This window comes from Ochlerotatus camptorhynchus, unplaced genomic scaffold, assembly GCF_037179485.1.
Source record: "Ochlerotatus camptorhynchus isolate MF236.1 unplaced genomic scaffold, CSIRO-AGI_Acam_v1.1 ptg000294l, whole genome shotgun sequence".
NCBI lineage: Eukaryota > Metazoa > Arthropoda > Insecta > Diptera > Culicidae > Ochlerotatus > Ochlerotatus camptorhynchus.
The window spans coordinates 310868-453217 of NW_027040783.1; the positions used below are offsets into that span (position 1 = coordinate 310868).

At 41.5% G+C, this 142350-nt stretch overlaps 11 protein-coding genes, 1 long non-coding RNA gene and 1 pseudogene across 18 annotated transcripts in view; 8 read left to right on the top strand and 5 right to left on the bottom strand.

Annotated features, from left to right (window-relative positions):
- Window positions 1-905: 905 nt before the first annotated feature.
- Window positions 906-11711, top strand: LOC135706907 (uncharacterized). Its single transcript, XM_065228592.1, has 8 exons — window positions 906-982; window positions 1039-1190; window positions 1267-1373; window positions 1485-1595; window positions 10984-11080; window positions 11153-11278; window positions 11342-11471; window positions 11530-11711. Exons 1-8 carry the CDS (start codon window positions 931-933, stop codon window positions 11631-11633), a joined length of 879 nt encoding a protein of 292 aa, XP_065084664.1. The 5' UTR covers window positions 906-930; the 3' UTR covers window positions 11634-11711.
- Window positions 9035-9373, bottom strand: LOC135706918 (uncharacterized). The gene is made up of 3 exons (XR_010518194.1): window positions 9320-9373; window positions 9178-9250; window positions 9035-9112 (listed from the first exon to the last, which is right to left on the bottom strand). It is a non-coding gene; the product is annotated as an uncharacterized LOC135706918 (long non-coding RNA).
- A 6025-nt stretch (window positions 11712-17736) lies between the features above and the next one.
- On the top strand, window positions 17737-61634 carry LOC135706906 (organic solute transporter alpha-like protein). The gene is made up of 9 exons (XM_065228591.1): window positions 17737-17939; window positions 48390-48635; window positions 48697-48848; window positions 49024-49130; window positions 60644-60769; window positions 60830-60926; window positions 60994-61119; window positions 61176-61302; window positions 61365-61634. Exons 2-9 carry the CDS (start codon window positions 48536-48538, stop codon window positions 61478-61480), a joined length of 951 nt encoding a protein of 316 aa, XP_065084663.1. The 5' UTR covers window positions 17737-17939; window positions 48390-48535; the 3' UTR covers window positions 61481-61634.
- LOC135706893 (uncharacterized) lies at window positions 23153-24817 on the bottom strand. The gene has a single exon (XM_065228571.1). The coding sequence runs from the start codon at window positions 24815-24817 to the stop codon at window positions 23153-23155; it is 1665 nt and encodes a 554-aa protein (XP_065084643.1).
- A 38-nt stretch (window positions 61635-61672) lies between the features above and the next one.
- Window positions 61673-62938, bottom strand: Prosalpha7 (proteasome alpha7 subunit). The gene is made up of 4 exons (XM_065228594.1): window positions 62794-62938; window positions 62214-62669; window positions 62031-62143; window positions 61673-61966 (listed from the first exon to the last, which is right to left on the bottom strand). Exons 1-4 carry the CDS (start codon window positions 62812-62814, stop codon window positions 61795-61797), a joined length of 762 nt encoding a protein of 253 aa, XP_065084666.1. The 5' UTR covers window positions 62815-62938; the 3' UTR covers window positions 61673-61794.
- Window positions 62939-67293: 4355 nt separating this feature from the next.
- trus (programmed cell death 2 like trus) lies at window positions 67294-69681 on the top strand. The gene is made up of 3 exons (XM_065228587.1): window positions 67294-67510; window positions 67592-68348; window positions 68407-69681. The coding sequence occupies exons 1-3, from the start codon at window positions 67403-67405 to the stop codon at window positions 68847-68849; spliced, it is 1308 nt and encodes a 435-aa protein (XP_065084659.1). The 5' UTR covers window positions 67294-67402; the 3' UTR covers window positions 68850-69681.
- A 21755-nt stretch (window positions 69682-91436) lies between these two features.
- Window positions 91437-92678, top strand: LOC135706912 (polyubiquitin-like). Its single transcript, XM_065228597.1, has 2 exons — window positions 91437-91651; window positions 92036-92678. Exon 2 carries the CDS (start codon window positions 92044-92046, stop codon window positions 92509-92511), a length of 468 nt encoding a protein of 155 aa, XP_065084669.1. The 5' UTR covers window positions 91437-91651; window positions 92036-92043; the 3' UTR covers window positions 92512-92678.
- Window positions 92679-93237: 559 nt separating this feature from the next.
- On the top strand, window positions 93238-97283 carry LOC135706898 (polyubiquitin-C-like). 2 transcript variants are annotated; one of them, XM_065228580.1, is made up of 3 exons: window positions 93238-93453; window positions 94034-95916; window positions 96145-97283. In XM_065228580.1, the coding sequence occupies exons 2-3, from the start codon at window positions 94045-94047 to the stop codon at window positions 97240-97242; spliced, it is 2970 nt and encodes a 989-aa protein (XP_065084652.1). In that variant the 5' UTR covers window positions 93238-93453; window positions 94034-94044; the 3' UTR covers window positions 97243-97283. The 2 variants fall into 2 exon arrangements, with proteins under 2 accessions (XP_065084652.1, XP_065084651.1); XM_065228579.1 differs by having other exon boundaries at window positions 94034-97283.
- Window positions 97284-101150: 3867 nt separating this feature from the next.
- On the bottom strand, window positions 101151-103107 carry mldr (mitochondrial ribonuclease P catalytic subunit). 2 transcript variants are annotated; one of them, XM_065228586.1, is made up of 3 exons: window positions 102341-103107; window positions 101398-102288; window positions 101151-101341 (listed from the first exon to the last, which is right to left on the bottom strand). In XM_065228586.1, the coding sequence occupies exons 1-2, from the start codon at window positions 103040-103042 to the stop codon at window positions 101434-101436; spliced, it is 1557 nt and encodes a 518-aa protein (XP_065084658.1). In that variant the 5' UTR covers window positions 103043-103107; the 3' UTR covers window positions 101151-101341; window positions 101398-101433. The 2 variants fall into 2 exon arrangements, with proteins under 2 accessions (XP_065084658.1, XP_065084657.1); XM_065228585.1 differs by having other exon boundaries at window positions 101151-102288.
- Window positions 103108-103214: 107 nt separating this feature from the next.
- On the top strand, window positions 103215-107461 carry LOC135706899 (DNA repair protein complementing XP-C cells homolog). The gene is made up of 3 exons (XM_065228582.1): window positions 103215-105062; window positions 106649-107019; window positions 107073-107461. Exons 1-3 carry the CDS (start codon window positions 103234-103236, stop codon window positions 107357-107359), a joined length of 2487 nt encoding a protein of 828 aa, XP_065084654.1. The 5' UTR covers window positions 103215-103233; the 3' UTR covers window positions 107360-107461.
- LOC135706897 (DNA repair protein complementing XP-C cells homolog) lies at window positions 107357-118028 on the bottom strand. The gene is made up of 5 exons (XM_065228578.1): window positions 117566-118028; window positions 114972-117501; window positions 108272-108513; window positions 107805-108196; window positions 107357-107745 (listed from the first exon to the last, which is right to left on the bottom strand). The coding sequence occupies exons 1-5, from the start codon at window positions 117865-117867 to the stop codon at window positions 107459-107461; spliced, it is 3753 nt and encodes a 1250-aa protein (XP_065084650.1). The 5' UTR covers window positions 117868-118028; the 3' UTR covers window positions 107357-107458.
- A 4395-nt stretch (window positions 118029-122423) lies between these two features.
- Mgtor (Megator) overlaps window positions 122424-142350 on the top strand; it is a 29730-nt gene continuing 9803 nt past the window's right edge. For 2 of the 5 annotated variants that reach the window (XM_065228575.1, XM_065228576.1), the window contains exons 1-5: window positions 122425-123086; window positions 123416-124485; window positions 124549-129078; window positions 130688-130885; window positions 130938-131755. In XM_065228575.1, coding sequence (XP_065084647.1) covers window positions 122825-123086; window positions 123416-124485; window positions 124549-129078; window positions 130688-130885; window positions 130938-131755 — 6878 coding nt within the window. In that variant the 5' untranslated portion in view covers window positions 122425-122824. Of the gene's footprint in view, window positions 123087-123415; window positions 124486-124548; window positions 129079-130687; window positions 130886-130937; window positions 131756-142350 lie in introns of all 5 variants that reach the window. The other 3 variants (XM_065228573.1, XM_065228572.1, XM_065228574.1) reach the window with 3 other exon arrangements.
- LOC135706891 (heterogeneous nuclear ribonucleoprotein L-like) lies at window positions 140010-141276 on the top strand (annotated as a pseudogene).

Sequence of the window (142350 nt, forward strand, 5' to 3'; positions counted from 1 at the left end):
AGGTAATCACGCTTACCACTACACCACCGGCGCCGTTGTTCGCTAGTTCATCTCGTCAAATATATAATCAATTAAAATAGCATCTGCTTTTGTAAACAATCCATTTTATCGTAGATTTAGCGTAACTGGTAGCTCGCCCACGCATGCCAACGCTACCAACAGATAGGAGAGATTTTCTCCTGCCTGATACTGTAAGTATGCGTGTACATATGCGTACAACTTTGTTTCAGACAGAATTTCAATTAGATGAGCCATTTTCGTGCTATGATTTATTGAAAAATATCGAACACTCCATTTTGAAAAATTAATAGAGACTTAAAATTGCCGTATTCCAGCACAAACTTTCAAAGGTGAACTGGGAATCGAACCCACCCGCCTCCAGCATGGTCTTGCTTTATAGCTACGCCTTTACCGGGCTAAGGGAGACCCCTTACAACTGATGTTAATATTAAATATCGGATTTTTACCGAACAGTTTAATGTTCGTTAAAAAAAAAGTACTGAATACGCCAATATTTCCTGAGTGTGTGTATGTCTGTGCTTATATTTTATTGAATGGAGGTAGATTGGACGTTGCAAATAATCATCCTAACTTGTGTGACTAATAATGCGAATGAATGAAATCAAGTGAAGATATCACCGAAAAATAAAACCCCGTGGTCAATTCCGCCCAGTCACTGTCAGTCATAACATCTATCTCAACTCTCAACACCTGAGACTGGGTGGGAGCCCTAAAAAAGCTATATTTTGTATTGGTTGTTCTTCAGAACCCAGTCTCTTATCGTAAAGCAGCACAATGTGTTCGCCTACATGATAACGATTTTGATGGTAATAATAACCACTTATAATCGATACTTTAAACCGAAAACCATCAGTCTCGTGCCTATTGTCGACAGAAACGCGTGGCATCGAGCGTCCATTGATTTCAACAATGGCGGAAGACTGTTTCAGCTACATTCCCTCGACGGAGCAATATTTTTCCGGTTTGTTTGAAGAAAAATGTGTGAATTTTTGCAATAATTTCCCTTTCCAACCGTAGAATACTCAACACCGCTGATAGTCCTATTAGTGATTTCCGCAGTTCTGTTAGTTCTGGTAACCGGCTTGTTCTACCAAAATGCGAAAATTATTCTAGACCTCTACGCACAGCACTGCCAGTTTGAGCTTGTCATAGCTAATGGTATCTATATGGTAAGCCATCGAGACCATCAGGCATTCAATTAACTAATTCCCAAACACAATCATCGCGTTCAATACTTTCCAACAGGTGGTAGTGGCATTTTGCCTTATCTCGCTGGCCGTTCCGTGGCTATCGGAGAAATTCAACCTGGCGACACTCATAGTTTTCTCGTGGTGTATATTTGCACTGTACAGGTAAAATACATAGCTATAGGAAGACGGTTCGTGACAGATATGCTTGTTAAACGGTTGAACTATCTGCACGAAGGAACGGTGAAGTAAATTTAATTGAAAATTCGCCTACAGGTATATCTTATGGACGGCCGGAGGACATGGCGCTTTGCAACAGATGTACGAATCGAATAGCGAACGGTTGGCAAGCGGTGGAAGACTGAAGCGTTTGCTGTATAGAATCTTGTAAGTTTTTTAATTAATTAGTAGTTGACCGTAGATGACTCAGTTTTGTGAAAGAAATTAAATTAACAGGGACTATTTATGCTTAGAGAACTATCCATTGATAACTCTGCAATCACTCAAACACACAAATATGAGGATAGACATAAGTTGTAGTAGAACGTATTCAGCTCCTATATGAAAATTTTAAACTTAAGTGATACTATACCAATTTCAGATACAGGTTTTTTATGTAGTAACCTTACCAAAATCATGTAACTTTTCATGGATCGAAAAAGTTACACGATCGTGTTTGTATTATTCTGCGATACATGGTATGCAGTATGGTAAATTTCTGTCTACGACAAAGCTGATAAGTTAGGTAAACCGTCTCAGGGTTACAGAAATCCCGGTTTCCGCGCCAGGATGCCAAATCCTCGTCATAGCCATACCCACAAAAAATGAAGAATACACTCAAAAATTGTTTATGCAGCCATAAACTTCAATTGCATCAAACCTCTAAGATCTAGGCTCTAAGTAGTGGACTCGTATCTGTGAAAAGAAAGGCAACGTTGACAGATTTAAATGGAAACTAATCAACCTGTTCTAAAAGTTCTTCAGCCTTAAACTTTGAAAAGAATTCTGAGCGGTTTTTCAATACTGTGTTAAATCCAATTGAACTTTCAGTTAACCCATTAATCTTCCTATCAAAATTCAAAATTTCCGCATCGCACAGCCACACTCTGTGTTTTCACTGAAGGTGTACGCGCAGATAGTGGCTCCATGTACATTTTGCGTTTTGATAGCATTAAATTATCGATGAGTTAACTGCAAATTCAACTGGATTTTAGCGATGCATCCAAAACAGCAATCCATCACTGTGAAATTTTTGAAAGTCCTAGAATTACGACTATTCATAATCGTAAAACTTCTAGTTCGTGAACATATCTCCGAATCTGGGATTTTTAAATATTTTCCTAGAACGGAACAGAATTTGAAAATTTTGGCCTTGAACACTAAGATTTTAAAAAAAATAGGGTGACAACAACATAAATACCCCCTCTCCTCGGCCTCAGTTTTTCACCTACTTGGTAGATTCTTATTATTTTCCACGTAGTTAAAGCAAACTTGTGAGTTTTATTTCTGGAATTATTAAATTTAACGTATTCCTGATCCATTAGAACTGGACAAGGAATCAAAAATATCTCCAAATGACAAAATGACAAGCAATCAACGAACCGAATGATATCGCTATGTCAGAAGTGGAAAGCAATAATGGTATAATCTTCTTCATTCTTTTTCATGACAAGCAGCCCGTGTAACACAGCTCACTCAGGGCGGTAGAAGGAAACGAGCAAATTGTTGGCAAGCTGCTTCACGAAGCAAAGCCGAAGATGATACACGTGTGCTAATTGGAATTTTTGTGTTATATCTTGTCTCGATTCAGATCAAACTATGTCCGTGATAATATTGCAACAAAGCAGGCAAGCAATCTATCATTATCCTTCCACCACTCCGATCGAGCTGTGTTGCAGTGTGAGTTTGTCGTGGCAGTCGTGGCAAGCGTTTTGTCTGTATCGTTGGTTGCTTTATGTGTTTGGCTTCGCTGGAACTGGATCATTAGACGGAACTGATTTTATATCGCTTGAGATGATAAATGACAAGAGCAGTTGAAATTTGTTTAGAGGAAAAGTCACTGATAAGCTAAGGATACATATGTTTTATCAAAAATCGTTAACTTTCAATATTCTAATGTTTATTTTTCATCATCATATAGCATGACTTTGAGCAAAAAATGTTGGCCGAATTATGATTCCCGAGTTTTATACATGATCTAATTTTCATAGACATCAGAATCTAATAGCAGGCACTATTTAAGCTTTTTTGATTCATATTGTAAGCCCCATCTATTTGGAGAATTATGCGCAAAGACGGCTTGCCAAGTCCCTCCCAAATGATAGTAAGTGGAAATGGTGTAAAACGCACCAGTGGGGTAATATGATCAACAGCACATTTTTCATGGACTTTTCGAACATATTAATGCTAATTGATCTAGAACTGCTAGAACAATAAATTTGTGATATATTCACATAAATTACTTGAAAAAGGTTAATGGTCATATTACCACACTGGTACGTATTACAAAGCACAAATTTAAAATTATTAGAATAATTCTAGATAGAGCTGGAATTAGGGCATAACAGCTTTTGTAAACAATGACTTCTCTCGAAGATTCCTAGAAAGCCAAGACTCGCTCACTCAAATCAACGTCACTATCGGGTAGGGGAAGACTTCGCCTTCCCGTTGGTTATGTTGGTTTGCGTGGACGTGCCTTGAGTTTCGAGAAATCATCTAGAGAAGTCATTGTTTACAAAAGCTGTTACGCCCTAATTCCAGCTCTATCAAGAATTATGATTTTTCTTCATCGAATTTCAAGCTTATTGCATATGGCATATTAGCTTATTGCGTGCTCTCAACTCAGTGTTTTAAATACACTTCCACAGTTAATTATTGAGAGCTTTCGATGCCTGTACTATTTTTGCATTAGTATAATTGTGTGGCAAGTACAATCATACTCTATGCCCAGGGAAGGCTTGGTCTTGCTTTGTAGCTGCACCGTTACCGCCTGAGCTAAGGGAGGTCCCAACATTATGTTAAACGCAGCTATTATCGGTGGAATCGGTAGTATATACCCTGAAATAAAATGGCTGATTTATGGGGTCGTTACCCTTTATAGGGGAAATGGATGTGATGTAGGTCTAAATGCCCCTAATTTGGGCCCATACATAATATTCAGCAATCGACTAAATTTTCAATAGCGACCAAAAATATCCATTAGTACTGTCTCTGCGTTAATCTAGATAAAACTGATAAATAGCAGATTTTTAGCGATGGGCATAATCTTAGATCCATAGGCCAACATTAGAGTCATTACCCCTAGGTATATAAATATCAGTTAAACATTCGTAATACAGGTGGAACACGAAAAAATCCGGACACAAAAGGTATTTTTTGGGTAAAATTATTCTAAATTTTACTTTTTTTACAATCCATTTATTTGTCAAGGCTCAAATGCAGTAGCTTTGCGGAGCCAAATTAATTTACATGTAATTTTATATAATCTTTTTTTACAACTAAAGTTAGTAGAATAGGGGCCGAATACTCGCGGTTTACTCGAGGTTAATAAATACATTTATTTAGAGAATTGGAAGGGGACAAAGGGAAAGAGATATTGGTAACTCTTCTTCTTTCTACTTCTGCACTGTCACTGCACTGTATTGGCGGGCTGTAAATTTCACTTAATCAAGCTAAGAGAGCACGGAATCACAGCAGGCATTGGTTTGTTGATAAGTTCATTTGTTTACAACATTACACCGGAGCAAGCACGTCGCGATTCGATCCTGCACGCTCGAAACGAAAATCCCAGTCCATCCGCTCCTGGCAGTTTTCGATCAAATTCCTGGGCAGGAATTTTATACCTCGGTTGACCGGAAAAGTTCCCCGGAAGAATGTAAAATCAAAAAGAAGTCGAAATTCCCCCAAAAAATTCCTTGTCTGGCAAGTAATCTGCAGTTGTGGACTGAAAAGCGAAACTTTCGTTACTTCTTGGACATTGAATCAGAAAGTTTACCAGGAGGAGTGCCTACGGAAAAGACTACTGTCTTTTCTGGAGCAGCATGAGGTGGATTGCCTATTCTGGCCGGACTTGGCAAGCTGCCACTCAAATTCCACCAAACAGTGGTACAGCGAAAATGGCATCACAGTGGTTCCCAAGCAGATGAATCCGGCCAATACTCCGCAACTAAGGCCAATACTGGAATACTGGTCAATTTTGAAGCACATACTGAAGAAAAAGGGTGGAACTGCAATTGACCTGAAGGAATTCAAGCGGAATTGGAATTTGGCAGACAAACAAGTGGGAACAGGGCTCGGGCCGTGTACGAAGAAAATTTCGAGTAATGGCCTATGGTAAGAAGGAAGACTGAAACAATGGTCTTACAATAAGCATACAATGTACTAATCTATAGCTGTAACCAGGCATGGCAAATCATTTACATTTATTTCGTGCATTCATTTACATTAATTTGCCTCTATCTCTTTTCATCAACAGAATTCTGTGAAATAATGTGTTAAGCTATAGTAGGTTTTAACATTAACTACAACTTTTGTCACTAACTCAAATCTGTGTCTCTTATGCATGATGAACCAGAGCGAACAGAACCCACCATTGTTTTTCAGTGAATCACAATTACATTCACTGAAGAATAATAACAAGGTCTTCCCGCTCTAGTTCGACATGCATAAGAGGTACATATTTGAGGTTTCACGCAAGTTGTAGCTAATTTCAAAACCTACAAAAGTTTCATACATCATTCAACGGAATTCTCTTGAAGAAAAAAATAGAGGCAAATTAATGTAAATGCCTGGCCGTTACATTGAACTGTGAAAAATCAAATGCATTTTTGAACCCCAACAAGATTTTCGTGTCCGGATTGTTTCGTGTTCAACCTTTAGGTAGCTCCCGAATCTCAAACATACACGAACGACCTCGTAAATTTTGCACTCGTGGTTTAACTTAACGTTTTCCACGAACATGGGGACAGATTTAGTAGTGTGCTTTGAGCAGACAAAAATTTCTTTTCAGTGCGTATTTTTTTCTGAAAAAGACAATCCTACAACTTTGTCTGAGACGTCATTTCAATTAGATTAGCCGTTTTTTGGCTATAATTTATTGGAAAATATCAAACATGCCCTTTTGAAAAATTAGGCGTGAAGTAATATGGCCGCATTCCTGCAAAAACTTGGGTAATTACCCCTAGTGAACAATTATGCGAAGTTTCATGGAATTCGGAGAGGGAACAACAGAATCGATTCGTAAGTTGGCGTGCAACTGATCGATGATCCCGGACTGAGAAACATGATCAGGGTGGCCACAGGTAGAGAACTAAAAATCCTGTGTTTTTGCTCGGTTAGTAAAACAGACAAATTTTATTAAAAAAATATAACCAAAAACATTAAAAAACAGAAAATGTTTAGTCAATTCAACACTTAAACAAATTAAAAATAAAAACTTCATAATATTCTGGAACTTACTTCTCGGAAAGAAGTTGTAATATCTTAGACATTGCAAAATTTTCAAGATTCTGAGGCTTAGTAAAACATCAACTCCAGAATATAAAAACTAATATTTAAGATTCATTGGCCGGAATCCGTCCACCTCACACAAAATGTGTTGCTCAACAAGCTCATCAAACACTTTTTTTTTACTCCAGCCGATTCTTACAGCCGAACAATAGTTATGATTAGCTTCTTTTTTTTTCCTTGATTTTTTTTTTTTCCTTTTCTTTATTAGAGAGATTTTTAGCCAACTTTTTTTTTTTTTTTCCTTGATTTGTTTTCCGTCGATCTTGTTTTCCGCGCTGAGCACCAATGCTACCGACGAGGCCAGGGAGTCAACTACCACACGTATCGACCCATCAACTCATGAACCGGGGACCAACGGCTTTACTTCCCTCCCGTGATCAGAGATGTTGCGCCTCAAAACATCCCGGCGGCACCGACTGGGATTGAACCCAGTCCTGCTGGGGTGAGAGGCAATCACGCTTACCACTACACCACCAGCGCCGCTGTGATTAGCTTTATTCCATATCACTTTCATTTTTGTGTGGCTGGCACATGCATCAAAACTCCCGCTCATTCATTCCAATCAGCCCAAACACTTCACGATCGATAGTGATCGCGATATCTATACACATCTCACTTAAACACACCTCACTCGCGTGTACAAATGCTAAATTATAACTTAACCGAACAATAGATAACGTGCGATCGAGATCACAACTTAACGTATGCAAAAACTATTACAATCAAATTACCGCACGTGGGGCTCGGAACTCTCAAACAAAATCGAATTGCGTAGCGATAAAAACAAGCAATAACATCGATATTGATCAAGGATCAGAACTCCAAGCTTAGCCGGTTCCAGTTAGAGAACTTCGGATAGAAGCTTAGTAATCACGCAAAAGACCGACTTCAACACTCTTGGGCAATTCGTGACTTGTCCATGGAGCCTATTTAATTGAGTACCCTCACTGGATACGACCTGGCATGGAAAATCATTTACATTCATTTCATGCATTCATTTACATTCATTTGCCTCTAACTTTTTTCATCAACAGCATTCCGCTAAACGATGTTTAGAGCTTTAGTAGGTTTTGTTATTAGCTACAAGTTTTGCCCGTAACTAAAATCTGTATCTCTTATGCATCACGAATTAGAGCGACCAGAACTTGTTACTGTTTTTCAGTGAATGTAAAATACATTCACTGAAAAACAGTAGTGGATTCTGTTCGTGCATAAGAGATACAAATTTTAGTTGTTGACAAAAGTTGTAGCTTATAACAAAACCTACAAAAACTCCTTACATCATTTTGCGGAATTTGGTTGATGAAAAAAGTTAGGGGCAAATGAATGTAAATGAATGCACGAAATGAATGTAAATGATTTTCCATGCCTGGATGCGACCCTAGTTTTGTCACTACAAACAAAGCTTAACGTAGCAAGGACAAAGATACGATCGTTTAGTCACTGAAAAACCTGTCACCCTAGTTTGAAACAGTTAGGACTTGGGTGCAGTGGTATGTTTTACACAGTGAAGCATCACTTAGAGGTTTAGAGGTGATGTATCCACGTTACGGATTTGAACGATTGCTTGCAAGAGTTTTCACTCTCGAGAAGTCACTATTTTAAATTTACGACTTGCGCTTATGACAGATCACGGTCAAAATGACATGGGAATGGTAATAGTTGTGTTAAGTTGAATTGATTTCACTACACATGGGAACAGAAGTAAAGGAAAGTCTGGACATTGTTGCCAAATTAAACTGATCAATTTGAAGGACGCGATCGTTCGGCTCGGTAAGTAGAAATGTAACCGCTGTTCATTATGTACAAAGTCAGTTGAGGGAGGGATTGGCGAGTATCTACGGTTTATACAAATGATGTTTTAAGGGTTTTGTACAAACGACTGACTACGTAGAACAGTCTACCCCAAGTAACAATTTTGGTTTTATGAGGGTTCTGAAGACCATGATTTAGACTTGTAGAATACTTTAAAACCACTATAAAACTTGTAATGCTACTTGGGACATCAGTGATTCTCAAACTTTCGTTGATTGCGACCCACTTTGAGAAATTTCATAAGCTCGTGACCCACCAATATTGAATACTGATGCTGTAGACCAAAATGACCTTAACCAAAATTCCAAAATATTAAAAACAAAATATAAATATAAAAAATTTAAATATTTAAACAAAAATAGATAAAAATATAGCTTAAACGGCAAATCATTAAAAAAAAAGGCATAACATGAGCAAAAATCGTCTGAAAATACATGGCCATCGAATAACCAGAAAAACACAAAATATTATTAAAAATAAATCACTTTATGGGGTGGCTTTCTCAGTCTTTTAGTAGAAACGATTATTTTTTTACGTTCCCGACGTTTCGACCGTTTGGTTGTGGTCTTTCTCAAGGGTTGCTAAAAAATGTATTGCACATATATAACATATAAATTAAACATAATTACACAAATAATTAACTCACTAATGTCTATCGTTTCCCGTTACAAACTTTTACGAATCGAGGACAGCGTAAATGTAGATTTTTCATGACCTGTCTAATTTAATTTGGATAAATAATCGGTGTGTTGAAATGGTATTTTGTTCGTTGATCAAACTGTACTTACTGTTAATTTTTAGGAAATTTTTAAAGTGATCTTTTGCACAGCACTGCAACGTTTGTTTTAAATAAGATGGTGGGACCATCAACAAAAGGGGGGGGGGGGTCACCGTCATTATTTATTTACGGTGGGTCATGATCATCATTGTGAGCCAATTGATATTGAAGTGTCTGATCTGATAGTAACTCAGTTGTGTTTCTTCTGCGTGTTGTTGACTTTTTGATTGTGTGTAACAGACCTGCATATGTGCTGTTAAGTCCTTGTACATCTGTACGGTGGTTGACTGTGTTAGATGTGTGTGCTATGTGACACATTTCTAATATTGGTAATGTTGATATTTTGTTTGTTTTGTCCAGAATTTTTGGTTGTGTTAGGTTGAACATATGGGATTCTTGGATGATGTGCTTGATCATGGCTGTTTTTTCCTTTAGGTTATGTATCTCTTCATCTGTGTTCGTATGGTTGTTTTGGATTAGTTTTGTGTATTGGTTTATATTGCTTCGATGTCCACTGATTCTTGTTTTGAGTTGGTTTCTCGTCATCCCAATGTACGTTTTCTGGCAGTCTATACAGGCTAAGCTATAGATAACATTGCGTTGGTCACATTTTTTAGCAACCCTTGAGAAAGACCACAACCAAACGGTCGAAACGTCGGGAACGTAAAAAAAAAAAATCGTTTCTACTAAAAGACTGAGAAAGTGATTCCAATCAACCAGTCGAAACCACCATTAGCATTAAAAATAAAAATGGCAAAAATCGCAAAAATGGACTAAACCAAAAAGCTAGGGTGGTTTCTTAAAGCGCTAAAATTTCCTGTAAACTCTTGAATCAATGTATAACTTGCAACGATTAGTTCCCTTTATAAAACTTTCCAAACTGGCCTTGAAATCTTAAAATTGGCCTGAAAAAAAAATAGCCCTGAAATTATTTGAACAGCCCTGAAAACGTCAAAACAATTGACACAATAATCGCAAAAATGACACTCAAATGATTTTAAGGTGTTTCGCTGTGGGATCCTTATTCTCGCTACTACTTCGATACCCTAAGTGCACAAATATCAGCTTCCACGACTCGTACCTCAATGAAACTGTTGCTCCACGTTTGCTGCACTGCAGGTGAAATGGGGCACTTATTTCCGAGATTTGGGTAATTAAAGTGGTGGAAGTGCATTTATAGCCTACGTGGCGGCCATTTGTGGACTCTACAAGGAATCAACTTAAGACGCCAAAATATGTAAGGGAGAAAGATTCCATTAAGAAATCTAAATTAGCATCTAACCAAGTTGTCTGAATTTTCGTGACTCATCTAAGGGTAGCCCTTGATCCATCAGTGCTTTGCGACCCATACAATGAGAAACGCTGGTCTACATAGCTTATGAACAGCCCTCAACCTATTAAGTTTATATAGGGGAAATGGATGTAATGTCGGCCTAAATGCCCCTAATTTGGGCCCATACATAAACAATCGACTAAATTTTCAATAGCGACCAAAAATATCCATTAGTACCGTCCGAATGACGCGTGTATCAAGATAAAATTCATAAATAGAAGATTTTTAACGATGGGCCCAATCTTAGATCCATAGGCCAACATAAGAGCTATTTCCCCTAATTGATTCATGTAAAAATATTCAGAATTTCATAGGATAAAATCTCACACTTCTATTTCCAGTGGCAGATACTGCGTTGTACGATTCAGCATAATTCAATTTCCAATTGTCAGTACCATTCAGTCTACGATTCAGATAATTTTACACTTTATTGACATAGTAAGTATGGAAGTGTAGAGCATCTCAGCTGTTTAACAAATAAACCTTTCCTCAAAACACAAACCATTTCAGGATCAGTTTTATGATACTACGTACATTTTCCTTCCGATCTCGTTAACCTCGATTCTGCTGTACCTGGTAGCGTTTTCCCTTCTCGTAAACCTCATCGAACCATCGTTTCCGGATCCCAAAATTGTGGTAGGTCGACTTATTCAAGACGCTTGCGTTTAACTGCATATTCAAAAGTTATTATTATTACAGACAAAGTTCAAATTTCTCCGGTTGGTTGTGCTGGTGATCAAAATTCAGGTAGCCATCATGGAAATCATCTTCCGACAGGTGCACATCGAATGCACTGACTTTGACGGAGAAGCGTGGTCACTATTCAATAGTAAGTTTTAATTTTTAAACATGCAGTGTACAGTGTGACAAAGTAATTACTTTTCCAGTTATCAAACAACCAGTGATAATGATGCAAATGGTTCTTCTTGCTTTTGCAACGTGGTCGCTTTATCGAAAGGAAGACAAGAAGAATGCTACGAGTGAATCTTAAAATTTAGGAATTGCCTAGTTTTTGTCTAAACAAATCTCATTCAAATATAAAGACAGTCATCTCTGTGTACGACACAGCATCCGAAGGTCAGTAGCTATATTAATCACACGTTGATGACGGCACAATAATGGGAAAGGGTACCTCCTCCGACGATTACACAGAAGAGTGAGCAAAACGTGGTACCTACACTACTGGCAGGTTTTTTCTTCAATTCTCGCATTTTCAACTACAAATATCATCGTTTTGCAACACGGCGTCGTCGGTCGTCGTCGCGTGGTTTCACACACCGTCTGACCAACAAACAAACTACATCGCTTAGTAGGCTGTTTCGTCTCTCTTCTGCCAACAGCTGTGACCAAATGTCTACCAGTACTAAAAAAATAACACGGTACCTGTTTAGCGGGCTTCGACAATCCGAGATTGATAGCATAAATGCTAGACTGGTCCCAAATTTGAAAATATTCACTGAATTAATTGTAAATAAGTTTCATTGACATTGAGCTTGATTGACCGACTGCAGTTCCACGCCAAATGACAAATCGGAAAACTCGACCTTTTCCGATTTGCATGAAATTTTGCATTATTGCTAAAATTCGGTTATTTTGCATCTTGTAGAATTTTAAAAATGGCGTATTTGAAATTTATCAAAAAATGTTTTCACGAAAACTGCACTTCTGGTCGAAATGACGTCCGACACAAAGTTGTAGAGAAACTTAATTTTTGTCTGGGAAAAATATACAAACCAATATTTTTATTAGTTTCAAGTAAAAATTCCAAAAATAATCAAAACCTAAATATTTCAAAATGTTCTTGTCCGGTCGAGATTTTTTTTTTAATGGACATTTATTAACACTTAAAAATTGACACAAACCGTAGAACAAGAACGTGTTTGGTCTTTTTTTAAAGTTTTGTTAATATTCAGAAAACAATGATTGAGATAGTTTAAACAAGTTGGCTTTCGTCTGTGTACATAGCAACACTTGTTTCTCTCTGGGACGGGACTTGACAATCGGGTAGCGATTTCGAGCCAATTTGCTGTCAAATCCGAGCCAGTTGCTGATTGGTCGATTTGACAGTAGCAATCGTGGAATAAAAAGGACAGAGGGATCACATCAATCTGACTGGCAGTGATGCCGGAATCAATGTTGACGTCAATGGCGTTGTTAATTGTTTATATTTGCGAAAGTAAAGTTGGAAAACAGGGTCCACGGCGTGCTTTAAGCGATGGATATTCTTGTCTGTTTATGGTTGTTTTTATTGTGTTAAGCAAAAATTAAGTACAAGGTGCTAAACTGCGGTAGAAACTCCGAAAAAAAATAAAAATAAAAATAGAAGAATCATTCTGCAATCCTGGCCTCATTGGTCAATTCCGTCAAACACCATGCACTAATTTTCGACGGGCATTCATCAAAAACATTAAGAAGAGTGAGAAGCTGGATTGTCCAGTCCCGTCCCGGGTTTCTCTCGGTGTCGATCACGCTATCGACGGTTTTTTATTCGGTCACGGTATTGTTTTCGTGCGCTTTGTTGATTGCATGCAGTTTGGTCAGTGCTCTTTCTCATCACTGTTGGAGCAAAATTTTTGACAATAATGGTCGAAATAAAGCAAACTTTGTGGTTTGCCTATCCAGATTCAAGGCCAAACATGGTCGAGATTCAAAACTTCGTTAAATCATGGTGACATATACGCCATATATCGAATTGCTGAGGAGAAGGCGATCTTTATGAAGCTTAAATCTGAAGCAAGTATGCATTATGCCCTGTTGCATAACCTGGAGCAACTAACTTTCCATTATGCTAATGGAACGGCAGTCGAGGTACGAATGTCACTTGTCGGAGGCATCACGTGCGAGTGTACGATCTACCAGAAGTACCAGATTATGATCTAACGTTGCCAGCTCCAAAATACGGAAAAGTGAAGCGTGTCATTCGAGAAAAATTCCCTGTCGCATTGGGTGTCGATATGTTCACAGGAGTCCGAGGTGTTCACACGGACGTGGAAAAGAAGATTCCCTCCTCGCTCAATTTCCTCAATCGAAAGGGGAATATGTTCTTATTCAAGGAATAAAGATAAATGCTTCCTATGTAAGGCGGAGGGTTACCGGATGAATTCCTGCCCCAAGCGGAAGGCCCGTAAACAGCAGCTTGCAGAGTCACCCGATCTGGACAAAAAGCAAGATGAAGAAAAGAAGGATGATAAAGGAGGCAGTTCGTACGCTGGTGTAGTTACTAAAAGTGCATCGTCGGACAGCAGCAGCCAGGAAACAAAGGAAAATGGACGTGGTGACCGAAGTCGAAACCAAACCTCAACTAACCTGGTGCCAGCAACGGCAGAAGTATTGGAATGGTCTATACGAGTACAAAGCGATGCAGAAGAAAAAAAAAACAGAATATTAGTCCCTCGGCTCCGTTCAGCTCATATAGACAATGAGCCTTTCTAACAAACACCATAAAACAACACATTTTAAATCATGTGAAAAAATACAAAAAAAAACGTACTTACAAAAAGTTCAAAAATTTGATCATAAACATAGTTGAAGATGCTAGTTTCAAATAACGGACTAAAGTGGTAATTTTTATACGATATATGAGGAGATGAAAGTATAGAGTTGATAGTTCCATTAGAGTACGGCAGTGGGAAAATTGTATATATAGAGTAGAAAGCGAGCAAGGACAACTTTTTAGGAAAGTACAAATCGGTTTGATCATCTCTCTTTACCAAACTCCTCCGTTGGAGATGAGATTGGTCATAAAATTGTTTAACCATTTTGTCCGTTTTCAAGTGAAGGTTTGGCATTTTTCATGAGCTTTTATCTACAACTTTGTCTCAGACGTGTTTTCGATCAGAAATGCCGTTTAAGTACTACAATTTTTTTGAAAAAGTTCAAGGACGCCATTCTTTTTTAAGTTTATAAGATCCAAAAGGCCGATTTTTATAATAAAATGTGAATCATTACTCAGAACAAACAACAAGGCAAAGTTTCATATGTCATTCCTCAAAAGTGTCATAACTCTAAAATCGATTTAAATAAATTCCAGAATTCGCAAAACGCTTTTAAAAAACAGCAAAAGGCACAACTTGTTCCTGAATAGTTGCAGGAATAGAAAAACTTTTCTAATAAGTCAAAGAAATTCAAAAATAATAAGTTCTTATAAGGGCCTGTTCATAAACTACGTAGAGTTTTTTTGGGATTCTTGACCCCCCCCCCCTCCCGCTGCGTAGACAATTGACCATACAAATGTTTTTAAATTTGTATGGGCCGTGGATAATTGTCAACCCCCCCCCCCTAAACTGTCTATGTAGTTTATGAACAGCCCCTAGGTCGCAAAGGTCGAAAATCGTGTCTGATGATGAGTAACAGAAACCGAAAATTTTTCCCAAGGCTGTCCACAGAAGGAGTCCACTCTCGATGTGTGTCACGCGATCGTCTGTTTACTCGGCAGCAACCATTGTGTGGTCCTCCTCATTGTTCTTCATCAGCAGTTCTTTCGGTCGATGCATCGTCGACTTTGGAAAGCAACCGTTTTGTGATGAGTGTGAGCGTGCTGATCACGTTTTGCGTCCATTGCTGCAATGGAAACACTCTGCCCCCCGTCAGCGATACTGCCATACAATGAAACCACTGGAAGCGGCTCCCATTCTGATGGAGGAGGCTTTTTGGATAGCGGAAGATAAAGTGATTATTGTGTTGTACCTTTTGACTTTAGTTTTAAGATGTTTTATATAGTGAACAAGAATCCTCGGCTCTGTAAAGTTAATTCAATCAAATAAATTAATGAACAAAAAAAGTAGTATATGCCAATCGATTCTTATAAGTTTCAGAAGCCAAAAACCGTTTCTTCATAAAGTTTCAGAATCCGAAAATCGTTCGCAATAATCTTAGAAACCGAGAAATGTTTGTTATAAGTTGAAGAAGCCAGTAAGTGGAAAAACAGATAAATATATTTTTCATCAACAACTATCCTAAATTGAAGTAGATTCAATGTTTTAAATCAGCCCAAAAATGACGGGAAACAATTAATTGTCCATAATATTTCGACTTCTTTGCACCTATAATAGAATCCAATTCGTACCAACTATTATAGGAACCAAAGTTAGCACCAACCCAGGACCACATCCGACAAGTCTTATCGAGTTCTCAGAACCACATTGGTAACATCTGGACATGTTCCTGATACCTCCTTTGAGGTTGGCCCATCATGAATGACCCATCACATATGACGGATTCCACGCCAAAACGGTCGGTCAACGAACTTCGATCTGGATGACATTTGGCACATGTTTTCGGTATGATAGACCGAGTATTTTACGCAGGTGAGAAAACCATTTTGACTATGATTTAAACTGATTTCTAAAATCTTATTCTTTTTTTTTATTGGGTATCAAGCTGGAGCTGCGTGACAGCTTAGTTTTCAAGACTTGACCCATTTGAATAAATGTTGCTTCTATCTTTGACAATACAGCAGAAGGGCTAGCCTATGTTGGCAGCTTGAACACTGGATTCCGTGTGTATTGTTTCAAGATAGTTATGGAAAAAATGCTGTGACGTGTGCGCGTAGTAAACGGATTGAATAAATAAATCCGTTTCGAACGAAATATCTAAATTATGTATGTTACGAAAACCGCGCGAATTCCGAAAGCCGTGCGAGACAACCGAAACGAGAAAAAAGGCTTGTTATCATTTAAAGAGAGCCACCAAAATGAATGTGATAGCCTATGTTGACAAGTTGATTAATGTTGGTTTCCTCCCTAGATATTCTACTTATTTACTACTGAGCTTGGTATCAAATTAGTTCATTTAAAGAACGTATCAATCATTTCAAGATTTCGCGACCGCACCGAACAAATTCTATACTACATAAGCTCAAAAGCGTTTGACAAGCTCTACCGAATTGCGTATCACTTCTGCGTAAGCTCCGTAGACGTAGGCGCGTTGATTCTAACAGCCGCGAAAAGTTAAACCTGCATCAATACCACATAAGGAAAGATCGATTTTACGTAGGGTTTAGTTCATAGATTAACATTGACTGCTGTTTACAAATGTAAGTACTTGAATACTAAGAAATAAGTTAACTCAAATGCTTTAACCGCATATATAAGAGATTTCGCGTATTGAGAGAATAATATAGTTATCGAGTACAATAAACTCAGGGCAAAACAATACCTACAAAAGATTAAAAGTTATCAATTGTCACATACATTGTTTAACATTGTTCCCTGAGTAATACCTCAATGAAAACAACAATGAAAGCTTGTCACGCAAGTAGAAGGAGCTTGTTGGGCACTTTCTGAAATATTTCAATACGAAACAAACAAATCTATCTGCGTAACAAAAATAAGAGTGATTTGCGGCAAAACCCGCCAGTATCGCACCCAACGTCAGTACCTATAAGTAAGCGTACTACAACGCGGCTCTCAAACAAAGGAGTAACAAGTGTAATACTGTCACTGCTAGACTAGATCTTTGGTTTTCTCATGTAGTGGTTCATCAGAGAGGGGAAAGGGGAAGCTTAGTAATCCCCATCGCCTGCCCATGGCGCCATTCTATCGCGGTATGACCCAGCAACGCCGGCCATAAACCTACCGTCTCCAACACTTCACCATAAAGCATGAAGTTAAGCATTTTGGCGTTGTGCATGCAATTCATGAAATGTGTAGAAAGAGAGAACTCATAAGAAAGTTACAATCCTGACATAAGCTGTCCGAATAGAATTCCTCAAAGTTGCTCGCCGAGGGAGAACCGCTCTGCTAAACTAAATTGTCAACCAGTCTAACATGGATACACACGACTCCCATTATCTCTTCAATCAAAGAACTACCCAAGCAGCACATGGCTAGTTATGCTCACTAACATCAGCTGGAAGAGACGCTGAAGCAGCATGGTATGGTAACCTCTTATTGATTCACTCTCTCAAGTCTACCGTATGCGGTAGGTAGTTAATGTATGTCGATAGAAGACCACCATTCTCAAGGCAGCCACAGTCAACCAAGCAACACAAACGTTAGGCTCGATTTCTCTTGCCTTCGTATTTTGGTTCTGCGTTGTGGTGTGTTGGTCGGGTGGTTGGCACCGTTTGTTTGACTGGTTGAATTCGGTTAGTCTAGAGCTGACTGCCGGGTCGATTGGATCTGAAATTCGCGAATGCGCGTCGTCGGGATTGCTTGATCAGGACTCTCCTGTATTGTCGTAGTGAACGGGGACGAACTAGTGGGCGCATTTTGCTTCAGACAGGCTGCAGATTTCGAAGGAAGACAACGACGAAGGCTTCGTACGGTGCAGTTCCAGTTCGACAGTGTTCTGAATGGTAAATACAGGATGATGACCTACAACCGGTTTCTTATACGCAAGTGAAAAGTATACAAACGTGAATTGAAATGTGTTGATCATAGTGATGCTTCCTGATTCGATTTCGAAGGGTTTGAGGGACAGTTCTAAAGAAGAGATTCAAAAATATCGCGTTCGAGCGTCTACTTTGAGGAAACACAAACCTGCTGAATGGCTTGGCTATGACATAACTTTGGTACTGTTGCAATTTAGTTTGCAAGAAATTGAGCACATATAGAAGGAAAAAAACACTTGCTAAGCTTGGTATACTGACTAACCAACCGATCTGTGTTTCTTGCTCTCTGTGTTTTGCTCGCTTAGTTGTTGCTTAGTAGCACAACGCACACGTATAGTCGGTTCAGTGAATGGTGGTTCTTGTGGTTGAAATGAAACCGCCATTTAAGGCACGTTTCGCGTGGTTTAAACCACTTTCAGCTATGGCATTTTTTGGCGAAAGTGTGACACACAACCCTTTAAACCCAGTTATGTAATAAATCCTTAAATTACAAAAGAGACTCTATGGATAAACTTAAAAACTCTGTTCTTGAAGAGCAATTTCTCAGCTATGACTTGTTAACCGAAGTTCAGTGATACAATTTATTACTTATTGATTTAAGCTGTGTTCCATTTGCCGACCCGGAGCTTGAAAATAAGTTGCGTTGTCAACCGACCAATTGCCGAACCAAGGTCAGCGAGGGTCGTTTAAAACTAACTGTATTGACTTTCAAAAATAAACACGCATGGTTATTCAATAGCTTTCAATCTGTCCAAGTGCAGTGTCCTCGAAATCTTAAGGCAGCAGTGAACCGTTCAAATGGGTAACTTGCAACTCAAAGACGCCGTCACCTTGTTCACGTTTAGTAACTTGATGACCCCTGCATTTTAAAACAATATTTATAAACACACACTCAGATGAGATAACATGTACCAGGCAACGAAAATTAAGTGATGTGAACTTATTTAGCAAAACTTTTCCAAGATATGTTCAGGAAAACTTAAGACAAACTGGAGAACTCTGACCAATCTGGACTCAACTTAATTCAGAGTCACAAATCCCAATCCACTTAGTAAGAAACAACAGCGACAAATTCAATTCATGGCCAAAAAGTTACCATAGTAACGTCAACAAACGTTGTTCGGATCTCACGTTCAGCAACGAAAGACCTTCACGGCTTGAATTTCTAGTCGGCGTGTGTTGAATCGCCGTCCGAATCTATCCTTGCTCCGCTGGATCCGCGCAACGTTTAGGTAGACCTCGACGATTAGAAGGTGATGCATCGTTGCGTTTAATCCGGACATCAGGAAAACTCCGTCACCTTTTTCGGCTGATGCAGATGTCTTCGATTTGTTTTTCGGTATGTTCATCACGGGAGAGCACTTGACTTTCTTTGCCAGTTTAGTTCTTGATGTCGCCCTTCGGAACTACACCCGTGATGGCATTCAGTTGATTGTGAAAAATGCTTTTCCACGGTCGAGTCGATCTCATCAGTCGTGTCCTGCGCATAAAATTGAATTATTGTGAGGTTTTGGACCCGTGTTCTGAATCTGGCAACGATCATCAACTCATTAAGTGGCTCCCATTGTATGAACGCAGCATGAACATGTACGCTAAGCTGGAAAGCAACTCTACGGTGTCTGAAGCGTTTTCACCTCTAATACAATAATATAACCATAGTGTTTCCAAAAATCAAGTTTCCAGATGCCCGGGAATCCGTTTCAATTTCCCGGGGAGCAATTTTATAAGGATGTTTGGCTGAAATTGCAAGAAATTTCTCAGAAATGTCAAAATAAACTTCTAAGCTTCTTTCAAACTAAGTGAAATAATTCCAGAGGAGTCTGAGCATCTTTTTAGAGAATAAGGACGAGTGTTCTGTTCCAGAAAATTCGGAAGAATTTTCCGAGGGAAGCCAGAAGAAATTTTCGGGAGAACCTGAGAAATCATTCCCGGGAAATTGGCCAAAAATCACGTTTCCTGATTCCCAGGAATCCATTCTTATTTTCCGGGAAACAGTTTTAGAAGGATTTTTGGGTGAAAGTTACAAGAAATTGCAAAGAGGAGTCAAAATAAACTTCTAACGAGAAAATTTCGAATAAACTTCCAGAGGAGTTTGAAGAAATTTCTAGAGAAGTCTGAAGATCTTCTAAGGGTTAGGCTAGGTTTCTTTATTATCTTCTAGGGAATAAGGTAGAGTGTTCTAGGAAAAGTCGGAGGTAAAATTTCCGAGGGAAGCAGGAATACATTTTCGGGGGAGGCCAGGAAAACTTCTGGGAAAGTCAGAAAACATTTCCATGCGAAGCAAAAAAGTAAAGTTTAAAATGCTTACAAAAGAAGCTATCGTAGAAGCCAGAAGGACTTATGAAAGAAGCTTCAGATGAAATCAGACGAAAATGTTTGGGAAAGTTTGAAGATAATAATTCCTGCAGAAAATGTCTTCGGAAATATCTTCTGGATAAAAAAAAAGTCTAAAGAGTAGTCGAAAACAAATATCCGAAAGAAGTTGGAAGAATATTCGGACGCAGCTCGGAAAGTGTTTCCGATGTAAGCAACTTCTCTGAACTCAAATATTTCACGATTCCTGGGAATTCCCTGGTCACTTCCTCTGGAGTATCCGAAATATGTCCGCATGTGGACAATGTTGCCCTGGGTATTCGAAATCATAACCAATGAATGTTTTGTTTTCGAATTCTGATGTTATTTGATATGCGGGATTCCATCAAATCTGAAATCGTGCCCGACCATCATCGATTAGGATAAAACTGGGCACATTTGATGGATCAAGTATTTTCCGCAGGTAAAAATACTATTTTCTGTGTCTTGAGCCTGGAAATTGATATCCAATATGGTGACCATTGGGTTCAGAAAAAGTGGGAAATACTGTCAAATACCCATTAATATGGGTATTTTTGGAATCGGAGTGATCTCTAGAGGCTATAAATTACTATCCGACGCCATTTTGAAATTAAAAGCAAAGTAATTCAACAAAATTTGAAACTTTTTCGAAGACTGGCGCTTTATTTCATTTAGTTCTAGCTGATTTAATGTTTGTATGTACTAGTTACAGCGCGGAAGGGACCGCACTAGGTCATTGTATGTCAGTGCATTATAATTTTATTATTTAGTGAGCTACATAAGGTCCGACAAACGTACAAAAACGTCCGCGATGTTAACCTTTAAATCCCCAAACTTTTCACTCTGATAATTTTAAATTGCACTCATTCCGTCATTTTTTGATCGATTTTTATGAAACAACTTCAAATCGGTCAGGAATTGTTCCTTGCTTTCGATTTTTTTTTCGCATAACTTCTAAAATATAGATAGCGATTTTGACATATTCGTAAAAGTATTAAAGGGTGGAACGGTCAAAAATTGGTCAGTCATGATTAAGTGCACACTGCTTGTTCTGAGGCTTAACATCTCTGATCACGCCTTGTTTTCCGTGCTGAGCACCAATGCTGCCGACGCCAGGGAATCAGCTCCTACACCTGGACCCTACCTATCGACCCATCAACTCATGAACCGGGGACCAACGGCTTTACTTCCCTTCCGAAAGGAAGGCGTGATCAGAGATGTTATGCCTCAGAACATCCCGGCGGCGCCGACTGGGATTGAACCCAGACCTGCTGGGGTGAGAGGTAATCACGCTTACCACTACACCACCGGCGCCGCTAGGGGTATTTGACAGTATTTCTCACTTATCTTAAACCGGAAGCCGCCATGTTGGATTTCAATCTCTAGACGTCACCCCGATTCCAAAAACACCCATATCGATGGGTCGGCGTCAGTATTTCCCACTTTTTTCTAAAATCGGAATGCGACACTCGTGCTGTTATTTTCAGTTTCTATAGATCAGTTGATCAGTACATGGGTTCGAACCTCACATTTTATTTTCCTTCTGACCCTTTTAATTTCACACCGGACAAAAAGTGACGGCAATAGATGGAAACGAATGGAAGCCAAAACAGACCACCCGACAATGATAAATTTGACATCCGCGTGCACAGATCTAAATGAACTGAGTGAACAATCAACAAAAGTCAGAAAACAGCTTCACTTCAATGCGAAAGTAAGTTCATTTGGCAATGAAAGGCGAAATGAACACGAGTCAAGCCAAAACAAAAAGCATGGAAATTGATCGAAAGTGGTTCTGCTTATGTTGAAGGAGATCTGCTCGAAGATAAAACAGAATGACATTCAATTGAAAGCGATGGTTGACAGCTTCGTCGTCACTTGACGATTTTCTATTGAAAATAACTTTGTTGGGTCCTGGATGCAAGTTATTCCGATCGTCATCTATTCGCATGGGTGGTCTGTTTTTAGACTGTTTTTGACAATGCTTTATGAATTCAGTCGTTGATGTTACCGGTTGAGCCAGACGTGCTAGATCTTCTAAAAAAGTAAATTTTGCTAAAATCAAATCGACTTCCCTTCGGTCGTTAACATCGCTTGAATTTTTCATACGGCTTCGTCTTCCTTGTGATAAATTTGGTTTTTATTCGTTATGAGGATCCATCTAAGTTCAATTAGTAAACGGAATAATTGAGGATTTTAATTTGTTGTTGTTGCTGTTTATTATTGACATTTTACATCCTGCGGATGCATTCATGTCAGTAGAATTGATTTTTGTGTAAACAGTGTGTGGGTGTGTTCAGAGTGATGTGAGGGTGAGTGTTAGTGTTTACGATACAATTCAAAATTCACTTAGCTTTCTTATCGTTTGCTCGTTTCCTGGTTCATCGTCTGCATGCTCATCTCATGGTTTACACTTCTTCTCCATAAATTTCTTCTTTACTTCTTCTATATATATATTCACCATCTTCATTCTTCATGATCTTCCATATATCTTTTCCACATTATTTTTCGATTTCTCCGTTCCTTCCTTGCGCTTCATATTTATCTTTATTCTTCTGCATCTTCATACTCATTCATGTCTTCTGTAGTACTTTCGTTTTCTGCTTCATCTTCATCCTTTTTCACTTTATCTTCTTCGATTTCCATTCAGCATCTTCTTCATGAACTCATTTGCTTCCAACATTCATCGGTTACATTCTTCCACTGCATCTTCTTCCATTTCCTGTCCGACATCTTCTTCCATTCAGACTTCATTTTTCTTCTGCATCGCTTGCTTGTTCTTCATCCTCCGGTTCGTTTTCTTCCTATATCCTGCATTTTCCTTTCCATTCTATCTTCGCCCTTCAAAGCTTCCGATAAAGTTTGGTTTCATGCAGAAACTTCAGCAATCTCTTCTCATAATCATCGTCGTTGCGTAACGCCGTAAAAAGGCTTGTGGAATCGATTCCGTATTTCGTCCTGGCCGCTTCAAATTTTCTGCAGTGCAGAATAATGTGACGAACGTCAACAACGGTACCACAGCATTCACATGCTGGCGGAGCTGTTTTCTTCAGCAAAAATTCATGCGTAACCCTAGTATGACCAATGCGCAGACGAGTGAGTATGCGTTGATCGGCAGAGCTGTACTGATCGATCCACTTCTTCGTTTCCCTTTTGACCTCCTTCAGCTTCACATCTGTTAATTGTGCCCAACGTGCTTCCCATAGCTGACGAAAGACTTGGTTCGTGTTTTTGATGGAATCAATTCTTGGTACGGCAACGTTGATTGGTGTACTGTTTCGTGCCTCACTGGCTAGACGGTCTGCTTCTTCGTTACCGTGAATTCCGGCATGGCCAGGGATCCAACAAAGGTGGATCGGCCGTCCACGTAGTAAGCGCTCGATTTCCTGGATCCACGGATGCTGCGATCTACCACTCTCTATGGCCGAAAGACAGCTGGCCGAATCAGATAGAATTATAACACATTCGGTTGATGCTCTTGCAGCGATGACGGCCGACTTGATTGCAAAGGCCTCCGCCGAAAAAACGCTACATTGTGACGGAAGACATATTGCTTGCTGAATGCTGCTACTAAATACACCTGCTCCAACTATGTTCTCGCATTTAGAACCATCCGTATAAACAGCCAAAGCACGGCTAAACCGGTTAGCCAGCAACTCCTGCACGATGGGACGCACTGTATTCGGGGGGTCCCCAGCTTTCACCTTCCGTTTCACATCCCAAACAATATGCGGCTTGGGTTCATACCACTCTCGGTTGGCTAGACGTGTTCGTACAGCGATGTTTGGAAGCTCTACATCAATCGTCGCCAGGCGATCAGACGCTCGTTCCACAACTGGAAGATCGATATTCCTGGAATCCTTCTCCATCAAACGAATTGCAGCACGAATTATGGCTTGCATAATCATTAAATCGAATGGCAAAGTGCCTGCTTCAGCCATAATCGCTGGAATCGGACTGGTGACGTACGCCCCTGAGGCGAACCGGACCATCCGGTTGTAGATGGGTGCAAGAGTCTGCACCACCGAATCCTTCGCTCTACTGACGAGCCCGATACCGTAGATAAGTCGCGACTTGACGATTGCTGATCCGATACCCAACAGAGAATCGCGTTGCCCTCGCGGAAGTTTAGCCCCGATCATCTTCAAGATCCGCAGTCTAGAGTCGCACGTGTTTTTGACTACCTTGCAATGGTGTTTGAAGGACAGCGACCGGTCAAGGTTGACGCCAACAACTTTCAGTTGATTCGTCCTCGGTATAGCTGTACGGTCGATGAATATATCGTTGCTGGGTTCTCGACGGGCGTTGGGACTGCCGTAGAAAATTTTTGATTTTGTCGCGGAAATTGTGAAGCCGACGCTTTTCGCCCATTTGTCGACAGCTTTCACTGCAGCCTGTAGATCTCTATACAGAGGACACTCCTTACTCCTCCGTACCACCAGCAAAATATCGTCCGCATAGAGAAGCACGGCAACAGTATGCGGCACCACTCTGAAACTCGGCTGCATCGCTATAAGGAATAACGTGACAGACAACACTGATCCTTGGGGGACTCCGTTCTCCAATGGCATTTCACCCGATAAATGTTCTTCCACGTTCACGCGGAAAGATCTGTCGGTGAGGAAACTGTTCAGTACGTTGAACATGCGCCCACCCATCTGCCACTTACGCAGAGTTCGCAAGATACCGTACCGCCAAGTGGTGTCGTACGCTTTCGACAGATCAAGCGATGCAATCAAGCAGTGTTCGTCCCGATTTGGCAATGACCTATCCAACTCCGCCAAGTATGTGTCGACGCCTCTCCCAGCTCTAAAGGCGTGCTGCCTCTTATCTAGTCGTCCATTCGACTCCAACTCAGTCGTCAATCTGCGGTTCACGATACGTTCGAACACCTTTGCGATGCAGTTGGTCAAAGTGATAGGTCGGAAAGCAGCAGGTCCAGATTCAGAACAGTTTGGCTTCGGAATTGGCACTATTATTCCAGTTCGCCAGCTGATAGGGTAAACGCCACTAGGCCAGATTCTGTTTAGAAGCTGCAACAGCGCGATTTTGACGGATACAGGCAGACGTCGGATCATCGGATACCCTACCGAGTCAGGACCTGTAGAGACACTACGTCCTTTGTCGAGTGCCCACAGAAGCTCATCCATGGTGAAGTCCGCGTTATATATCTCGTCGTTGTCCGGAAGAAAATCTACGCGATCCCGTTCCGCTTTTTCCTTCGCTGTTTGAAACAGTTGGGGATAGCTTGAGGTTACTGATCTCTCACAGTAGTGCTCAGGGATGGAAAATCATTTACATTCATTTCGTTCATTCAGTTACATTCATTTGCCTTTAACTTTTTTCATCAACATAATACCGTAAAATGATGGTTGAAGCTTTTGTAGCTTTTGATATTAACTACAACTTTTGTTAATAACTAAAATCTGAATTTCTTATGCATGACGAAATAGAGCTGGCCGAACATGTTATTGTTTTTCAGTGAATGCAATTTACATTCACTGAAAAACAATGGTGGGTTCTTATCGCTCTGATTCATCATGCATAAGAGATATAGATTTGAGTTGTTCATAAAAGATGTAGCAAATATCAAAGCCTACAAAATCTTCAAACACTTTTTTACGGAATTATGTTGATGAAAAAAGTTAGAGGTAAATGAATGTAAATGAATGCACAAAATGAATGTAAATGATTTTCCATCCCTGGTAGTGCTCGGCCAGTTCTTCTGCTATTTCTTCCACCTTCTCCGTGTAGCCATCGGGTCGCTTGATAACCGCCTTGTTGTATTGTCGTTTCCCGAGCAAAGTCCAGCATCAAAATGACAGCAAATTGAAATCAAGATTTGATATCAACATCAAACTGAAATCATAATTTGATTTCAGTTTCGCAATTCACAAATTTGATACCAAATTTTGTTTTCATTTTGCTGTACATTTGCTCTTCAACAATATGTTGTTACGGGTTTGTTTTTATTGCCTTAGCATAACATCAAATTGAATACTTGTTTTGTTATCAACAGGAAAAATTGATATCAAATTTAGTTTTCAGTTTGCTCTCACTGATAGCAGAAATAGTTTTCTATGTGATGTCACAGGAAGATTTTTTTGCTCTCAATTTTGATATTTTAACCGTTAAAACGACCAAAACGACAGCAACCTGAGCAATCATTATCAGCGAAATCACAACATCAAATTTAGATTTCAATTTGATCTCAAACTTTGCTCGGGTTGCCTCTCAGGGTGTTCATCGTCCGCCACATTTCTGCCGTTGTGCTGCTAGGTGATATTTTTCCGACAAAGTCCTCCCACGAATGTTCCTTAGCTTCCTTTACTGCCTTCTTAGCCGCTGCCTTCGCTTCCTGGAACTGCTTCAAAACATCCGCTGTGTCTGATCCTGCTATTCTGCTACGCTTCAGTGCTCTCAGAAGTTTTCGACGCTGCTTAATCGTCGTTTTCACTTCCGGGCACCACCATGGTACCGATTTGGAACCAACTCGTCCTGATGTTCGAGGAATGCTAGCGGTTGCTGCTGATAATATCCGATCTACGAACTCATCAACGCCAATCTCGTCATCCGGTTTGATGCTGCTGGAAGTCAGTCGTTCGAACAATGTCCAATCTGCTTGGTCGTAGAGCCATCTTCTTCGCTTCGTGGCGATCTGTGAGAATTCAGGTGAAGAGACGGTAATTGGAAAGTGGTCGCTGCTGTGGGTATCCGGAAGTGTTCGCCAGATAAATCTGGGAGCTAGCACCTCTGAACAGATCGAAAGATCTATGGCAGAAAACGAACCGTTTGCTGGATCCACCCGCGTGTGTGATCCGTCATTCAGGATTATCAGGTGCTCCGTCAGTGTCTTTTCAGCGATGTAGCGGCCAAGCGCATTCGATGCCGTAGAACCCCAGGCGGGATGGTGAGCATTGAAGTCGCCAAGTACCAACATTGGCGGGGGCAGACGCTCCAAGAAATCATTTAGTTCTGTTTGACACTGTTGCTGGGAGTTCGGAGATATGTAGATCGACACTACCGTCATTGGCGTCGGAAGATGGATGCGAACTGCAATGGCTTGAATATCACAATTGATATCGATGCGCTCGAATGGAAACCCTTCACGGATGGCAAGGCCCACTCCTTGTTGCCAGTACCGACGACTACCGGTTTGAAGAAGCAGGGTGTAGTTCTTGCCGGCAAAGTCTGGCGCGACCACACGATTATCCACTTTCGTCTCTTGCAGCGCTATAACGGACGGTTCATGCTGGCTGATGAGCAATTTGAGCTCGCTGATGTTGGCACGTAGACCACGTATGTTCCACTGGAGGGCAATACATTTCGTGGGATGACTACTGCTGACTGTTGCTGATGACGAAGATGATGATGATTTTATGGTTGCTTTCATTATGATAAAACACGTTTATAGAGTTTTTTTATCAAGACATTAATACACAATTGCTAATGATGCTCATAATTGAATTACAGAACAGTTTTATGAAGGATATTGGGATTGAGAGTTTCTTTAAAATTATTTTTATAACAAGACAGTTTTTGACTTTCTCGCCAGACTATATATAAAATTGGTTTAAAACAACAAAAATCTGAAATACTAATCAGGAATGTTTTACACTCTAAATTTCTGTATTTAAACTAAATGGATTGTTCATTGCTGTTTTAAAACCATTATAAATCATAGTGGTTGCCAAATGGTTACTATATTATTAGTTGGGCACACTAAAAAAGTTTTCGCTTAGTTTCTATTGTATGGATGTATGCAAGAAGCCACCATCCTAGCTTGGATCTTGCCTTGCATGCGGCTCCACTCAACAGCAAGATCAATTTTTGTAATCATTATGAATTCAACATACTGCTGTATGAAGGGAGAAAAAGGGTTGGACGGCCCCGTAAGCAGAGACACTTAAGCGAAACCCGCGGGAATAAGAGAATCTCCTTTCAACAATACGATCCAACAAAACGAATAACGAAATTCGCAATATTAAGTTTTCCACGAGATGGTTTATTTGAGAAGAGCGCATCAAATTCATTGCAACTGTTGGAGTAAAATGTAACTATCTAGGATGACAGTACACATTTCCTTCAAGACTCCGGTTGGCACTCCACTCCATTGTGCAGTTTCAACTTCAATGATGCCCTGATGCTCCCTCCCGTCCCGTCGTTTCAATTGGGAATGCACATAATATTTTTCAAATAACAAAATTAATGATTTTTAATAGAAAATTTTCATAACAAAAAAAATCTAGATATAGATTTTGATTGGACGTATGGGTTGAGCATTTCAGCTCAAGTGGGTACACCACCTGTGGTCGATGTCACCGATTTGAGCCGAACTTGGCCAAAACGCTTATTTTAGTATTCTGAACAAACGCCTTTTTTGATTTTACTCTGGATTTTCAAGATTTTTTAAAATTTCATCTTTCAGAAGAGATTACTCCACAACCAAATAAGATATTCGTGATCTTAGAACGTCAATTTTCAATTATTATAGGTGTACCTAAGTTTTGTTTTTGCTATAGTAACTACAGTAAAAAGGCTGATTACCGGCAGGTATCTAATTTGTCAAAAAATGGCATATTTTCACCATGGGCGGGGTTTTTTATTGCTTAATATTTTGGGCTAAAATTTTCACCACACTTTGGAAAACTCTTCTACTTGATGTGTTTTCAAGGGAAAATGATTTGAACAAATAGTTTTTGAGATATGACCAGATGATTATTTCATCTCACTTGGCTGGTAGCAAACAGATAGTTACCTAAACCCGAATCGAAAGTGTGTAAAATGAGTACCATTCTCCGAATAGCGCGGGGGTGGTATCATGTTCCCATCGTTATTTCTCGGTTGTCATCTAGCCAATCGAACTGATTAATTTTAGATGACTAATTTAAAGCACTATAGCACTTGTAAAGTTGTGAAGTACTGTCTTCTGAAAGTTGAAATTTTTTTAAATCTCGAAAACCCAGGGTTGTAGCCGAGAAGGATCTAGGAACTTTTTAGTAAAATCAAAAAAGGCGTTTGTTCAGAATGCCAAAATAAGCGTTTTGGCAAAGTTTGGTTCAAATCGGTGACATCGACCACCACTTTTTAGAATTCTGTACCCACTTGAGCTGGAATGACCCGTATAAGGTTCATGTGATTTTAAGGAGCAATTCCCAATTATGAAATCACATGAATGTTATGAGAAATTCACAGGGATATTTTCCACTGATTATGTGATTTATTGTATGAGTGTCCTACCCACATTTGATAAAAGCAGTAAGAATGTTCGATAGAATAATTGATTGGACTGAAGCATCGCTCCCTTCACTTGACGATGTTATTTATTTCCGTCGAATTCGAGAATTTGCGATGACGAAATTTCTTAAAAATTGAAAGTCAATCAAAACTTTGCAATGGAATTTTGAAATATGTAATGCTCGTTTTTATTTTTTAAGAATAAATACTGTGGGCAATGAAGCTATGTTTTTTATTACAATAGCAAATAAAACATAGGTCTCCGTGGTAAAAAATATTTTTCAGCAAATAGCAATTCAAAACTAATAAATCCTTGTAAGGAAACAGGAAGTAAAATTAGCAATTGTAACAACGGTGAAAGGTAAGAATAAAAATCATTCAGATTGAAAAGATTGAGAATTTATGTTTAAAAACTGAACAATTTAGTGAAATCTGCAGGCTGACAAAATCGGGAAAAAAAAGCTGACAAAATCGGGGGTAGTCAAAATTAGAAAAGCACTGTACCAACACAATCAGCTAGCTTAAAGCAAGGGTTGATTTGCTCTATCAAGTTACCTGTAATTATAATTGAAAACGACTCAGCAATCAGCCACTGCATACTTGCTTGCCAATTTTCGCTCGATTCTGCGATCAATGAATCACGTCGCTATCATCAATCCAATGGATCACGTCTTTCTGGCAGTTTAAAATGACGTTTCCTATCACTCGAACTATCCCGTGGAACAATATATTGATATGTTTTTCTTCTAGAACCTCGAGAAAACAGGGTCTTATTTATGCTAAGCTAGAAAAATCAGAAATTAATTGCGCTGGTAGAAGTTCGTCCCAAGACTTCTCGACCATACCTAAGCCTTTACCGCAGGTAACTTTTGTTCAAATTGCAGCACTTTTGTAATTGCGTAGCAGTTTTAGTTAGAACGAAATGATTAGTTTTGACTGACTTATGTTGAATTTATAAATGATTTCCCATTTTTCTTGGTTGACTTGTCACCCTGTATGAAACTCCATTTTAAACTGGTCGAATGCCTTGATTATTTCTACTAGTAAAGTGCTTACAACGAACCACCGTGTCCACCGCATAAATTACGCTTTAAGAGATTGTCTTATTTCACTACCTACCAATTTAACTATCATGGAGGTTTGAAACTTGTTCATTCAGCAACAACAAGCACATGGACAACATTCAACGCACGCCATGCAAACACGTGCATTTGGCTTCTCTACTCCCCTACTCTCAAAAGAGGCTGTCCATAAACTCCGTAGAACGTTTTTGACAGATTTAACCCACCACCCCCCTAAAACATTTGTTCAAACAAATTTTAAGGTGTCGATGGACCGACCCTACTTAGAAAAGCTAACCAAAATTGCGCATCCATCAGCAACAACCCCATTAAAGGTCGGTTGCGAAACATAAATTATTATCACTTTCACCGAAACAGAAACAAAGTTGACTATGGTGAGCACGAGTCTCTCGCCAAAGGAGTGATTCATACTGCTTCACCACCAGAGGGCGAGCCGCCTTCAATCGTATGGGGTGGTGGAAAGCTGACTTGAGAATGTATGGCGATATTCCCTTTTAATTAAAACTATCAATAATTATGCGCTTTGAAAAACATATTATTTCTACATAATAACGATACATATTAAAAACAAAGAACGAAATATAGAAATTTGTTCATAGAAAAAAAGCAAATTCAAATATATTTTAGGGGTTTATGACGAAGAAAAGCAGAGATACGACGGACTAGCGCGGAGCCCTATCTAATGTCTGACATTTAGAGATCTATAAGCCCCTAAATCTTGAGATTCCTGTTTTTGAAACTGAGATTTTTTTAATTTTAATATTAAGATTTTTAGCTAACGGGGCTAATTTATCTCAAAGTGAAATTGCGAAGTGTGATATCAATGAGGACTCTTTAAACAAACCTTTGCTTCTAACAATTTACGGATTTCCAGTTTGTTTAAATTTTCCGCAAATTGCAACGATTAAGGATCTTATTTAGCGGAATTTTGATTACAACATGATTTCAAAATCATATGATTAAAGATTTCATAAACAACGCTGGTTTTATAACTCTTATTATTAAAAAGACTGACTGCTGAAGTTCATAGAAACTCCCTAAAGTTCCTAGAACTTCCCTGAAGCGTTAATGTCTTTCCCGAAGGGTTCATTGAAATTTGTATTGCTTGAATTTCATGGGACTTCCCCGAAGTTCGAAGGACTTTTTTTTAAGATCTTAGGACTTCCCTGAAGTTCGGAGTTTTTTGAAATTCATAGGAATTTCTTAAATATCGTAGAAGTACCACGAAGTTCGTAGAAATTCTCAGAAGTTCGTAAGACTTCCTTCAAGTTCGAAGAACTTTCTCAAAGATCTGAGGACTTCCCTGAAGTTTGAAAGACTTAACTGAATATATGAGGACCCTAAGTTTAGACGAGCTTCCCTGAAGTGCATAAGGCTTTAAACATCGTAGGGTTTTCCAAAAGTTTGTGGGTCTTTCCTTAATTTCTTGGAAATTCCCTGAAGTTTGGAGATTTCGTAGGACTACCTGTAGTTCAATCGACTTCTCGGAAGTTCTAGGAACTTTTTTGAGCTTGGAGAACTATATTAAGTTCAGAGGACTTCCCAAGAGTATTGAAGACTTCTCTGAAGTTATGAAGTTATGAAAAAAATCCATAAGTGTCATAGGATTATCCTTTAAGCAATGCCTAAATGTCATAGAAGTTACATTAAATCTGTAGAAAATTCTGTAAAATTCGTAGTTATTCCCCAAAGATTAAAGGACTTCCCTGAAGTTCGTAAAGTTTCTCTGAAATTTGTAGAACTTCTCTGAAGGTTCGGAGAGATTTCCTGACCGTCGTAGGTCATCACAGTAGTTCACAGGATTTTCCTGAAACTTGTAAGACTTTCCCGAATTTAGTAGAACTTGCATGAAGTTCGAAGGCCTTATCTGAAGTTTTTAGAATTAGAACTTTTATATTGAACATGTTGAACAGGTACTTCAAAGTAGTTACGCGTCCGCACTGCTTAAGTCTGCTATCAACTAAGCACAAATCTTGCATCCAATTGATTCGAGAAAAAATTAAACTAAAAATAAATTCAAAATATATTTACTAAATTCTCAGGGTCAATTTTGTTCATCAATGTTTAGTTATGTGAAAGATTTAGCTTGAACAAAATGGTTAGTTTTGACCTGATTATAAAAAGAAAGTTTGACATACATAAAATTTCAAACCTATTTAAATTGTACAAACAAGATTATTTTCCTGGTGGACTTATGAAATTCCTGATTTTTTCCCGGTTTTTCCTGGTGAAAATAAATTCCCGACTTTTTCCCAGTTTTCCTGGTTTTCCTGGTTCACTTGCCACCCTGAAAATCTATTCTCAATGTGATATAACAGCTCAGGTAAATAAAGATAATAGCTGATTTTAGGTAATTTTACTGTATAAAGTGTTAGTTTTTCTTGTTAACGGTGATAATAAATTGTGTCATTGAAGTTAACTATTAATAAACATTGATTTTCTTAAAAGATCAATGTGTCATGCCTTGGTTACAAATTTACTGTTTTTCAACCAATTTTCATCATTGCGATGCACAAAATTCAATCCTAAAATGTGTCATTGGAGGATAAAATCTATCGGAGAATCTGAATTATAAAAATAATAGATCAAAAAAAAAATCCATTGCGATCGGCTTCTAGATGGGGTATTAACATAGAGGTAACTCTAAGACTAGAAGGTCCCGAAGAAACGTGCTCAACTTTTTGGCTCAGCTCTGGTACTCTCTTCGGTCCCAAGCTAATCGATGCACCCCTTGGAACATAGGAAAATCCACGAACCCCTCATTTTATCTGTCAAACCTACATAGCGAATCTTCCAGAGACGATGTTATATAACAGAAGCGCGGAAAGAATAAAAGTAAATCTGGTTGCACGGCCAACTAATTTCTTTTTCTGCAAGTTTTGGCAACCCGCAATTTTATGTTTACTTCACGTGACTTTTAATTTGAGCGACTGTGGTCTGCTTCAGCATCATGGTAAAATGAATACTTTTTTAACCGTATCGGTATTCAATGGAAGTATTTGAAGACTCAATGTTTGACAGCTCTGAGTGAAACCAAATATACATTGGAGGGTATATTCTACAGAGCGTTGCACAAAATTATTCAATCTGCGATTGTAGTTTCCTATCATGTATGAGTTAAATATCTCTTTTGAAGTCTTTCACAAATTTCACTATCTTGAAAAAATACACCTGAAACGCCTTGATCTTTGTTACAGAGCCTGTGTAGATGTATTTCGTTGTGCTGGAGCAAATATTTCGTAAGAACATAACGAGAATACAGCTGGTGAATAACAATAATATTCCCTGTCCAATTTCATTTTCATACGCAAACTTAATTATAATTATTTAAATCTCAACAGTTAAGCAGCGTCTGGTTGAAAATCTCTTTAATAAAGACAACTAACCTCAAAAATTAAATTAACCCCCAATCTCAATACTTCCCATGCTTTTCTTCGTGAAGCGCTCATTAAAACCCATATTAAAACGCGTTTGACGGTTCTATTGGAACTTTTGGCTTCAGTCTTCGCGCGTCTCTTATTTATCATCGTAGTACTAGAATTTAGACTAGAATGGGGTACACGCAGAAAATACATAGTGCAATCAAACAAATTATGTTTCATTTTAAACAACATTTTGAATAGAATATGAATCAATAAAATTGATAGATTAATTCAACAACATAATTGAGTTGTAATAATACTACTTCAACAACATAATTGAAGATGCTAATTTCAAATAACAGACTAAAGTGGTAATTTTTATACGATAGATGAGGAGATGAAAGGATATAATTGATAGTTCCGTCAGAGTACGGCAGTATGAACTATCAATTTTATACAGTGGGACGGAACAGCGGTGGGCTCATCACTTTAAAAAACATTTTCTTTTGGAATTATTTTCATTTGATTACTTAATTTCGTTAAATTTAACAATAATTAACGCAATTGGAATAAATGTTATGCATCTACAAATCGTACTCCATGAAAAGTAACAACACTGATTCCCAGGTATTTTCAACACACAGATCGATAAAAGAAGCTCTTATCTAGCATCTAAAACGACAAACACAACAAGAAACGGTTATGTGCTCAAGTTATTAACGAAAGAGAAAGTCGACGAAGAGAATCGATCAATGTTACTTAATGACCTAATGCAATGTTCAGCTTGACTTGCCATATCCTTCAGATGTAATTAAAAGCTTTGTAAGCGAATTGTCACTTTATAGCTAAGAGAAGAGGTGACAATACGGGGGCGAAAATGAACCACTTTTCTGTCAAACGTGAACCAGCTCCTGATTGGCCGATTTCATGGGCGTAAGATAGAGATAGAGATAGATAAAGATAGAGATAGAGATAGAAATAAAAGAGGAAGAAGCCAATTGTCACCTCTTCCTCTTAGCTTTATAGCTGCAAATCACAACTCCAACAAGATCCTTCGTCGGTCCTGGGCATCGAACTCAACGAACTCAAATCAAAAACCTATCAGCCCAACATCTAAATCTCGTTATGACTTTCAATGACAGCAACTTTGAAGTGGAGCAGGGCCAACAACATGGTTGTTGACATCAAATCAAACTTTGCCGGCCACTTTGTCTGCATTAGTACAGCTGCCTCGAATAGGCACATTCTCTATGTCTAAATTAACATTTCAAAAGGTCATATCTGCTTTGATCGGTGCTCTTCATCGACTTTCTCTCTTGATAGCCATAGCTATGCAATCAGATTGCGTGCCATTTTGCCACATAGTTTGATAAACGAGGTTCTTATCTAGCATTCTCAACGTTAAACAGAACAGGGAATCGATCAAAGCAGAGGGAACCTTTTGAAATGTTCATCTAGAATATCTCCGCAGCGAATTTAAAACCACGCTCAACACTTCCTTCGGTCAGTGTGCGTGCTTATCTACGAACATGTGCCGATCAAACAGATCCGGTACCGCTTCGGTTTCGTACCTACATATGTTTCGATCATCGCATCGGCGTCGTCGTCGTCGTCGTCATCGTTTGTGGATTTTGTGTATGCACACAGCATGGGAAACCCGTCATGCACGCATACGACATTGACCTTGAAAAAGCATGAAAATTTACTCATTCTCTATGCATCTTGATTCGCGCCGTACTTACCACTCAAAGTCGCGTCGGTCGGACGCTGCATCGTCTACCGGTATGTTTTGGTGGTGGGTGCGCACTTGAACTATTGAAGTCACGAATGACTTCCGTTTGAAGGATCTTGTTTTGGTTTCTGATTAATTTTTTTTGAAGGACGCGAATGAAGAAACCTCCATTCAATGCAGTTCTTCCTCGTTAAGTTTTGTTTTCACTGGTGCTCTTCTGTTTCTGCTTCGTAACCTAACATAAACATGTGTTTTTCTGTGATTCACGGACATGCAACAAGAGAAGTCATTTGACATACACTTGCACTTAACCAATTAACACCCATGGTGTTTCACACTTAAGTGATTTCCGAAAGAATATTCCCAGAGACGGCACTGCCCCCCAAGTAACAATTTGGGTTTTATGAGGGTTCTGTTGACCATGATTTAGACTTGTAGTATGCTATAAAACCTCAATAAAACTTGCAATGTTGCTTGGGGTTTCCTTGGTAGGCATCGTTGAAATTTAGTGTGGGAGATGAGAGAAAATCAATTATTTCCAATAATTACCAGTAGATAACAAATATCTACATTGTTTAGAAAAAAAAAATTACTGGGTAATTAACTGTAAAGTCAATCAAACAGATCATTCCCATCCATGTTACTAACTAGCTGCCTACTAATAGATAAAGCTACGTTGTCTTTCACACAATTATCTCTCTCTCTCTCACGAGCTTAATCTCTCAATAAGCCATGCATTTTGATAACACTCTAATTGTGATTTCCCTCTCACAGACTTCAGAATGGAGTACCTGGCACTGAAAAGGTTATTGGTACCCTTATTTATGCACTTAGATTAACATCTGAAGTCTCTCCTTGCATACTCAGCACAAAGATACTTTCTTCGCCCCACCCCATAAATCAAAACGGCGGAAAATCCTGTTAGGGACGGGGCTTACAAAGTTATTTTTGTGACGAGCATGCAAAAAATAAGGGACTTCGGATGTAATTATAAATGCATATATAGGGGTATCAATCATGTCTTGCAGTGTCAGGTATTCTATTTTGAACGAAAAAACAGATTATGTTCTGACGGAAAGATGTTCACAGAGGACAGTGCCGTCAAAAAACCCATAAATCCCTTTCACAGACTCAGACAGGGTTGCTTCCACTCACTAGCTATAAAAAATGATTTTCTGAATTTTAAAATCATTAGATATTATAATGATAGTTTGTTCTTGTTAGATACAAGAAGTGGTTGAAATGAAAGCGTTTGACACATAAAACCTGTAAACTTCGCTTCCAGAGTGTAACAATTAGTGATTTTATGATTCGTGAACGTTCACTCAGAGTGAGCGCTTGCGAGTCGTAAAATCGCTGATTGTGACTATCTGAAAGCGAATTTGACTGTTTTCATGTGCCAAACATTTGCCTTTAAACCCCTTCTTATATCTAACAGGTACAAATCATAATTATGACATCTAATGATTTCAAAATTCAGAAAATCAATTTTTATAGCAAGTGAGTGGAAGCAAACCAGGACTCAGGATTTGTAATTTTTAGGAATAAATATCTCGATTTTCTTGTTATCGTGTATTGATGTACAGAGCAGTAATGCCAACATTGCAGTGTTTTAAAAGCAAGGCCACTTTCATTCAAAAGTATCTTACACTATGAAATTATGTTTTTTATTTTGTTCACTAAATACTCAGAATTTATACTACCATGAACATAAATAGCTGAAGATGATACATTGTTATTATTTGACGTAGACTACGCCTTACGGGAAGCTACAGGGGGTAAATCGAAAATCTAAAATTGCGACCGCCATGAAAAGGTGTTAGGTTTTGGAAGCTTAAAGCTTTGTCATTGATAGATGAAAATAAAATCCAAATATACCAATCGATAGAAAGCAACTCTACAAATCTGCTAAAATCAATAGTTTTCCAATTTTCCATAACGATTTTTTTTTTAAATGTAAAAATGTTAAATAATGATTGCATTACCGTTCTCATGAAAAAAAAAAGTTTTCCCTGGCCCAGTCATCATAATCCAGTGCCACTTGGTTGCGCATCGTTCTGTTTGAACCTGTAAAGTTATAAAACATCGCTGCTGTCGCGCCTCCGCCCAAATTTGCTTCGGATGGCGTAGTGAGTGTATCGCTCAAGGTACTAGCAGCAAGCGTTAGTAACATCATCTCCAGCGGTAGGAGGTAGAAATTTTACTATCTCCCACCATATCAGCTTGGCAACCAGCGGTGGGCTGGAAGGAGATTCACCTCTGCGACGACCTTTTTTTTGCATTACTCAATATCATTCAATTCGACTGGCGACACGCTCTCTCAGTCGTTCGCATGATATCGGGCAGGCATGGGATGAGTAGGGTGACCAGTGAACCGGGAAAAAGCCGGAAATTAATATTTGTCTTCATCTTCGTGGGGATGATTTTGAGGATCAAATGCAAAATGATGATTTTCATTTTACAGAAATATACTGAAGAGCTGGTCGTGTTGGGTTTTACACACAGATCGAAGGAAAATTATTGTCTCTTGCTGAATTGATGGTTTTAGGTTCTGTTGTCCAAAATAAATTTGGTTATTTTGCTTTTGTGGATCGCTACTGATTTTGACAATTTTGGGTTGGATAATTAAGCACTGATGAATATCAACAAACGCGTATTCGTTGATGTATAATGAACTTATTTGTTCATTTCGAAAAATTTCAAAACAAGCGTAATTTATCTCACTGGGTTGAAGCGCTGCTCCTTGCGTGCGATGGTAAATGATAACAACAGACACTGTACAGGATCATCAGAATCAGATTCAGTTGAAATCTCCAAAACGAACTTTTTCTATGCACCACCTAATGAGTGAATGCCTAAGCAAAATGTCCACAATAGCCAAGGCTCTCTACTGAACAGCTTTACGGTTTAGAACGCTGCTGAGCGGGTATGATTCAAGTAGATATTCAGTTGTGTATCCGACAGAACAACTGCCAAGACGTAACTCAAATTGTATGACTGGCTGTATGAATGATGGAGATATGTTTATTTCACTGACATTTCAAAAGCTTCAAGCCATCCATGCGATTGAAAGCAGAATATGTTCCCGAAATGCTGCCAGTCGCGTTCATTAGTAATAGGATCCAAGCGCTGAAATCCTGATGACATTTTGAATCCGGTGTAAAAATGTCGAACACTTCAAATCGCGATTACGGCCATATTTTCGGAGATTAACAGGTCAAATCGCGATTAAGGTCATATTTACAGTTTAAAGATTTAAAAAAATCCAAATGGGAGCGACCCCCACGCCAAAGTCACGAGTTCAAATCTCACCCCCGGACATGTCACGAATGACCCAAGAGTGTTAAAGTGACTATAATAATAAGAAAAAAAATCCAACAATCATACATTTCGATACACTCAAAAAATCGCGATTAAGGTCATATTTACGGAGATAAACAGGTTTAAAGATTTGGAAAACCCTAATTTTGACCATATTTTTCGGAGATAATCGGGCATACAAATTTTGATTATCTAAACACCTCTCAAATCGCGATTAAGGCCATATTTACGAACATGAACAGGTTTGAAGATTTGGAAAACCAAAATCATGATTTAGGCCAATTTTTTCGGAAATAATCGGGCATACAAATTTTGATCACCTAAACACCCCTCAAATCGTGAATAAGGCCACATTTATGGAAATAAACAGGTTTGAAGATTAGGAAAACCCAAACCATTCTTCTTCTTCTTATTCGCATTTCATGCTTATTGCTTAGCGCATATTAGCTTATTGCGTGCTCTCAACGCTCTTCCACAGTTATTAATTGAGAGCTTTCGATGCCAATACCAATGCATGAATTTATATTTTGTGTGGCAAGCACAATGATACTCTATGCCCAGGAAGGGAGGAAAATTTCCATCCCGAAAGATTCCCTCAACCGGACCGGGAATCGATCCCGCCGCCGTGCCTTTACTGACTATGAGGCCCCTAAATCCAAATCATGAGTTAAGTCAAATTTACGGAGAAAATCGGTTTTAAAAATTTCGATCACCTATAAAGGGTGTCCACCAAGGGGTAGGTCACTCCGCACACCAATCTTGAGTCAAAATTTTTCTCAGTGTGCCGATTGTGCCGGCAGTGCCAGTTATAGAGCAAGCTGCGATTTTTTTTTGTAAAATACGAATATTATGGTATATTCGGCTACCCGGTATTTCCGACAGTCTAGCGACAACCAAGGAGGAATGCTGGCGAGATGGACCGTGAGTGGGCTCAGCCGTAGAGCAGGACACAACAAAGAAAACAAGCCGGAGAGCAACCGGAAGTGTCCCGCATCGAAAACCGTTGGATGCGATAATTGAACGGCCCCAAAATAATGAATAAAATGCCTCTACGCCAACTGGAAGGAACCAGAGTTTTCCCATGATGATTCGTGGATTGCATTCTGACAGCGGTCTGCGGAGACGAGGACCTAGTAAATCCACCTCGCTGTAGACCTCGCTGCTGGGATACGAGCCGACCGGTACGATTACGGTGCTGTGCGAAAAGTCCATCATAACCAGCAAGAAGAAGATCGACTTCTTGAAACAGATCGAGAAGGACGGTGAGGAGGGCATTCCTTCGGTGAAGCTGTTGGTTTCGGGATAAGAACGACAAAGACAAGCCCAATTTTGAAGTGCTGCTGGAGGCGATCAAGGGATCAAAGGATGACAAAAAGTTGGGCGGCTTCTCCAAGGACAACTTCCCGGGTGAATTCTGAAAATCGGGGCGAGCAGTCGTCAAGGACAAGAGCTTCGACACGGTGGACATCAGCATCCTAATCGGGTACATCATGTGCTCCAAGGAGGACTCAGAGGTTATCACCACCAAGAAGACCTGCCTGGTTACGGTAGACGTATTCAACAAGTACCGTAAAACGGGGTATCTTTGATAATGCGGGTAACTTTGATAGTAAAATGTAAAAAAAAAAAAAAGCATCAACGAGTAGCTTTTTCCAAATTAGAAACATTGGTTCTATATTGTAGCTTAGGGTATTTCCGTTGATATTGTATATAGTTTTTATATAGTATGAATTACATATTTTACAAACATATTAAAAAACAATTTTCGTGTTTTTTGCCTGTTTGATAAAGCACTCAAACCATCACTTATGAAATGTATTTCTGATATAGGCATCACAAATTCAATGTGGTTTTCTTATTGCTTATGATGTTTACTGATTATATACTCATTCAAAGTTTCATATTCAAAGAAATAAATTGTTTGACTTTCAACCATATTTTTCTACATTCATCGAGTATTATAAAAGTAACCCCAAATCAAAAAACTGAAGTTCGGTCACAAAACTAAAAAAAAATAGTACAACTGCTTTAATTTTCTTTAAACATATTACTGACGAACTGACTCTTGGATCCTCAGTACTAGTTTTGAAAATATAAAATTTGAAAAACATTCATTGCTGTAAATATTATTTACGGTACCTCAAGGATCACATCATGGAGATTATGTTGAGGCAACGGCTCGGGAATGGCAGGATGTGGCCTTGTGAGGACCCTACTTTTCAGCAGTAAATCACCAATAGTCGGTCAATTGGTCATCTACAAAACAAAACTCACTTGAACAATACCAAACTACTTTTCACGGCACAATCACTGATCCAATCCATCCAAATTGTTCTTGCATTCCGGTTCGTAGTACACTCCATTTGCGTAACCGGCATCGATAGCAATCGACAGTCCTCGGAAGCCTATATTTCGAATTTAAATGTGAACCGAGAAGTGAATTGCTGGTTTGAGTTCCTCTAGTATATTCAATTAGATTATGTTTCTGAAATACACAGTCAAACAGCACGTAATGGTTTGAAAAACTTCAATGACAGCTGTCTAACAGTGCTCCCATTTTATTTAATAACCAATCCAATGCCCACGGGATTGTGCCGAAGGTGTGCCGATGGATGTGCCCAAGCTGGATGTGCATCACTTAGAAGTACTCGCCAATAATAAGCCCCTCAACTGGTTGTCATGAAATTTTCAGGGAATGTAATACTATATATATAAGCTTGGTTTACATATCTTTATTTCACTCTATTTCTTCACCAAATCCAAATGCACGAACTTTCTTCTTAATTCCGCCCATAACGTTTTGTACAACGGTTGAATCGACATTTTTTCTGCTTTCAACCATGATTTCAACATTTCCTCCTCCGTAGTGACAACTTTAGGATGCTTACGGAGTTCGTGCTTCATTATTGCCCAGTATCTTTCGATCGGCCGCAACTCCGGTGTGTTTGGGGGATTAAGATCCTTCGGCACGAAATTGACTCCATTCGTCTTGTACAACTCCGAAACGTCCTTGGAGTAGTAACAAGCATGCTTGGCATACACAGTTTTGGTCACGAACTGCTCATTTGCTAATAACTTTGCACACAATTGACGGAACATAGTTCTTTTTGAAGCAGTAGATAGAATAGAGTTTAAGCTTGTTATAGATATGTAAAAAAAAGTAGATTTTAATGCTAAAGGGTGATACGGTCAAAATTTGGTCAAGGGAAAACGCGTGTAAATCGGTGAAATCGTTTATTTAAAAAATCAAATTAAATTTCTTTTTCAAGTTCAATTAGTATAAAATTCAGGAAAAATATTCAGTTAGGCTTCCGCCGAATTGCCGGGCCTTACGCTTGACCCCTGCCATCAGATTTTGTACAGCCACCTTGTCCACCTTCTTCGCCGCAGAAAGCCAGTTTGCCTTGAACTGCTGCTCGCCCTTAGCAGTTTTTTTGGTCTTCTTTAGGTTCCGCTTGACAATAGCCCAGTATTTCTCAATTGGGCGGAGCTCTGGCGTGTTGGGAGGGTTCTTGTCCTTGGGAACCACCTGCACGTTGTTGGCGGCGTACCACTCCATGGCCTTTTTACCGTAATGGCAAGATGCCAAATCCGGCCAAAACAGTACGGAACAACCGTGTTTCTTCAGGAAAGGCAGCAGACGTTTATTCAAACACTCTTTCACGTAAATTTCTTGGTTGACAGTCCCGGAAGCTATGAAAATGCTGCTTTTCAAGCCACAGGTACAGATGGCTTGCCAAACCAGATATTTCTTTGCGAACTTTGACAGTTTCATGTGCTTGAAAACATCTGCTACCTTTCCCCTTCCTTTTGCCGTATAAAACTCCTGTCCCGGAAGCTGCTTGTAGTCGGCTTTGACGTAGGTTTCGTCGTCCATTACCACGCAGTCAAACTTCGTCAGCATCGTCGTGTACAGCCTCCGGGATCGCGCTTTGGCCGTCGTATTTTGTTTATCATCGCGATTTGGAGTCACTACCTTCTTGTAAGTCGATAGTCCGGCTCGTTTTTTGGCTCGATGCACGGTTGTAGACGATACACCCAGCTTATTTGCGGCATCTCGGAGAGAGAGATTAGGGTTTCGCTTGAAACTACCGGCAACTCTCTTTGTCGTCTCAGCGGCTTCCGGTTTTCGATTTCCCCCCGATCCAGACTTCCTGGCTGTCGACAAACGTTCCCCAAACACTTTAATTACATTTGTAACGGTTGATTTGGCAACTTTTAGCGATTTTGCCAACTTTGCGTGCGAGTAGCTCGGATTTAGGCGATGCGCGAGCAAAATTTTGATACGCTGCTCTTCTTGCTTGGACGGCATTTTGACAACTGAAGAGTGAATTCCAAAATCAAAATAGGAGCAACATTCTACACACACACACCTTCAAAATGAGGGGTGTTCAGGTTTTTTAAATGCAAAATTGAAAGAAATACGTCAAGTTGATATTGACCAAATTTTGACCGTATCACCCTTTAGTAGTAAACTGTATTTGTTTTTGCGTTGTCAAAATGAGCTGAGAAATGCTCACTACACATCTCGGAATTTAAGTGTTAAATTGATTAGTGTTGATTCAAATGTTAAGCTTTACCTAATCTTCGCAAATCCATAGTAAACTATGAGCCTAATCTATCAATTACTTTAAAAAAAAAAAATTCCAACATCTGAGTGAAAAGTTATTACCAAATGAGCAGTTGGTGTGTTCAACTGTGCATGCCAAGCATGGTAACAAGAGACTAGATCCGACCAAAAAATGTAGGAACGTTGTGTGATTTGAGAAACGGAAGCAGTCGTTTCGTCAGGCACTCATTCATGTAGAGTTGGCCAATTACGGTTGTAGTTGCTACGAAAGGCTTGCTCCGTTATCAGCACGACCAAATCACCTGCCAAATCATGAATTTCTTGGGGAACCTTCGACACTTGCTGTTTCCTGAGGAACTCTGAATAGTTGGGTTTGCGTTAGAAGCAGGCTTCCAGTGCGCGCGCTACCGTATGCGAGACGCAATACGAATAGTCTCATAATCATAGCAGTCTCATGCGCAAGAGATTTGTAGCACTCTTTTTTGTCGCATCTCACATTCTCATAATGTCTGTGTGTCGCACTGTTTTGTAAGCACAGCACATTTCCGGATGTATGCGTTTCATGAGAACAAGTATCATGCGACGTCGCGTGAGCCGAAGCTCATGCGCTTTTCGCAATGAGACGTCGCTAAGCGACGTTTCAATGCGACATCGAAATAACAAACTCAACTGGACCAACTCGTGTTCTTGATGTGGGGAAAGTGTTGTTTTGTTTTGGAAACGATGGAAAGCGACCTAGCTACTACACTCTTATCGAACATGGAGAAGAGGTGTCGGATGGTTATGACCAACAAAGTTTTCCTAGCGGCAATTTTCGTTGATTAAAGGATTAACTTGAAAAATAGCCCATTCATAACGAACGAAGTAAGAGATGTGGCTTTGGTAAGCGAAATGTACAATCAAGTTGTGGTTTATTTGCTCGTTAATATGTTTTTTTTAATTTTACCGAGGGTCCACGGTACTAACACTAGGACTATTTAGAAATCTGTCGTCGCAAATTGATTGTTTCAATTCAGCATCATGGTGGCTGATATGAACTATCCTGTGAGCGCTAACACATCTGAAGAATTCAGTTGCTGCCGTAGTAAGTTTTGTTGATTGACAGGTATTCAATACAATTCCTGAAGCAAGAAGCTTAGCAACAATCCGTAATACAGATATGACATAAATTGTTCCTAAATTTATTACTTTAACCTCAATCCAGCATTTCGTACCTACGTACACTGTGGTGCAAAGTTGAACGGACAAAGGTCGTTTTCATACAAACTAGCCAAGTTTAATATGTTGTAAATGTGTTCTGTTATGATAGATGGAGCTGAAATTTTGACGCAGAACTACAAATATGTTGAATTTCAGGTGACAATAAAATTAAAATTTATGCATAGCTGATCGGACAAAGGTCAATGGAAAAGCAAGTTTTGAGGCAAAATTTTAGCTAAATTGATCATAAAAGAACAAATTTACAACATGTTAAACTTGGTTCATTTTTAAGTGCAGACTTGTGTGTATGCAATGAGAAGTCACCACCAACGTTTTTGCAGCAAAGTACACTTCTGCGTTGAAAATAATCCCTTAAAATAGTGTTCACTCAAGCCAGACAAATAAAAATATTAATCTTCAGAGTTCTATCATTACTAGCGTGTTGATATGATCGGTCAAGTCAGACCGAAATGTGAATTTTTTATTTAATTTTGTGTCTTATGTAATGGGAAACTCTAATTTTTCAAATCTGGCTGAAAAATTGAAATGTAGCTGAGGGAATTCTTGATCTTATGATATCATTAACTAATTTTTTGATTTTATTTTGCTACTTAGTCCCTTCTGACTTAAGGCCAACCATATGATCTTGTATAGTATAGTGCTGTTTTACATTCAAAATCGTCCATTTATATTTTTACTGGTCTGAGTAAAAGTATTCTGAGGGATTCTGAATTTAATTTGGTGCAAATGCGCAATAACTTGTTTATTTTTCCACCAAATGGGCTGAAAGCTTCAGAGGCTTCCAAAAAATGTATTTTAGAAGATTTCCGCATAATGACTTGTTGAAGGACACATAATTCCACAGATATTCCGGTATTATTTGGGTGCTAACATGCTAACGGTATCCCAACTACCGTAAGGTTGCCATCCACCGCTCACGTAGCCTTCCTTTACCTTCCTTTAGCATCCTTTCGACAAGCAATTGCGTCTTCCTAGGATCATTAGTGGTGATCTTACGGTGATTCCAGTATATCTCTGGAACCATGAGTTGAGTCTGCTTGAATCTATACTAGAAGATATTTCTGGAACCATCTAAAAACTTTACAATAATTACGTTTAAATTTTTCTAAAAACATAGGAAAAATATATACACGCAATTTTGAGGCTACTACTTAAGAAAATTAGAAAAAATGCGTTTATTTTGAAAATTATAGCTGTGTATTTATTGATACCAACGAACTATTTATTAGAGTTGTATATCTAGAACGTAGCTGCTTCATTTTGATATCTGAACCATTTACCCAGAGTCTGGGTAGATTGCACTCATCGGAGCAAAACCAGTTTACTCGTTTTTTGACAACTCCATACAGCATGCAAAAACTAACGATTTTAAATTGGCTCACTACTTGACTAGCCTATTGGTCCCAAGCAAATCGATTATTGTACCACATTCTAGTCGAAATTCTAGTACTACACAATGTTTGTTTTGATTCGCTATGAAAGTTTGACAGATAAAATGTGGGGTTCGTGGACTTTCCTGTGTTTCGAGGGGTGCATCGATTAGTTTGGGACTGAAGAGAGTACCAGAGCTGAGCCAAAAATTTGACCACGTTTCTTCGTGACCTTCTGGTCTTAGAGTTACCTCTATGGTATTACCTCTATGGTAGTGTTGCCATGTGATACACTGAAAAATTACAATAGCAGGTTCGTCACCAAAGTTTTCGAGCCGCTCCGTCACTTCGTTTGTGCTTTTATATTTACGGAAATAAACAGGTTTGAAGATTTGGAAACCCAAATCATGATTGAGGCCAAATTTATCGACATAGAAATGTCGATCAAATCGCCCCCTCAAAGTTCGCGATATTTCACGAAGTTCACCAAGGGATCGCGAGTAAGATTTATTGAAAAAGGCTTCCTTAAAGTATGTCCTGAAACTCTGGAAGACCATTTCCGCACTTTCTTGTTAGTGATGTTTTTAAGTTACAAACCTGACCGTGTCTGATCGAACACAGTCAGACTAACATAACTAATCAATTTTTGTGAACCGATTTACAACCGATTTTGATGTTCTGTTTATTAGATCTTCGTTAATGCATGGTAAATTGGTATCTAAAAATATCAAAATCACGACTACGTCGAAGTCATAAGCAATCCACGGATGTCAGGAGAAAACCTATAAAATTGATTTACTTCGTATCGTAAAGCTACTCCAGATTGAAACTGGCGCACTACGGAATCGTTTAAAACCACTTTGCAAAGTGTTTTGAAGTGACGTCTTTATTTTGCTTGCCGAAAATAGTACCGCTAGATTCTACCAGTTTGATTGATTTTATCACTGACATTAATAGCGTTCTCTAGAAAACACAAGATTCAGATTAGCATAGATAAATGAATAGAAGAATAAGATGTTAATACAACGCAAGCACAATGAAGATGCTTCAACCAATCATTTGTTAGATATTATCAAAATAATAACTTGAGAAACGCAATGCAAGCGCACTCGACTTCGCGCAATTGAAAACAAAAAAACACGTGAAAAGCTTAGCTTAGGCAAATCGTTTTTTACGCCATTTCAATACCCACTTAAGTGTCTCCTCCCCTCTCTCCCATATGCCTACATATGTGTGTCGTTAGTGCTGCCTAGAAGACGATCAAGTGCGTGACTTGCAGAGCAATAAAGCGAGGTACCTAGTGTAAAACGGTACGTGCTTAGCTTTCGGATAGCACTCGTGCACCATGGCTAGTTGCAGTCAGTGTTTGTTTACAAACAATCCATTTGTTTGTTTCAATATCACGGTTGATCATAGCTTACTATATAGTGGTCGCGTCAAGCTTGAGTCTACTATGATGTGGATATGTAGGTAATTGGGAGGAACTGCCGGCTAAACGTGCTGTGCTTATGGCTGTCTAACGACGAATGTGTCATTGAACTCTAGTGATGGTTCGATCGGGTCTTCAACGTGTGCGGTGCACGATGCATTACTAATTGGCGACCTTTCCGATTTATTCGATTTCCGATGACATGTGAAGGAAGTTATGGGAACGATTATTCGATACAAATAGATAAGTACACCCTAAATTGTTTGACACGTTCGGCAGCGGTGAGGCAGTGTGCTGCCTATAATCCCATATCAGTCCCATATGGAAAGAGTAGGCAAGTAAATATTTGAAAAATCGTAGTACATTAATTGGTATTTTTTCAAGTTGTAACCACTTACAATAAAGCTTGCATGTTTTATTATATTAGCGAAAAATATGGCGATCCAAAAATCAGAACTCTAACTTGAGCTCCGGACGATCGAAGGACAGATATGCGATTACTTTGCTTAATGGGACAAACTGACTTGATGTTGTTTTCACATTGTTCATGACCAAAGTCCGTAGTTTTATCAATCAATATGAAAGTAGATGCCAATTGATAGTGGATAACGTATAGGCAGTGTAGCGCTATGGCCAAATAAACCACCATTCACAGTCGCACTTCTCCCGCTGATTTCCACCAGCATGGGTGCAATTGATTGAATTGCTCGGCACATCAATCTAAATTAACTAGCTCATCGTAACGTTGTTTTCCAGAGAAATCAGCGTAGCAACTCCTGAAACATCTAAACATCCCGACTGGTGGCAAAATGGTTTAGCAAGGTACAAGTTTGGACTCAGTTGACGTATTTTCACCGGTGCATTCTAACAGACGGAAGCTCTCACGCCTAATTCGCCCAAAAATGGAAAACGACAGTATTGTAGCAGTGGAATCCACCGACAACCGAACGGTGTCCAGAGACTGTCCCACTCGACTACCGACAATTGTTGAATACTTTAATGGTAAGAACTTCATCACATTCAACCCGCATCCAATTTCAATTCCATTTATTTCTGCCAACAGGATTAGACACCATAGTTACTGTGATCATAGCCATTACCATCGTACTTAGCTTAGCAACGTTTGTGATATGTGGCAAAAACATCCGGCAGGTGCTCCAGTACACGCCCAAGCGGTTCAAATCCAAGACCATCGTGGTGCTGATTATATACCCGGTAATTTTATACCATTAGAAGAAGTATTTACCGCTGTATACATATGTACCTGAATCAATCAATAGCTTCGTTCGTTATGAGTGTTATAGAGCATATTTGTACTAATCACATGTTGCATTTTACTCACCACGCCTCCACACGATGATGATGATGATGATGATGATGATGACAACAGATAGTGACAGCACTGGCGATAGTATCGACTCTCATCCCCAAGTCATACTTCATATGCGATACGGCATCGCATATCTACTTTATGATCTGCGCCTACGTGTTCTACAGGTTGGTATTGCAATATGTACCTTGTTTAAGCGAAGTGCAATTTGCCAATGATTCTATCCGCTATCGCTTGCATTTGATATCAACTACTGTGCCTTTTAGGATCACTTTTATTCATTCTCTTATTCGATTATTTGTTGAGCGCTTCCTACGTCTGGATCATGTCTTCATTCAATAATTACATGAGCATGATTGACCGCCCACGGTTGCTACTCTGTTATTGCCAGACCAGCTGAAATTACACAGAGAACCAATAGACGATGCGTGGGACTAGTACTCATCCTCAATGTGTAAAAACTGATGATCTCAAACTAGGCAATACCAGCGCCGGGTGCGCCCGAACACAGGTCAAGAAAGGAAGGGGTAGGAATGTGTTGACGTGACACTCGCTTTTATGTGTTGCACTTCCACGAGGAATCACTGGGATATTGGGTAATAGGTTTTGGTTTGCAGCAGGGTTCGTTTTGGTAAACGATAAGCTAAATTGATGTCCTAACGATCATATAACGCGAAGGAGCTTGGGATTGAACCCACGGTCTTCGGCTCAGTAAGCAAGAACGTTTGCCACTAGGCAAACGAGCTCCTTTTTAATCATCAAGTTGCTGTTATTACCATGTAGTCATATTAACAAATAAACCGATTGACGATCCGATGAATCTTGAATGTAGATGGGTAGTAAGCAAAAACGGTTGCTCTAAGGCCACCGAGCCCCTCATAAAGACTGGACTCGGAAAAAATGAGACACACAAAAATGATCACCAAAAATTCATTTTGAATTGGATACTTCTCAAATTTTCAGAGATTAAATAACATAATTTATTTATTGAATTTCTTCCCCCAAACTGAATGCTCGTACATTTCTCTTAACACTGCTCATCAGATTTTGGGCGAGGCTTTGCCCATCTTCCTTACACAATTTCTCCCAGTTTTTCTTCAAAGCTTTATCGGTTTTGAATGTTTTTCCGCTTTTCTTCAACTTCTTCTTCATTATCGCCCAAAACTTTTCGATCGGACGAAGTTCTGGTGTATTTGGCGGGATCGCCTCCTTCGGGACCACATTAACGCCCTTCGCTTCGTACCAATCCATTACAGGCTTGGCGTAATGGCACGAAGCGAGATCCGGCCAGAACAGCGTGGAACCACGGTGAGAGCGGAGGAAGGGCAGCAAGCGCTTCTGCAAGCATTCCTCTCGATAAATCTGCCCGTTTATGGTGCCGGTTGTAACGAACGGCTTGCTGTACCGTCCGCACTCGCAGATTGCCTGCCACAACAGGTACTTCTTCGCGAATTTGTCCATCTTTCTCTTCCGGAACTTTTCCGGAACCTCCATGCGGGACGTACCGACAAAAAACTCGAGACCGGGGATTTGTTTGGTGTCCACCTTGATGTATGTCTCGTCGTCCATGACGAGACAGCCTGGCTTGACCAGCCACTCACGGTACAGCTTCCGCGCACGCAATTTGGCCACCGTGTTTTGCTTGTCAGTCCGGTTTGGCGCCTTCCTGACCTTAAAAACACGTAGCCCAGCCCGCTTCATGGTCTGCTGGACGAACCACTTCGACGAATTGACCTTTTTGGTCACGTCTCGGGTGGAAAGGTTCGGGTTATTCATAAAGTACTGCCTTATCTTCCACGCCTTCTCTGGGTATTCCGTTTTCGGTTTTCGGCCGCTTCCAGCGCGCCGCTCGATGGTCTTCGTCTCCTGGAACATCTTTACAACGCGGAACACGGTGGAATGGTGAATTCCAAGCCTTTTGCCGATCCATCTGTGCTGGCGTAGCTCTTCTTGTTTCGAATGCATCTTGAAAACCACTTGACAGATCGCGATTTTGCACACATATACATAACACTCTAAACTAGTATTACCCAAAATTTCATTAATTTTTACCCACGCGATAAAAAGTTACACCCAAAACAAAGTGTCGCATTTTTTTCCGAGTCCAGTCATTATCACATTATACCGTTACTCAAGTTGTTATAACTATTCAAACCCGGCACCGACGACAACGAAAAGTTTTACAAAAGACACGATAAGCAAGCGGAAATTTTTAATATGAAAGCAACTGGGACCGCGTTTTTCTGCTCAGTAAACAAGCCACTGCAACCGACGATCTTTCAAATCCTAAAACTAAAAGCTACGAAAGAGTACTTAGGCCTTCATTAAGTTCCTCTTTCACGCGATGTTCATCAACACCGACCGTTTCGAGCTCCTTCACGCACCCTGCAGCGCGAAAATAAACTGAAATTAAAAATTAGCACTCGCGATGCCACAAAAAAAAAACAAACAACGCAGATAGCGACATCTCTTCTTATGCTTGCAAACATGATGAATCACGTTTTCTTTCTCGATTCTAAAGCTTCCCGGCAAGCAAGAAAACCACCAATCACACACGTATAACCATAGAGGTAACTCTAAGACTAGTGGGTCCCGAAGAAACGTGCTCAACTTTTTGGCTCAGCTCCGGTACTGTCTTCGGTCCCAAGCTAATCGATTCTCCCCTCGAAACATAGGAAAATCCACTAGCCCCTAATTTTATCTGTCAAACTTTCATAGCGAATCAAAACAACATTGTGTAGTACTAGAACTTTGACTAGAACTTTGACTACAGGACTATCGGTTTAATTTGGAAAGTCAACTTCCTGCGGCGGCGACACAGTAGTCATGGATGGCAGAAGGGTTGAGTGGTCTGCTGAAGTTACGTACCTTGGAATGGTATTCGATGAGAAGCTCCTGTTCCGCTCGCATATAGAAAAGACGTTAGTTAAGTGTTCAAGCTTAGTTAGGTGTTTGTATCCACTAATTTCTCGCAGATGAGGGCTGGTAGTGAGTATGTGATTGAATAGTAGTGACTTTAGTGACTAAAATAACGAGAATAGTGACTAAATAGTGACTTTTAAACAATAAAAAAGTGACCAATAGTGACATTTATTGATCGGAAAGATATGGTTACAATCTGCCGTTGATTGTGATTGCAACTTCGAGAAATTTTATAAACTCACAAACCCATCATGCGCATTTTTCATGTTTCTAAAAAAATAAAACAAACAATTTCCTCAAAAAATAAGTATAAATTGAATAAGCTATTTTTTCAAACAAACTATCTACTAAGTTGATATTAGATCCAAATCACACTTTGATGATTAGATCGCAAAATTGAGGCACAAATTTTGAAAGCGTCTAGGACTAACAATCTCGATCGTGAAAAAATAGGGATTTAGGGATGCATTTTAGAGTTTTGGACAAGGGGTAAGTCACTCAACACATTATGCCGAAATTAAATTCGACACAACTTGGGCATATCCATCGGCACATCTTCGGCACAATTTCGTAGGTATTGGTACATTTTAAATGAAATGGGAGCACTGCTGGACAACTGTCATTACGTGCTGTTTGACTGTATATTTAGTAACATCCTCTAATTAAATATACCAGAGGAACTCAGACCAGCAGTTAACTTATAGATCTAAATACAAAATGTAGGTTCTAGAGTGGGCTCAAAAGACAGATGCAGTTAATCAGACCTCATTAATACCCTTAATTCGAATAATGCTGCAACTCACACCAAACAAACTACAGAAGTCTATTCATCATCATCTATAGTCGATCTTGAATTATGTTCCCAACCGGTTCCAAATCTTTCCGACCGCTAATAGACCGTTGCTTTTCACATCACGAAAGGCTAGGTTTCTGATCTGCCTTTGAGGGCATTATAAAACCCTAGAACACAGGATTTTTATTGTCCTATGAACACAAAACATCATAATTTCGCACACCCGCCACTTCCCGCGCCATCCTCAATCCGATTTATCCCTGCGATTTCAAACCAAAACATTCAAGGTGTCAGAAATACCGGGTTGCCGGCATGCTTGACATACACAGTTTTAGTCACGAACTGCTCATTTGCTAATAACTTTGCACACAGTTGACGGAACATAGTTCTTTTTGAAGCAGTAGATAGAATAGAGTGTAAGCTTGTTACAGATATGTAAAAAAAAGTAGATTTTAATGCTAGTAGTAAAATGTATTTGTTTTTGCGTTATTAGAATGAGGTGAGAAATGCTCACTACACATCTCGGAATTTAAGTGTTAAATTGATTAGTGTTGATTCAAATGTTAAGCTTTACCTAATCTTCGCCTATCTATAGTAAACTATGAGACTAATCTATCAATTACTTTAAACAAAAATAAATTTCAACATCTGAGTGAAAAGTTATTACCAAATGAGCAGTTGGTGTGTACAACTGTGCATGCCAAGCATGGTTGCCGGGAAGGGTATTTTTACAAACAATCGCAGCTTGCTCTATGACCGGCACAATCGGCACACCTGTGGCACACTGACAAATAAGATGACCCAAGATTGGTGTGCGGAGTGACCTATCCCTTGGTTTTGGACATTTTTTTTTTGCTTCACAAATCAAGATCACCGAATTGAGAAAATTGCAATGCCTGACCTAATTTTCCAATTTTTTTACCTGTAGAATGTAAGTTAACAGTCCTTGAACAATTTAAATGCTTCTTTTTTTATAATTACTTTATTTGTACAGGCTCAATCGAATAAACTTTACAGAGCCGAGTTATCCTTTGCGTTATACATTATTACTGTCTTAAATTTAAAGTTAAAGTAACTGGACCGAGTACTCGCGGTTGTCTCGAGGTTAGTGGTGATTTACAATATTTTGGATGGGAAAAGGGAAGAAGGAGGTTTGAAATGTGGTTTACGATACAACTATTTAATTAATCCTAAAGCATGAAATTATTTCTATTCATCTTGAAAACAAACATTGAAAAACAAAACCCACACGTACAAAATACAAGCTAAACACAAGGTTAATCAAACTTACAATCTAAGGTTAATATCCTTAAAGTAAACATATATGAGTTTCATAAACTCCAGATCGCGTCTAGCCAAAATATCCCGAACTGGAACATTAGGTTGTCTACCTCGAGCCCGAAGGGAATCACAAAAATGTGATCTGACTCCACGATACTCCGCACAAGACCAAAGGATGTGATCAGCGTCCTGGTAACCTTGTCCACATTCACAGAGATTGCTGTCTCCCAACCCCACACGGAACAAGTGAGCGTTTAGACAATAGTGATTGGACATGAGACGAGACATCACGCGTATGAAGTCTCGACTCAAGTCCAACCCTTTGAACCATGCAAACTTCGACACCTTAGGGATAATTGAATGTAGCCATCGTCCCAAGCTCCCTTCACTCCATTGATGTTGCCAGCTAACGAGCGACTGCTGACGATAAATAGAGAAAAATTCACTATAGGCGATCTGTCGATCATAAATGTCGCCTTCCATAGCGCCCACCTTCGCAAGTGAATCCGCCTTCTCATTGCCCAAAATTGAGCAATGCGAAGGGACCCACGCGAAGGTGATGATGAAAGAGCGCACGGATAAAGTACTAAGCAGATCTCGTATTTTCAAGAGAAAATACGAGAAGTGCTTTACCGGCCTAATGGAACGGATAGCCTCGACAGAACTGAGACTATCCGTAAAAATAAAGTAGTGGTGTGGAAGAAGTGAAGCAATAGTTTCCAAAGTGTAGTGAATTGCTGCCAGTTCAGCCACATACACAGAACAAGGAGCTTCAAGTTTTCGAGAGGCGCTATGAAATTCATTAAATACACCAAAACCAGCGGACTCCTCTATTAGAGATCCATCTGTGAAAAACGTTCTTGCAGAATCAACATGGCCAAACTTTGCAGCGTATAATGACGGAGCAATCATAGGACGATGATGCTCTGGAATTCCGCGGATTTCCTGCGTCATAGATAAATCAAAATTCACTGTATTGCCGAAATCGGAGAAGATTACACGATTGGGAATATTTCTTGAAGGGCTGACATCCTGTGTTAAATATAGGTAGTACAAAGTCATAAAACATGTTTGAGGATTTAGCTCCAGAAGCTTCTCAAAATTTTCGATCACCAGTGGGTTCATTACTTCGCAACGGGTGAGGAGCCTCAGAGATAACTCTGAAAAACGGACGGATAGTGGCAACATGCCCGCCAGCACTTCGAGACTCATAGTATGAGTCGAGTGCATGCATCCTAACGCGATACGAAGACAGCGATACTGGATCCGTTCCAGCTTGATGATGTGCGTTTTAGCTGCCGACTGGAAACAAAAACTACCATATTCTAGAACCGATAAAATCGTTGTCCGGTACAACGTCAGAAGATCTTGTGGATGGGCTCCCCACCACGTTCCGGTAATTGATCGAAGGAAATTGATCCTTAGTTGGCATTTTCGTCTCAGATACTCAATGTGGGATCTCCAGGTGCATTTGGAATCGAACCAGACCCCGAGATATTTAAAAGACATGGAATGAGTGATCGGTTTACCCAAAAGTTGAAGCTTTGGTTGTGCTGGGCTATGCTTCCTAGAAAAAACGACCAACTCAGTTTTCTCCGTGGAGAATTCGATACCTAGCTGAATAGCCCAAGTAGACAAATTGTCCAAGGTATCCTGTAAGGGTCCTTGCAGGTCAACCTCTTTTGGCCCTGTGATAGACACTACGCCATCATCTGCAAGTTGTCTCAACGTGCAATTGTCACTAAGACAATTGTCAATTTCTCTAACGTAGAAATTGTACAAAAGGGGGCTTAAACATGAGCCTTGGGGGAGACCCATGTAGCTAAATCGAAAAGCTGTAGAGTTTCCATGAGAAAAGCTCATATGTTTTTCTGACAGCAAATTGTACAAAAAATTATTAATTAATGGAGACAATCCACAAATGTGGAGTTTCTCTGAAAGAACTTCAACGGATACTGAATCAAAAGCCCCCTTGATATCCAAGAACACAGAAGCCATTTGCTCTTTCTTAGCAAAAGCTAACTGAATTTCCGAGGAAAGCAACGCGAGACAGTCGTTCGTTCCCTTACCCCTACGGAAACCAAATTGAGTATCTGAAAGAAGGTGGTTCGTCTCAACCCATTTGTCGAGGCGAAAAAGGATCATTTTCTCCATCAATTTCCGAATACACGACAGCATCGCGATGGGCCGATACGAATTGTGATCCGACGCGGGTTTATCAGGCTTTTTAATGGCTATCACCCTCACTCGTCTCCAATCGTCGGGAACAATATTGAGCTCCAAGAACTGATTGTACAAGTTCAACATGCGCCTCTTAGCGACGTCTGGGAGGTTTTTCAGCAAGTTGAACTTGATTCTATCAGATCCCGGGGCAGAATTGCCACACGAAAGGAGAGCGAGTGAAAGTTCCACCATTGAAAAAGGCTGACTGATTTCGTCTACCGAATTCGCGTTTTCGCGAGGAATCAACTGCGACGGCACGGAATCCGGACACACTTTTCGCGCGAATTTAAGAATCCATTGATCCGAGCATTCCTCGCTTTCGTTGTTAGTAGACCGGTTACGCATTCTTCGCGCCGTACTCCAAAGCGTATTCATAGACGTTTCGCGCGACAATCCGTCTACAAACTGCCGCCAGTAACCCCGTTTTTTGGCCTTGATGAGGCTCTTGAGTTCGCGTTCAAGAGATGTGTATGCGTCGAAATGCTCGCGTGTTCCGCGTTTCCGAAAAAGTTTAAACGCGTCGGACTTTTTACGGTAAACCTCCGTGCATTGTTGATCCCACCAGAGCGATGGTGTTTTCTTACGAATAGACGATCGCGGCACCGGTCGTGTTTGAGCTTGAAGTGCGCTGTCGACGATGAGATTAGAGAGGAAATTATATTCCTCCAACGGCGGAAGCTCTTCCACTGACGATATAGTATCGTCTATCGCGGATTGGAACTTAGTCCAATCAATGTTACGGGTTAGATCATACGCGACGTTAACGGATTCTGACGAGTTGAACCCACTGGCAATCGAAATTTTGATCGGCAGATGATCACTACCGTGCGGATCCTGGATTACATGCCAAGTGCAATCCAACGATAGTGAATTGGAGCAAAAGGTGAGGTCTAATCTGCTACCATTCGAGGATGGGCCAGCCAAACGTGTTACTTCTCCATTGTTAAGTATTGTCATGTTGAAGTTGTCGCAGAGATCATAAATCAAAGTAGAACGGTTATCATCGTACAGCTCCCCCCAGCCTGTACCGTGGGAGTTAAAATCTCCCATGATCAACCATGGAGCGGGAAGTACCGCACATATGTCGAAAAGTTGTTTGCGATTAACAGAGACTCTAGGAGCAATATATACAGAAGCAATACAAAGGCTCTTACCTTTAATGGTAGCCTGACATGCGACAACTTCAATACCGGGGAATTCGGGAAGATTCACTCTATAGAAGGAATGGCACTTTTTGATCCCCAAAAGTACCCCTCCTCCACGTGAATCCTCACGATCCAATCGAATAATGTTAAAATCAAAAAAAGGGAGATCAATTTCTGAAGAGAGCCATGTTTCACAGAGGGCAAATGCATCGCAATTATTGTTATGGACTAAATACTTGAACGAATCTAATTTCGGAGACTTCGACAATTCCACTGTAGAACAGTGATCAAATCCCCGACCTCGTTTGGAAAATTATCCATCGAAGGAGATGATAGCTGCAAGAAGGGGCCATTTTGAAGTCAATTGCTTCAAGAAGGATTTCACAGTCGGAAGCAATGTGAGGACAATGCTTTTCAGAGGATCAGAAATGTTGAGGTATTTGAGAATACCGTCCACAATGTCATCAAATGAGAACAGCCCAGATGAAGAAGGGGTTTCTGTTCTTAAAATTGGGGCATCAGGGGTTTTTGATGTCCCCGGAAGAGGTGGAAAATCCTGGGTATAATCAGTTCTGCGGAATCCAGGAGGAGTAGAAGTCTCCTTTTTTCCACCACTACTTGATTTGGGCAAGCTGATTTGGGGTTCTTGATCTGCAACTTTCCGCGAACGGATGCGTTTTCGTTTCCGGGCAGAACCTTCCGGAAAACTGAAAGAAACTCCCTCCTCAGCCAAGTCAGAGCCAGACTCGTCATCTGACAAAAGAGCGAAGGGATTTGTTTCGTTGGTCGATGGCTTGGCTGTCTTAAGCATTTCTGCAAAAGACCGCCTGGAACGTTCCTTAAGGGAGCGTTTCATTTTGTCCCCGAGCTGTTTGTACGCCGGGCACGACGAGAGAGCATGAGGAGGAGTTCCATTGCAGTACACGCATTTTGGTGCAGTAGCTGCGCAGGCGCCATCCTCATGCTTCTCCCCGCATGTGGAGCAGCGTGCCTTGTTGCCGCAGTGGGAGGCCGTATGTCCCAACCGCTTACAATTCTGGCAGTTCATGACCCGAGGTACAAACAACCGCACAGGAAGACGAAGTTTTCCCAGCTCGATGTATTGAGGAAGGGCAGATCCAGAAAAGGTCACCCGAAACGAGTCTGTGGCGGTAAAACTCTTTTTACCCTCGCTGAGCGATACTGACTTCATTCTATGAACGGCCAGTATCTTTACCGGAGGAAGCAAGGGGTTCTTGAATCGGCCAACCGCTTGCTTCTCCAGTATCTCGGGGTTCAGGCTCGCCTCAGTGACCACGCCTTCGATCTCCACATCAGAGGCTGGAATGTACACCCTATATTCCAGTGTGAAAAACTGGGAAACAGCAATTTCATTGGCCTGTTTCAGGTTAGCGACGGTCACACGAAGTTTGTTGTGCCTAACCTTCGTTATTTCGGTCACAGCAGGGAATCGCTTTGTCAGATCATCAGATATCTGAACAACATTCAAGGGTTTGTTTTTGGGCTGAAAATAGACAACCCATGGGCCAGTCGAGTCATTCGGGTAGGCCCGCAATCTGGAGCTTTTCTCAGCCTGCCCATTGTCAGACTGAGACGACAAACCATGGATGACATCATCATTTTTCTGAGATGATTGGTCATCCATGTCGTCTTCTGACAAAACATCCATTTTGTTCAACTAGTGGGAGCGCAAAACGCTCTCCCACTGAACGCACAGACACAATACACAGAAAACACTACAAACACAGAAATACAAAATGAAAATTTAACTAATGGGGGAGGAAAAGAAACAAAAAACAAAAACTTATCTGATAATTCTATACTACTACCACCGAGCGTTATATGTGTAGGCGTTTACACAGATGGCTGGAAGAGACGCGCTGCGTGGATGACCTTCGCTGTGGTGCACTTGATCGAGGCGCGGTTCTCAGCGCACACAGGCGCACGATGATTGATGAACGATGTAGATGTAGAAACGGGTGCTCACACTCGATGATGATGATACGTAAGCGGGTATGCGTGAGCGCGTATGCGTGACCACGCAACGATGATGCCCAAATTGTTTTGCGAATTACCAATAGCACGGATTAATCGTTCCGAAAATGACACTTTCTACTACAAAAAAACTCACTTTTCGATCAATTTACCGGGAACTATGCCAGGAGTCACTTAGTGAGAAAAAACTGATAATTTATATCAAGCGAATACCGAGAAAACTTCCAAAACAACGGAGCGCGAAACAAGTCGACCGTACTTCTTGCTAGGACGCAGTGAGATGTAAATGCTTCTGAAACGTATAAAATAATATGTTATTATCATGGACATATTTTGTTTTTCTAAAACCTGGACCTGGGAATTTGTTTTCGTAGTTCCGGATTATTCGTACGAAAAAATGCAATACAATTTAATGGACTTAAAAAGAAACTCCTGATTCTGTGACATGATTTTTTCTCGGTGTTTGGACAAATGCTAAAGCTACCGGGTGTCAGAGATTGTTCAAATTCTGACCTTTGAAAAAATGTCGAGAGCACTTTCCTAGACTACTTTTTGACATTTTAGGCTTGGAAAACATGCAAGATCTCGAAGGAAAATAGCCAGGCTACAGGGTCTAGTTTTTTTTTCGGAACCTCTGACAATTTGTGATAGGTCTAAAACCAAATCGAGATCAAACAAATAATCTTTCTAACACACATTTGTTACCAAATAAATCTGTGATTTCATGTAAGTTTTTAAAGATTGTTTTTACTCTCAACATGGTAGTAAAAAAGTGACTTTAGTGACTAAATTTTAAGGAATAGTGACTTTAGTGACCTTTTGATGAAAAAAGTGACTTTTTAGTGACTGGCTTGAAAATAGTGACGAAGTCACTAAAAAGTGACCTGCTACCAGCCCTGCGCAGATCCCGCCTCTCTAGGGTTAACAAACTGGCTGTCTACAATCAAATCATAGCACCTGCAATTTTCTACGCTGCACCGGTGTGGGAATCAAGTGCTCAAACTCACAGGAACAAAGTCCAGGTGGCACAAAACAGAGTGCTTAGGATGATCCTAGATCGTCCTTTCGACACTAGAATAACTATGTGTTTTATTTCAAAGTTCGAGTGGTAGTAAACGTCATATTAACTGCTCGAATGAAGTGATTAATTGAGAGTGATTAATTTTGGCCAAACGATGCCATGCATACTCATGCTAAAAAAGAGCCCCCAATGACTTAATAATAATAGGAATCAACGAAGCCATCAATTCCTATTTCCAAAATCAATAGATATAGGTAACTCCCAATGCACAATCTAAAATTCCTCTAACATCTTTCGCAGCCTAATTGTGGAATATGTCGACGGAGACGAGGCGTTCATCCGTTCCAGTGACTCGCGAACCTTCAACGTCAGGACCCCTCCTTGCTGTTGCTGCTTGCCATTTCTTCATCGATGCGCTGTTACCAAGTAAGCTTGTTCTATTCTTCGTAACCATCATCAAACTCATACCAAAAAAAATCCTCCTAGAAATCGCCTTCTGCTCACGAGGCTTCTCGTACTGCAGCTTCCAATCGTTCAAACTTTACTGTTCGTGGGATTGAACGTCGTTTTCATAGAAGATATCGTAAGTCCGTTTCTGATGTTGCAAAAAACAATCATCTAATCTAGTGCCTATTATTTAACTATTTAAGGAAAACTTCAACAGCATCATCCTCTATTTTGTTCCGTTCATCGTCCTGTCGATTATTCTTGGCGTATGGGGATTGAACATAATCGTTCGCATGGTCAGTCCCCTGCACAGTGAATTCAAATTGATGGTATGGCCGCTTTTTCAGAGTATAACTTTATTCTGACTAACTTACTCTTGTTTCAGGGCAAGTACGTGGTTCTGCAAGCCGTTCTACTTCTTTGCAAAATCCAACCGGTGGTCATCATGGGCATTGTAACGTACGTCACTCCGTCGTGTGACTTTCCGTTGACGTTACAAGTACAAAAGAATGGTATGTACCTCCTAACTTGAACTCTAACAAATAACATCTCAAACTTGTGTACACACTTTCAGCCGTATTCCAAATGTGCCTTTGCGTGGAAATGCTGGTGCTCTCTCTGTGGGCGTTCACGTTGTACAAAACACCGAACAAGAACCAACAGCTGCTAGAAAAACCTCAACCGTCCTAAAGATGCTGCGACTTCCAGAATTACTTAAACAGATTTTAAAGATTCCTTGTGTAAACATGAATAGCATTGATTCATACGAATTCTTGTCGTGCCTAACTGTAGTGATTGTATGTGATAAAAGAAATAAACGTTAGGATAAATGAAAGACCCAAAACTGCCATGATTAGAAAAAGAAAATCCCAGCTTCACTCGTTCCTTTCAATATATTTTATCATATGAAATTACTGATACAAGCTTTTCCTTCAAGTAACTTAGCAAAAAAGAGAATTTTTTACTTCCCCCACAGCAGAACAGCAGCCAGAAGAAGAACCAATTTAAATTTCGTTATCACTGTCATCTTCGTCGACTGCTTCCTGTCCTGCTCTGGTGGCGGCAGTATACATCTCATCCGGTACCACCTGGTGCCGACCGTTCGATGCTTGGCAAACCCAACTAAGCTCCAGCTTAAAGTCCTTGTCCTTTAGCTCGTCGTGGACTTGGTAGATTCTGAAACAAAAAAAAAACGTTCTTCAACTTCACGCAGAAAAAACCAAACCCACAAACAACTTACATTTTTCCGGCGGTGGTAATCAAATCATTGACCGTCATATCAGCCATTTTCAGCTTTTCGATTTCAGTCTTTGCGGTCTGCTTTGCCTTACCAATGGCGCATCCGAAATATCCCTGTGAAAAAAAAAACATTCCCAAATTAACTCCTTCAACAACCTTCCAACACAAACCCATCAACACTCACGCAAGCCACACCGGACGGATCGATCATGTACATTTCCGGTCCCGTTTCCTCCGTCCACGAGGCCAGTATAACGCTCACTCCAAACGGACGCACCGCACTGTACAGAGTGTAGGCATGGAAATAGCTGGACAAACGGTCGTTCAGTTGCTTCAGTGGGATTGGCCGGTCGTACTGTTGCCTGTAATTGCCTGCTTCCTGTCGTGCAATATCGACAATTGCCCGACCATCGGCAATCATGCCACTGATGGCCATCCCGATGGAGGTATCGATGGTGAAAATCCGTGTTCCGGATTCCGGTTCGTACAGCTTGCTGGTAATCAATTTTTCAACCGCCAGCACAATACCATCCTTTCCGCGGAGACCGATCACCGTACCGCTGTTTTCCACCGATTTGCCAGCATACTCGATCTGGAATACTCGTCCGTCTGGCGAAAACTGCGATGCGGACAAATCGTACTGTGGAACCAGATTTCAGTGGGACAAACAAAACATTAATGCATAACCTCAATGAGGGTGTTCCAACTTGATTTGGCAAATATGCGATCGAATCAACACCTGAAACTATTGCGCAAATACTTACACCTGTTCCTATTGAGCTCATCCTTTCGACAACACACTATTTAATGATAAATTATTTTGATTAACAACGATAATTTTCGGAATAATCGAAAGCCGTAAGATGAAACAGCAGAAAACCGACAATGATGATGAGAAAACACAAACTTAACAGTTTTGACAGTTCGACCGAACCGAGTTGCAAGCTTTAGGGCTAATTTCGCGCACAAATGAACAACGGGTGGCAAATGCCCAAGTAAAAATATCCGCAAGGTGGTATCTGCCGGGATTTCCGGGATGTTTTTTTTTTCATTGATTCCGATTAGCTACACGGAACCAATAGACGAGTGCACGGATGGATTTGAGTTCAGTCACTCGACAAAAAGTGATACAGTATTACAATGCTGATAAGTTGATAACTTTTAAATGATCATCATATGATAAATGAAAATTGGGCAAATTATAAGAATTAACTTAAGTAATCATTTTGTTCGACCATTTTCCACAGAGATGGCGCTGTTCCGCTGGTAGGAAGTGATAAAAATCCCCATATAAAAATTGAGAGATGTGGGAATAATTCGCTTTCGGTGCATATTCGGGTGAAAAAAGTGAACGACAACCGAAAGAAATTAATCAGGGACTTTGTCGTTCAGTTTTTTCCCGCAAATTATTGTTAAACAAGCTACAATTAATTAGAAATGATTTTCCCCCATACAGTTTTACCTGCTTTACTACCAGTTCCCAGAGAGCAAAAAATTCAAATTTAAGAGAGAAAATTTGCTCTCACGACCTCAATCTCATGCCATGCCATGTATTTTGTTGACACTCGATTTGTGATTTCCCTTTCACAGATTATACAATAGAGTACCTGTCACTAAAAAATATGTCTGGTACCTCTATATATGCATTTACTTTAACATTTGAAATCCCTCAATTTTTACATATTCTGCGCAAAACATAATTTATGCCCCGCCCCATACATAAAAATCGGCGGGAAATTCTGTGAGGGGTGAGCTATTTTGTGTGCAGAATTTAAACACTTCGGGACTTCGAATAATAATCTAAATGCATATATAAAGGGTTAAACGGTCAAAATTTGGTCAATATCAACTTGACGTATTTCTTTCAATTTTGCATTTAAAAAACCTGAACACCCCTCATTTTGAAGGTGTGTGTGTGTAGAATGTTGCTCCTATTTTGATTTTGGAATTCACTCTTCAGTTGTCAAAATGCCGTCCAAGCAAGAAGAGCAGCGTATCAAAATTTTGCTCGCGCATCGCGAAAATCCGAGCTACTCGCACGCAAAGTTGGCAAAATCGCTAAAAGTTGCCAAATCAACCGTTACAAATGTAATTAAAGTGTTTGGGGAACGTTTGTCGACAGCCAAGAAGTCTGGATCGGGGGGAAATCGAAAACCGGAAGCCGCTGAGACGACAAAGAGAGTTGCCGGTAGTTTCAAGCGAAACCCTAACCTCTCTCTCCGAGATGCCGCAAATAAGCTGGGTGTATCGTCTACAACCGTGCATCGAGCCAAAAAACGAGCCGGACTATCGACTTACAAGAAGGTAGTGACTCCAAATCACGATGATAAACAAAATACGACGGCCAAAGCGCGATCCCGGAGGCTGTACACGACGATGCTGACGAAGTTTGACTGCGTGGTAATGGACGACGAAACCTACGTCAAAGCCGACTACAAGCAGCTTCCGGGACAGGAGTTTTATACGGCAAAAGGAAGGGGAAAGGTAGCAGATGTTTTCAAGCACATGAAACTGTCAAAGTTCGCAACGAAATATCTGGTTTGGCAAGCCATCTGTACCTGTGGCTTGAAAAGCAGCATTTTCATAGCTTCCGGGACTGTCAACCAAGAAATTTACGTGAAAGAGTGTTTGAATAAACGTCTGCTGCCTTTCCTGAAGAAACACGGTTGTTCCGTACTGTTTTGGCCGGATTTGGCATCTTGCCATTACGGTAAAAATGCCATGGAGTGGTACGCCGCCAACAACGTGCAGGTGGTTCCCAAGGACAAGAACCCTCCCAACACGCCAGAGCTCCGCCCAATTGAGAAATACTGGGCTATTGTCAAGCGGAACCTAAAGAAGACCAAAAAAACTGCTAAGGGCGAGCAGCAGTTCAAGGCAAACTGGCTTTCTGCGGCGAAGAAGGTGGACAAGGTGGCTGTATGGCAGGGGTCAAGCGTAAGGCCCGGCAATTCGGATTTGGAAAAGCGGAAGCCCAACTGAATATTTTTCCTGAATTTTATACTAATTGAACTTGAAAAAGAAATTTAATTTTATTTTTTAAATAAACGATTTCACCGATTTACACGCGTTTTCCCTTGACCAAATTTTGACCGTATCACCCTTTAAGGTGATTTTTGCAAATGTAATCGTACTTATTTAAAATAGTTCCAGTGTACCAAAATTGATGAAATTTCGGGTTTGGGTTCCATTTCCAATGCAGATTACGAATATGCATTTAGCTCAATACCCTTAAAGAACCCAATTACGGCCTCCACACGCTTTCGGAATGCACGGCAGGTTCTAATAATGTAGTCTGGATCTATTTCTCTCCAGGTACGGGTCAATGTTTGTTTGAGGCTTGCTGTACTCGGGTGGCGTTTAAAACAGGCCTTGGCCTTCATGACGCGCCATATTGAGTAATCCAGCGGATTAAGATCGGGGCTGGATGGCAGCCAAATATCCTTCGCCCAGAAAGGAAGATGTTCCTGCAACCACTTTTGAGTGTGGTTCGAGGTGTGGCACGGAGCCCCATCTTGTTTAAATACAACATTTGGCTTCGGACCGTACTGTTCTTTGATCCACGGAAGAACATACTTATACTTAAAATCCCGATGTAGACCTCCGTGTTGACCTTGTCGCCTTCTGTAATGAACACCGGGTCCATTTGTGTGCCATCGGAAGCCACCAATCCAAACACCATAAAGCTAGCAGGATGCTTGGTCAGATACACGTTCTTGTGCTCGTCGGCCACGTCTTTTACCGGAAGAGAACTAATATACCTGTCGGTTCTGGAATTTGATACCAGATCGACGGTAAACATGCTCTCGTCGGTGAACAGGATTACCGGATTTTTTCGCTTAAGGAAGTTCAAGATTGTCTTGCATCGTTCGACTCGTAGCTCCCGGATGCGGTTGGTAATCATGTGAGTTTTTTTTTCGTGTCCTGGACTTCACCCCGCAATCTTTCTTTTACGATCTTATTGAACGCACTGGATTCACCCGAATCTTCCTTTTGATAGCAGCGATAACCCTCGGAACCCGAGCTGACCTCGGATGACCTGTGGCCACCTTCGCGGATAGTTGTCCTTTCTTTTCTCGGTCTAAAACCCTTTTGACGGTCCACGGCGATTGAAATGTCTTTTTGCGACATTTGCGCGTGGGGCAAATCACGAACACGCTGCCATTTCGCAATGGTGCAACTGTCAAACTAAGTAAATCATTTTCTTTTATACACAGCCAACTACGGTATGAGCTATAGGTTACGTGCATGCAAAGAAAACCAAGGCATTATATGCACAGGTGAAACGGGAGCCTTATTTGTACGATGGTGCAAACAATATCACGCATACGGTACATAAAATTTCTATGAAAATCACAAGAAATTTACTTTTTGTTTTTACACATATATTTTATCGATTCTAAAAGTAAATCAAAACATAAGCAATGGGAGCTTTCAGTTTTTTTTGTATTGTAGCTGATCTGGGATTCAATCCAAGATTATTAAGGTGTGATGCTGTCGGTATCTTCCATTTGACTACAGCAGCAGATGGGGCCTGTTCCTGGTTGTGATTTGACTTGGAACATTCCATCGGATACAACAATGTTAGTGAGAAGCAACCCTGTATCGATGACCCCCCAAAATGTTGACATGGAAATATTACCGAAACTTCTGTCGTATGGAGTGCACTTAATACCTTGCCAAATACGGTGGAGGTAGAGGAACTAGTCGGTTTATTTATTGAAGTGAAAACTGTCAGCATAAAATTAATTAACCATTAAAAACAATAACAAGCAAGCTGCTAGCGGAAAAAATAGGATTTTTTTCAGCAAAATCCTCGCAATTTTCAGATTATTGGATTGCTGAAAAAATCAGTAAGAAGTATTGCTGTAATCTTTGCTAATTTTCAGTAAAATTGCGTCATTGTGACAGACGTTGCAATTGATCTGGGAATTGCTGGAAGATTCAGCAGGATTATTTTGCTAATCGTTCATCAAGTCCAAAATTGGCAAAAAAAAATACTTATTTTCAACGATTTAAATTGTTAAATGTACATAAATATAAGGTTTTAGTACAACGTTCATGTAGTTTATATGTTTTAATAGTTTTTATTTTAAATAAAAAAAATCATAAACATTTCCCGGGAACCTTCGCCGGAAACCTTTCTAAACGACCCAGTTGTTTCTGGCACCACATTTTTTTTTTCTCTAGCAAAAATGACATTTCTAGACGTCAAAATTTCGTGTTTCGCAGTCGCAAAAAACACACATCAAGGACTTTCGACTTCGTCAGATCTGATCCTTGTCTGGTGTGTGATTTTCTTCTATTGTGTGTGAAAAATCAATTTTGCTGCAGTGAAAATTGAGCAGAAGTAAAACAGCATCCGTGGGACGAATGGCGAAAAATAAATGCACCATTCTGCTCGGGTACGACGATGAACCGATTGCGGACAAGGATAAAGCGTATCTGAACCATACGGTGAACAAGATCGGTGGCGCGGCTGTAAGTATTATTTAAATATGGGTTGAGAGGTTTTCTCATTTTTCTCGGGGCTGGGATAATCGATTCGAATGCTCACTACAGAATTGGCCCGCTTCGGAGATCGGGATTGCACCGTGCCCATTGTGCGGGCAGCATCGTCCGCTGATTTTGCAAATCTACGCGCCGCTGGAGAATTCTCAGTTCCACAGGACGCTATACATTTTTGCCTGTTTGAATGCTCCTTGTTCCACCCAGTCGCAAAGCTGGGTTTGCGTGAGGACCCAAGCACTGGAGAAAAGCCCAGTGGAAAACGAGACTGTTCAGGTTCTGAAAACGGCTGCCAGTAATGTTGCTTGGTGCAGCGGAGCCGACGATTGGGACGATGAGGAAACCGGTGCAGAGGACACCTTCATGCGGGTGGATACCGGGAACGTTCCGGACTTGGCGAATGAAGAGAATGGGAATGTTATAAGGTATGAAAATAGTAAGATATCGGACGAAGATGAGGAGAGTAATTCGTTGGAGAACGACCCAGTACCGGGATTCGGGAATCTGCGAGTCGACGAAAGGAATGCCAACGGAGGTGGAGCCAAGGGAGGGTTGATTGATAATTTATATACGTGCAAAGCGACGGCAGAAATCGAAGGGACGGAAGGCGACGTGGTGGTAGTGGAAACACCTGTTTCGCCCAAGAGAGACTTGTTGGCGTTGCTCAAGCAACCGCAAATCATTCCACGAGATCTGAAGGATCTTACCCTGAAGAGCTTTTACATTAGTGTGGATGAAGAACGCTCGTCGTCTCCGGTTATAAGTGAACATGTGCGCGAGTTGCTGCAGGAATACCAAAAACACGAGGAAGGTGAGTTGGATAAGGGATTCGTTGAAGGTTGATGATGATATGAGCGTTATTATTTCAGTTAAGACGAGCCCAGATAGTCCAATGGGTCATGGAGCAGTTGGCGGTGGTCATCCGGCACCGATGGAGCAGGAACACTATGAAAAAGGCATTCCCATCCACGGTGATCTAATGTTTCACAACTTTATGTCAAAGCTACAGGAAAATCCAGGGCAAATATTGCGATATTCGCGCAATGCTTCACCCGTCTTGATTGCTCCGCTGAAAGAGCTACTTCCACCCATCTGTCAGCACTGTGGCCATGAACTGATGTGTGAAGTTCAAATACTGCCAACTATTATCGAAAAGCTGCGATTAGAGGCTACCGGCGAGAATGCTCCAATCGATTTTGGGAATGTCCTTGTGTGGACTTGCATCAAGAGCTGCTGGGATACACCGGACAAAATGCGAACCGAGCAGGTGCTGGTACAGCAGGAGTCCCTCTCAAAAGGAATTTTGCAGTAGATGGATTCGTAATGTGATCCGCGCCTGTGTAGGAGTAGGTTGAAAAGTGATCTTACCAAAACCGTAAATTTGTTATCCAAGCAGATTATCTCTTGAACGATATTATGCAACCGCTCTTAATACCAACTTATCTGTGACTTTTAACCGTTTTTAGATGCCTAGAGTTAGAGAAAACTTTCTGAATACAGAAAATTAAATAACATTAAACAGGATCGAGTATCGCAATTTTAAAAGCATTTGCAACCAAATATTATCCGTCATATGTCAATTGAACGAGTTACCTTAGCGTCGGCAGAATGAACTAGAAAGAAAAGACGACGACAACATTGAATGTTTAACGTAAACGTATCGAAAAAAGGAACCTAGAAGCATGTGCGCAGCTGAACACGATGATCACCCAGTGGACAGTTTTTTGATAGAACATTTTAATGTGAACCGTTGAAACTTTTAGCAAAGGGTCTTCCTACGTTTTATCTATATAACCAGCAAATACCGAACCGGGAAGACTTACTCTCTAGAAAAGGAACCGATATCCTTCTGGTAGATTTGGATGTTGATTTTACAATGCAAATAAACAGATAGACTCCAATGTTAGCAGTTCCCCTTGAAACAAAATAAAATCTAGGATCACTTGTGTGAAATATTTTATCAAGCATTTCAAAACTAGGTACATGGCAATAGCTGCAGTAACTGTGTAGGATTAACGTGCAAATTTCGTTGACACTGTTTCCTTTACTCTCAGAAACGTTTAGTAGCAGTTAAATGAATCATTATTCAACAACACAATGCAACGTACTAAATAATTAAACCATAAATTGAGCCAACGTTCAAACAGTTGTGTATTTTTCATAGAACACTAGAAAGTTATCCTTCCGGCAGTAGTAGAACAGTAACATTATATGGCAGTGACAACCTGAACTCCAACTTCAGACAACTTCTCCACCTCTCAAGCGCAACACCAGATGTAGCGTGGATCGGTTGATAATGCTGTACTCATCCAACGTGCGGCCGTCCTCCAGCTGCTTGCCGGAGAAAATTATCCGCTGCTGATTCGGCGGGACATCCTCGCGTTGTTCGATCTTCTTCTTCAGGCTGTCCACCGTTTCGTCCGGTTCGACGCTCATCACGATCGTTCTTCCGGCCAGCGTTTTCAGATAGATCTGCATCCTGTACTGCGATCGGCTTGATACTGACTGTTCTACTGTACTTCCGTTCTCGAGTTGAGTGACTTGAAGACAGGCAGGAGCATCAGGCCTTTTATAGTCGGCATCTAACGGCACAAGGACATTGTAGCGTGCCCCGCGTCTAGAATGAATGCTGCAGTAGTGTGCATCACTGTTCTGTAGAACATTCATGCAGTTATTTGGTTGACTACTCTACTAGCATTCTGTCGGTTAGTAGTGTGAATTCAAACTAATTTTAGCCTACGGATAGTGATTGCTCGTAAGATTCGAAACGTAAAAGTTGTCTACGTCGTAGAATTTAGAATATTCACCATGTTTGACACTTCAACCATGTACTGATGTGTCTGTAAAAGATTCTGAATCTGGCGCCGCCACTTCTGTTGAGTATGTCAAAATGCTATATGTAGAATGGATAATGAATCAAATACGAATTGATGCATGAATTAGTAACACAAAACCCAAACTAATAAAATCGAACCTGTTAAGTCGGGATGTGGGTATTGAACGTGAAGCCCCGTACTTCTGTCCTATTGCTAGACAAGGTGTTCCACATCAAAAGCATTACCAAGACCGTTGATTCGAGTGCAATAAATTAGCCAAACTTTTGAGATATTGGAAGGGACAGTCAAGCGACTCAACACAGAATAAACATTTTTTTTGTATGGAAAATACGGTTCAAACGTAAACGAGCATAATATGCATATTATGAGACATGAGTGATGGGCAGGGCAGTTAGATTTACAGATAATTTTGTCGCTTCGTATCACACACAAAGGCATACCACGACTGAACAGACGAACTGCTGTGGCAGGTCAAGTGAAATCATTGAAAGGGGCCGTTCATAATCCAAAACATGATAACTTTTGAATCCCTCCCTAGCCCCTCAGTAGACTATAATAGACTTTTCTGAAACCCCTTCCCCAACCCCTTATTTAACACTGGAAATACCGGGAGCAAATTATTCACGAATCACCCGGTCCGAAATGTTCAACCAGCTGGATAGATCTCGGTGGTTTCTAGTGGTTTCGCGTCCGATAGACTTCTCTGATTTTTGTGAAAGGCGCAAGTATTAGTCCAGAACTTGGGGTAAATTATAAGTATTAGTGCAAGAAAACCTTTGAATTCATCCAAAGTTCTTTACTAATACTTGTGCAATTTTTTTTTTATTTAGGAGTCGTGGAGGCGAACCAGCCCCAGGCTGAAAGCCTCCCTAATAAAGATAAATTAATTAATTAATTATTTAGGAGATTTTCAGCCGTAGGCTGGTTCATCTCCAAAAGCCCGACTCCCCTAGTAACGTTTAGAATTTTTCGGTGAACCCTGAGGGGGTTCTCCTGGGTATTATAATAGGTGTGCTTAGGGTGTTCCCTTGGTACATAGTGGTTTTTACAGAGTTTGTTAACGTTTGTGTTTCGTGGCTGTTCAACGTGATTGGCGGTTCATAATAGGGGTGACAGTGGTCGTTGTAAAGGGTAATGAGATAATCGTTGTGTGGTATGCAGTCTAAAGTCAATCGGGTCCGTGTTCGGTGCGTTGTTATTTTGTATGGGGGGTCGGTGATTAAATTTTATCGAACAATCCAGCATCTTTAAGAAAGGTTATTACAGCAGCTTCCGTGGATGGGTCGTTAGACAGGGCATTGCGTATGTTGTCCGGGATTCCGTTGTGGACCCGGATGTTCTGTTTGAGAGTGTTCGCAGGAGGTTTAGTCGCGTACGGCAATTGGCTTTAGAGTCAGTAAAGTGTGCGTTGAACCTCAGCTCCCGGTCCGGGCGCACTCCGTGAACCTGGATGGTATTTTTGTTGGGTATCGGAATGTTGTTCGCTAAGATGTTCGTTGGTAGCGGCCGATGGCGGGAGCGGCATAGATGGGAAACCACGCTCTTTTCTGGGGACAATACGAAGCCGGCCTTGGAGGCCCATCTTGAAATGGCTGATACAGCAGCTTGCAATTTTCTTCGCAATGCTTTGAGGGTGCGACCGATAGCCAGCAGAACGATCTCGTCTGCATACACAAAGATGAATATTCCTTTGGGAGGTCTCTAAAGCCACCATTCCTTGCATCCAAGAAGATGGTGAACTTGTGTAATTCATAAACGTCAGAGAAGTCTATTTTCAACATTCTTTCACCGATGTCTTACCCATCTAGTTGAAAACTACTGAACACTTGTGTTTTTAGGGATGTTCAAATTTCCTCTGAAACAGTGTAAGTAGCAAATTAAACTATATATTATATAATAGGTATGCCTAATTTTACTGATATTTTAATGTAGCTCCACAGTTCTTCTATAAATTTCACTAGGGCGGTGAACAACCCTTGAATGCTGTATGAGATCTCGCTGCTACCACTATAAAGAACTAATGCATACAATCACCTGCGCATGCCAATCGACAGCTCTTTCTTGTGGTTTCTCTTGCATAGATGATGTATAGTCTCGCCATGGATAATTGCCCTTATTGGTCGTTCCGGGACCACTGGAATGCCCCCGGGGTAAGCTTTATTTATTCTTTAGCAGCGCCTCTACTGTGTTGCTTGACCTATAACGAATATACGTTGTATACGAGTACCCCAAATACAACGTATAGTTCGTCAAATTTTACATTGCAAATGCTATGTAAAATTAGACGAGTCATACGGTGTATTCGGGGTACTCGTATACAACGAATATTCGTTATAAGTCAGGTAACCCAGTAGTGGTCGGATTTGGAATGTTTTGACAGCGATTTATTTTGAAAGGCAGAGTTTAAGATTGTAAGCTCCAGAGCACAATCGAATTGAAGTTATTGGAGACATGTTGCCAAAATCAAATTTGAGGATTGCAACGAGTTTTGCCTGAAATTATTAATTATTTTGTTGGACATTTGTTCTAAAGTCTCAACATTCGAAATTCTATGTAACTCAGTAGTACTGTACCAGGGAGGCATCATCATCAAAATCATCTTCAGAACTTTGTTCTGAATCCTTTGAAGTGCTTTTTTCCTGGTAGTGCAACAACAAGACCATATTGGCACAGCGTAAAGCATGGCCGGTCTAAAAACTTGTTTAAATATTAGAAGTTTTTTCGCCAGACAAAGTTTGGATTTCCTGTTTATAAGAGGATACAAACATTTTATATATTTGTTACATTTGGCTTGAATGCCCTCAATGTGATCTTTAAAAGTTAATTTTTGGTCAAGTACTAATCCAAGATATTTCACTTGGTTTGACCAGTGAATTTAACTCCGTTCATAGTGACTATGTGACTACTACTAGGTTTCAAAAACGAACCTCTAGGCTTATGTGGAAATACCATAAGTTGAGTTTTGGAAGCGTTGGGAGAAATCTTCCATTTTTGTAAATAAGAAGAGAAAATATCTAAACTTTTCTGCAGTCTGCTGCAAATAACACGAAGACTTCTTCCTTTAGCGGAAATGCCTGTGTCATCAGCGAACAAAGATTTGTGGCAACCCTGAGGCAAATCAGGGAGATCCGAAGTGAAAATGTTATACAATATAGGCCCAAGAATGCTACCCTGAGGAATTCCTGCTCTAACAGGTAGTCGATTAGATTTGGAATTTTGATAATTTACCTGCAGAGTTCTGTCAGTTAAATAATTTTGAACTAATTTCATAATATAAAGCGGAAAATTAAACTTTTTCAATTTAGCAATCAAATCTTCATGCCAAACACTGTCGAATGCTTTTTCTATGTCTAGAAGAGCAACTCCAGTTGAGTGGCCTTCAGATTTGTTTGAACGAATTAAATTGGTAACTCTTAAGAGTTGATGAGTAGTTGAATGCCCATGGCGAAATCCAAACTGCTCATCTGCAAAAATTGAGTACGTATTGATGTGAAGCATTATTCTATTCAAAATGATCTTTTCAAAAAGTTTACTTATTGAAGAAAGCAAACTTATTGGACGGTAGCTAGAAGCTTCAGCTGGATTTTTATCCGGCTTCAAAATTGGAACAACTTTTGCATTTTTCCATTTATCAGGAAAGTATGCCAAATGGAAACATCTGTTAAATAATTTTACCAAGAAAGACAAGGTACTCTCTGGAAGTTTTTTGATGAGGATATAGAAAATTCCATCATCACCTGGAGCTTTCATATTTTGAAACTTTTTAGTTATATATCTTACTTCCCGAGAGAAAATATTCAGAAAATCCCGAGCAACCTGATTCTCAATAGGACTAGTAAGACCCAAACTGAAATTATGGGAACTCTCGAATTGCTTAGCAAGTTTCTGAGCTTTTTCCAAATTTGTGATCAAAATTTTACCACCTTCTTTAAGCGCTGGAATAGGCTTTTGAGGTTTTTTCAAAATTTTTGTAAGTTTCCAAAAGGGTTTGGAACTCGGGTCTAATTTAGAAATATTATTTTCAAAAGTTTTGTTCCTCAGGGCAGAGAATCGCTTTTTAATTTGTTTTTGCAAATCCCGCCAGATAACTTTCATGGCAGGATCGCGTGTTCTTTGATATTGTCTCCTACGGACATTTTTAAGACGGATCAAGAGCTGAAGATCGTCGTCTATTATAATTGAATCGAATTTAACCTCGCATTTTGGTACTGAGGCAGCTCTTGCTTCAACTATAGAAGTAGTCAGAGATTCAAGAGCATAATTAATTTCATCTTTGGTTTGCAAAGGAATGTTTGGATCGAAGTTATATTCCATAAATGTTCGATATTGCTCCCAATCAGCTCTATGGTAATTGAAAATAGAGCTGTTGGGATTACAAATTATTTCTTGGGATATTTCAAAAGTTACTGGAAGGTGATCAGAACCGAAGTCAGCATGGGTAACCAATTGGCTACAAAGTTGACATGAATCAGTTAAGACCAAATCAATAGTTGAGGGATTTCTTGCAGAAGAATGCATGTTGGACTGTTTGGATATTGAATAGTGTAATAACCTGCAGAACAATCATCAAACAGAATATTACCATTGGATTTGCTTTGAGCATTATTCCATGAGCGGTGTTTTGCATTAAAATCACCAATAATGAAGAATTTAGACCTATGACGGGTAAGTTTCTGGAGGTCACCCTTGAGAAAATTCTTTTGCTGGCCTACACACTGGAATGGCAAATAGGCAGCTATAAACGTAAGTTGTCCAAATTTTGTTTCAACAGAAACTCCCAAAGTTTCAAAAACTTTGGTTTCAAATGAAGAAAGAATTTTATGTTTGATTCGTCTATGAACAATGATGGCAACGCCACCACAGGGTCCATCAAGACGATCATTTCTATAAATTAAATAATTTGAGTCCTTTTTAACCTTATGGTCAGGTTTAAGGAACGTTTCAGTTATAACGGCAATATGCACGTTATGAACTCTCAAAAAGTTAAATAGCTCGTATTCATTATCTTTAAGAGATCGAGCATTCCAATTTAAAATATTTAGAGCTTTAAAATCCATTACTGAATTTTAAAGTCATGACAATATTATTAGCAAATTTTACTCCAGTTTGATTAGCATCAAACATGGAGTTAGATTTAAGCATATCAGAAATCATGTCAATTAATGAATTCTGTAAAAATTCCATTTTAGGGGCAGTAATGCTTCCTAAGTCAAAATTGTCAAAATTTCCGTTAGAACGTTGGTTAGTATTTTGATTTCTACCCGCTGCAATAGCAGCATAGGTAGCTCCATTAACTCGCTGAACATTGTTAGCAGCGAGAGGAGTAGGTACAGATGAAACATTTGAAGCAGGGGTGATATTTGTACCTACGGGTCCGAATGTAGAATTTGTTCCTCGCTGACCGTTGTTAACAGCAGAGGAATTTGTACCTGTTCGGAAACGAGCTTTGCGAGTCTTACATTCCCAAAAATTGGATTTGTGATTTTCACCACAATTTGAACATTTAAATTTCTTAGGATCTTCCTTCACAGGACAGTCGTCCTTTGCGTGAGAGGAATCACCACAATTCATGCATTTAGCTGGCATGTAGCAATTTTTAGTTCCGTGACCCCATCCTTGGCACTTACGGCACTGGGTGAGGTTTTGGAAATTTCCTCCAGTCTTCCTGAAGTGTTCCCACTTCACTCGGACATGGAGCATAAGGCTAGCTTTTTCTAAGGCCTTAAGGTTGTTTAGTTCACTAGACTTGAATTAATTAATTAATTTAGCTTTATTTAGGAGGCTTTCAGCCTTAGGCTGGTTCGCCTCCGATGCTAGACTTGAAGTGAACTAAATAAAAAATCATTAGAAATCCCGTTGCGCGAATCGCCAGGACGGGATTTCATTTTCATTTTGATTACTTGGAGTGGCACAACTCCAAGTAATTTTGCCAGTTCATCTTTGATCTGATCCAGGGATTCACCACTGGGCAGTCCTTTCATGACAACCTTGAACACACGTTCAGTTTTGGTGTCGTAAGTAAAAAAATTGTGCTTCTTCTCAGTAAGATACTTGAGAAGACATTTAAATCCGTCCAAGGTTTCAGCCAATACACGGCATTCACCCCGACGTCCAATTTGTAGTGAAAACTTAACTTTCACGAAGTTCAAAAGTTCCATGCGAAGAGCATGGAAATCGGAAGTGGTTATCACAATAGGGGGAATCTTTTCCTTCTTGGCATTAAGCCGGGAAAGTTTACTAGAATTTTTCCTGGATGATGGATCATTCTCATCATCCGTGAGCAAATCAAATTGATTGCTCACATTAATTTCATCAGAAGGGGGATCAAGAGTTTGCCCCTTTATTTTGCGTTTAGGCGTCATGGCGGCAGTAAATTTTTTATCCAAATCGACTTCCAAGCAGATTACTATAAGAATCTGAAGGATCGAAGAGGAATTTTCCAAATCGATATCCAAGTAGGATTGCCTCGGGTAGGGTCCAAACAAGGATCGAAGAGGAATAAGAGTTGAACAAGGTAGAAAATTTTGTACAGGTTGAGCACTGAAAAGTGCTGTTTAAATTTGTTGTAGCTTTAGGTAGTAGTAACACTTCCTTAAGCAAAAAGCAAGTAGATCCGCACGGCAAGAGAGCACGATGCGGACTGACAACTAAATCTTTCTTTTTTGCAACGTAATGTCTAAAGTGCGTACTAACAAATTTTTGCCAAAAGTTTTTGTTCTACGCTTTTTGTCAGTTTTCCATTGTCAATGGTTTCGAACAATACAAAAGTTTTCATAAGCTTCTTTTTTGAGACAAAGACATTTTGAGACATTTGCGTTTTAAACATATTTTTTTTTATTTTAACTAAAAATAAATAAGCAAAATGTATTGTTTATTTTTCTCAAAAAGACATTATTCTTGTCTACAACTTGTATCAGAAAAACCGTTTCCGTGCCACATTTTTTGAAAATTTTACAAGATCCAAAATGGCCGAGCTTTGAACTATTGTCCATAACAAACAATTACGCAAAATCGCAAGATCGATTCAAAAATTCAAAATTTTCTATTTTGCCTGGAACGCTCATAATGTTTGATAACATAAAATTATATTTTAAATTCTTTACGTGAAAGATGAATTCCGTTATGCATAAAATAAGTATTTTTTAAGAGTGAATTTATTGAAAGGTATCATGCATTAATTGTGAGCGATTTCTGTTGTTGAAATCTGAAATTTAAACAAATCGAAAAAAAATGAACCCTATAGATATGCAGATAGGTTTCTGAAATCCTGACTGCTAGTTCATCAACTATTTTGTATACGTTTTGGTTTGATTGGATGATTTTGTATGAAGTATGAGCAATTTTAGTAAAACACTTGTGTTGTAACTTTTTTCGTAGTGAATGGATTTTAGTGAATTAGATTAAAGATCTTCATTTTTATTAAAAATGAACAAAATTTAAGATAATTTGGTTTATTGTACTTCAACATAGTAGTTATAAAATATGACATTTTACTAAAATGACGTACACATTTAACCAATCAATCGCAAAGCTATACCGATAAATCTTGAAAATTTGATCAACCAGAAGCCAGGATTTCATTAATCTATCAATCTAAAGTACGCTATCTATGCCGTATTGTATGTGAAATTTCATAAAATTTCTATCGTGGGTCTGAATATACTAGCAACGAAGCCAACGGAAACCTTCTGTTCGCGAACATTCACCCCCAGCGCAAACATCGCTGCTTTGCCTGAAAATGTATCAATCGAACATTCGAGAACATTCCACATCGCTCCATATTACGCATAGGATGAACACTATGGAACATTATGTATAATATGTAACATTCGGGAAGATTTCACTATGCAGTTACATTCTTGAACATTCTGGAGAAGATTTCCATTTCGAATCTTCTGGAATAAAGTTTTCCTATATAATGGAAAAGCACCGAAAAAGTTGCTCAGTAACAAAAAGAAAGTGAACATAGTGCAATGGAAAATAGGAGCTAGCTGTTAAAGGTGAACCACTGATTGAAGCTCTCCACACACGTTTTCATCTCACCGCAGTCTGCTGTTCATATGTTCATTGCCGAACACCTTCGAGGGTTCTACGGATTGCTTCCGGCGGTGTCAATTTATGGGCTAGACAACCAAAAGTCGTATGTCAAGGAACGGATAGAACCGGAGATGTTGCTACTCAGTAAGTCGAAATTGTACGTAATTCATCGCATGGTCACGTGTACGATGCAAAGTTCCGAACTTAGCCTTAATCTAACCCGATATTCGAATTTTAAACAGTCACTATTAGGTACTGCAGCGTGACATCATAAATGAACTCAGTGTTAGCCGGCTGAACCTTTTTTTACAGTTCAGTGGTACTGTTTACAAGCACTTAGTCGTTTTTTCGAAAAAAATATTCTTAAATTTCCGAATTTCAACTTGAAAATTGTCGAGGAACAGCGCGTAGAAAGGATGTTGCTCATGGACATTGCAGAAGTGTGGTTTACATCTCACTGCAGTCCGAAAAATTATCGAGAAAATCCACCCAAGAAAAAATCGACAAAGTCCACGTAAACAGTACCACTGAACTGTCATCAGATTGAGGTTAACCCCGACGGTGCAAAACCTAATATGTCTATAGAGAGTGTTCCGATTCCGGGTTTTATATATTTTTAGAGTAGATATCCCGAGCAAAGTTAAATAACAACCTGATATCATCTTGAAAACAAGTCTTGTTATTCCAGATATAATTTTGTTTTCAGTTGTTATCGCATAACTAACTTAGTTCTCTGTCTCGACTAATTTTGTTATCAGTTAATATCATGAAAGAATACCCGAGTAAAGGATTATACCAGATTTATAACAAGTTCTGATATCCGATAATCAAGATTTAATAACCGAACATGTTATCATTGTGGTTGAATGAACAGGCAACATAACAAGTAGCTAACTTTGGCATGTGGCAAATATGTTTTTTTTATGATCAATTGAGCTGAAAATTTGACTCAGAACTACAAATGTGCTGAATTTTGCGTGTACGTTATATCAAATTATTAGCCGCGCTTGCCGGAAATTGGCGGACTGGTTGGCATATTGCCAATAAACGATATGGTCCGTCAATTTCCGGCAAGCGCGTCCAATAATTTGATATAACGTACACGCAAAATTCAGCACATTTGTAGTTCTGTGTCAAAATTTCAGCTCAATTCATCATAACAAAACATAGTTGCAAGATGCCAAAGTTGGCTAGTTTGTATGAAAATCGGCCTATTGTGCTAATTTACAGGCCACCACTGTATGCAGAGGATGCAATTAATCCAACCTTACGTTGGATGTAAGAAAAATTGTGCATGTAGCTACCAAAAAAAAATATCCCTCATGGCTCTTAACAATTAAAAACTGAGACAAGTATTTGAGGAAAACTTTCGCTTCCAAGGCAAACTTTCCAATCGAACATTCGAGAACATTCCATATCCCGCCAGATTATGTGTGGAACGAACATTCTAGAATATTCTATAATTACTTGGGAAATAACAATCTAGAAAAATCTACTAAGTAACCGAGACCAAAACCACTCTGGAATGCTCTATTTCGAAGCTTCTAGAATGAAGTTTTCCTATATAAAGGTGGAGCGCCGAATAAGTTGGTCAGTAATAATTAGAAAGTGAACAAAGTGAAATAGAAAATACAAACTCCCTGTTAAAGGCGAAAGAGTGAGTGAAGCTCCACACACGATTTTTACTCAACCGTAGTTTACAGTTCTACATGCTGTTCTTGTGTTCAACGCTGAAGAACTTCGATGGTTCTACGAATTGCTTCCGGCAGTGTCAATTTATGGCCAAGACAACCAGCAGCCGTATGTCAAGGAAGGGATAAAATCGAAGATGTTACTACTCAGTAAGTCGAAATCGTATTTGAGTATGTTATTCAGCGCATGAAGGTTAAGTTTAATCACGTGTGGGATGCAACGTTCGGAATTGAAAACGATTAATAGTTTACAAACATTTAATTTTCCTCGTTATTTCCATTCACACATTGAACTTTATAGATCCGTAGTGGAGTAATGTGCAGAAAAACAAAACAATTTAAAACAAAACATGCTTGAAGTTTTGGAATATGCATATTTCCCACGTATTTTATATTTGAAGTTGTTTTAAACACTGGACTCACTGGAGTCGTGGAGGCTCGTGGAATTTTATCATAATTTCTAAGGACCTCATTCCAAGATAATTCTGGAAAAAATCTGCCTTCAATGTGGTTCTGATGAATTGTGGATATCATGTGAAGCCTAAGATAGTTTTGGGTAGAATTTCAAATAATCTCTCAATTGAACGCAGAGTAAATTTAAATGAAAAATTTTATAGGAATTTCTGAGGAACAGAACTTCTGGGAACTTCAGAGGAAAATTCCAAGGGCAATCTGAGCATAATTTCATGAATTTTGTGGTTGAAAACGAGTCCGGACAAAAGTCATTGGAAAGTGTTGAAGAATTCTTAGAGAGTGAGGCGGATGCTAAAAAGAGGATTACATTTAAATCTGAGAATAACTCCAGACGATCTTCAAAGGAATTAAAATAATTCCTGAAGAGTTTGCCAAACAAATCATGAGGAGCAATGCACATGAATTCTTATGAGACTTTCAATGTGAGTGTAATTCCAAGGGAAGAAGTGACAGCAAACTAAATTGGAATTCGCATCTAGAGCAAGTCATCAGTGCGCTTTGGATAAGTCAGTGGCGTCCCGTTACCTCACTTTTTACCTGTGTACCAGCTTTCAAAATCAGATTTAATGCCACATTCATACTCGAATCGGTTGAAAAATACACTTAATCTTCTAGTTTACTCGATATCTATCCATTGCAAGCAATATTTGGATAATTGTTTATGTTTTGAGAGTTGGTGCACAGGTAGATTGAGGTTAAGGAAACGCCACTGGGATAAGTAAAAAAAAACTTTTGGTAGAAAATGGGGACTACAACCTAAAATGATCCACTGGATTTATTTGACGATTGTAAGACCCAGAATAACCTATGCATCATTGGTTTGGTGGCCTAAAACTAAAGAAAAATCAGCTCAGAAGAAGCTGAGGAGGCTGCAAAGACTAGCTACTCTCTCAATAACTGGTGAATGAGCAGCACACCAAGTATGGCACTAGATACTCTGCTTTATCTGCTTTCGTTGTATCAATTTATTCAATTAGAAGCCGAAAGGAGTGCAGTAAGGATCCGACGGTGACATATGAGCATCCTAAACATGATCAGTATTGATTATCTTGTGATACCAAATGAAGATTGGATGAAGGAAAAATATCACTTCGATCGTCTTTACAATGTAGCAGATCCGGATCGCGATTTGTGGGAAAATGGGGGACCAAACATTCGTCCAGGATCAATTGTCTTTTATACAGACGGCTCTAGATTGGATAATCGTGTAGGAGCAGGGGTAACAGGTCCAGGAATAAATATCTCAATATCTATGGGCTACTGGCCTACCGTGTTCCAAGCAGAAGTCCAAGCAATTCTTGAATGTTTTAAAATTTACTTGCGTAGAAATTATAGACTTTCGAATATCTCTATTATGTCTGATAGCCAAGCAGCACTAAATGCTTTGAAATCAGCAACATGTAATTCTAAACTTGTATGGGAATGAGCAATGTCACTCCAAAAATTGGCCTGCCAAAACCAAGTGAACCTATTTTGGGTTCCTGGTCACTGCGGAATTCAAGGGAATGAGAAAGCCGACACACTAGCTAGGCTTGGATCATCTCAACACCAGGACCAGGACCATTATGTGGAGTTTCTGCTTGCTCTCTTAGAATGGAGTTCAAGAAATGGGAAAAAAATTAAAGTGGAGACCAATTGAAACAACACTTTAATTACTAGGCAGTCGAAACGGTTTATTAATCCGAGCATGAGCAATGACTAGCAAAATTCTCGAACGATCAAATAAAGATCTTAGTATGTACTCTGGTTTAATAACAGGACACTGTCCATGTAAATATTACTTGAAGCTAATAGGAAAACTTCAAGAGGACATGTGTCGATTATGTGGCATAGAAAAAGAAGACTCTGAACACCTGCTATGCTCTTGTACAGCAATCTTCAATAAGAGACGTATTTTTCTGGATAAGGGACTGACAGAACCCTTTGATATTTGGAATTCAGTTCCCAGCCAAGCAGTGTAATTCATTCGAAATGTAATACCTGACTGGGAAATCGCTTTCGGTCAGTCTATGTCGGTCGTTTTGAAAAATGGTGATACGACATGCTGATAAAGCAATATTACAGCGGGGAATACATCACAATAGATCTAAGTACTGGTCGCAGTGATCAAAATACGCAACACGGAAAAAAGGGATGAAGTGAGATTCAAAAGGAAATCTGAAATGAATTCAATAAAAATTCTGAGAATCTTTCCAAAGGGTTTCTTACTGAGGAGAATTTCAAGGTAATTCCGATGAAAATTGAAAGAAAATTCAATTCGGAGGATGGTTCCAACGAAATTTTGAGAAATATTTCAATAGAATTGCGAGAAGTATTCTAAATATATTCTGGTGATATTTTTTTAGAGAGTTCAGAGAAGCGTTCCAAGTGAATTTCTAGAATAGTTCTATGAGAAATTTGGCAGAATATAAAGCAAATGCTGAGGAGAACTACAAGTGAATTTTCATGAGAAATCTCCGTTGAATATGGAATGAACTATTCTGAGGATTTCAGAACTACTTGAAGTTTCCCAAAACTTTCCTGAAGTTAATGAAATCACCTTGAAGTTCTTTTGTAGTTTGAGAAACTAGCCTTATGCTCACAATAATTATCATCAAATTTTTAAACTTCCCTGCATTTTTCAGGACTTCCTACAGTTTTCTCAATTTTCCTAACGATCATGGATCTTTTCTAGAGTTTTTTCTAGAGTTAATTCGCTAAAGTTCTCGTAGCTTCTTTAAAATTTATGTAATTCCAGGGCTGGTAGCGATCAATGCTGTCAAAAATAGTGATTTTAGTGACCATGTTGAAGAAATAAGTGATCATTTCCCAGGAAATTTAATAATTGTCATACTAAGAATGCATTTTAAAATTAAAATATTTCATATTCCTTGTTATTTTCATTCACACATTGAACTTTATTTTTTTTTTTATAATGCGTTTATTTGTCCAGGCTCCTTTGCTGTAGCTTTGCGGAGCCAATATTCATTGATCGCGGCTATCTCGAGGATAGGGGTAACAAATTGTAACAAATGGATGGCAGGGTAGGGATTGTGAACACAAGGTTTGGAGAGCAATGTGCTCTTGATCTCGAACTAAGCGACACTCTGATGAAAAAGGCAAACATGGGGGTACACCGATGGGCAGCTAACAACTTGGGAGAACACAAGATGACACTAACTACTAAATCCTCAGATCTATCCGTTTTAAAAACATATAAATTAAATTCAAATAGTCGAGATCTTGGCTCGCCAAGACATCTCTAAATGGTATCGCGGGTTGTTTTTCTTGGGTCCTGAGGGATGTGGATAACTCAGATCTGGCAACAATTGAACTTTATAGATCCAGAATGGATTAATCTTCAGTAACAAATACATAAATTTATAAATTTATAAAATGTTATAATACTTCAAGAAATTTTCAAGAATCTGGAGTTAAATTCCTTGCACAGTTTTAAGGCTCATGGAATTTTATTTTAATTTCTAAGGACCTCATTCCACGGGAGTTCTGGGGGAAAAATCTATGAGAAAAACATGAACTGCAATCCGCATTCATGGTACTTCTGAGGAATTTTAGTCTTCATGTGAAGCATAAGCTTAAGATAGTAAACTCCATGCGAATTTTCATGAGTAATCTCCGTTGAATGTGGAATGGACTAATCTGAGGTCTCATTAACTACTTGAAAGTTCCCAAAATATTCCTGAATTTAAATAAACTGCCTTTAAGTTCTTTTGTACTTTGATAGACTTACCTGATGCTTGCAATACTTCCCATCATTTTTATTTAACTTCCTAAAGTTTCCACAATTTTCCTAACGATCATGAATCTTTTCCAAAGTGTTAACAATTCAATGAATTTCTTGAAACTTTTTTAAAAATTATGTAATTTCCCTGCTCTGGAATATCTCTGCTCTGAGGATATCTGTTCTTTCTTGAAGTTTTTTTTTTGTTTAGAGCTTTATTAGCGAGATTAATATCTTTCTCGAAGTTCTCGAAACTTCTCTAAAGTGTTTGCTTGTTGTACTACCATGAATTTAATTGAACTGTTCTAAAAATGTTTAAGCTTGCGTAACCTTTTGGACTTATGTGAAAACCTCAATAAATTTCTTAACATCTCTAAAGTTCTCAGAAAATCGGGGAACTTCTCGAAATTTCCCGCTTATTTAGTGAAACTAATTGAACTGAACTTCCCTAAAATTCCCTTTGTTTTTGGAGCTTTAACTAAACTTATTTGAGATGCTCCCGAAATGCCCATAAAAGTTCCTGAAGTTCTCGGATCTTCCCTTAGGTTCAAAATAGACTTTTTTTTATGAAGTTCTCGAAATGTTTCTGAAGATCTCTGTACCTGTGAAAATTTCGAAGTTATACTGTAATTTCAGGAACTTCTGTCTAAACTTACGATTATAGATTTTTAAACCACTTCCTCTTAAGATCGCTGAAATTTCCCAAAGATCTCTAGATCTAGCTTTTCTGAGATCAATAGAACTTCATTAAAGTTTCCACATTTTTGATAGTACGAAACGTCAAGACATTAAAAATGTTGTGATCTTAGATTTACTAAAATGAAGTAAGTGTTCAACTTCAACATTTAATGGATTTGAGCTAAAGCTGTTTCATTAAACCTGATTGTCATGTTAAATACGTTTGAGTTTAAACCATATTTTTAACGCATTTCATAAATAGCATTATTATTATAAACCTGGAAGATATTCGCCAAAGTTTTGGAAAAATCTGGAAAACTTAGGGAACTTTATTTAGCCAAATGAGTGGACACCCTGTAGATAAAGAAGAACGATTAAACGTAAAAAAAACTCTATACCAGGTCTTCAACACAATCTTCAATCTTGAAATAAATTCTCGTTTAAAAAAGTTTGAAATAGTGACTTATTACAATAGAAAGTGACTTTAGTGACACGGCCTTAAAAAAGAGACTTTTTAGTGACTGGCTTGAAAAAAGTGACCAAGTCACTAAAAAGTTACTCGCTACCAGCCCTGTAATTCCTCTAACGTTAATGGAACTACTCTGAGATTCTCTCTTCTTTCATGATGTTCGCGAAACTTCTCTAAAGATGTTGCAGTTCTCATGAAGCTTGTTGTACTACCTTGAATTTAATTGAACTATCCCAAACATGTTTAAACGCTTCCGTGAACTTCTGAACTTATGTGAAGATCTAAATAATTTTCTTAACATCTCTGAATTTTCTGAAATTAACGGAACTGAACTCTCCCTGACATCCTCCATCCTCCTATTTTTGGAGCTTACTAAACTTCTTTGAAATACTCCGAAATAGCGAAATAATGTTCATGACAGTTTTTGGAATTCTCGGATCTTCCCTCAAGTTACATAGGTATCTATGAAGTTTTCGAAGTTATCTGCACTTCTGTCTTTCGGATATCTCTGGAACTTCTTTAAGCTCCCGTACTTTTCTTGGAATCAAAACGAAATAATTGATTTAGGTCTTTATTATAGAGATTTTTAGCCATATGGCTAGTTTATCTCTTAAGATAGAAGGAGATTCCCAATCTTGGCTGTGGTACATTTATCTTGCTAGAATGAAAAGGTGTAGAAAACTGCCAAAAGGGCCAACAAAGTGGAAATAGAAAAAGTAACACTCAGATATTGTTGTAAAGGTTTCCCCTCCTTTAGGAAGGTGATGAAGGCGGCTGCTGCCGGGGACTCGTCGCCCAACAGGTTCCGAATGCTGATTGACTCCAAGCCGAAGGCAGCCCGAAGGTCTTCCAGCTCCGCGCAGTTCACGAGGATGTGCTCCACGGTGGCTGGCACTCCGCAGGTTTCGCAGGTCCTCCGGAATGGTGTTCCTTCGAAGTTGTGGGAGACTCTGCTGTGCCCGGTGCCCAGCCTTGACACCACTCGGTGTTCTCTTAGGTTTGGTCGATCCTTCCAGGTTCCGGTGGTCGCCTTGATCTTCCGAAGGTGGTGTGTCCTGTTGTTCCTCCACTCGGTGTCCCAGGCTCTACGAATCGTCCGCTTGATCAACTTTTTGACATCTTGGAGCGGTACATTACCGGTGGACCTGGGTCCGGTGAGGCCTGAGCACGTTCCCTTGGATCCAGCAGTGACATGAATACTGTGTTGGGCGGCGCATGCTTTACCGTCCCTTGGATCCACGGATGCTTCGGTGTTTCTGTTGTTAGGGCCAATATCACGCTGTGTGAGTCAGTTCCGACTAATATCGGTCGGTTGGCCGGTAGCAGACCATCTCCGGAGACCCCCATTCCCACTCCGCTCCTGGAGAGAGAGCCGTCGGTGTACCTAACTTCATAACCTTGGTAGTGCGCCCCAAGAGTCCGGCGTTAAGCCAGCGAGTTGTCTCCTGCCCTGAAGCGGTCCTTGATTCGGCTGTCAATTTTGTTCTGATGCGATTGCCAACTTTTGTCTCCGTGCCAGTGGACCCTGGCTACTGGAGGGAGATCTACATAGGCGGGCATGCGGAGGAGTCGGTTCGCCTCGTCGAGGACAACGATCCTGTTGTTTCCCGACGTTTTAGCGAGAAAGGCAGCGGCTTTGGTAGCAGTAGCTGCGGTGAAAACGAGCCGAAAAGGTAGGATACCGGCTTCAACGCATGCAGCGTCGGCCGGGGTAGAGGGCAGGAGAACGGAGACTGATCCAACGTAGCCGTTGTACACCGGTTCCAGAATCTGGAGGGCTTTCTCGGCGGCAAGGCATGTAATCTCTACCCCGTACAGTAGGCGACTGTCGATGATGGCTCGAGCTACGCGGAAGCGGATTTCGCGATTGTTGGATCGGTGGGGGCGGTCTTAATCAGGTTGGACCGACTGCGACAGTCCTTCTTTACTTGTTGGAAGTGCGGCTCATAGGATAAATTCCGATCGATTCTAAGAAATCTAAGCAGCGTCCACGCTTCTATGGGCGTTTCCTCTAAGCAACGCATACATTAGCCGTGTTTGGTTGTTTACAATCAGCTGCGGCCTGCTGCTTTATCCATTTTAATCGATAGAAATGTCCTTTTACAACGCTCTAGACTTCTCAGGTAAGCTGTGTTCGGAAAAACTCAAAAACTCATGAGTTTTGCATGCAAAATTCGACGTCGTAAAAATCACCAAATCGTGGTCCAGAATGCAGATTTAGGTGGAATGATATGTTTTGAGCCTGAAATTGAAACTTTAGACTAAAAGTCCCTTCTACAAAGTTGTTCCTTATAGTTATGTCCTCATTTTTATGACAATGAATTCTAGGGTGGTTCCTATTATCATTAAAATCAAAAATCTAACTTATTTGTTTGAATAAATTAGGGTTTACATTCTTCGGCAAAGTTATAGCTGAGCTAATTTCAAGCAACTTTGTAGAAAACAACTTTTTTGTATCTCTTAAATTGGCCGATTTAGAGCTATTTTCTTGAATTGAGTTAGGGTGGCTCTAAAAAAACAGTTGTTTTGCTCTAGTTTTCTTATTTCGAATTTCTCAGCAAAGGTGTCTTGACATAACTTTTAGATCTTAAGAAGGCGCAAATTTTTACCGCACAAAGCTTGTCAATATCTTTCGCCGATCAAGAGTTATTGCTGTTTTTATACTAAAAATATGCACTTTTCAAATGTTAATATCTCTGGTTGGGGCAAACAAAAAAAAAAGTTTTTCTACGGCATTTGAAAGGGCGTATGTTATTCTCAATAATATTTAAAATATATTTAATATTAATATTTAAAAGTCTCTAGAAGATGACTTTCATGAGAAATCTCAAATAAAAAAGTTAGCGCTAAAAAACTATTTTTTCCAGGATCACCCTAGGTCAACTCCGAAAAATTACTCTAAAATGAGAACGTTAAGAGATAGAAAAAAATTCTTCGACAAAGTTGCTTGCAATAAACTAAGCTACAACTTTTTCAAACAACACATATTTTTATTTTGTAAAACAAAAAAGTTTGCAAACACCAAAAGAAAGGAATTTTTGAGAAATTCGAAATAAGAAAACTAGAGCAAAACAACTGTTTATTTTAGAGCCACCCTAACTCAATTCAAGAAAATAGCTCTTAATCGGCCAATTTAAGAGATACAAAAAAGTTGTTTTCTACAAAATTGCTTGAAATTAGCTAAGCAATAACTTTGCCGAAGAATGTAAACCCTAATTTATTCAAACAAATAAGTAAGATTTTTGATTTTAATGATAATAGGAACCACCCTAGAATTCATTGTCATAAAAATGAGGGCATAACTATAAGGAACAACTTTGTAGAAGAGACTTTTAGTCTAAAGTTTCAATTTCAGGCTCAAAACATATCATTCCACCTAAATCTGCATTCTGGACCACTGTGCAATGAGTATTCAAGTTCAAAAATTAATTTCTTTATATTTTGGCGTTATTCTATTGTATGTGGATCAGGGGTTGGAAAACTAACACAACAAGCATTAGCATGGTATCAATTGACGTTTGAGTGAGTTTTATGAGTTTAAAGCAGGAATGACTTTTCGGCGTTGTGAGTGTGAGTGCGTGAACATTTTTACTAAGGAAAAAACTGATTTTCTTGGATTTTTCACCAATGATTTTTGAAAAATAAAAACTTCACGTTAAAGTTCTCTAGACTGCCCTGAATTTCTCAGAATTTTTAATAAGAACCCGCAACTTTACTGAAATTAATTGAATTGCCTTGAAGTTTCTACAATTTTCCTACAGTTTTATAAATTTTATAAACGCTGACGGAACTTTTCCTTAAATCACTATTTTTTCTAGAACTTATCTGGACATTCCTGAAGTTTCATATGCTTACCTGAAGTTCTTTAAACTTTATGTTCCGGCAAATTTTCTGATATATATTCTTAATTCCCTGACGCTACAGTTTTCGCAATATCCCATAATTCCACTGAACTCCTTGAAAGTCGCTGCATTTTTTAAGATAATGGGATTGTTCTGAATTTCTTGAAGATATCGGTGTATGCTAAATGTTCTCGCATTAGTTTTTAATTATTGGAACTTCGTTGATGTTCTCTAATCAATTTAGCTATATTTATTTCCATATTTTTTAGGTTCTTGAAATTACCATTATATAACACCCTTAAAATACTCTCCATTTTTCCAGATATTTTCCATTGCATTCCGGAAATTATCTCGGAATTTTGCGGAGGTTTTTCGAAACTTCTTTAAGGTTTCTGCAATTTGCCTGAAATAAATTTGTGCTGACCTTTGATGCTCTGATCTGTCTTGATGTTCTCGGAGCTTCCCTGAAGCTCTCAACTCTATTGACGATCTCGGTTCTGCTCTGAAATAAATGGAATTCTTAAATTTTCTGGACCTCTGAGAAGTTTCTGAAATATTTCTGAAGCTTTCGTAAAATCTCTGAAGGTCTATGTAATTCCCTGAGATTTTCGGAACATCTCAAGTATCCGCGATTTTTTTTTCAGCCCATCATGAAACTATCCTGATTTTTTTTTTCTAAACGCACGGTTCTAGATCTTTAAACTGCTTAAGTCAAGACAAAAGTTGCGGAAACTGCCCGTAAGATATCTGAAATTCCCCAAAGATCTCTAGATTTAGATTTCCTGATGTACTTAGAACTTCTTAATGTTTCCACAATTTTCCTCAAGACTTCTTAAAAATTCCTGCAGTTTTTCGGAAGAACCGCTTTGAGGTTCTTAAAACTCCCAGTAAGTTCCCCATGTTTGCATGATGTTAACTTGTTACCGCAATGCTTTACTGAAATTCTCAGCTCTGTTGTGTGAAATTTTTGTGAAGTTAATGGGACTTTACTGAAGATCTCCAATACTTCATAAAGTTAAACTTCAAATAAATCATTTATTTGCTTTTCCTTAACTCTGGCACTTTGGAAATTTTCAACATCTTGAACTTGTACATGGAATAGGAATCTTCAAGACTTTACATATTTTGAGATCTTAGACTTACTAAAATTAAATAAGTGTTAAACTTCAACATTTGATGGGATGGATTTGATTGTAAATCTGTTTTTTTTAAACTAATTGTCAAATCTTAAAAACGTTTGCGTTAGTTGCTGTTGTTGTTGCTTGATAAAAAATGGCATATTTTTAACGCATTTAAAACATAATTTTCTTATTATAAACCTGGAAATTATCCGTTAAAGTTCTGGAAAAGCCAAATGAGTAGACATCCTGTAGATACAGAAAGACAATTAAACGTCAAAAAGCTCCTTCGAATTGTTCAAAAATTAGATCAAAATGTAGGCATTGATTGGACTATTAGAGTCTACAAACTGCAAGAAGAATGACCAATCTTGACATAAATTCACGCGAAAAATGTTGGAAATAGTGACTGATTACAAGAAAAAGTTACCAGACTGGCTTGAAAAAAAAAGTGTCCAAGCCTCTAAAAAGCTAAAGCCAATACAAACTTCCAGATTTGATACAGTACATCGGTACAAAGATTCTGTGTAACTCAAACTATCATTGAAACATAGAGGTATATTTTCGAACACTGAAACGAAGCCAACTGAAATCAAGAGTTCGGTAGATCTTGAACCCAACAAAATAACCCAATACCTATCCCAGACCGGGGCAGCACGAGACAATTTTGTCGCTTGTTTGTCTTCTCGGTTGAGAAAGTAGCCAAACAAATATTTACAACCATCGGCGTGCTTTATGTAACAAGACATCCGGATTTAGATTCAAACTTCGCGCCAACTGTAACGTACCTACCTACCTACCGACTTGCATGACGTTACATTCGGACCTGCCGGGTTGTTCATCGCGCTTTTACTAGGAGTGAATGCGACGAAATTCACCGCGCGGAACAGCGCTGCCAAAATGAACTGCCAAGGTGCAATTTCTGAATCAGTTCGGGAATCCTTTCGTTGGGGATTCGGGGGAAAATGCGGTTTCGATTAACCAATTCGACGAGATTGGCAACGAGGAGGAAAAGTTTGAACGAATTGAATCGAAGCCAAATTCGATCGGGGAATGCGGGATGAATTTCCTCCGACGAGTATCGCTTACGAGTAACGTGCGTACTATAAAAGCATCTTACCGGGGAATCTATTGTCAATCGAAGTTTTACTACCAGATTAACAGTGAGAAGAACTAAGTGGCTCCTGGTAGCTAGTAGTTCTCAAGTTTAGAATTTCATCAAGTGAAAAGTTTACCTCCCTCAACAGGTAGGAGTTCATCCTGGGGTGGAAGATTTGAACGGTGAGACAGTGTTGGTGAATGGTGAATGGGCTACCAATACTGGTGAATGATCCGAATCAAAATATCGGTATCGTATGGGTGCAACCATTGCCAGCACTGTCTGACTTTACTCATACTACCAACAATATCATCTGGCACTTGTACGGAATTCTTTCTGAAAACAAAATAATCAATAATAGCAGGACAAAAGATGCAAACAAGGAAGAAAGCACTCCGTTATAGCCTTATCGATTACGGTGCCAAGTTCTGGTTGGCATCGGAAATTGACTAGGTGACATAACCATTGTTCAGTATGCCAAGTTTTGTAATCATGGTCGTCTGATGAATCCCACACAATGACTCTATTTCAGGAATCAATATGCAGATCTTCGTCAAGACTCTGACGGGCAAAACCATCACCCTCGATGTTGAAGCCGTTGACACGATTCAGAACATCAAGGGCAAGATCGAGGACAAGGAAGGTATCCCTCCAGATCAGCAGCGCTTGATCTTCGCTGGCAAGCAGCTGGAAGACGGCCGTGCCCTGTCAGACTACAATGTTCAGAAGGGATCCACCCTGCATCTGGTGCTGCGCCTTCGAGGTGGCAACATGCAGATCTTCGTCAAGATGTTAACCGGCAGAACCCTGGCCATCGATACCGATCCCGAGGACACAGTCGACACTCTGAGGGTTAAGATTTCGGAAAAGCTCGAGGAAATGCCACCAAACCAGCTGCGCTTGATCTTCGCCGGTAAGCAATTGGAGGACGGACGTACCCTGCAGGAATACAGCATCATCAAGGGATCAACCGTGCACTTGGTCCTTCGGTTAAAGGGCGGCCAATGACGGCAAACCGGAGCACACATGCCGCTGGGAAATTGAAACTTTACCGAATACGGAACTGCCTACAAGACTTGCCTAGATAACCGAAGTGGATGTTTTGGTAGCGAAACTACCAAAATGGTGTAATTTATAATTTAGGATCATAGTTAATATACTTATGCATATGTACAATAAAACAAACTACTTGAAGTTTAATAACAAAACATAGTTGCTAGCTTGCATCCGATCCTAATTGCCTGGTTCAGACAAGAAAGAAAATCCCCAGTATTGATTGAGTGGGCTGACGTCAATGAAAACTGCATCACTGCACTAATACAGCAATCGGTGCAACAAAAGTGAATCAATTGAAATCCCAAATTGCACAGAAATTGCACCATCCATCTTTGTTGCTCGAATGTAATCTATTTTTAAGGCGCGGATCTGAAAATCCAAAATATTATCAACTAAACCATTTGAATCCAGGATATTCCCATCCTAAACCGAGATAGGCTGGCTAGCTAGAGATAGGTACATTGACGTCGCCGCAGAAGTTAACTGCACCGTTCAAGGTAGAAAATCAGAATGAAAAAAAAACCCACTCACACAAACACAAAGCACACAGCATACTGCGGTAGATGATGATACACCACTGTTTTCGATCCAAGCACTCATAGGTATACATATATATGTTTCTACAATATTCTCGAACGACAGTCGCTGGCTATAAAAGACCCCCGTGCTACCAAACCAGCTTAATCGCATACGTTTCATAGTGAAGTGAACAACTAACCGTCGCCTTCGTTGATTGAACAGTGCCAGGCAGTTACTTCTTTGTGTGGATTGTGAAAAGTGATATTACTGGAATTACCAGACATCCGAGTGACAGTGAGGAACATTTAAAAGACTTGTTAATAGTTGAACAGTTTGTGAAAGTGCATCTCGGTGAAGGAATCTTCCCATAATAAGGTAGGTGTGCAACGTCAAGTTAGAACGATTGAAAATCTGTGCGTCAATGATTGCTTTGTGCTTTGAATAGGGAAAATTTTTCGCAAAATGGCGACCATGAAATTTAAAATTATTGATGAAAATTTGCAGCGTAGTTTATAGTCCATTGATAATCGCAAGGCCTGATTCTTAATGTGAATAGGATTTGGTAGAATTCAATCAGTTGGAAGACGGTTCTTGATTGTCATATTAACTTAATTAAAGATGGATCATGCTCGTAATTAAATAGGCCTTGATTTAATTTTAAAATTATTATTAGACTTCAGAACTAAAAGCCTTGAGTAAAAGTGTTCGCTGAAGCGTAATTAGTAAACTACGTAATTTAAAGAAAAACATCAACTCAATTTTCAATGAAAAGTGGGGCGTCGACAGTGTGACGTCATTATCGTTAGTGGTTTTCCACAGCAGTTACGAAGACGCAAAAACGAAACCAAAACACGTCGTGTCGCGCACGAAGCAATGAATCAACCTTTGTCTGATCGTATTTCGCAATGAACTAGTTACTTACGTCTGCTTCCTTGTTTCTATTTTTGTTCAACAGAGATTTCAACGATGCAGATTTTTGTTAAAACTCTAACCGGTAAGACCATCACCCTTGAGGTCGAACCCTCGGATACCATTGAGAATGTCAAGGCAAAGATCCAGGATAAGGAAGGTATCCCTCCGGATCAGCAGCGTCTGATCTTCGCCGGTAAGCAGCTGGAAGATGGCCGCACCTTGTCGGATTATAATATCCAAAAGGAGAGTACCCTCCATCTGGTTCTGCGTCTGCGTGGAGGCATGCAGATCTTCGTTAAAACTCTGACTGGTAAGACCATCACCCTTGAGGTCGAGCCCTCGGATACCATCGAGAATGTCAAGGCTAAGATCCAGGATAAGGAAGGTATCCCCCCAGATCAGCAGCGTTTGATCTTCGCTGGAAAGCAGCTGGAAGATGGCCGCACCTTGTCGGACTACAATATCCAGAAGGAGAGTACCCTTCATTTGGTTCTACGTCTGCGCGGTGGTATGCAGATCTTCGTCAAGACTCTGACTGGAAAGACCATCACCCTTGAGGTCGAACCCTCGGATACCATTGAAAATGTTAAGGCCAAGATCCAGGATAAGGAAGGTATTCCTCCAGATCAGCAACGTTTAATCTTCGCCGGTAAGCAGCTGGAAGATGGTCGCACCTTGTCGGACTACAATATCCAGAAGGAGAGTACCCTTCACTTGGTTTTGCGTCTGCGAGGTGGTATGCAGATCTTCGTCAAGACTTTGACTGGAAAGACCATCACGCTTGAGGTCGAGCCCTCGGATACCATCGAGAATGTCAAGGCTAAGATCCAGGATAAGGAAGGTATCCCCCCAGATCAGCAGCGTCTGATCTTCGCCGGTAAGCAGCTTGAAGATGGCCGCACCTTGTCGGATTATAATATCCAGAAGGAGAGTACCCTTCACTTGGTTCTTCGTCTGCGTGGAGGCATGCAGATCTTCGTTAAAACTCTGACTGGAAAGACCATCACCCTTGAGGTTGAACCCTCGGATACTATTGAAAACGTCAAGGCTAAGATCCAGGATAAGGAAGGTATCCCTCCAGATCAGCAGCGTCTGATCTTCGCCGGAAAGCAGCTGGAAGATGGCCGCACCTTGTCGGACTACAATATCCAGAAGGAGAGTACCCTTCACTTGGTTCTTCGTCTGCGTGGAGGCATGCAGATCTTCGTTAAAACTCTGACTGGAAAGACCATCACCCTTGAGGTTGAACCCTCGGATACTATTGAAAACGTCAAGGCTAAGATCCAGGATAAGGAAGGTATCCCTCCAGATCAGCAGCGTCTGATCTTCGCCGGAAAGCAGCTGGAAGATGGCCGCACCTTGTCGGACTATAACATCCAGAAGGAAAGTACCCTTCACTTGGTTTTGCGTCTACGAGGTGGTATGCAGATCTTCGTCAAAACCCTTACCGGTAAGACCATCACCCTTGAGGTCGAACCCTCGGATACCATTGAGAATGTCAAAGCTAAGATCCAGGATAAGGAAGGTATCCCCCCAGATCAGCAGCGTCTGATCTTCGCCGGTAAGCAGCTTGAAGATGGCCGCACTCTGTCGGATTATAACATCCAGAAGGAGAGTACCCTTCACTTGGTTCTTCGTCTTCGTGGAGGTATGCAGATCTTCGTTAAGACTCTGACTGGAAAGACCATCACTCTTGAAGTTGAACCTTCTGACACCATTGAAAATGTTAAGGCCAAGATCCAGGATAAGGAAGGTATTCCTCCAGATCAGCAGCGTCTGATCTTCGCCGGAAAGCAGCTGGAAGATGGCCGCACCTTGTCGGACTATAACATCCAGAAGGAGAGTACCCTTCACTTGGTTTTGCGTCTACGAGGTGGTATGCAGATCTTCGTCAAAACCCTTACCGGTAAGACCATCACCCTTGAGGTTGAACCTTCTGACACCATTGAAAATGTTAAGGCTAAGATCCAGGATAAGGAAGGTATTCCTCCAGATCAACAACGTTTAATCTTCGCCGGAAAGCAGCTGGAAGATGGCCGCACCTTGTCAGACTACAATATCCAGAAGGAAAGTACCCTTCACTTGGTTTTGCGTCTGCGAGGTGGTATGCAGATCTTCGTCAAGACTCTGACTGGAAAGACCATCACGCTTGAGGTCGAACCCTCGGATACGATTGAAAACGTGAAGGCTAAGATCCAGGATAAGGAAGGTATCCCTCCAGATCAGCAGCGTCTGATCTTCGCCGGTAAGCAGCTGGAAGATGGCCGCACTCTGTCGGATTATAACATCCAGAAGGAGAGTACCCTTCACTTGGTTCTTCGTCTTCGTGGAGGTATGCAAATCTTCGTCAAGACTCTGACTGGCAAGACCATCACGCTTGAGGTCGAACCCTCGGATACGATTGAAAACGTGAAGGCTAAGATCCAGGATAAGGAAGGTATCCCTCCAGATCAGCAGCGTCTGATCTTCGCCGGAAAGCAGCTGGAAGATGGCCGCACCTTGTCGGACTATAACATCCAGAAGGAAAGTACCCTTCACTTGGTTTTGCGTCTACGAGGTGGTATGCAGATCTTCGTCAAAACCCTTACCGGTAAGACCATCACCCTTGAGGTCGAACCCTCGGATACCATTGAAAATGTTAAGGCCAAGATCCAGGATAAGGAAGGTATTCCCCCAGATCAGCAACGTTTAATCTTCGCCGGTAAGCAGCTGGAAGATGGTCGCACCTTGTCGGACTACAATATCCAGAAGGAGAGTACCCTTCACTTGGTTCTTCGTCTTCGTGGAGGTATGCAGATCTTCGTCAAGACTCTGACTGGAAAGACCATCACCCTTGAGGTCGAACCCTCGGATACCATTGAGAATGTCAAAGCTAAGATCCAGGATAAGGAAGGTATCCCTCCAGATCAGCAGCGTCTGATCTTCGCCGGAAAGCAGCTGGAAGATGGCCGCACCTTGTCGGACTACAATATCCAGAAGGAGAGTACCCTTCACTTGGTTCTTCGTCTTCGTGGAGGTATGCAAATCTTCGTCAAGACTCTGACTGGAAAGACCATCACGCTTGAGGTCGAACCCTCGGATACGATTGAAAACGTGAAGGCTAAGATCCAGGATAAGGAAGGTATCCCTCCAGATCAGCAGCGTCTGATCTTCGCCGGTAAGCAGCTGGAAGATGGCCGCACCTTGTCGGATTACAACATTCAGAAGGAAAGCACACTGCATTTGGTTCTGCGATTGAGAGGTGGACAGTAAAAACGATGTTGATATTAATAAATTGCAAATTGCTAAAACTATGTCTTGGCTTTGGTGTTCACATCATTATCCGAAAGAAATCACAGAGTAGTCTGGGTTGTAGTTAAGTTAACATTAACAAGTTTTCACCTTGAAGGACACTATTAATCTGAATTCAATGCAGGTAAGTAGGTATCGACTACTGCCGAAGGAACTACTAGAGAGCATGCTAACTTAAGGGATTTTTAAAGGATTTTCAATCGAGAGTATTTTCACGACATGTTCCTATGACTTGTGAGCATTTTTTTTTTATTAAGGAGACTTACAGCCCTGGGTTTTGTAAGCATCTCCAGAATACCCCCAGACAAGTTCAGAAGGAAGAATATTTTGCTAGACTCTCCTAAGAAACTTTCTGGTTAAGTTAAGTTCATAGTTCCAGGAGATTTTTGGATCATGTTCAGAGGATTTTCAGAGCATTTCCAAAAGTGCAAGTTTTCTTGAAATATACTGCAAGCCGTTTGGATTTATTTTTTTCGAGAGTTCAAATCTAGCTAGAGGTTGATTGCTCGAAATGATGCCCATGGCATCTAATTCGAGAGTAACACTCAGAAACTGACTATATTTGACCACCAAGACGACTTCCAAAGTTGTATTTAATTTCAGACTTAAAACTCTTTATTTAAGAGATAGTGATTAATCCCAAACTACTATCCAACATTAACGGATGAAGATGGGTCTTCTTCTTAACAATAGTTTGGAGCTTGTACCACCTACGACTTTGTGTTACTTACAACAAACCTGAAAATCATAAGTTAAATTTAGGATGAATTAAAAAAAATAAAATAATTTTAGAAAAAAGATCAAAGATGTTGGCAACTTACAGTATTCTACTTTGTTCGTGATTTTAATAAAATTATAAAAACTTTCAAAATTTCACATGAAGTGGAATGATGAAAATTTTCAATATGTTGCCACTCAAATCATTTAAGAATTTTAAACTTTTGTTTTGAGGTTAGGAATGCATTCTTTGGTCCTGGGATAGATAAATGGACTAAAGAAGCCAAGAACCAGAACCAGACTTCAATTAAACTCATCGTTGAGCAGTCGGTATAGTGTTTTAGGTCTGACATTTTCCCGCGTCTCTAAAATACTTGGAACTTCTTAAAGTTCTTCAAAATTCTGCTAACGTTCATGGTGCTGTCCTGAATTTATCGAAACTAACCATCGCAGATCTTTCAACGTCTGCAACATCTCTTGAAAAATAAACTAATCACAAAATACCGCTTGAAATGGATGCATTCCAGTAAAACTAGAAGATTCTCTACATTTTGCAACTTATTCGAGTATAAATATAGCTAAAAGATCTTAACGGACAATAGCCATAAACAAGTTTGCCTAGAGGGTTTAAGGGTGTACGGAAAATATGGAAATTTTATTTGTTTATTTGGTTCTACCTCAACAGACTGGGTTTGGTTCTAATGATGAATTAAGCAATACTAGGAAATACAATAATAGAAGGACAATCGATTTTACCCTGTAGAATGTCTGCCACAAACAGGGCCCTTGTCGTATCTCTTCGACTCCACAAAGGATCCAGGTGAATTAACTGACATTCACCAATTAACTGACAATTAACGTAGCTTGGAAGGCGATCCAAGGCAATCGTCGAAGGGCAAACCGGATGAATCGTCGTTGAATAGACTCTACTCTTTGTACACTGTTTTGGTAATTGGGATTCCATTCAGGGCAGCAGTATTCTAACACCGAGCGGACGAGGGAGCAGTAAAGCGACTTCAAACAGTAGATGTCTGTGAAACTTTAATCTATCCTGAAAATAAGGCCGAGCGTTCTGGATACCTTGTCGATCACGTACGAGATATGCTGGCTGTATGTGAGTTGACAATCTAAGATGACTCCCAGATCCTTAATGTGATTTACACGATGTACGTCAACGCCTTCTAGGATATAACTGAATGTAATTGGATGTGTCTTTCGTGAGAACGTGATTACTGAACATTTTGTTGGATTTACAACCATGCGGTTCAGTTGGCACCAATTAGCAAAAGCGTTGAGTTGGAGTTGGAGAAGGTGACAATCAGCGATGACTCGGATTCGGAGATAGATTTTCATGTCGTCTGCGAACGACAGTCGTGGACCGTCGAGGACGAAATTGACGTCGTTGAAATACACAAGAAATATCAACGGGTCGAGGTGGCTACCTTGCGAAATACCCGAAGTGGCAGGGAACGAAGGAGATCGGCAGTCGTCGATTGCAACTTCAAACGATCAGATAGATAGGATGCGAACCATCGTAGGAGACTGCCGTTTATACCGAGCCTATGCAGTTTGGCGATCGCTATTGGCAAATCAAAGTTGGCACTCGTGGAGAATAGAAGAACTATGAAAGTGATGATGGTTTCAAAATTTTCCACGGGGAAGTATACGAGTGCAATCTTAAAATGCTTTTATTTTGAAAATGGAGCATTTTATTTAAATCTGGTTACTGCTACAGTGGTAGAAAAGCGGAAGTCTATGTTTACACCTAAAAATCTGAAAAGAAATTATGTTTTCTGTATTATATGTCTATTGAGTAGTCCTGAAGTTCAGGTTCAACTTGTCGAAGGCGGCTGATAGGTCAGTGTAGATGACATCTGTTTGCATATGGTCAGTCATACTCTCCGTAATGTACACACAGAAGGTTGGAAGTAGTCGACCACCCTGCCATGAAACCATGCTGGTCTTCGCTCAAGTGCTGCTTGAAGTGAGAGACTAATGGTTCCATAACGACCAACTCGAACAGTTTAGATATGGCACACAACGATGTGATGCCGCGATAGTTGTCGATGTTTCTTTTGCATTCCTTCACACAGAGAAATGATTTTTAAATTCAAATGGATATATTTTTGGCTCAGGGCCTAATATATTTTTGGTATTGATTCAAATATATTATTCGGTTAATTCAAAGAAAAATATTTTTGAATCAACAAACCGGTTGTAGAGTCAATAATCTGTTTGTTGGTTCTAAAAACCATTTTGTTGATTCAAAAATATGTTTCGTTGAAATAGTGATACAATATGTTTGAATCAATAACAAAATACATTAGGCCCTGAAACAAAAATCCATTTTTCTGCGTGTTCTTATGCACTGGAAACACCCCACTGGAGAGGGACATTTCGAACAGAAGGCAGAAAGGAGCCACCAGGCTATCGATGTGTTGCTTGAGAAAGACGGAAGGAACTGGCTTAAATAAAGACTTCAGTTGCGAAGCCGCCCTAGATATCATAGCGAGGTCGATGTTGATAGCTGCCAAAGATTGACCAGACATTGGAACATTACTGGCTGCTTGAGAAACGTGCTCGTCAGGTAGGTTCTCATTCGAGAATACACTCGCAAACTTTATTGAGAACAAACGGCAAATGTCCTGAGGGGATGAAGCTTCTTTGCCGTTCAGTACCACAGTCGATGGAAGGCCAGACTCCTTTCGTTGCTCATTCACATAATTCCAACAAGTTTTTGGGTGAGATCGAAGCTTCCGTTGAACATTTCGTTGATAACGCCGATAACAATGGCGACTGGTTCGTTGATACGCATGATTGATCCTCGCATAATGGTCCTTGAGTTGTAGGGTGTTGTACATGGTGTATTTTCTTAGCGCGGCTCTTTTGGAAGGCTTTAGAACATAGATACAAATGGCCACGGAATTTACAGAACACTTCGATAAATTATCCATGATAGATGGGTGATGTAAAAAAGGCTAATTTAGAGAACCCAAATACCTTCAAATCCATCAGTAAAATTAGGACTTTTTCGTAAAGTTCCATAACTATTAGAGATCTGGGATTATTTCAATAATTCCTTCAACGCTTCGAAGCAATTTCAATGTTGATAAAAACTCATAAATGTCTTGGAATATTCCAATAAATTTCAAAGCATTATATGATGAAAAAGTTCATAGATATTAAATATAGTTGAATAAGACTTACCTGGGATACTGCATCTGCTGAAAATAATCCACCAAGGGCTTTGATTTAGCTTACTATCTCCTGCACCTTTTATTCGATTTATGACAAATTCACACCACTGAATTTCTAAACACAATTTCCCTTACTCACCACTCAGCTGAAAACAAATGCAAGGCTTTCTTTAAAGTTCTACAAAAGCACAACCCTCACCACATAACTTCTCCCATTACTAAACCGTCCTCTAATACTCTAATCAAACTTCAAACACAACCAGCTCGCTTGCTTCTCCACCCTGGGTATCTTCAGACAATCTTCCACCAACGGCACATGCCACCGGTCTGCATCCCCCGGCAAGCAGTGGGCAAACATCTGGTGCTTAAACGGGGATTTGATGATCACCCTTCCATCGGCCGTTATCGAAAGCAGCGAATATTGATGCTCCTGTTGCCACCGCTTGAACACACCGCCCAACTCATCACCCAGCAGGCTCGAATGCCTCCGCATCAGATCCCTCGAGAAGAAATCCGTACGGGGTCCACTTTCCAGCGCAGCGTACAACAGGAAAGGATCGTCCTGTGACAAATCCTCCGTCAGAAAGAGGAACGCATTCTCCCTGATGTACTTCATATCCTTGGAACGCCATCGGTCCATATGTTGTCGACCGATGACCAGCACCCGCTTCCGCTGGCGCACGTAGTGCTTCACAACGGACGCAATCTGCATGGCATAGACGATGGGAGACTTTTGATTGCCGGTCGAAAAGGCCACATTCAGGCCATCAATTACCACGTCGTAGGGTTTGGTCTTTTTCAGAAACACCTGGAAGCGCTCCAATTCTTTCGGTGTGGTTTTGTTGAAGATTTCCTTCTTGATGATCACAGCTTGTACAAAGGTATCCCTCAGAGCACGGAACGATTCCTCCGGTACGACAATGCTGGCCAGAGAGGACTTGCAGTGGGAACATTTACCACCATCGGTAACGCGTGTTTCAGCAGCACGAATTCCTAACTCTGAAGGGAGCTTTCTGAGGGCGGAGCCTATCTGTTTCGATAGGAATATCGATTTGGCATCCGTGAACGACAGCATTTTGATGAGGTTTTCTTTCTGTAAGAAGGAAAAATTAACCAATGAACAGTGAGGAACTCACAATACTCACGAATCTATTGCCATCCCTCAGGCAGTGATCGATCCAAGCCAAGAAAACTTCATCGTTCGGTAACCGTTTGTTCGAGGTTTGCTCTTCCAGCAGCTTCCAACCGGCTTCGATATCGCCGACTTGGAAGCACTTTGCAATGAGAGAACTGTACGTGCCACTATCCGGAATTCCGGTTAGCTTAATCATGTCCAACAGTTCGAACGATAGTCGCCAATGTTCAGTGAGCGTCAGAGCCGCCACCAAGTGTTCACAGGTATTCGCATCCAGCACTGTATTTTTCTCTCTCAAATCATTATGAAACTTTAGAATATCCCGGCGATCTTCCTCTCTCAATTCAAAACCTTCGCTGTGCTGCACCCGGTACAGCCGCAGCAGCTTCCCAATCATAGCCAAATTCATCTCGATCCCACTCCCCCGAAGAAACTGCGCGTACGATTTACCGCTTTCCAACGTATTACACAACCCCAGCACCGTACTGTCCACATTGGTCGCGGTAAACCGACGTTCATCCAGAATGCCTTTTCTAATTTCACTCCATTCTGATGCGGAGGGAACCGGATTGGTGGTTAGCTTTTCCTTCAGTTCGTTCAAACGACCAAGGGGTAATCTTATCAAGGGAACTTTCTGATGAGCACCCGCATAGTGCCGGGTTACTTCGAGTACGGCGCGCGTAATTTGCGGTAACCGATACCGGCGGAACATCGTTATTTTTTCTTACCGGCAGAGAGCACACACGAGATGTTCCTTTCGCGACGAAAGTAAACACACGACTGATTGAAGGCGACTGAGTGAAGTTAGCCCTCTACAAGATTCCAATGAGGGGGAAACCAATTCGATACCTAAACAAAACATCTTGATTTATTTTGTAAATAGTGCGCGCATAACTACCGGAAATGCATTCCAGTCCTAGAAAGCTATCACTGCGAGCGAAGATTTTTAGTAGATTGCCACCAGGTGCCGAATCCCGAAATGAACCCGGTAGTGTTCGAGATGTTAGTGCAAACAGTGATGCAACCGCGTTAGCGGATATGGAAGAACCAGGTGATCCATTTGCCAGCTGTGAATCACTGGATTCCGACGGATCCAGCAGTGTCGGTGACCATCTGGTCCACTTTGAAGGCATCGATTTAGACTCGCAGTTCTTCAGTCAGGATTTTCAATGCACTGCCACCGTCACTGAGGATGATCGAGCTGAGCGGGATTCAAAACCGGAAATAGCGGCATTCAGTAATAGTGGATCAGAAAGCGACGCAGACGAGAAGGAACAAATCAACCTGATGCTGACACAATTGGTCGATTATGAACGAAGACACGGTGAAGCTAGGAATATTATACAAAATTACGATTTCAAGCCTGAGGAGTTCGATAAGATTGCACTCAGGGAAATTAAGGAGGATATCGCCGGAGTTATTAATAAAGCCGAGAACCTCATCAACGTGGAGGATGTTGACATGCCTAGCATGAAAGAGCCGGCTATCGATGAAGAGTGGCAGCATGTTGAGGTTTTCAGTGGTGATGAAGGGAAACACGTGGAGGTGGAGGTGGTCGTTAGTCAGCAGACTACCAAAGCGGGTAAGGTTATCGACATCGATGCTCAACTAAGGCGGCTGCTTCAAAGCGAGAAACGAGAAAAGCATTTACAGCTGCATAAAGTGCATTTACTTTGTCTGCTTGGAAATGGATTCTATCTGAATAAGTTAATCAACAATATAGTCAATGATAATTGCCAGCAAATTATAGAAATCTTGGAACATTTCGATATAGAAACGCCTGAAGAAACTGAACTCAAATACCTAAGTACAATTTGTGATATATATAGAAGCATTAGTAAAATACTAGAAACATCGAGAGCAATATTCAAAGGCTGTGAAACATCACTTATTCTACTTCTGCTAGCCATCTTGAGGTTCCTCTCGATAGAAGCTCGATTAGTCAGGCATCTGAACGTGCTTCCTAAAAATCCCATGCTTACTAAAGTGAAGCTTTGCGCACTGACCACTCAATCCCAAAATTCCAACAAACCTACCCAAGCCGGTTCAATTCCGACTGAGCGATATCGCAATGTTCCGCTAACGACGGCGGAAATTCTGAAACAGAAACCAGAGTTTGCGAACTTCTCACAATTGCCGCAGGTAGATGGCGCGGACGATTGCATCGGAGAGAAACGACTTCGCTTAGACCTCTCAACGGACCCGAAGCCCAACCTGTGGAAACTTAAGCTTAAGACTCCCATGACCATGCATTCGAAGTTGAAAACCAAGTCCTCTCAGACTACGTCCCGGTTTTTCAAACAACCGGAAAAGCTTCCGAGGGCTAAAAAGAAACTCGCTAAGAAGCCAGCTGAAGATAAGCACCCCATTCAAAGTGTTGAAACCCTCACCCATTGGATCGAAGTCTACCTGCCGGCGGAAAGCCGGTGGGTCACCGTGGACATCCTGTCCGGTCGGGTAGATTGCCTGGACCATGTAGTACAACAGCAGCTCCCACAACCGGTGGCGTACGTCTTCGGTTGGAGCAACGACGGCAGCTTGCAGGACGTTAGCGGCCGGTATTGGTGGCAGAACGAGACGGGCTCCAGACGCTTGCGGGTAGCGGACAAGTGGTTGAAAGTTCTCACTCAGAGCTACGGGAGACGTCATCGGAAGGTGATGCAGGACTTGCTGGACGAGCGGGATTTTAGGCGGCTACGCTTTCGGGCACCGATACCGGAGAAGATTTCAGAGTACGTATTTTAATATTGGTATGTTAGGCGATGGCGTCATCTTTTTATAGACACAACTACCATAGATGTAACTCTAAGACCAGAAGGTCCCGAAGAAACGTGCTCAACTTTTTGGCTCAGCTCTGGTACCACAAACGAAGTGACAGACGACTAACTGGCGAAGAAATCAATTAAAATAATGTGGTTCGCTGTTATAGAATTTTCTTAGAAGCTTGTGCCATCATCCACCAGATGGGATAGTATTTTTGTTTTGTTTTTGCACAAAGTTGATTTTGTGTACAATGATTCTTTGACAGTGTGCAAAGAGTGCGTATCATTTTGTCATTTTTTTATGCATTTCAGTTTTGAGTAGAGTGAAAGAGATAGAACCAAAACATTCTAGTACATTTGGTGAAAATGCTAGTTCAATCTAGTAGTAGTGTTGCCATGTGGTACAATCCAGTAGTAGTGGTGTTGCCATGTGGTACACTGAAAAATTGCAATAGCAGGTTAGTCACTAAAGTTTTCGAGCCGCTCCGTCTGTCACTTCGTTTGTGGTAGTAGTGTTGCCATGTGGTTCAATCCAGTAGTAGTGGTGTTGCCATGTGGTACACTGAAAAATTGCAATAGCAGGTTAGTCACTAAAGTTTTCGAGCCGCTCCGTCTGTCACTTCGTTTGTGGTAGTAGTGTTGCCATGTGGTTCAATCCAGTAGTAGTGGTGTTGCCATGTGGTACACTGAAAAATTGCAATAGCAGGTTAGTCACCAAAGTTTTCGAGCCGCTCCGTCTGTCACTTCGTTTGTGCTGTTACTCTCTTCGGTCCCAAGCTAATCGATTCACCCCTCGAAACATGAGAAAATCCACTAACCCCTCATTTTATCTGTCAAACTTTCATAGCAAATCATGTAGTACTAGAATTTCGACTAGAATGGGATACGTTAATCGTTTGCTTGGGACCAATAGGCTAGTCAAGTAGTGAGCCAATTTAAAATCGATAGTTTCGTATTGATTGTTGGTACCACATTCAAGTCGAAATTCTAGTACTACACTATGTTTGTTTTGATTCGCTATGAAAGTTTGACAGATAAAATGAGGAGTTCGCTTGGGACCGAAAATAGTACCAGAGCTGAGTCAAAAAGTTGAACACGTTTCTTCGGGACCTTCTGGTCTTAGAGTTAAGGCCCAAACGCAATATGAGCGGAAGCGGAACGGGAACGGAAAGTTTGACAGTTGTCACAAATGACATCAAGATGCCTAACCAAAGTCGAAGTTTTCAATCCGACAAGTTGGCTTACTCAGATCGGGCTTTTCCGCTGCCGCGGCCGTTCCGCTTCCGCTGTCATTGCGCTTGGGCCTTTACCTCTATGCTACTACTGTTGCTACTACTATCCAAGTTGTATTGCATAAGAAGCATTTATGTTTATTTCCTTACTAAAATATATCCCTCTTCCGGTTGAGGGAATTCAGCGAGGAGGGAATCTCCTTTTTCACGTCCATGTATGTCTTTTTAGGAGATGTTTAAAGAGTAGTACATGCTTGGCCCCATATCTTAGCAGAAGCCTTCTTCTGAACACTATACAAACCCACATTTTTCTCTCTCCCGTAGCTTCAAAAACCACCCCTCCTACTGCCTGAAACGGGACCTGCTCAAATTTCAAGCCATCTACCCGGCGGACGCTCCGCCGCTGGGGTTCTTCCGCGATGAACCGATCTACGCCCGGGAATGTGTTCATACGCTACACTCGCGCGAAGTTTGGCTCCGCCATGCCAAAGTGATTCGCCTATACGAACCGCCCTACAAGGTGGTGATGTCCAAGCTGAAACGCGAGAAAACCGAACTGGAGCTGTTCGGTTACTGGCAAACGGAGGACTACGTACCGCCAAAAGCCAGCGGCGGTCGGGTACCACGGAATGCCTACGGAAACATTGAACTCTTCAAGGATTGCATGCTGCCTGAGGGGACGGTGCATTTGAAACGTGAGTAGGTTTGATGGATGATGCGCGTAGCTAATGGTGAGAATTTCTTTCAGAGACCAACATTTCCAAAACATGCCGAAGATTGAAGGTGGACTACGCAATTGCTGTGGTTGGGTTCGGCATCCACGCTGGCGGGAACCACCCTGTATTCGAAGGAATCGTTATCTGCCAGGAGTTCGAGCAGCTGGTGCTAGATGAATACGAACGAGATCAGTTGGAACAAGACATGAGGATACACGAGAAGAAGGAGAAGAGAATCTATGATAATTGGAGGAAACTGATCAGAGGACTACTGATTAGGAACAAGCTAAGAAATAAATACAATTTTGGTGATATGTGATCAGAAGAAATCAGTATATTGTAAAATGTTTGAGTGTATCAAAATCGAAACGTGAACATAAAAAATAACATTAAAATACAATACTGCTGCCAGAGCATCTTAGAGATTATCGAAATTGTACTTGTTTTGTAACTTACGACGCAAGAACAGTCCCTTGATGAGGCGTTTCCAGTTATCGTAGACGCGTTTTTCGTACTTTTCCTGTTCCCGCCGTTCCTCTTCTTCCATCTCTTTGTACCATTCTTCGACGACCTGATTGGCGAATTCCTCGCAAACTACGAAGCCATCGTAAACCGGAATCATGCGCATGCGAGCCTTATCGAATCCGGTGAGGGCCTGGGCGCAGTCAATTCCCAGCCGCTTGCAAACCCGATTCAATCCTGGAACTGTAACGGAAAAAAATATAAACATTTCAATCTTCAATGTAAGCAAATTCAACACCTACGTTGCAAGTGAACCGTCTTTTTGGGCAACATTTTCGGCGTGAATAGTTCCACATTGCCGTACTCGTTCCGTGGAACCAAACCGTTCTCCGCCGTCGGCGGATCATACTCTTCGGTTTGCCATTTTCCGAAAATTTCACACGGTTGATTACCTTGCCATTCGTTTTTCAGTTTATCGTACCTCCAACACTTGACCATTTTGTATGCGGTCTCGAACGGTTTCACCACTCGACCTTGTTTGTACCATTTCTCACGGGTCTGAAGGACGAACAAGCATTCACGTGCATAGATGGCCTCACCCCGGACGAAGCCCAAGCTGGGCACATCCGGTGGGTAGAGGGCTTCGAACTTGAGCAGATGGCGCTTCAGTACGTACAATGGGTGATTTTTGCATCTGAAACAGAGAGTTGAGATGATGGTTCAAAAGGTCATTGGAATATTGAAAAAGTCGCCACCGCACTGCACTCACTCAGCGATGGTTGTCGGCAGCGGTTTATCGATGTCGATTTTGTTGAGCTCTTCGTCCTCCTGCTTTTCGCGGGCCGATTTCTTCGCCTGGAATGGTTTCAATGCCTTATCGAGCCATTTGGGCTCGACGCGCAGCTTCCGGCTCACCGTGTTCCAGTGCTGGACGTACCGCGGCGTGATGTCCTTGATGTGATTGACGTTGTCGAAGCCGAACACGTAGCTGATGGGGCTGGTGGCGTGACGCTTGAGGAGAGAAATAGACGCCAGGTCAAGGTTGGAGTTTTTTTTTTTTAATTGTGAAATGCTCGCTAAGAGATTGCGCCATCAACAACATTAGTTATATCGAGGATTTATAGTTTGGTTATAAAACATGACAAGGAGGATTAGGCACTGGTAAGGCGGAGAAAAATTGTATTTCTAATATGGAACCTAGATCGAGGCCACGATATAGATTTCGTCAACTTCAGTTGCCGCTCAATCCTATAATACACGTCAACATTATTGTTCCATATCATAATCCGAATGACATAGCTAGCTGATGTTTCGGTACTTTCCAAGCATCAAAGATAAGTTTTCAATTTTAATTCAGGTTCTTCAACACGATTGAAATCTTGTTGTGGTGTAAGGGGCTCGTTGGCCTAGTGGAGACCGTTTTTGCTTACTGAGTGTAGGTTTTATCCCATGACTGAGTTGGCCGCATCGATATTACTCTCTAAACAGATCCACATGATTTATCGAATCGTTTACCAAGACAAATCCTTACACATTACCTGCCCTCATCCCGTCCTGAGATGCTCGTGGAAGGGCAGAGCTCGGCTTCCAATAAAGCGTGTATCATGTCAACAATTTCCTACTCTCTCTAATGGGCCAAATACACACTTGAATGTTGTGGTTGTACAGCCGCTATGGTTTTGCCATATACCGTACGATCCAACCATACGAGGTATGGTAAAACCATAAAGGTTGTACAACCTAATTGCATTTTGTATGGGGCACATGATAGACCTGCATTCGGACGTGGACGGCGCCAATGTTGTACAAAATACATAAGATCACCAACATTTGCACATTGAGGATGAACGCCAGTACCAAGTACAGTCGAATTTCGCTCGTTGGGCTATCTTTAAGTGGGCTACGTTTTAGTTGGACTCCCGTTAGTTGGGCTGCAGCCCACCTAAATCAAAGCCAAACGTCACTTCTGACAGTTCTGGTTTATCTTCTAGGGGCTCATGTTTGAACAATTTGGATAGTTGCTATAGAATTGTGATAATAACAGACAATCGGTGTATCCCTCAACCAATTTTCATCTTGACAGCTCAGCCCAACTAACGGAAGTCTTTCACTATGGCTATGGGTTTAGCCCAACGAGCGAAAGTTGACTGTACTAGAAATACTCAGAGTGAGAGATGGGCGAAGAGAATGTTTTGAGCCAAATGAACTGCCAAAATCTAAGCCAATCGAACATTCCCATTAGAATTTGTCCGAAGATTTCTTATTCTTACTAGATTAAATTTGAGAGTATTGCAATCGAACAAGAAATCAATCACCTTTATGTTTCGTGTGTTTCTCAAATACAACTAGTTTTTGGAAACAAAAACAATATTCTAACTCTATTGATTAATTGATCTTAGTTGGCTAATTAATGGTACCAAGAAATGTGTAAAATATTGCGATGCAATCAATTATTATTTTGCACGTAAATCGAATCAAAAATAAAAGTCATGTGAAATGCTGGCTTCTAGCGAAGGCATCATATCAAGAAGACTGGCAACTTTGCCAGAATCCAAGCGACAGAAACAATAGCGCTGCGCTTGAGTGAAGGTGGAAGCGCGTATGGCCGCCACAATCTGTCTGAGTTTCTGAAGATTTGAAGTTTGAGTTGTCGTTTGACATGTAAACGATCAAATTTGAACGTCAAACAACACAACCCAAACGTCAAATAATATGTTCCCCACCAAAAACTCAGCCAGATTGGGTAAGGGTTTCAAGATAATTTAGGTACAAATCCCTGCTGCCGAATTGTATTTTGTTTTCTCCGCCTATCTCTCCCTCTGAGTATTTTTGGACTGTACCATATATTGGTTTTCTGTGTGCAATTACAGCTGATGTTAATAATTCGGATTAGCAACCACGGGCGGTCAATCATGCTTATGATCATGGGTAAACCTGGTGTAAGATTTAAGTGCAAGTAGAAAATCGGCCTTAAGGTCACCATCTGTTGATAAACTATTTTCTTTTTCCTTTATTTAACGTCGGTCTCTGTTCCGCAATCTAGTGCCAATCACCGACGGACATCGATTGCCATCTATTGACGGCAATCGAATGTGCAGGAAGGCAGCTTCCACACCTGCGTAGGATATCGCACCCATTCAACACACATGGGCCGGGACCAACGGCTTTACTTCCCTTCCGAAGGAAGACGTGACCAGAGATTTTTATGCCTCAGAAAAATCCCACCGACCTCGGCTGGGATTGAACCCAGACCCATTGGGGTGTTAGAAAGCAGTCACGCTTACCACTACACCACCGGCGCCGGCTGATAAACTATTTTCGCAATTAACGTATTTTACATTCAAAGTGTTTTTATGTTACTTCATACGCGAAGTTAACGATTTTCAGAGTTGGTTGGAAATGCTAACATGAAGCTTTAGTGTGATGATTTATTAGCTAGAGAATGATCTTTAGAAGAGGGTAGGTGGATAGTTCCGTTAGAGTACGGCAGTATGAAAATTGAATAGAAGTTGAAAATGGCTTGAAAAACTGTCGCATTAATGGTCCTTCGCTCATTTTCAACTTCTTTTTAATTTAAATACTGCCGTACTCTAACGGAACTATCCACCTACCCTCTTCTAAAGATCATTTTCTAGCTAATAAATCATCACACTAAAGCCTCATGTTAGCATTTCCAACCAACTCTAACGTATTTTAGTCAAATAGAAGCCAAATAAAAGATCTATGTTATTATAATAAATGAGCAAAAACTCAGCTCAGGTGGCTCTTTGTTCTTAAAAATATAGCAGTTTTAAAAAGGGAGTTCAAAAAAGAAGAGATGTACAAAAATTGCTCGAACTTCCGACAGACTAAAGATGCCCACAACTGTTCCATCAATCACTTGTTCATTACACCATGTGAACTCAATCTTTTATTGTACTACGAGTTGATTTCATGCTTGGTTTCTTCGGCCTTATAAAAGGTTAAAATAGGCATACTACACGTCAACTCTCAACAGGTAATTCAAAACACTCAAAACGCAACCATTCGGATCCCAATAAATCCCATTGGAGATCGCAACACTTCACACCAGGTCCAGAAGCAGTAGAGGTAGCAGCATTATTCTTGTTTGCACGATTTCCAAGAATAATGCTGCTACCTCTACTGCTTCTGGACCACCACCATCACCACCGAGACGCATCGTGGATAGCACTGTGGAAGCCCCTGATTTCTCTGCCTCAGTCGCGCTTATTCCAGCCAGCGCTCTGCATAGTCGTCTCGGCCCTGAGTGTAGATGTAGGTCGGGGGTCTTCCCACCAGCTATTACTGGCAAGTATATTGACGATTCAGCCTCTTTTTTGCCTGATACCGCTTCAACTTCCAGCTGTGTTTCCGGTTCTGCAACCTCCACACTAGCCACATCATGTCCATGCATCTGTCCTGCCAACTGCCAGCAGGTTTATGCCGCCACCTGCTCTTCCTCGGATCCGTGACACCCTAAAACAGGCACTGAGAAAGCTTCCGAACCTCCCGACCCAGTCGCGCTTGCTGCACACATCCGCCATCGTCATCGTCCCGGTCCTGTGGTCGGTGATGATATCGGGGGCTTCCGGCCTGCAACCTCAGGCGAGTATGTTAGCGATTTCGAACTTTCGATACCTGATGTCCTTTCGATTTCTAGTTCCCGTGATTGCTCCTCGAATGGTCTCCGGATCTACAACCAAAACGTGCGTGGGCTGAGGACTAAAATCCTGGCTGTTGCGGAGGCCGAATATGATTTGATTGTGCTGACGGAAACGTGGCTGGACGACCGAATTTACTCATCGCAACTTTTCGGGTCACTCTATTCCGTTGTCAGAACTGACCGGTCTACCCTAAACAGTCAAAAATCGCGCGGTGGCGGAGTCCTAATTGCAGTATCTACTAGACTAGCCAGCTACGTAAGTACGTCACCCATTTCCAGTCAACTGGAACAGCTGTGGATTGTCGTAGAACTTCCACAAAGCAAGCTTAGTGTAGGCGCAATCTACCTGCCTCCCGACCGCAAAAACGACTGCACGATCATCCGTGAGCATGTGGAATCGTTAGGCTCAATTTCGGCCCAATTAAGTCCCTGCTCTCCCGCTTTCGTATTTGGTGACTACAATCAAGCTGGTCTGCAGTGGCGCTTTACAGACAGTGGCACACCATTAATTGATCCACTGCTTTCGCATATGCCGGTTGCTTGCTGTGCTCTTTTGGACGGTTTTAACTTTTACGGGTTCACACAAGTGAATACTTTTCCGAACCTAAATGGACGTTTGCTAGATCTTGTCCTGGCAAATGATTCCGCACTACCGGGCACTTCTGTTTCCTTGCCGGTCGAGCCACTGATTGATCTAGATGCCGATCATCCCGCTCTCGTCGTGTCATTTAGTTTACCTGCACCGATTCTTTTTACGCCGTCATCTGAGTGCTACTCTTTGGACTTTCGCCGGGCCGATTATGTTGCATTGAACAATGCGCTTGGAACCAATAGGCTAGTCAAGTAGTGAGCCAATTTAAAATCGTTAGTTTTGTGTTGATTGTTGGTCTAACCCACGCCTACGCGTGCTAAAACGTCAACGCTCTGCCGCCCTCCGAAGGTATTGTAGCTCTTGCTCGCCGTACTACAAACGACCGTTCAATTTTGCGAGTCGTAGTTATCAAAATTACAATCGTTTTCTCTATAATCGACACGTGAGAACCTTCGCACGAATCCGAAAAGTTTTTGGTCGTTTGTCAACTCCAAACGGAAGGAATCCGGGTTTCTCGGGAATGACTCGGCTAATAGCGAAAGAGAAAAATGCGACTTGTTTGCTCGTCATTTCAAGCAAGTGTTCCACGATTTCTCCGCTTCGCCAACACAAGTGCTGGACGCTACGGGATGCCACGTGATGTGTTTAGTTTCGTTATTCCGCGCATTTCAGAAGACATGGTGATACCTGACGGCATTCCGTCATCAGTTCTAAAACGTTGTGTAGCCAATCTCTGCCTTCCACTTGTGAGGCTATTAAATCTCTCGGCACAGCAATGTGAGTTCCCCTGCCGCTGGAAACTTTCTTATGTTCCCAGTGTACAAAAAAGGAGATAAACGGAATGTCATAAATTATCGTGGAATCACCTCCCTGTGTGCCTGCTCAAAGCTGTTCGAGATTATCATAAATGGTGCTCTGTTCGCACGCTGCAAAAATTATATCGATACAGAACAAAACGGTTTTTACCCGAAGCGCTCCGTGTCCACGAACCTGGTGCAGTTCACTTCTAACTGTCTGCGATGCATGGATTCAGGATGGCTAGTCGATGCTGCTTATATGAATCTAAAAGCTGTATTTGACACGGTGGACCATAATATCTTGCTGGCCAAGCTGGAGATACTTGGCATCTCGTCAACTGCTGTGGATTGGTTCAGATCTTACTTGGTGAATCGCTAAGTACATGTCAAGATTGGCGCGTCGGAATCGGATGTTTTCTCAAACAACTTGGGAGTTCCGCAAGGCGTAACCTAGGACCGCTACTATTTTCGATCTTTTTAAACGACGTCGCCTTGCTGATACCATCAGGATGCCGCGTTTTCTATGCAGACGATACGAAAATCTACAAAATTATTAAAAGTCTCTCGGACTGCTGGGATCTCCAGAATATGTTAGGTATTTTTGTTGACTGGTGCTCAAGAAATTTGATGAGTCTAAGCATCGAAAAATGTAACATTATTTCCTATCACCGAAAAATCGAACCAATCATGTTTGACTATGTTCTCTACGGACGCTGTCTTGCTCGTGTAGAGCACATAAAGGATCTCGGCGTTACCTTGGACTGCAGACTCACTTTCAGAATCCACTACAATGACATCATCTCCAGAGCTAATCGACAATTGGGCTTTATTTTCAAAATTGCCGACGAGTTTCGTGACCCGCTATGCCTCAGGTCACTTTACTGCTCGCTTGTGCGATCCTTATTGGAGTCAAGTTCAGTTGTTTGGTGCTCTTTCCATGCTTGCTGGATCACTAAAATTGAATCCGTTCAACGCAAGTTTGCTCTTCGTTTCCTCAACTGGCGTCCCCTGGGAATCAAGCCATCAGAGGTGAGACGGACGGTCGCTCAAGCTATGTTCGGTGGAAAGCTGCTTACGGGTGACAATGACTGTTGAACACTGCTGTCACAGCTAAATATGTATGCCCCTGAAAGGTCTCTTCGTCAACGCGACTTTCTGTTTTTGGAACCACGGAGCCGGAATTATACACAACACGAGCCAATTCGAGCAATCAGCCGGCAATTCAACAACTTTTTTTTATATGTTCGACTTCAATGTATCAGCTGACGTGTTTCGTCATCGGCTACTTGGTCTGGTCTTTTCCGTACCGTTGACCGTAACTATTTAGTTTAAGTTTTATTCATTTAGACAATAATTTGTCAGTTGAATTTTTCAATAAACAATAAACAATAAACAACAATAAACAATAAACACTTACCATCAGATAATCCACGCAGTTGACCTTTCCACTGAACAAATCCACCGTGATCCAACGTTTATCCTTCTCGGAGTAGAACTCGATCCACATATCCATCTTGTTCGCAGCGGTTAGCTCACCGTCCTCCTTGTCGGCTTCGCTGGCAGCGCTTTTCGGCTTCCTTTTGGTCGCTGCTACCTTCGAATGTTCATGCGGAGATTCGGACTTTGCCTTTGCAGCACGTTTAGCTTTCTTCTTTCCGGGTGGTTCAAAGTCGCTGTCCTCCGATGAATGTGACGACTGTGGTGGCAGTTTGGATTTATTCCGAGCCCTACGTGGTTGCCGTTTCTTGTTCAACGCTGGCGACGGTGGTTCATCCGATTTCGCAGCCTCATCGGATGAATCCGACGAGAGAATTTTGTTTTTCGCCGATTTTGGCTTGGCAGTTGTCGGCGGACTAGGAACGGTGGCCTTGGTCGTCGTCTTGTTAATATCGAATAGCTTCCTCTTGGAGATCCGACCCGGTTGGTTGTTGTTCTTTTCCTTCGCCATGGTTGGGGTGTTGGTTCCACGTTTGGTGAACGGTGAGCTCGACTCGGCTGCTGTGGATTTTGTGCGACTTCGGAGGCGTCGGGATATAGGGAGACTTTGCGGGGTCGATGCCACGAGGTCACTGATTCCATCCAACTGAGGGACTATCAGGCTGTTTAGGGGCATGCGAGAAGAAGAGCTAGCAATTCTTGGAGAGGAGCTTTTGAGAATGGATTTTCTTGGCCGGGAATTTTCCTTCGCTGGTGGGCTGGTGGAAGCGGATTTGCCATCACAGATCTCTGGTTCCGGGGAGAAACGTAGCTTTCTCGAAGATTCCGAGGAAGAATCTCGAAAGCTTTGATGGGTGTTTTTGCTTCGAGATCTACCACGGCGTAGTTCTTTATCCTGCTCTTCTGGAACTTGAACCTTAGGAAGAGATAATCTAGATGATTTTACATTTTGTGTAGATTGTGTTCCATTTCTTTCAGATTCACCGTGAGCTTTCTGCTTGGTTGTCGCCTTGGAAGGCTTAGTTGGAACGTCCGCTCCGGAATTATTTTGTTCATCATTCAGCTGCTCTTCAACTGCCTCTTCTACAATCGGGCAATTTTTCACATCGATTTTCTCTTCAATCTTGACGTCTTGGCCGTCCGCCGTTTCACTAGGAGCCCTCGTAAATGTGAATGTTGATTGTTTGCCGAAATCCTTATCGAACTTCTCAATTAGCTGTTTTTCCGAGATAGGACACAGGTCCTTCATGGCTGGTCGCTTCGGAGGGACATTGGCGGATATTATCAGCCGGCAATCAACACCGGCCACACGCAAGCAAGCCAAAAACAACAGAACGTAATCCCGCTTGCAGGCGACCTTCTGTGTAAACAGTTCCAGCGCTAAGGTGAAACTGAATCTCGATGTTTTGGGACCAAACACCTGCTGGCTGGTTAGTTCAAACTTGTTTTTGAACCACTTCATCAGCTGATCGACAAATTTTCCATCCAACTTTTCCTTCAACACACACTGACCGGACTGCATCAAGGACAGCGCCCTAGCTTGAATTCCCGGAGAGTTTACGATCTCATTCAATTTCTTACCACCGGCTATCGCACACAGGACGCTACTTTTATGAAACGCAAGCTGATTGGTCCTCTTAACCTTGTTGATCTGTCGCTTGATGAACAGCTCCATCTCAATCTCCTCCCAACGCTTCTTTTTCGACTGTGCCGTCTGTACTTCCACCGTTATTTGATAGTCCTCTGGAGGATTCTGAGTAGGTTTACTTTTCTTCGCATCCTCTACCTCTTCCCAGTCGGATTCCTCACTCCCTGTTTCGTTCTGGCCAGCGGCGTCCTTGTTCTTCCCAGGTGAGATGCCAGCCTCCGTCTCACCCAGAGCCAATAAATTTGAAACATCTTCGGCTTTCTTTTCCTGAGGCCGCTTAACACTTTCCTTGGTCTGGTAGTTCTTGAGCATATTCTTCGCTTCCTCTATTTTCTTGTTGAACTCGCCAAGGCTATTAAAGTTCATAAAGTCACAAGACGACTCGTTTATCTTACTTATCAACTGCTGAGCAGCCACTTTCTGGATCGACGCCGGAACCGGTTCTTCCGTTTCGTCATCATTATCCGAACTGTCCGAAAGTCTCATGCCCGCATTGCAATCGAACTGAGGAACAGTTTCCTCCTGCTTCTTCGGTTCAATCTTATCGAAAAAATTGGAAGCAAGATCCAACTCTTCGGGTTTCATCAGATGATCGTCGCCACTGCTATCGGAGTCGCCATCAACTTTTTTCTTCGCTCGTTCGGCCCTCGGTGATACTGCCTTAGATCTTTTGTTGTTTATATATGTCTTTTTCTTGAACTGACACTGCTTCAGAATATCCGTCACGCTGGAATTAAGTGGAGGTCGCTCCGGTTCCGACTCCTTTAGCAAGTGCTTCTTGGTACGTTGGTACAATTCTTCCCTAGTCGCCGCAGAAAGACGTTTCTTTTTGGGTATTGGATTCACTGAAGGCTTGACTGTCCTAAAATATTAGAAAACCTCGGCTTGAGAGCAGATAAACAAGATTTACAGCATCCAATAATTACCTTTTCTTTGCTCTACTACTGCTCGAAGCAACCACACTTTCATCCGAATCTTCCTCAAGGTCATCCTGGTTCTCTGAAGCACTTCCCGAGTCATTTTCGTCATCATCCGAAACAGTTCCCTGCAGTTCGTCATCCCTGCTGTCACCTTTTTCCTTTTCCGGAAGCCATTCGTCCTCACTCACCGAGAAGTCACCGTCGTCCGGCTCATCCGAAAAGCCATCACCACTCTCAAAGTCGTTATCACTAACCTGTTTGGTAGCCTTTTTGTTGTAAACGGTCACACTGCGGCGGGCTCGATTCATCGTTAGGGAGATTCATAAAAATACACGTAAAAAACACACGGTTGATGGATACTGGCACTCGACAAGACAAACACTGATGGCGACGAGAAAAAATGTGGTAAATTTTCAACACTTTTTAGCATAAATTCGCGAAAGGATCGAGGATGTTATGCTAATTTGAAACATGTCGGCTCATGATACACAAAAGGTGTTCATTCTGAAGTTCATCTGAACGCGCGCAAAAATCAAATGAACATCAGTGGAATCGGCCGATGATATGTGCCCAGGGATCAGCGTTGCCATATATACCGATTTATCGGTATTTACCGATTTATCGGTATTTATACCGATTTCCGAACTAGATACCAGATAAGATTCCTCAGAATACCGAATTTTGAAATTTTATACCGATTTTTTTAAATGATCAAAATTATTATTGCCTACCCGCGCTTGAATTTCGAAGAAAATTTCTGCACACAAAAAACAAAAATTATGTGTTTTCAAATTAGAAGTTCTCAAAATTTGGTTATTTTAACCGAGATTTTAACCACAAATAATTTCAAAATGAAATTTAATTTATTAGCTTGAAAGTGATTATTTCACCACAGACAAACAGACATAACACATTGAATATTTCTCACTGTAAAACATCGTCGCTAAAACATTACCGCCATCTATTGAGTACACTGTGGTGGGTAGTGCGCTGAACAGATGGCGGTAGTGTGTAAAAGTCAAACTCAAGGTAAATGACTATGCGCGCCACAGGTGGCAGTACTACCATAGAGGTAACTCTAAGATCGCTGGGTCCCGAAGAAAATCATTATTATTTTTGGCTCACTCAGTACCAGAACAACGGTCCCAAGCAGTCCCAAACTATTTCACTCACCCCTGCATGTTCTGCATGAATCCACACACCCCTGATGTTACCTGTCAAACTTTCATAGCGAATCAAAACAAACATAGTGTAGTAATAGAATTTCAACTAGAATAGGGTACGTTAATCGTTTGCTTGGGACCAATAGGCTACTAAAGTGGTGAGCCAATTTAAAATCGTTAGTTTCGTATTGATTGTTGGTACTACCAACTACGATACTTTTAAATTGACCGTTAAATGCTTGTTCGATGAACAACTTGCGAGTGTTATGTCTGTTTGTCTGTGATTTCACTATCAACTCGTAATTTTAAAAGTGCATATTCCTAAAACCAAAACTGTTAAACTGTCAAAATATCTATTTAAAAGCAAATTCAATCATCGTCGAAAAAGCCAATAGGGCATATAGTCTTAACCACTACACGCTAACTTGAAAGTACTCATTAATGAGTAAAAAAAGACCCATTTTGAAGAAAAGTGGCTTAACTCATTAATGATTAAACAATTTTACCCATTAATGAGTATCTGTTACCCATTAATGATTAACAATTACTCATTAATGGGTAACAGATACTCATTAATGGGTAAAAAATTTACTCATTTAATGAGTTAAGCCACTTTTCTTCAAAATGGGTCTTTTTCAACCATTAATGGGTACTTTCAAGTTAGCGTGTAAGACAAAATCCTTCAAAAAAACATACAGTGCCTGCAACGGTAACCGATTCCGATATCATCTCCCCTCCGGTGTTCTTTAATAGCTAATTTGTTTTTGATTAAGTTCCAACCTGGATCGGGTATCAAGATTGGGTCTGCTGGTTGTCTGTCAAACGTTAGTGTGAACGTTTGTTTTTGTAACTTGGCTCGGGTTGAGGTTCACACTGACAATAAGCTCGGGTTCGCGCAGGTTGGAACTGGTTCCAACCTGGATAATAAACAAATTCGCTATAAGTAAAATTTAGTTTAATTGTTTAATTTAGTGACTCTGCACGCAATAGGTAAGATTGAAGGAATTGTGACATGACTGTGAATAATGGATTTTTATTTCAAGTGCTAACCGTTTTCGACTTTCCGTGTTGATCTTGGTGCAACGATTCATCTTCAGGAGAAGATCGAAGATTCCGGCTGGAAAAGTATTACATGCAGGGATTGAATTTCTTCAACATCTGCCGGGTGGAAGAGATAAAGGCGGCCAAAACTAACGATGCTGTTGGCATAACAGTTTCGCAGGAAGAAATAGATCGTACCGCACGATAGGAACAGAATGCGAGTCAAGATGTTCTATTGAACGGGAGATCTTTGGACAACCCGCATAAACGCGAACCATCACATGACCTTACCGATAATGGTTATAAATTGTTTATAATCCCTGCTAAACTTTAACTGAAATGGTTATGGAACTTTACATGAACGTTTGTGTGATAAAGTTTTAACCTTATGTATTATGGTTTTTTGGAAGCGGACCTTACAAATAATGGGTTGTTAAGAACCATTACCATTCCAAATTCTTGTTTTCTCCATACATTATCGGAAAGAGAACTATATTAGAACGTTTTTACTTATGGTTTGAGAACATTAATGGTTATGGTTATGGTAGTCAGTAAGGTCCATTAATGGTTTTGTATTATCGCTCAACTTTACGTGAAATATATCGTGAATTGGTAATCAGTAATTTACAGGCAACCAATTCGCGATATATTCCACATAAAGTTGATCGATGTTACAAAACCATTCATGGACCTTACTGGTTACCATAACCATTACCATTAATGTTCTCAAACCATAAGTTAAAAGGTTTTAGTATAGTTTTCTTTCCGAAAATGTATGGAGAAAACAAGAATTTTGAATGGTAATGGTTCTTAACAACCCATTATTTGTAAAGTCCACTTCCAAAAAACTATAATACTTAAGGTTAAAACTTTATCATTAAACGTTCATGTAAAGTTCCATAACCATTTCAGTTGAAGTTTAGCAGGGATTATAAACAATTTATAACCATTTTAGGTAAGGTCAATTTATGGTTCACGCTTATGCGGGAAGGTGAAGCGTTGGGTACATCAATGGCAACGACTCCGTTTTTAATTTTAACTTTCACGCTGAAAAATTTATCGTTGAAACAAAAATATTTGAGGTAAATTTAAACGTAAACTCAGTTTGTTCTGGCCACAAAAAAAAGGTTTATTTCAAACGTATTCCATGTTTAAAGTCATGTGATATTAATATTTAAAATAAAAATAATGCTACACGAAACGAAAATCAATTATTTAATTCATGTGTTTCACTTATACATTTTTGCCAAAGCATCAGCCCGAGCATCAGCCTTAGGCTGTGTTCCATTTGGATATTTTTCACTTAAATTTGACACTTCGAAAATAAATTAAGATGTTCGAAAATCCCTCTGTTGTTGATCGGCCAATTTTCGAGAAGGTTTGTGTCAAAATTGGTTCCTTGTCTGTCAGATATAAGTCTGCTGGAATAGCTAAAGCCCTACAGTAAAAGTATGGACGACTGTCACCACAAAACTGAAAAAAAGCTGTTCCAATCGAGCAAAGCGGTGCATTTTGACGGTTCGATTGGAACAACTTTTGACAGACTTCCATACTTTTACTGTAGGGCTTTAGGAATAGCAGGTTTATTTTAGAGTCGGTGTATAATGAGTCACGCCAAGAGTGAAGCCAAGTCTACCTATTGAACTGTCAAACCGGCTACCTTATGCTAAGACTGCCTCTACGTCGCACAAACTATGGAGCGTACGGTGCGATTTGCGGACTGCAGAAACATTCAACAGAGTTGCATCTGTTTTCGACTTTCATCTCTCCCGTGATGCGCTTCGTCGAAAGTTTTCTTCTGTTTTTGCCGGCAGGAGTTAAGATATTGACTATAAGATATACGTTTTTTTCAATGTTTTTTTTTTATGTTATGACCATGCTTGAATGTATTTTTTTTTAACCATAGTTGATAAGGTTTAAATCATTGGGGCTTCATCCAGCCTGTTGATGTTAATAAAATAACAAAGTAAACAAACATTACGATTCTATGAAAGGTCCACGAAAGGTATTGTAATTAAATATAAAATAAAATTGAAGAAATGATCATAAACACCCAGTGAGCATTCAATTGTCATGGGATACGTTTGTTAATGATCAGTAATGAGAAATTTTACTATTTTTTGATAAGATAATTTGATAAAATCACTGTTAAAACAATTCACTACAGCCGCTATTTTTTGTTCTCGCTAGAAGTCATTTGAAGTTGATGTAGAAGTCCTCTGTTGCCAAGTGAAAAGAAACGGAATTCTTCGAAAACCGTGATGCGAGTTCAACTGTTTTTCTCTTGGCGTGACTCATTATACACCGACTCTAGTTTATTTGGAAATTTTCCATCTGTCAAGTTTAAGTGAAAATTCGCCAAATTGACGAGTGCACGGATGGATTTGAGTTCACTCACTCGATAAAAAGTGACACAACAGCGGGGCCCTGTTTACTAAAAATGAACACATATGTGTTCATTTTTAGTAAACAAGGCCCCGCTGTTGTGTCACTTTTTGTCGAGTGAGTGAACTCAAATCCATCCGTGCACTCGTCTATGGAACACAGATAGTCTTTGTTTTTTTATAGCGCTCCAACCGGTATAAAATTCATCCGAACGTGCTGTCTTTTTTCGACAGTCGGGGTTCTTGCCACCGAAAAGTGCTCAGCAGCCATCATTCGCAGAAGCCGACATTGTTGTTAAGTTCGTGTGCGTCGTGTTCCGCCGTCGTCGCGTTGTCTCCCATTTTTCAGTGAAAATTTACCAAAAATCGGCATGTTTCCAGTGATTGCAAGTTAATAAACTTGTCGGAAAAGTGCAGTGCAAAATCTAGTAAGTGGAATTTCAATGTTTATCGTGGAAAAGTAGTGATTCGAGGTGGGTTTTTCGCAGGACTCCCAACCAAAGTGTCTGCTGCTTCGCCATCATCGGCGTTTGGGATTTCGCACGCACACACACACACAATTTTGCCACACTACGAGAGAAAGGTACATAAGAAGAAAGAACGCCATCCTCATTTTTTTTCCTCGGATTGGATTGAAACACCGAACGGTTTAGAGGTTCCGTCGGGTCGTAATCGCTATGGAGGTAGATGAAAGTCCGGAAGTTACCGCCGGTGCCAACGTGGTAACGACTGAAGAAGAAGATCCGACTGCTTCGACACCAGTTCCCAAGGATGATGTGCAGGAACAGTCAACGGGAGTGCTCCGGTCGATTTTGTCCGAGGAGGAAGTGGCTGCCATTCCGGCCGAGACGACCAGGAAGATCGAAGGGCATTACGAGCAGAAGCTGGAAGAGTTTCTGACCGCAAAAGCTCTCTGCGAAACGGCAAAAACCAATGTTGGTAAGCATTTTTGGGGTTGGGATTACGGGATTTGGGGTTATTTTTTCCGTCTGGCTCACAGAAAACCATCAGCCATTATTGAAAAGAGACGGGGATAGGAATTTTCTTCGTAGTATTTTTTGTTTGGTGCGAGTTCATCAGCTGTCAGGCAGATGAATTTCGACCAGTTTGGTTGATTGGGTTGATTCCCCGCTTGACCGGTAGAGCTCAGGTCGGTGCCGTTTGTTATTGTTTGCAGCGCCAAAAATGCCGGGCGCGTTTTGTTTTGATCGGACAGTTTTGGCGTGTTGCTGGGTATTTAGTGATTTTGTTTTTTTTTGTTTTTGCAGAAGAACTAAAAGTTGATTACGAGAAGCAAATTGAGGAGCTTACGTTGAAGTACCAGGATGAGTCGTCCAAGTTCCATTTCTCTCAGCAAAGTGTGAAAGAGCTCCGATTGGAGCTGGAAGACTGCAAGCAGGAAATGACTCAGGGTAAGGAAAAGGTTAAGCAAAACGATGCCGACACAGCACGATTCCGTCGAGAACGTAACGAAGCAGTGAACGAGCGGGACACGCTGCTGAATGCGGTCGAGCGAAAGACTTTGGAAGTTGAACGGCTGCAGGCTGATGCGCTTGCTCTGGAGCAGAAACTAAAGGTTGCCAATGTGACAAAGTGCGAGGCATTGACTAAGTTGGAGGAAATCCAGAGCAAAGAGTTCTCGCTTGATTTCAAGGAAAAGCGAATGGACAAGGAACTGTCAATGCGGGACAATCAGATCCAGAAACTCACGGAGGACCTGAACCGGGCGCTGCAGGATTTGCAAAACGTTCGTCGGGATCAGAACTTCAAGTCATTGACGACGGATACGAAACTAACGGAGAAGACTGAAGAGCTCAAGATTGCTACGGCTCAGATTGCACATTTGAATGAGCAGAATCAAGATCTCAGTACCCGGGCTGAGGACTTGGCCAACAAAATGTTGCAACAAAGTGAGGAAACACGAAAAATGATGGACCACTACCGGAAGGAACTGCAGTCCCAGACGAAACTGTGCGAGTTGTACCAGGAGGACTGTGAGGATAACAAGAAACAGACCGAAGAACTGGGTGCTGCGGTTTCAGAGCTGAAGAAACTGCTGAACGAGGCAAGTGATTCGTACGGAAAGCTAGAAACGCAACAGAAGACACTGATCATGAAGCACGAAAAGGAGCTGGAAACAAATAATCAGACCATTCAGCAGTTGAAGGATGAGCTGAAGAATGCGAATCACCTGTTGAAGCTGGCACGGGAAGAAAGCTTGGAGCATGCGGTTGAGAAGTTGGCTCCATCCGCTGCAGCGACGAGCCGCTTGATCAAGTCCGGTATGACGCTGACCGAGTTGTACACGATGTACGTTAAAGCGGCGGAGGATTTGCAGGTAAGTTTGGATGATTTATTGGTAACTGTTTTTACGAGTCTAATAAACTTCATCCCAATACAGGTTGAAAAGAAGGAAAACAGTAAGCTTCAGCTGCAGATCAAGAATATCGTCCAAGAGCTTGAAGAACGTGCTCCGGAACTGACTCGTCAGCAGAACGAGTACCAAAATTTGAAGGACGCTAACGAGGAGATGAGTCTGCAGTTAAACAAGTTGATTGAAGAGAACGCGGACACTCGTTCGGAGTTGGTTTCGATGCAGGACAAGGTTCGATACCTTGATAGCGAGAACAAAAAGTTCAAGATGGAACGTGGAGATTTGAGTCGGCAGATTTGCCATCTATTGCGCGAGATCGAACAAATGCGTGGAGGTTATGCTTCGGAGGCTGATCAGTCGATTTCGTCCGACATGAGTGCCAACGAGGTGATTACGAAGAAGCTGGTAACGTTCACTGACATTCAAGAGCTTCAGGAAAACAACGTCAAGCTGCTGCTGGTGGTGAGAGACTTCAGTGCTAAGCTCGAAGAACTGGAAGTGGCCCAGAATGCAATGAGCCAGGCAACGTTCGAGGCGAAGATTGCTTCATACAACAAACGACTCCAGGAGATGCAGGAAACGCAAGATTATCAGACGCAGATGATGCAGCAATGCATTCAGCAGCGAGATCGCTACAAGAAGATGTACCACGATGCCATGCGTAGCTACAATACCGTGGGATGTAAGGGAACATTGGGTGCCAGTTTGAATGGATCGCTCTCCGGGGAGAATGCGGACGTTGCTATGGATGAGGAGATCCCGAGTGCTTCTACGGTTAGCGCCATTTCCAGTGAAGCGGTTGTCGAGAAGGAGAAGAAGATTATCGAACTGGAGGCGAAGGTCAAAGAGAATAAGCAACTATTGATCACACTGAAGGAAGAGTACGACAACTATCGGAAGGAGAAGCTTACCAACGATAAGATGATGAACGAACAGTTCGATTCCATGCGAACGGAACTTCGGGAGCTATCTTCGAAGAACATCAAACTGGTGGCCACCGTTGAGTACAATAACGAGCAGATTAAAATCCAACAGAAGAATGTGGCTACCTACAAGAAGCAGATTTCTACGCTGGAAGAACGCAACAAGAACTACGAGACCACGATCTCCAAGCAGGAAGCCACAATCATGTACCTCAAAGACGAAACGATGAGCGCTCAGTCGAAGCTGGCTCGGGCTGAAGTCCAATTGGAGAACCTGAAGCACGAGTGTCGCATCCTTAAGGATGCCGAATCTAGACTGCAAACTGAACGTGAAATTCTCAACCGGGAGCGCCAGAATCAGAACCTTCTGTTGAACAACCTCGAAATGATCAAGGTTACCATGGAACGTTCGGAAGCAGAAGGTCGCATCCGCCTGGAGACCCGATTGGACGAAACATCTCGCGAATGTTCAGCTCTGCGACGTCGTCTCCAAGAGGAACAGGATCGATTCCGTGAACTCACCACTCATCTTGAACGGCAGATGCAGACGGCAAAGCAGCGAATGGAAGAAGAAATGGCCATCGCCGAGACCGTCCAGGCAGAACTCAAGAACACTCGCGACGAGCTGGAAATCAAATCCAGAAAGATTGACGACCTGAGCAAGAAACTGCAGGAGACTCTGTCGCCCAACGACGAGGACAACCCGGTATCGCAAGCCAACAAAAAGATCCGCGAACTAGAGCAGAAGCTGAAAGAAAGCGACATCGAGGTCGAATCGCTACGCAAAGAGCTGGCCACTGCCAAGGAACACGTCAAGCAGTACTGCAATATGTCCGAATCCTCCGAGAAGGAACTCAAGGATCTCAACGAACTGTACACCACCTACAAGACGCAAACCGAAACCGAGCTTACCACCCTCAAGAAGAGCGAAACCGACCTGAAGGCCCAAGTAGAAGAGCTTAAGACGGAAAATTCCCTCAAGAAAACAGGCGAACAGCTGACGTCCTCCACTGATAGCGAATCAGAATTGCACAAAGCTCAGGTTGAGTTGAAGGAAGCTCTGGAGAAGATCAGTGACAACAATAAAGACTTGCGCGAACTGCGGGAAAAGAACAACTCCTTACTGGAGCAGTTGCAGGTTGCCGAACAGAAGTACGCCAACGAAATGGTGCAGCATTCATGCGACATACAGCAGTTGTCCAGCCTCAAGGAAGAAGTCCAGAAAACGAAACTGCAATTCGATGAACTTAAGCTGGCTCGTGATCAGGCCATTGAGCGATTCAACACCAGCGAAGAGTGCTGGAAGAATCGCGAAGAAATGATGAAGAAGGAAGTTGATCAGCTGGAGGAACGACTATCGGATTTGAACTCCCAAAATGCAGCGCTACACGATCAGATTCAGAGTCTCAGTACGAAGCTTTCGATTTCAGCGGCCCATGTTCTGGAACAGAAGCAAGCCGATGAATCCATGAACGACAGCACCATGGAGGATGGGCCGGTGCTTAATAAGTCGATTTCGGACGAGGAGAAACGCTCCGTTGATCAGCTGTTGCAGATCATCAAGTACCTCCGGAAGGAGAAGGACATTGCAGTGGCCAAGTTTGATATCCTTCGCTCGGAGAACGTACGAGTGCAGTCGGAGTTGATGATGTTCCAGAAGAAGTTGGAGGAAGCGCAGTCCGAGCTGGCCACCGAGCGGGAGAAGTCCGAAACTGGAGTGGTAACTGCTGCCAAGCACGAGGACATTCTGAGAAAACTTGAGACATACAATGCAATTACTGATAGCAATCGGGTGCTCCGGGAGGAGCGAGATGGCCTGAACAAGCGAATTAAGGAGCTGTCCGAACGCTTGCTGAAGGCCGAAGATGAACTGTTCCCGTTGCAGGAGAAGGTCCGTGAATTGAGCGTTAAGATCGAATCGGCCACCAGTGAGAATTCGACACTGCGTTTGGAAGCGACCAGATGGAGACAGCGAGCGAATCTGCTGGTGGAACGTTCGAACAAGACCAGCCCCGAAGACTGGAAGCGTCTGCAGACCGAACGGGAGAATCTAGCCAAAATGCTCACCCAAGAGAAGGAACTGTTGAAGAAGTCCAGCGAAGAACTGAATTCGATCAGGGTTGAGAAGAGCAAAATGGAAGTGGAGGTTTCGAACCTCATGAAGCAACTGAGCGGTTCGGCCGAGCAGAACAAAAGGTACGCCGAGGAGTTGGATGTACTACGTCAAGCGGGAGCCAAGATGACTACCGAGATTGGTGAGGTGAAGAGTACGTTGGTGAAGCGCGATGAGGAACTGAAGAAAATGACGGATGAGATTGCCACTAAAGAGGAACAATTGACGGATGCCAAGAGCAAGGAACAGCAGATTCGGAAGATTGCCAAGCGATACAAGGATTCGTACATCGAGCTTAAGAAACAGGTTGACGAGAAGGAAGGTGAAGGTGCTAAGGCTGTGGGAGAAGGTGCCGCTGGAGAACCAAGTGGAGAAGGCACTAACGCCGATCAACAGGAGAAAGCCACCGAGAACACCGTGTCGGAACTCAAGGGAGAGATTGAAACTCTCAAGCAGGAGACCGAGCTACTCAAGGGTAAACTGGAGAAGGCTGAGCGCAATCAGGAGATTCTGAAAGACGTTAAGCATCGAATTCTTAGTCTTACCGAAACGAAGAACACCGTCACTCGAGAGCTTACCAACGCGAAGGCACAGATCCAATCGCTGGAACACGTTCGCGATGAGAACGAACTGTTGAAATCGCAATACGAAGGACGCATTTCCAGAATTAGCAAGGAACATAGCGACCAAGATAAGGAGAAAACAGATGCTATCGCTCGTCTGTCGCGTGAAAACGAACAGCTTACAATGCGGTTGAATCAACTCACCCGGCAGCTGGGGCTACAACAGGTATCCAAGCCGTCTACCAGCGCTACCGGATCGTCGGAGAAGACATCAACGGAAAGTCCACGCACTGCCAACGTGAAGCCAATTCCTGGTCCAAGTGCCCAGCAATCTGCTACCGTAACACCCCGTCGTGGAGGCGAAACTCCTTTGGCCAGCATCCGACCAATGTCGGTGCAGGCTAGCAGCCGAACAGCAGCCGTCCTTCCCACAAGCCAAACCTCGAATAACGTCGCAATCGTACAAGGTTCCTCCTCATCTTCGTCGTCATCCAACACTGGCACCAGCAGTAGCAGCGTCACGGCCCTGGTCCCACCTCAGCAGCAGGTCCACACTACCGGAAGCAACAACAACTCTAACGAATCCATGTCCTCGTCTCCGACCAGCTCTCACACTGACTACATGCCGGCAACCAGTTCGGCAAACGTGGCCGTGGCTGCCGTTCCTCCCATGGGTACAGCGTCCACTTCCTCCTCCACGGCCGAGAGCAGCTCGCAGCAGGAGAACGAAAGCATTCCAGCTCAGCAACCGAACGAACCGGGTCCCTCTCAGGTTCACGTGTCCGCCGGTCAACCGTCGTCCCAGGCGGTGGCCCTCGTTTCGCCCCACATCGAAGGTGCACCGCAAAATAGCAGCAGCGTCGTGGCCCAGTCGGCTCAGTCCTCGCCGCAGGTACAGCAGCCACCGCCGCAGGAGCAGCAGAACCCCGCCCCCAGCACCAGCGGCACCTCGTCCAATGTAAGTACCTAGTTCATGTTGGTTCTCCATTCAACGCTCTTGCCGTGATACGAAACCGGGAAGTTTTATGAACATGTTTAAAAATCATGTACAGCAGTTAACTACAGAAGAACTAATTTAGTATGTTCAATAGTTTAAAAAAAGTTTATGCAACTTCAAGGGAAGTCTTCTGAAGAACATAATGAAATTTTAAGTTAAAGCTCTGGACACCTCCAGAGAATATCCAGAGGACCCTTTGATGAGAGAAGCAAACAATAGTTGCATTATAACACACCATCTCCTGAAAATGGGGGGCGTTGTGATAAGCGTCACTAGAACTATTCCACATCCGCAGACAGTGTATGAGCAAGTCATAAGGTTCAATTTACTTTGATGATTTTTCGAAAAATTCAAGAGCAGTTTTTTTCGACGCATTAGTTCAGATTGCAAAATGCTTGCACTATTCGATTCCTTTTGCTATTCTACACAAAATGACGCGAGCTTTAAGCAATCTGAAATAATGCGTCGAAAAAAACTGCTTTTGAATTTTTCTAAAATGCATCAAAGTAAATTGAACCATAAGCGCACTCTTTTGTCTGTGGATTTGAGGAAATACCTCAAGTCCCCTCATCCATCAAGTGAGCTAGGCAAAGGAGTGCGCATCAATGGCTTTTCGATCAACTTCTGTTCACTTTTCACACAGCCGTACCCTAACGGAACTATTAATCTATCCTCTTCAGAACTTTCTCTAGTAAATAAATTATCGCGCTAAAGCTTCATGTTGATTTTAGTATAGCCTGTAATAGTTGCTATAGTAAGAGTCGGGCGGATAGAATCTCGGGAACCAATTGGGCTGTCAAAAAACGGAACCAGTCGAGCGACCAACAACAGAAAAGAGCACATCAGGTTTTGCGAACAAAACTTTGGACGCCCTTTTCTCGTGACTCAATGCACTCCTAAGCAAACCAACGCCATCATCGGGTTGGGGAAAGTTTTCCCTATCCGATGATGCTGTTAATTTGCGTTCGGTTAGCGAGGAAAGAACTATCAATTGTTGGTCTACAATATATTGAATTGGTTCCGCTTTTTGATAGATCGAAATTCTATCCACCAGGCTATGAATATAGCGACTACAGTAGAGACTGTCTACGTTGTTTATGAAGAGCCCCTAACAGCAGTGCAAGTTTAGCGAACCTCAAGGAAATGTGCCTAGCCTTTTCAGCTTAAATTCAGACATCAGAGAAAAGGTAGCTTATTACTGTAAATTCTCTCAACGAGTCCTGCAAGTAGCGGTTCAGGAATCTTCTAGCAAATTTTTCAGAATAAGTTTAGGACTCTTTTTGGGGAATAGAACATCCAAGAAAAGTTAATCTTAAGACAAGTTAAAATAGTTTTCAGGTAGTTCAAGTGGAATTTCAGAGAGCTTGATACATATCAGGGCTCTACCAGAAAAGAGGGGAGCGGAGAGGTTTCAAAAGCAGTTAACAGTTTCGAGATCTTTCAGAAGAAATTAAAGGGACGTCCAAATGAGTTCAGTAAATTTCCCGGAAAAGCAATCCACACAAATCAGTTGGCTGTAATATTTCAACTTGCGCACCACTCTAAAATAAATAACCATCCGTTAACGTAGGCTCAACAGATCGCCCTCAGCAGTCACCACCAGGCGTCCACTTCGAGCAACACCGTAACCACGTCACAGGCTGCCGCCGGACACAAACGCCCGAGGGACGTTGAAGGTGATAGTTCGACCGACACCGTGGAACAACCGGGTGAAAAGTCCGCCCCGGTCAACAAGCGCACCCGAATGCAGGGCGGTGAAACGTTCCAAGTAAGTCCTACCGCCGGTTCCAATTGTCCGTTGTTTCATTCACTATTCAAAGAAATTGCAGGGTGTCACTGAGTCCGGATTGGACGTGGAGTATCAGGTTCCGACATCGTCGCAGCGAGATCAGGAGGATGACATCATCGTGGTCGATTCAGAAGAAGAAGGCATGGCCGACGAGGGAACTGCAGACGAAGGTACCGCCGAGGCTGATGATGGTCCATTCGAGGGCTACGAGGCGGAGGAAGCGTACGAACAGGACGAACCGGAGATGGCTGGCAACTATGACGAAGGTGAAGGTCCCGATATCGACGAAGACAACATTCAGTCGGCTAACAATGAAGTCGATGTAGACGATGACAATGAAGTTCCTAACCAATCGGGTACGTCTTCGTCAACTACCGGAGCGCAGGTTGCTCCGGATGCAGAGACCTCCAGTACAAGCGTTGGGCAGAGTAGCAATGCTGGACCTTCTACGTCCTCAGATGGTCAAGCCATGGAAAGTAGCAGCCTGTCGAACACCAACGAAGTACAGCAAATCCAGAGCATCAGCAGTGGTAGTGGCGAACCGTCGGGTCCGTCGACTTCGTCCACTACGTCAACGGCTGGTTCTGCCGGTTCTGCTACGGCTGCTGCATCAACGTCCTCTGCGACCACATCATCATCGACATCGTCTTCCACGGGTGGTTCTTCAGCCACGGCGGCAGTCGCGGCTTCCAGTGTCGGATCACCCTCGCAGAGCCGACGGCAGGTGAATCCATTGGCTAGACAGCAACAGCAACAGCTACTGCTCATGCAGCAGAACTACGAGGAAAGTGCAGACGATCGCATCGTGCCGAGCACGCCGACCCTGTATGTGCCGCGACGAACCGATGGGTAAGATGTTTTGTTTTTACTATTGCTTCTTCCTTTGATTTCTGCGCGATACTCTTGAGAGTAGCAGTGCATAAAAGTAAGTCATTCTTTAAGGCAGTATCCTCGCCCTAAAACGGAAAATAGATTGATTTACTCAGAAGTCATTTAACTGTATAGAAGAGTGAGTTAACCCTCAAATAATGCCGAGCATCACAAGCTGTTGTAGATCGATAGTACGGCTGCAGTAACGAACACCAGGGTGTCAATCAAATGTATGGGAAAAAAGGGACCATCGAATTTTTCAAACCGTCCATGTACAACATGTTCTTTGCCTCGAAAAAAGACCTTACCTAATAGGTACAACATTTGGGCTCAATCGGTGAAGTTTGAACTTTTTTCATTTGGAAAATCTCCCAAGGTATTTAATACATAAAATTTTGGAAATAGAACATATTTTAGATGCCAAATTACTTAAATTCGTTAAACTGTTTTTTTTTTATTTTTTTTTTGAGATTTTTAGCCGTAGGCTAGTTTATCTCGTCCATGAAAGGTGGGACCTCAGAAGGAGGACCCCCAACTGAGTATAGTTTTTTACAGTGTTTACTTCAACCGATAATCGGTTCCTGGCTCGATCGTACATTTACACAACATATTAAAGACACAACATTAAAATCCGAATCAGACAGAGCTCCACATCGGGGGAACCGGGAGGGCTCCCACCAGGCAGAGATGTCTCAATAGCCGAAAGGAATTAAAAAAAGACTAAACTTTAAAATACAATGCAGCATCCTTTAAAAAGCGCATTACTGTTGCCAGTGTGGAGGGATCATCACCCAGCAGGTCGCGTATGCTATTTGAAAGCCCGTGAAATTCCCGCAGGTTCTGATACTGAGGGCATACGCATAGAATGTGCTCGATTGAGGCTGGAGTTCTACAACCGACGCAAGTCCTGTGGAACGGCGTTCTACCGAAATTGTGCAAGATCTTGGTGTGACAGGTCCTGAAACGCGACGCTATCTTCTGATCCCGTTGGTTCAACTGTTCTGTCCATTTCCTAGTCGTCCCTTTGATCCGTCTGATGAAGAGGGAGCGGTTTTGGGCCCACTCTGCGTCCTAAGCTTCCCGTACTTTGCTCACGACATCGTGTAACGGTACTTCGTTGGTATAGCGAGGGGTAGATGGTCATGTCCCAGCCAGAAAGTCAGCTTCAGAGTTGCCTGGTATTCCGCAGTGCCCCGGAACCCAGCAGAATACCGTGTTTGGTGGCGCGGACTTCATCGTCGCCTGTACCCAGGGATGAGTCGGGGCCTCGGATTTCAGGGCTTGTATGACGCTGTGCGAATCCGTGAGGACCAGGATCGGTCGGTTGGAGAGCGTTGTAGCAGCGATGAAGATGGCAGCAGCTTCAGCAGAGAAGACAGAACATTGCGGCGTGGGAGCTGCAGCTGGTTGGTGTGATGTTTCCGGCTAGACCGATACCGACCCCGGCCCGAGAGCGAGATCCGTCCGTGTATCGGTGAGTGTGCGTGGGGTATTTTTCTCCCAACATTTCAGCTACATTCCTTTTCATGGCCACGGAATTGTCTCCGGCTTTGAACCTGTCCTTAATCCGGCTTTCGATTTTCGGTAATGGTGTTTGCCAGCATTTGTCTCCATGCCAGTGGACCCTGGTCATTGGGGGGAGATCTTCGAGATGAAAGCAGCGGCTTTGGTTGCAATAGCTGCGGTTATACGGAAGCGGAAAGACAGGATAGCTGCGTCGATGAATGCAGTGTCAGCGGGCGTGTGGATGGCAGCAGGCCAGAGACAATCCCGACGAAGGTGTTGTAGACTGGTGCTAACGTAGCTAAAACCTTATCCGTTGCGATGCAGTCATCTCTAACTCGTATAGAAGGCGACTGTCGATAATTGCACTCGCCACGTGAAAACGGATGCTGCGGTTGTTCGATCTTTTCTGGCGGGAAATGGTCCGAATGAGATTCAGTCGGCTGGCGGCTGAAATGCTGTTCAAAGTTGAGGAATCGGTCAGCGAGAACTCCCAGAACTCGGACGGTCTTCTTCAGCGGACTGGTCATCGATTTTGATCGGCGGTCCGCTAATTCTGTGTCGAGAAGGGCAGACATGGCACCTGATGCTTTTAGAGGCTGATAATTCAAAGCCTACTGAGGATGGGGATGAGGATGTCGTCGGCGTAGACGAAAACATATATGTTTTTCGGTAGTTGAAGGAAGACTCCGTTCATCGCCACGAGGAACAGGGTAACGACGATAACCGATCCTTGTGGGACACCGGTTTCCTCGAGAAAAAGCCGGGATTTGGTGTTGCCGACTGCGACTCGGAATGAGCGGTTGGACAAGAAGTTCTGGATGAAGTGAACGATGGGTCCGTTAAGGCCCCAGTCGATTAGTTGCTTAAGAACGAGGGGCGTCCACGTTCTGTTGAAGGTCTTCGATATGTCGAGCGATACTATCTCGGTGTGCAGACCACTGTCGTAGGCGTTCTTGAGAACTTCCCCTAGGTGGACGTTCCGAAACCTTGTCGTAGAGCGTGCTGTCGGTGATCAAGGAAATTTCCAGCTTCAAGGTGTTGCTTCATGGACTAGGACTTTGACCATACAACATGTTAGCGCTATTGGACGGAACTTGCTGACTTCACGGGTGGCTACTCCGGCTTTCGGGATGGGAACTACCAAGTTTAGCAGTATGGGTACCCGTTAGTGAGCCAGAGCTTGTTGAAGAGGTCTAGCATCCGTAGCTGTCCTGGTACCGGTAGCCTCTTGAGTAGAGGATATTCGATTTCGTCGGGTCCCACCTCCTTCCCGTTGCTGCAGCAAAGGGCATGTTGCAATTCCTGCCAAGACAATGCTTGGTTTATACCGGTACTGGCGGTGTCGGGGGGTACTATGAAGTCTGCGATGGATGCGGTCGATGGCTTGGTTTTCTGCTTGAACTTGTTGTCATACTTGTCAATGGTTGCTAGCTCGGCGAAGTAGTTACCGAGTTCATCAGCTACCGTTTCCGGATCAGAAACCGTGGAACCATTAACCTGAACATGAAGTGGTATCGTGCGTCGTTTCCCACTAAGGGCGTTGATTCGCTGCCAGAGATCGGCCGAGGATTGCGATGCGTTCATCCCTTCCAGGAACTGCAAATTCGTGGAACTTCGAGATCTAGTATTTGATCAATCAATGTTCTGACACTTAGTGAAACTTCGGAAGTCGAAAAGTATTGTTTGATGCCAAATAACTAAACAAATGCATGACACATCGAGATCTAGTGTAAGCTTGTTAAAATTGACCTTCTAAAAATTCTAAGTTTGAAAATTGATTTGATATTTCGACGTTCCATACATTTTTAAGTCATTCGGCACCAACATTTTTCTGCGATTTCCGAAATTTCAAAAGTCTCAGGAAGTCGATTGTTGGATTTTTTTAGTTGACGTTGAATTTCGAAGCGCGTCGGTGGTGTAATGGTAAGCGTGACTGCCTCTCAATACAAGGGCCTGGGTTCAACACCAGACGGCGCCGTCGGGATTTTCTGAGGTTTAAAATCTCTGATCACGCCTTCCTTCGGAAGGGAAGTAAAGCCGTTGGTCCCCGGTTCATGATGTGATGGGTCAATAGGTAAGGTGCAGGTGTGGGAGCTGCCTCCCAAGCTTCGGTAGCATTGGTACTCAGTACGGAAAATAAATCAAAGAAAGACAAACATTGGACCTCAAAGTTTTATGAACTTTGAAGTAATTTGGAATTCATTGGATAATTAAAAACTCCCTGAAATTCCTTTAGATTTGGTTTAGAGTTCCCTGGAATTACAATCAAAATCCCCATAATAGCCTCTTCGAGCTATCTTAACTCTTTCCCGCCGCCCATGGTTATTCTGGAGCGGAGCACCATGCCTTTTTGACATTGTGTGCTATAACTTTCTGATATTCTGTACTAGTTGTTCTAAAGGGTGTCCACGATGAAATTGCCACACACAAAATTGATTCGCAAAATTCGAGTTTTCATCCGATTGCCATCAAATTTTCAGGGATTGAGAAATAACTATTAAACTTCATTTTACCATTTTACTCGTATTTTATTTACAGTACATACGCAAATGCCCGCACCTTGGCCTTAACCCCGGCCATAAGATTCTGCACAACCTGTGAATCAACCGTTTTTTGCATGTAAACCCATACTTTCTTCAGTTCCTCGACTGTCTTCACTACCATAGGTCGTTTAAGAAGGTGCTGCTTCATAATCGCCCAGTACTTCTCGATGGGGCGGAGCTCCGGAGTGTTGGGAGGGTTGAACATTTTCGGCACGAAATTGACCTTATTGTCCGCATACCACTTCAGCACGTCCTTGGAGTAGTGGCATGAGGCCAAATCCGGCCAGAAGATTGTTGGGACGTTGTGGGCCTTCAGGAGAGGAAGCAGCCGCTTCTGGAGGCACTCTTTTATGTACACCTGTCCGTTCATCGTGTCCTGGGTCACGAAAGGTGCACTCCGCTTCCCGCACGTGCAGATGGCTTGCCAAACCAGGAATTTCTTCGCAAATTTGGACATCTTCTGAGTGCGGACATGCTCCGGAACGCTGAACTTATCCTTGGCCGTGAAAAACAGGTTGCCGGGGATCTGTTTGAAGTCGGCCTTCACATATGTTTCGTCGTCCATGATGCAGCATTCAACTTTCGTCAGCATGTTGAGGTACAACTTCCTGGCACGGGTTTTGGCGGACTTGTTCTGCTTCTCGTCGCGATTAGGGGCCTTTTGTACCTTGAACGTTCGAAGCCCAGCCTTAGTTTTGGCCTTCTGGACAAAACTTCGGCTTAGGTGCAGCTTCTTAGTCACATCCCTAACGGAGGCGTTCGGATTTCGGTTGAAGGCCCCAACTACGCGGTTGTGATTTTTGGTGTTGTACGGAATACTTTTTCCTTCACTTCTGGGCTTCCGATCGGTGGTCAACCGTTCCTCGAACCGCTTAATCACTCGCGATAACGTGGAATTCGCGATTCCCAACGTTTTAGCGATGGAACGATGCGAGAGATCCTTGTTCTCGTGATGAATGCGCAAGATTTTATCACGCACGAGCTGTTCTTTCGACTCCATTTCCGCGAGTTTTGATCACAGGACTTTAAAACTTGCAGGATGTAAATAATGCACTATGAACTAAATCCACCCAAATTTTCATTAAATTCTACCCAACGGTTAAAAAGTTAGAGCAATTTCATAGTGTGGCAATTTCATCGTGGACACCCTTTATATCGTAAAGATAATGTAGGCCAGTACCTCAAGACATTCCCAGAGATACTGGGTTTAAAATGTATTATGCCAAAACACTCTGGTAGGGAAAGGGTTAAAATTCATTTTTACTTCTCCTTAAGAGATACTTCTCAAAATGACCTGAAATTTCCAGTTGAATTCCATTGGGATTCTCACGAGAGTTTTAGAATTATCCCTAGATTTCCTGAACAACTGTCTTCAAAACTCATTTAACATTCTCATCGTAATTCTCTAGCCAATGTTTCGTAGTGTCAGATTCCTAAAATTTGATCCAAGTCCAAGAGCCATGATTTTTTTTTACATCTAAAGTCTTTAAAATACGCAATATTTAAAGTAAAAAACCTCGCAATGTTCAAGAATGTGAAAAACCGGCCTAGCCTCATCTCATCTCTAAAATAATTTGCAAACTCAATCTACTAACTACCTACTGTCCTAGTAATTTACTTAGATAATTTAAAAATGCAGAAACTGTTGGGGTTTCTTCTAACTTCTAACTTTATTTATTAAATAGGTCTATTCAGCTCGATGGCTTGCCAGGGAATGAATAGACTATGATAGCTGGCTTTCTTCATCCAATGATTGCTTCGTTTCTCATCACCCCCTCTCAATCAATGAGGCCAATTCTTGCTCGAAAATCCTGGAAACGATTCTTGTCTAACGCTTTGGTGAATAAATCAGCTTCTTGGTCAATAGTGGAAAATGCAACGTGACCTCTAATGAAATGATGTCAGACATCTATGTGTTTTACCCGCTTCGATTCATTTTTTTTAAATTCTTTATTAGTGAGATTTTTAGCCTTTGGGTAGTTCATCTCCGTCGCTTCGATTCAGCATTATTTGCCATCCCGATGCAGCCGCTGTTATCTTCAAATATTGGCACTGGATCGCTCTTCTCCTTCTGGTTCAGGTCCTCCAGAACACCAATCAGCCAGATTGCTTCTGAAACCGCTGCACTTAATGCGATGCATTCTGCCTCACTAGATGAAGTTGATACCGTTGTTTGCTTTCGACTCGCAAATGCTACAGGACATCCAAACACTTTAAAAATGTAGCCAGTGATTGACTTTCGGTCCACCAAATCCTATGCCCAGTCTGAGTCGACAAATCCCACAAGCAGTTCCAATGATTCAAGTTTCTTGAATAGCAGTCCCATGCTACCCTTCAGGTACCGGACGATACATTTGCCAATGTTTGTCATCTGATACATCAGGATTCCAAGAAGTTCCCGATACGGCTCTGCAGTCCTCTTTCCTTCATGGTTCAGTTGAAGTGCCTTTTCCATCGGAGTATTCGAAACCGGCTCCGGAACCGGCTCAATATTTTGTTCACGTTGACCGTCTGAGATAGTTTGAGCTCACCTGAATTCCCTAAGAAAAGTTTAGCTTCACCGCAGTTGGATATTTCAAATTCCAAAACCAAATTCAATTTTAGAATGGTCTCCAAGTTCCTTCCGGCAATAAGGAGATCGTGAAGGTACAGCACCAGATAAACCTCGTCGGATTTCTTTACTAACACGTAGAGGCAGTAATCCCGCTTTGATCTGGTCAGGTCCAACTTCAACAATATGCCGTTGAGGCGCTCGTTTCAGCAACGTGCGGATTGCTTGAGTCCGTATATCGATTTTCGTAACTTGCAGACAGTATTCGCTTTCTTTTGCATTCCATTGGGTACTACAGAGCCATGAAGAAAGGCGGTCTTCACATCCATCTTATGTATATAGCGTAGGCAGCCCCGCCACATGAGCCTATGTCTCTTCAAAGCCTTACATCACCAGCCGGGCTTTGTGTCGAACGTCGAATTTTCATCCTCCTTCAAACGAAATACCCACTGGCCTGGCATCATTCCACTCTTCATTTCTGGTCATAGACACCAGTTCGTCTTGTACCGCCTTATACCAGAGCTCCCGATCATGACGACCTTTGATTTGACTTTAGTTCTCAGGAACATCTGAGAGGGCATGATCCGTATTTTCTCAACCAACGTCCTGTTGTATCTCTCCGCTACTCCGTTTTGTTGCGGAGAATACGCTGCTGTAGATACAATCTGAATTCCCTTGCTCGCCCGAGCAGTATTCGTGGCCTTGGTGGTCCACCGTCAGTCAGCTTGGAAATCGTGCACCCGAACTTCGTAGCTGTTAAAGCTTCATATTCCTTAAATGTTCCAAACACCTCTGATTTCTACTTCAAGATAAACTCCATCGCAAAGTGGGAGTAGTCATCAATATATGTAACAAAGTAGCGATATCCGTCCCAAGTCGTTGGCTCAATAGAACCACACACGTCAGAATGTACACGTTCAATGGGGTCGGACCGCTCTGTTTCGTGTGCTACTGACTGGTTCCTCCAACTTTTATGGCTGGAAATTCACACCGAGCGCAATATCCTCTCGTATCATCGCTCCCATGCCACTTTCACTGAGGTGGCCGAGCCGTCGATACCACAGGTTAATCTCCTTGGTGTCGCACACGTTGACCTCACACCGTCTAACATCGAATTCCAGCTCGTATAGGTTTCCTCGGTGATACGCAGTAGCAATAGTTTCACAGCCCTTTCGTAGCATTGCCACTTGCTTGCTGAAACCAAGGGGTGGTCACTCTACACACTTATTTTGCGCCAACTTTTTTCTCAGTGTGCCGCAGCTGTGCCGTCAGTGCCGAGAAGTCATTGAACTGACTTTTGTTTGCTTGTGAATAATGCCTTGTTTGGCAACCCGGTATTTTAACAGCGCTTGTTTTTGGCCCTTATTACCGATGTCACTTCGTTTTCACCGTGAAGTGACACTCGTAATAAGGGCCTTTGTTTTCTTTTCGAAACCTGAGATACGGACCTTGCGGGTGGAGTTCCACCTAGTACGAATCTACGTGAGGAAAAGTTCCATGTTTTTCAACAGCGGTAATTATCGTAGGCTGTCCGTCCTGAGTGATAAGTAAAGCATAATGAGGTGTCGGCGTTTCTCAACCTTTCTCTCCTCTTTGCTTGTCCGTGTGTGCTAGTAAACAAAGCTTAATTTCAATGATCATGGCGGCGTTCAACGGAAACGGTGCCGGTGGCGGCCAGGACGGGCCGCACAACAAGCGCCTCTTTACCGGCCAGGAGATGATCTAGACGGTTCCGCTCAATAGCCGGAACAACAACAACATCAACGTCACAGATGAGCCTCGGAGAAAGCGCGAGGTAGCAACCCGGCCCAACTATATCCTGCTGTTCAGTATCATTAATCCAGTCTATCCTATTACACTGGACGTTCTACACACCATCTACTCACCCAACGGACAAGTGCAACGTATCAAGATATTCAAGAAGAATGGAGTCCAAGCTATGGTTGAGTTTGACAGCATTGAATCCGCCACCAGAATCCGCGATGGCTGTGCATCTACTCCGGAGCCCCGTTGCTACACGATCCTACCATCTTTGGTAGAAGGCCCACCCCGTACAACGATCGTCAATCAGTAGTCAACCATGGTCCTAAACCAGCCCTAGGAGGAAACGGATTTGCACCGATATTTTCACCGCCCGAGTTTCATCCGTCGGAAAACTGGAAACCAACACTGGGCGGAACACACGTCGGACTGATGAAGGACGCACCGCTGACCCGAAACGGACCAGCCAACTTCATTCAACCGGCACAGCAACAGGGCGCAGTGATTATGGTCTACGGATGCGATAACAACACAGCCATCGTCGATAAGCTGTGCAATCTGTTCTTCCTGTACGGAAATGTCGTCAGGATTAAGTGCCTGAAGACCAAAGAGCATCCAGCACTTGAACAACATTCCAATCGAAAATGATGGTAGCAAAATTCAGATTGCATTTTCCAAGCAGAACTAGTTGTCATAGTCCATCAACTTCTACACCCTGCCGTACAATTCGATCAGCTTCAATGACTACAGCTCCTCCAAGAACAATCGCTTTCTTTCACGAGCAAGATTCTCCACTTTTTTCAATTTCCCACCCGGTATGTCCGAGGATCTGCTGCTGACTGCACTCACCACCAAGGACTGTCACCCGACGCCATCATGAAGTGCAACCACAGCGCGATCGATCAGAAAGGTACAAAATTCCCGTTCTTATGAAGCTGAGCTTCGCCTCGTCCAAGACGATGAACGGTGCGTGGATCAGCGAAAACATCGAAAACATGGGCATGGACATAGCACCAGCACCTGAAAACCCAATGTTGGCAGCAGCCGCGATAGCCTCCGTCGTGGCAGCAGCGTCCGGTGGTGTGACGCCCATTTCTGTGACGGGTGACGGGCGACTGTCTCAAATCCGAACACGATGAACCAATGTAAGATGGAGTCCATGTCCTTAGAAGGAAAGCAAAAGCAACGACGAGACTTGGTGGAGATCCACAGTTGTGTTTTGAAACAAATTGATTATATTGTGGCAACATCAGTAACAAATTTTGACACATGCATACTGCGCAGGCGCAGAAAAAGTTCAGTCTTGCCAGTAATCAGAACAATTGTAACAATGGGTGCCAAACAGTGCCAATGACTGTGCCCAAGTGTGCCCAAGCTTAATTTTGGCACACTGTGCAGAGTGACCAACCCCTTGGTTGAAACTTACTTCAACTTCCAGTCTTCGTTAACTTCTTACTTCAGACATCCAGTTGTCTCGGAGCTCCGGGAATAACAGTAACTCCTCAGCACACATCATGACACCACGATTACTGGTTCCAGACATCATTCCAGCTTGCTACTAGGGACTGTCCATCTTAAGCAACATTGATTACAACTCAAGTTTGAACGTTATCTTCCTTGCGTTGCATTTAGTCTTCTTGCAGTCGTTCTTCATGTGCCCTGTTTTTCCATATTGATGGCACTTTCCGTTAAACTTGCCGAACTTTCGTTGATCAATCGTGACTGCATCAGCTCGTATGTCATATCCTGCTCCGGAAGATTCACTAGCGGGTCGTAGGATTCAGATAGGGCCGAAAAATGTCACTCTCCTCAACAGCCGATCCAACCATTCTAAGTTGACGAACCAAGTCTTCGAACTGCAGGAGATGAGCGCGCACCGACGCTCCTTCCTTCAGGTGTAGGCTAGCAATCTGCTTCCTGATAATAGTCTGCTTCCCTGCTGATTTTTTTTTTTGCTCTTCCACATAGTCTTCACGGTAGTTTTGTCCCGAACACAGCCAAAGTATCCACCGGCTACAAAACTCACCAGCATTGCCTTCGCTGTACGGTCCTTCTCTTGGAATTTCACCGCTCGTGTCGCATCCCAGAGACGTTGGAGGCTTCCAAGTAGGTCTTCACGCGAAACTGCCTGGTGTCATAGTTTTGACCAGCGAATTGTGGAATTCCGTGGCTTGAAACTTCCTTTCGTGAGTCGCCCATAACCTGTTGAGGTT

Bases quoted from the DNA above. Each gene is read 5' to 3' on its own strand.
- LOC135706897 (XM_065228578.1), bottom strand. From the start codon at position 117,867: ATGAATCGAGCCCGCCGCAGTGTGACCGTTTACAACAAAAAGGCTACC. The intron at 108,514-114,971 runs GTAAGTGTTTAT...TCTCTCCTCAAG, and splicing joins ACTGCGTGGATTATCTGATG to CGTCACGCCACCAGCCCCAT. The intron at 107,746-107,804 runs GTAGGTGTTGAA...TTTCCGTTACAG, and splicing joins AAAGACGGTTCACTTGCAAC to TTCCAGGATTGAATCGGGTT.
- Prosalpha7 (XM_065228594.1), bottom strand. From the start codon at position 62,814: ATGAGCTCAATAGGAACAGGT. The intron at 62,670-62,793 runs GTAAGTATTTGC...CTGGTTCCACAG, and splicing joins TGAGCTCAATAGGAACAGGT to TACGATTTGTCCGCATCGCA. The intron at 62,144-62,213 runs GTGAGTGTTGAT...TTTTTTTCACAG, and splicing joins ATCCGTCCGGTGTGGCTTGC to GGATATTTCGGATGCGCCAT.
- trus (XM_065228587.1), top strand. From the start codon at position 67,403: ATGGCGAAAAATAAATGCACCATTCTGCTCGGGTACGACGATGAACCG. The intron at 67,511-67,591 runs GTAAGTATTATT...TGCTCACTACAG, and splicing joins ACAAGATCGGTGGCGCGGCT to AATTGGCCCGCTTCGGAGAT. The intron at 68,349-68,406 runs GTGAGTTGGATA...TTATTATTTCAG, and splicing joins ATACCAAAAACACGAGGAAG to TTAAGACGAGCCCAGATAGT.
- mldr (XM_065228586.1), bottom strand. From the start codon at position 103,042: ATGTTCCGCCGGTATCGGTTACCGCAAATTACGCGCGCCGTACTCGAA. The intron at 102,289-102,340 runs GTGAGTATTGTG...TCCTTCTTACAG, and splicing joins TGAGGGATGGCAATAGATTC to AAAGAAAACCTCATCAAAAT.
- LOC135706898 (XM_065228579.1), top strand. From the start codon at position 94,045: ATGCAGATTTTTGTTAAAACTCTAACCGGTAAGACCATCACCCTTGAG.
- LOC135706912 (XM_065228597.1), top strand. From the start codon at position 92,044: ATGCAGATCTTCGTCAAGACTCTGACGGGCAAAACCATCACCCTCGAT.
- LOC135706907 (XM_065228592.1), top strand. From the start codon at position 931: ATGGCGGAAGACTGTTTCAGCTACATTCCCTCGACGGAGCAATATTTT. The intron at 1,596-10,983 runs GTAAGTTTTTTA...TTCTATTTCCAG, and splicing joins CGTTTGCTGTATAGAATCTT to TGGCAGATACTGCGTTGTAC. The intron at 11,279-11,341 runs GTAGGTCGACTT...TTATTATTACAG, and splicing joins TTCCGGATCCCAAAATTGTG to ACAAAGTTCAAATTTCTCCG.
- LOC135706899 (XM_065228582.1), top strand. From the start codon at position 103,234: ATGCATTCCAGTCCTAGAAAGCTATCACTGCGAGCGAAGATTTTTAGT. The intron at 105,063-106,648 runs GTACGTATTTTA...TCTCTCCCGTAG, and splicing joins ATACCGGAGAAGATTTCAGA to CTTCAAAAACCACCCCTCCT. The intron at 107,020-107,072 runs GTGAGTAGGTTT...AATTTCTTTCAG, and splicing joins GGGGACGGTGCATTTGAAAC to AGACCAACATTTCCAAAACA.
- LOC135706906 (XM_065228591.1), top strand. From the start codon at position 48,536: ATGGAAAACGACAGTATTGTAGCAGTGGAATCCACCGACAACCGAACG. The intron at 61,120-61,175 runs GTATGGCCGCTT...CTCTTGTTTCAG, and splicing joins ACAGTGAATTCAAATTGATG to GGCAAGTACGTGGTTCTGCA. The intron at 61,303-61,364 runs GTATGTACCTCC...ACACACTTTCAG, and splicing joins GTTACAAGTACAAAAGAATG to CCGTATTCCAAATGTGCCTT.
- LOC135706893 (XM_065228571.1), bottom strand. From the start codon at position 24,817: ATGCAGCCGAGTTTCAGAGTGGTGCCGCATACTGTTGCCGTGCTTCTC.